Below are 105,641 nucleotides of genomic sequence, written 5' to 3'. Positions count from 1 at the left end.
AAATTATTATGTTTATAAGTGTGATTCTGAAATAAATACTACTTCTATCAGTTCTGTTGTGAGTTTTCCAGGTATGGTTTAAAAACACACACACTCTCCCTCCCTTCTTCTCTCTCTTTCAGTTGTGGGAAGATTTACAAGTTATATTTCACATTTTGTGAAATATGAAATAGTTCTTTAAGAGCCAACTAACACTAAAAAACTGAAGTTCTTAAACCAGTTCACAAGGCAGGTAGAAAAAAGTTAAATTAACTGGGTTAAGTAGGATTCCCACCCAACATTCAAAATATGTGTATGATATTCTGTAGTAAACTGGGAGTAATTCAGGCCTGGCCTTTTGTCTTCTTTAGAAGTAATTTCTGTCATAAGCATTTAAGAAGGTGAGTGTTGTAACACTATCCAGTGTATGTTTCTTTTGTGATAACTTGACTTCCCTGAATGATCCAGTCAATGAAGTCATTAATAATTTGATAACCAGGCAAATCAAGTGGGCAAGAAAAGAAGCCATTATTCAAAGTACCGTATTACAGCCTGAACCCACTCAAGGGATTTATTTTTTGACATAAACATATAACTTTAACATAACAAAAACAAGCACTTCCAACAAGACCAAGACAGCATCTCTTCTTCTAAGGTTTAGGTTTTGCCCAGAATTCCTTATACATGGAATAGCCCATACCTAGAGAAAAAGAATGCTAGTTAAGTATTAAAATATTCTCTTCAATAGTAAGAAAATACAAAACATTCACAGAATAGCTAAAAATAGTACCCTTGCTAGTACAGAATATTTACAAGAGGAATAGATCCTATTTTCCTAAACAATTTAAATTTCTAAAACTCTTATTATATATAATTTCTCAAGGCTAGTATGAATATATCATAATGTTACAATATTTGTTTTAAAGATCAACGAATATTGATCTAGCATTTTTAAAAGGAGTCACAATGTTGCCATAACACCAGATAGTCAATAAATTATAGCCAGGCGTGGTGGCCCACACCTGTAATCCCAGCGGCTTGGGAGGCTGAGGCAGGAGGATTATGAGTTCTAAGACATGCTCAGCAAAAGCAAGGCACTCAGTGACATCCTGTCTCTAAAAAAAATACAAAATAGGGCTAGGGATATGGCTCAGTGGTTGAGTGCCCATGAGTTCAATCCTCAGTAGCCTCCTTGCCAGAAAAAAATTATAATGCCAACCAAAGCATATATATAAAAACATTTTAAAGGGCTGGGGTTGTGGCTCAGCGGTAGAGCGTTCACCTAGCACATGCGAGGCCCTGGGTTCAATCCTCAGCACCACATAAAAATAAACAAATAAAGGTATAAAAAATTAAAAAAAAAAACATTTAAAAAACCTTTTTCATCTTTAAAAACTCAGTAAAATAGCAATCAGGTCTTTCTCAGAAAACTGATGTTACTACCAACCCTATTTGCATGTCTGGATTCTTCAATGAAATTATAAATTCAGTGATAGACTTTAAAACCTAAATCTTTCTTTAAAACCTTAATAGGATATATCATAGACAGTAAAACTGTATCACACTTTAATTATTTTTATTAATTCAATTTTTAGGTGAAAATGACTTGTATTTTCAAACTGCTTCAAGGTCTGCTAAAAGTACCTCTCTTGTTTTGTTTTTAAAGAAATACATTAATGGGAAACCACAAATTTGAAATTTCCTTTAGGAACCTACCCAGAGTCATCGCTCCTACAACAAAGCCTTGGGCTGCCACACGCATATGAATCAGGTGAATGGACATTTTAGTATTTCCCCTGTTCTTTAATTTGTATAATCCATATGCAACAATTGCTGCAAAACCTGCCATTCCTGTAAAACAAATAGTTGTAAATATGTTAGATGCATAGAGGAAGGGGACCAAGAGGATTTTAACATTAATCAGTGTCTTTTCTATTATTTCTATAATTTATCAGATCAATAATTAGCTGAACACAAATAACAGTTTAAAAAAATATCCCCCTAGAACCCAAAAATCTATAATTGATAGCAAACATTAGCAAATTCAGAAAGTCAGGGTTATTTTTTAAAATGTGGTTTGTGGAGCCACACTAAATAAAGGCCTTTTAAAGGCGTATCAGGGAATAATAGGAATTAAGCTAATGATTATTAAAAAACAACAAATATGCTCAATGTCTTATATATTATGGAATGAGTTTATAACTCTTCCTTCCTGTCCTACTGCTCTTCCTAAAGGCAATAACTTAATATCACAGAGACAATCTATACTTTACTAGCACTGAGAGATCTTGTCTATATACTTCAAAATCTGAGATACTATACTGGAAAGTATAGCACTGCATAGACAAAGCAATAGAGCAATACTAAGAGTTTGAATTAAATGGATAATGACCCTAACATTCTATGCAAGACCAAGTTCTCAATCATTTAGAAGACAAAAAACATTCAGGAATGACATGATCTTGGATGTTTTCAAAGTGTAATCACCCATGTACTTATATAAAACCTTGAGGAAATAAAAAAAAAGACAGTTCAAGAAATTAATAAGTGAGAAAGAAATAAACAGAGTGTGAGATATGGTGGTAAGCAATAGAGTTAGTAAATCCTATGAAAAATACCTGGGTGTGATGGAGAAATTAATAGTAAAAACTAATAATCTGAAATTAAAGTTATAATTATTATAATGTTCATTTTAACTTTTGAAGTAAGTGAAAAAATACGCCCCAATTAAAATTGTAAAACTAACTACCAGTAGTATAGGAATAGCTGAACTTCCAAAACATTAAAAAAATAAATAAATAAAAGAACAAACGAAACAATAAGCACAACAAACAGAAAATAAAGTATATAGTAGAAACAAAACTAAGAGAACTTATTACAATAATATCAACATAGGTTAATGTCCTCTTCTAGGTTAAAAAAACAAAACCTGGACATATTCTTCCAGGAAACATAACTAATTTACACTAAAGAGTTAAAAATAAAAGAATTTGCCTAGATAAGACTAGGCAATGCAAACAAAAAGAAAGCAGGGGTGTCAATACTAATATCCAAGTAGAATTCTAGGTTAAAAAGCACTGATTATGTCATACATGCAGGCATTTTATAATAAAAGGTTAGTTTATAAAAGTAGTCATAAACTTTAAATAATCTAATCAACATAGCAACAAAATAAATGAAGCAAAAAATTGTTAGCAACATAAGGCATATCATACTTGAAGATGACAAAAATGGGAAAAATAATGTTTCTATTAGAAAATGACCAAATTAAATGGTGTCATTATAACTTTACTAAATTATAATATTTTAAAATAAATAAAATTCAATATTTTAATTTAAAACATAGAGATCACCTATTCTTTCAAATGTCTATGAAGCTTTGGCAAAATGAGAACATGTATTAGGCTACAAAGAAACTTTCAAATTCCAGAAAGGTTGTATTCCAAGATTGTAAACATAAAATCAAAATTTAGCTATCAAAATAGCCATATATACACACCACTAACCACTGAGAAGTTATGTACTTCTACTTGAGTATGGAGGTTAAAATAAAACCTGAGAGATTAGGAAATTCAAGCAATTACATTAGCACTGAAAAGGATCAAGAGTACAAGCTCCTGGAAGACTAACCAAAGACAAAGAAAATCAAAAGACACCATTAGAAACGAGAAAGGATTTAAGGAGAATCCTAGAATGTGGTACATTTATCAATTTTCATTCAAACCTTTTGTGTCCTTAAATACAATTTTGTAGTTTTAATTTCTCTAGGTAAGCCTTAAATATTCCTAGATGTTTTGTGAGGCATTCATGAAATTGATTTCAGTTGTTCTTCACTTATTTTCTTAGATTTCCTATACAGATAGTTATACACATAAAACTATATGTAACTATCTGTATAGGAAAAATACACACACACACCCCACTTCCTAAAGTATGTACAGCTTTTTTCATGTACTTATACAACTTCAAACAACAATAATAGTGTTCACATATATTCCTGTCTTATTTCTGACTTTAAAGGGTATGTTTTTAATGTTTCAAATCTAAAAGTATAATTTGTATTTCTTTTTGATTTCTGGAATAAACTTGATTCTAATACACTGATTTTAAGATTTCAATTGAGATGATCACGTAGTTTTGTATTTTATGTCTTCCAAGGGACTGCATGCCTATGTGACTCACCCCCAGTAAAACCTGAACACCAAGGCTTGGTAAACTTCCCTGGATGACAGTACTTTGCATATGTTGCCACATGTCATTGCCAGAAGAATTAAATGTCACTGTGTGACTCCACTGGGAGGGGATACCTGGAACATTATGCTTGGTTTCTCCTGGACTTTATCTCACATGCCTTTGTTGACTTTAACCTATAACCTTTTGCTATAATAAACCATAACCATGACTCTAATACTTTTTTGAATCTTTTGAGTCTTGCTAAGTCATTGAGCCTGAAGGTAGACTTGGGATTCCTCAACTCCTCACTGATATGTGAGTCAATAAGATAAGATGTCTAAATACACACAGAAGAATTTTGTATTCGGCATATTTCAATAACATAATAAAAAATACTTGAAAATAAATTATTTTAGGATGTGCTCAATGAATAAGCTTATCATGCTTTCATTGTTTTAAGCTTATAGCAGACTGAGTATCAGAATATCGAAGTCCAACTTACCAATAGGCACAAATGGTGCTTCTTTAGCTTTTCGGATAAATTTAGATCCCTGATCTTCATCATATGAAGAAAGAGAAACATCTGTGTTGGTTGACATAGTGATTGCTTGAAGAAACTTCCTGAAAGAGAATTTCTATGAGGTTCTATAAAAGCATCTAGAACACTATTCAATACCTGAATGAATGTAAATATTCCTAATTTCCATGAGTAACCTGATATGTGTTACTCATGAACTTTGAAAAATATTTTTAGAAATTACTATTTTAAATCTATAGCCATCTTTAGAGTTGTATATATTTATTATTCCATAATTTTACCTTTTCTCACAAACAACCAATTTCTTTTAAATGTCATCATACTATTAAAAACAGTACTCAAAACAAAGTGATAATTCCTACTGACTCTTCAATATCATGTTGGAAATTCTATTAAGCACTTTAAAGTATAGTTAAACACAGTTTTAATTGCCTTCAAATGCTAATTTGGTAACTGCAACATGCCACCTTTGAATATTTCCACTGTGTTACACTAATCTCTGCTATTGATGGTGGGATTTTTTTTAAAGATTATTTCAAATAGCCAGATTTTCTACCTAGTTTATTATTTATTCCTTTTAGAGACAAAGACTTATTTTAAATAATGTTGCTAGAAATGGATCCTTTTAAAACTACTTTTTTCTTATATTGTTCCTTTAATGGCACCAAAAAAAGCAAGTGACCAGCCTGACACTTATCTGAACTGCCCATAAACTTTACCCTACAGATAAAATAAAGAAGTCAAACACAATACATAAGTGCACTGACCATCCCATTATCCATATAAAAATCCTACCTTCACTTCTGAATTTCTCATGTGCATCACACTCCCTTCAATAAGAGAAGCCCTCATCAACAATTTGCTATTTGAACAGGATAAATGGCAGTAAGGGCCCTCAAGAAAATGCAATTCTAAAGGGGGTGGTATTTTTAGTATTTCTTTAAATTAATTTTTTTGTTCTAATTTGTTATATACAACAGCAGAATGCATTTCAATTCATAGTACATCAAGGGCATGTTTAGTTTGAGAATTGAATTCATCCCTCAAAGCCCCACTCCATTGAGAAGAACCATCTAACAAAGAAGAAAACTTTACAGGGGAAAATTCAAATTAGACTTTTTTTTTTGGGTACTCCATTATTTCAAAAGTGAATAAACTCTTATTAAATTTTATTATATATAAGGCTTAATTAATAAGGTCCAGGTCCAGAATGCTTGGTATATTTAAAGAGATAAATACTAAAGGAACTAATGGTTCAAAAACTAAGTACTATTTAAAAAGAGAAGTGAAAATGTGATTAATTGCCAATAATGTAAGGGACAAAACTGAATTTCAAAGGAGTGATGTCTAAAGAAGGCTTGAGAAGTTTCATAAAGAAAAGACATGAGATTTGATTTGAAGAACTAAACAGAGGAATTTAACACTGAGTTTATTTTAGGCTGGGATGTTTATTAGCTGCCTTCATTCCTATTCATAAACTTCTCAAATATATAACTGTGTGTATCACAAATCCTCTTTCCACCTTTTTTTCTCAATGCCACATTGTAATGACATTAAATCTCTTAGATTTTCTCTATACTTCTGGCCTTTGCAAAAGCTGATTCCTTTTCCTATGACAGTTTTCTTCTCTCTCCCCACTTTCCATCTCCTTTGGAAACTTTCTTAACTAACCCCTATTTTTTCAGGTTTGCATCCTAACTAGTTCCCTCTGGAAAGTCCTCTTTGATTCTTTAAGTCTACAATATGTACTTTGGTTATGCAATCCTATACTTTCTGTATCTCCATGATTTACTGCAACGACCTATACAGAATAAGTACACCACAAAATGTTTGTTGATTAAAAGTTATGTTTCTCAACAATTAAAAATAAGTTATATGTATTTGTAGAGTTAATCAGTCAGTATGAAAAAACCAAACTGTATATACTTAAAGTGATTTCTTTTTTCTTTAAATTTTTTTATCTTTATTTTTATATTTATCTTTATTTACTTTTCTTTTATTTATTTTTATAATAATCGAACCTAGGGCCTCGTGTGTAGGAGACTAGTGCTCTACCACTGAGCCACAGCCACAGCCTCATTAATTTATTTTATTATTCATATATATCTATGAAAAAAATAAATGATGAGCTAAGGTCTTGGTTTCTTGAAGCCTCAAGAGACAAAACCATTACAGACCACAATACATTTTCTTTGGCAGATACGTTTTCCTCCTTTGCCTTAATTATTCCCAATCTAAAATATCACTTGACTATTGACTTTAAAATTTAGAAAGTTGGTGGGTTTTCCTCTAATTATTTCACATGTGGATGACTATAATCATCCACAGGTCCATTAAGCAAAAAGGTTTTCTCCTTTCAGGAAGGGGGGAGATAACTCTCTCTTTACTGTATATACAAAGAAGAACAGACGAAGTCTGTCATTTTCCATTCCTTATCTATGATACAGACTCTAAAATTTGTATGAGTAGGATATTTGATTTAGCTTTCTGAGAGAAGCTTTGCAGTAAGAATCAGGGTGTAGGGCTGGGCACAGTAGTACACACCTGTAATCTCAGTGACTCTGGAGAAGGAAGAAGGATTTCAAGTTCCAGGCCAACCTCAACCATTTAGTGAGACCCTCCCCCCACCAAAAAAAAAAAAAAATTAAAAGGACTGGGGATATAACTCAGCCATAGAGCCCCTCTGTGTTCAATCCCCAGTTCAGGGGGGTGGGGGTGGGGATCAGGGTGTGGAAAACCTTGTGGTTATTATTTGCTTTAAAACATTAATGATTAGGAGCTGTGGCTATGGCTCAGTGGTAGAGCACTTGCTTGGCACATGTGAGACACTGGGTTCGATCCTCAGCACCACATAAAAGATAAATTAAAGGTATTGTGTTCATCAACTATATATATATATATATATATATAACACACACACAAAAGAAATAATGATTATCTGTCTCTGATCCGGAACACATCATGTACACATTTTGAGATAAAAGTCAGTAAAGATGAATATTAAAAAAATCTAACACATATAACAGAGTTGTTGTTCTAAATTCAAATTATATCTCTATTATTTTTATAAATGATATAATTCTAATGTAGTCTATATATTCTTATACCTAAAATACTTTCTGAATATAAATTTTTGATAATTGTCTTAATGCCATCTAGAGTTTCCCAAGTATTCATGATTTATAGCTACTAAAATTGAAAATGTCATTCTTAAAGTTTCAAAGTCAATAACCACAAATCATATAATTTGAAAGCAACACGCACCAGATGATTATCAATACCCTTATTTTATAGGTTGGAAAAGGGTCCTGAAGGATTATATGAATTGCTCAAAACCAGGAATACATCTCAGGGAGAATAGAATCAGAATAGTAGGATTAGATCCAGCTCTCCTGATAGAGTCCAGGGTTCTTTTGGATTGATAAGAGATTACTAAACCATCATTCTATTGATGCTGGTACAAATTTAATCTGAAAAAATAAAAGTACATTCTTTAATTAAAACCCACAACACTCTCTTTGAATTGTAAAAAATTGTTTAAGGCATGTCTACATTAAATAGTCTTATTCCCTCAGTGATTTTAACTAATCCAACAATTTTTATTTCTTTTGATTTTCAATCATCTTTTTCACTAATTTTCCTTTAGTATCTCATTCACCCACGTGATTACTCCAGATTTGCCAGAAAGTTGAACAGAGACAAAAAGAGGAAATGATAACAAGATATTCAGTTTGTAGAACACCAATTATTCTGTAAGCTTACTACTACTAGAAGAGGTGAAAGGGAAAATGAGCTGCCTAGCATAAGGTGATGTAAAGGATCTGGTCAGAGTAACTATGATCTAATACAATGTGTCAAACTTTGATTCTGCATCAGTCACCTGTCAGCTTGTTTAAAATGGCTGCCAACGCCCCAGCCTGAAAATTCTGACTCAGATGATTTGGGACAGGACCCAACAAATCAGTATTTAAAGAGGCCCCCTTAAATGATTCTGGTGCACAAAAAAGTATGAGAGTATCTGCTGCTATACAGGACTCCGAATTCGTGTTGTGCTAAACTACTTCAATTTTCAGAACTTTGCCACCAAACCGGTCACACTGAAAAGTGCCTTGGTACTTTCTGAAGCATAGATTCCTTTGGTGGGTATTACCCAGAAGAAGGAAAGAGCTCCTTCCAACCAAGAATAAAAGCGAAAGACGAATTGCTAAATCATTTTGGCTTCTCACAGTTTTGAACTCACGCTACGCATTTGTAACCTCCAACTGGCAGGTTTACTTGTCAGAAAGAAATTTTAATGCTGCTACAGATAGTTTATATCAGGCCTTAGGCCTTCTCACCTTCACGGCGTAGGATAGGGTCGCAAAGGATGGAAGGAAACACCGGACTGGGGATCAGGGAAGATCTAGGTTGGAAGATCCTCTGGTTTCACGCCCTTTCCTCAACCTTTCACCCTCTTGTCCTCTCTCTTCCCGTGACCTTGTCAGGGCTCCAAGGCCGGAGCGCTCACGCTCACTATCCCTCCTCAGCCCCGGATCCCAACACGGTTCCGAGCTCAGGGCATGCTCAGGCTCCTCCTCCCCACAACCAGCCCCAGTAGCATCCCCTCCCCAGGGCCCCAGGGTCTCACACTTCTCTTGCTTCAATCCTCTCTGCCTCCGCATCCGCTCGCCGAAAGGACCCGGCCTTGTCTACCGACCCTTCCTTCCCACGATCCGCGAGACCCGAGGCCGCCAGCTACACGTTCCTCCCTTGCCCCGGCCATCGCTCCCCTTCAGCCACCGGCCCCAAACCTCCCAAGATCCTTTAGATCCATTCAAGCGCTGCCCGCTTTTTCCGGGGCCGCCGTCGGGTGAGCTGACTCATAATGCCGGCCTTACGTTCCTCTTACCGAAAGCGACAAAACCCTTCACCACCGGACCGGCTTGTGTACCCAGTCCGCGCGCCCCGTCCGCGCGGTTACTCCAACTCCAGCCCACAGCCCATCCCAGCCAATCAGAAACTGGTAACCGGTCGCGGGGAGGGTCGTGTCCCCGCGTTGCGTGCGTGTGTGCACGGCGCGTGAGGCTACCGGAGCGGATTCCGGATTGGCTGGGGCTTCGCGGGCGGGCGGGGCTCACGTCCCTGGCTCTTGCGCCTAGTGCGTGTTAGACGTGAGGCCTCACAGTTGAGAGTTCGTACTGGGTTGTTCCCTGGTTGCTGGAACCGGTTCTGAGGCTCCTCAGATTTCCTCTCCCTTTTCCCTTCCGGGAGCAGGAACGAACTTCGCGTAGGCCTGGTTCTGAACCCGGCCTCTTGCGGAATGCCGCAGGCACGGAGGGGCGGGCGGTGAGCGCGTGGGTCGCAGCTTCTCGGGAGGCGGCGAATGTGACGCGAGCTCGCGCCGGTCCCGGGGCGGCGGGGCTGCTAAGCTTACTGTCCATTCCGCTGCCCCGGCGATTATCCGCTCTGAACGTGTGCAGTCTGGTCTCTTTGAAGTCCCTTCAAGTTTACACTCCAGTGGAGCAGTGGCCGCTAGAGAAGCGACTTCATACAGGGGTGGGGACCTTTAAAGAAAAGTCAAGAGGCCTGTGGCTGCCAGTTTCTGGGGACAGGACTCCTTGTTTGTTCATAGGGCAGATGATCAGTGAATACTGACGAACTGATGGAAAACGTTGTCGATTGCATTGGGGAGGTATCTATGAGTAAATTGGAGTTTAACAAGGCTGACTGCTAAGTGCTGTAGCATACAGGTAGGTACTAAAATGCCTTGGGCTGAGGATTTTGAAAATCATTTGAGTTAAGCCTTGTTGGAAACAGTTCATGCTGTGTATGATAAATTAAAAATTCCATACCTTGATTTTTGTGGTAGCTTTCACTACCCGAAGGGGCATTATTATTATTATTATTATTATTATTATTATTATTATTTTTGATCCTGGTATTTCCTTGCCCACTATTTGTGCTCAGTAGGAACCCAATAAAGGTAAATGAAGTAAGACGAAACTGCTGCAATAACTGGAGAACTTTAAGCTCAGGAACTCATTTAGGATTATTAAAATTAAAGCACCCCACTGTCTAATATGAAGGTAAACTAAAAGTCATTAAGTCCTTTGATTCTGGAAATATAAAATCTGACAACCACAAAGACCAAAGATTAGTCATTCCTGAAGGGGATTCATACACTTTACTGCTATGTAACTTACTTGGTTCCAGAGAATGAGATAAAGGGTCAGGCAAATCTGAGTTGAAGTCCCAGATTGGCAACATGTTAGCTATGATATTGAGTTTAACTTCTCAAAATGTCATTTTTTTCACTTGTAAAATGGGTAACAGTTGTGATGGTTAATGAGAAAACACATGTAGAGTGTTAGCTATTGTGTGAAAAGCAGACCTTGCCCTCTAGGAATTTATGTGGTAAGTATATGCACCTATAAAGCCAATTACTGTTAGACATGATGTTGGGTATAAAGTCATAGCTACTAAGTAACAGAGTTCCAGGATGGTAAACTAGGAATTTTGTTTCCACAGCAGGTCATTTTTTTAGAAGTAGAAGTTTTATTTTTATACCTACTGAACTCATTACTCTAAACATTGTATATAATATTATTTAGAGTTTAGATAATTCTGGGATGACCAAGCCACATAGGTAATTTAAGTAGAGTTAGGTAATGCACTTCCTTTACAGCTGTGACTATGTGGAAGATACACACTTGTGTCCTCAAATCTTTCTATTGAGACTATTTTTTTGACATAATTCATTGATCTGACCCAACTTGAAGTGATATTAAATTTGAAGGAGAATAAAAGATTCATCTTTTGACAAAAGTATAACAGCCCTGACAGTTTGGGTTAAGGGAGAAAGTATGAACTGAGTCAAGAGAGGATGTCATAGAACAGTAAAAACAGCACTGACAGATATTTTCTCAATTTCAAAACAATGCATTATTTAAAATCATTTTTATTGAGATTAGTCACATAAATGGTATAACTTTCAGTCCAGTCTATTAGTATTTGATTGAAATATGAATCAAGTAAAATGTAATCAGTTTTTGGATGAAATTGTTTAAAAAGTTGGGTGAGTAAGTAAACAGGCCTCACTTCCTCTTTTTTTTTTTTTAAAAAAAAGCACAGATATATCATTGCCCTTTCCTATTCCCCAGATTTGTTCAGTGCCTAACAGCCCTTGTCTAGCTAGAGGTGTTACAATAGGGCCGAATTTGTTGTGGCAGGCCCTTAAGGTAATTATTGGGATGGATGCAGTTTTTCCTCAGGTAATCATACCTTATTACTTTTCAAGAGAGATAAAGTGTAAATGTTTATGAAAGATTTTAAACAACACATTTCTAAATTTTTTTGAAGATTTAGACTTGTGTTATTAAAGGGACCTTAAAAGTCATCTAGTTCACTTTTTATGCAAATAGAGATTTTGAGAATTTAAGTGAATGATTTAAGTGACACAGGCAGAACCTAAATAAATGAGCCTTCCTGAGAACCAGCCCCAGGTCATGGGGTCAGACCATTTAGTATTGTAATGCAGTATTAAATGAAAAACCTTTTTTTTTAAAGAGAGAATTTTTTTAAATATTTATTTTTTAGTTTTCGGTGGGCAAAACATTATTTTATTTTTATGTGGTGCTGAGGATCGAACCCAGCGCCCCACGCATGCCAGGCGAGCCCGCTACCACTTGAGCCACATCCCCAACTCCAAAGGAACTTGTACACCCGAGAGACCTTTAATGAAAGTTTTTAACCTTTTGATTTACATCCTTGGATGTGATAAAGTGATTGATTTAAACAGTTATGTAATGTGACCAATGCTATTAATGTTGGTCTTGATTGAAATGAGCTCTATTTTAACATCAGGGCCATCAGAAAAAATAAGATAATTTTTAAATCAAAATTTGTCACAAGAGCTGTAGTATGGCCTTGTTTTGATTTTTTTTTTTTGTTACCTAGGATTGAACCCAAGAGCATTTAACCACTGAGCCACATCCCCAGCCCATTTTTAAATTTTATTTAGAGACAGGGCCTCACTTAGTTGCTTAGAGCCTAGCTAAATTGCTGAAGTTGGTTTTGAACTCGTGATCCTCCTACCTCAATCTTCCAAGTCAATGGAATTACAGATGTGGGTGGGCCACTGTGCCTAGGGATTTTAATATATTTTTTAAGTAAGTCTGTTACAGTGGATAATATTAAATTGTGTCAGTTTGCCCTCCATGGTCTGTATACAAATTCAAGAATTTGTAACTCTAGTACACTATACCTTTATTCTTTTATGTACTGTTTAAATACTTCACTGTTTCAGAATATGAAAACTCAAAACTACCTTATTTGTTAGGAAGTTGTATATTTTCTGATCTCTGGCAAGGAACAGAACGTGGAATTTATTCCATAGTGAGATGTTTTTAAGTTTCACATCAATGACCTCAGTCTCATCCTGAGAAACTTTAATTCTTGCAAATTAGAACATATTACAAGCTTAATGTAATAATAAGGGACTTCTGTTTGTGCCAATTTACTTGCGGTTTTGTTGCCAATTTGTGTGAGAAATTATTTTTCTGTTTAGTAGGTAGATACCCAAAATTTTGATAAATGTTGATAAATATCTGAAACAGATGGGTGGGGGGTGACATGCTGGGAAGCACTTTACCACTGAGCTACATTCCCATACCAGAAGACTTTTTAAATGGAAATTGTTCTTCTACACTTTATTCCATATCATGTTATAAGAAAACAATAGCAAATTTACATTTTTATAATGTCGACATTATAAGTGTTAACAAATGTGTAAGATTATTATTTCATTCTCTTTACTGTGTGTCATTTTGAAATCTAATTGATGCATAAGACTTTAAAAATGATTTGTTTTCTAAAGTATCAAATCAACTCACCTATAGTTTATAGAATAAAGAAAAGCAGTGCAAGAATGTCTGTCAGCCTTGCTCTTGACCCCTCTTCATAGAAACTTCTGTAACTTCTTATGCTCCAAGTAGCTGTCTAGACATCATCATATCAACTGCAAGAGAAAAAGGCTTCTAAACTCAGATGTCTATTTAAGCTAAGGCCCAACGTAAAAGGCATTGCCCTATTTTTGTCATCCTTTTAAAATACTGTGCTGTCTTTGTTGAACTTTGTTTAAAACAAATGTTAAATCTTTTGAGAGATTGGTAATATCTACAGGTATATTTAAACCAGAGTTGGGAGTCACCATCAGCAATTCTTGAACATTATTGTGCTGAGTATCTGCACTGGACTCAACCTGCTTTGAAATAAGTTATAGTGTGAGTAGGTCAAAGGAATGGGTATATAGACCTAGTAAAGATAGTCTGTAAGTGCTTTGAATGGAATTTCAGGTCGATATCATAGTAAATGGAACAGTTTCAAAGGCTTCTTGGGACTAGGATTTTAATGAGCTCTGGAGAATAACTAGAATGCAATTATATTGGGAGGGTATTTCTGAAGGAGCAAACTGGGGGCAGAAAGGAAGTAGACTATGTAGCTCTGTTGACAATAAGTAGGAAAAGGAAAATCTTTGTGACCAGAGTCAGAATAATAGAAAGTAGACTTGAGTAACAGTTGGGAGGACCTTAAATGCTAATTAAAGAACTTGGACAGTATTCTATTAAGTGTCCCTTGAAGGTTCTGGAGCAGGATGTTGACAAGAGCAAGGTGCATATGAAGTTCTTGGTAGTAGAGTAAAATGGATGGGATCTGTCCATTCTCTCATGAAAGGTAGTGTGACACTACTTAAGACCACAGACTCTCAAGCTTGCTTTGCTTCTGTGTGATCCCAAGCAAGTTATTTAATCATTCTGGGTCTCAATATCTTCATTTGTACATTAATAAGGATTTACCTGGTAGAACTCTTAGGGAGTGTTAATAGTACCTAAACCCTAACATTGCCTGGCACGTAGTAAGTGCCTTATGTGTTCATCATTATATTTGTGGGGGGTTGGTTTATAGATTTTTTTTAGATCCAACTTAATTACCTATAAACAGTAGTTTCATTTTGTGTGTATAGTGTATGTATGAGCTTTACGTTTGGTTATGGAAGATTTCCATAAAAATGATAAATATAGGGTGCTCAGAACTAGTATGGTATACTTGAGCAAAAAAATAAGCAAATAATAGGTACTTTTTACCTCTAGTTTACATAGTCTTCTATTTTTATATCACTGGTTTCAGTCAACTGTATAAAATATTTTTTCCATTAGTAACCACAGTAACAGTAGGATTTATGTATTTATGTCATAGTAAACAAAGATATTATATTTAAAATATTTTAGTCTTGAGTGGATTTTTCCACTGATGCACTTAGTATGATTTGTTTTTGTTCAGCAGTAGAACACTTACTAATGAGAAAAAATACAGAGTGGAAAGAGCCTTGGCTTGGTGCTCCACGATTACTACCAAACACGAGGTCAAAAGACATGGATTTGAATACCAGTTTGAATGCTGATTAACATTATGACTTGCACAGGTTATGTAGCTCTTTGGAATCTCAAATTTTTCATCAACAAAATGGGGGTATTAATAAATAAATACCTTACAGGATTGGTTTGAGAGATCTAAAGGCCCTTATTACACCACCAACAATGTGTTGTAATAGTATGTTAGTTCCCTCTTTAGGCAGCCTCCTTCCACTTGCTGCCATGTCTCTGAGCAGTAACCAATGATGCAACCGCAGGAAAACCACTTTTCTTTAGACCTTCAAGTTTCCTGACCCCACGCTCAAAGTCAGTCCTCTTGTTTATCTCTGTTCAGCCTGTTCTTCCCTTCCCCTGATTTCACCACTAACCCTTTTCTCTGAGTCCATTGAGAAATTATCTCAACTTCTTTCCTCTTGCCTCTACTTGTACACTTACATATACCCTTTTCAGTCATTTCTTGTGGTCTTGAGTACCATCTTCCTTTGCACAGCAATCACTGCCAGCTTTGGAGAAAAAAAGTAGCACATATTCTCTCAACCTCTCCCCCAATCCATACCATTAACCAAACCCAATGGTTCTTGTTCCTATACTTCCAAGCCTATGATGGTGAAGGACATCATTCAACGTTCATATTTCAGTTTCTCTGTTCATATCCTACTTGTCCTCTGACATATTGGCATTAGGAATCTTTGATTGGCACCTATGTTCTTATTCTTCCAATATGGCCATTCTTTTTTAAAAAATTTTAATATTTATTTATTTTTCGGCAGACACAACATCTTTGTTTGTATGTGGTGCTAAGGCTCGAACCCGGGCTGCATGCATGCCAGGCGGGCACGCTACCGCTTGAGCCACATCCCCAGCCCCTGGCCATTCTTTTCTCAGTTATTGTTACTGAATTAACTTCCTCTAACCTTAAATATTGAGGTGTTCCAGGATTCTGCTCACTCACTTTCTTTCTTACCCTATTTCTTCCTCTTGGAGTGATCTTATGAACCTTTGTGGGGTTTTACTTTCATCTGTATGCTGATGTTCTCTTTGCTGTACTTCTTGTGTGAGTTCCAAACTATTCAGTTGTGTGTTAGACATTTCCATCTTCAGATTCCACAGACAACAAGTTCATGATGAACTGAATTAATCATCTCTCTTCTTCCCTCTGCTTGGGATAACCCTTTCCCCAAAGCCTGCACTTTTTTCTAAATTCCCTAACTTGGTTGGTCAAACTGCTATCCACCCCATTCATCAAATATGAAATGTGTAGATCCCTGATGCCATGCCCTCCTTTCTCCACATCTAACCAGTGACATCTGTGCTGAGAACCAAATGATGAGGGGACAGCCCTATAAAATTTATGGCCATAATGAAACTGTCTTCACTTTCATAGCACTGTGTTCTTACCAGACTGGGCCAGATTTGCAGTTTCCATAAGCATCATTACTAAGAGGGTCATTTGAACAGGAAAGCACTTAAACAGACCTAAGAAAGACATTTGCATAATGTTAGGTTTGACACAGATGGTTTTAATGGCAGTGTTTTCAAATAACAACCTGTGAGGTTGTCACTTAAAAATGGATCTTGGATAAATCCCAGCTCCTCAAATTCCTGTGGGGAGAATGGGCAGGTGGGGTTTAGACTTTTCCTGACTAAACTCAAGTTTGCCTTCTTTTATGTTTTGAAGTCATTATATTCAGAATGAACAACACAACCATGTCTTAAAAATGTACATAATTTTATATCATTTTGTCATTAAATATATTTTTCAGTAGATATTGAGAAGGCAAAATTTGATCTTTTTAGTATTCAGTTTTATGTGGGACATATCCTGATTTTTAAAAATTAGAAAGCTTATAACTTTAATTAATAAGATTGCTTTATTTATAATCTGTATTTATACAGATATGAGAGTATATTACACAAAAACATCATTGATTGTGAGGCTGGGGCTGGGGATGTGGCTCAAGCGGTAACACGCTCGCCTGGCATGCTCGGGGCTGGGTTTGATCCTCAACACCACATAAAAATAAAATAAAGATGTTGTGTCCACCGGAAACTAAAAATTAAAATAATAAAAAAATCATTGATTGCTAGAAGCAAAAGCTCTTTATTGACCACAGGCAAAAAGCTCTTTCAAGTGGAAAGGATAAACATGATTTGCCACCTGGGTTTTCTGGCTTGTTGCTGTCACGTGGGATTATGTTGAGCACTGTGGTTATGCATGGACATTGGGTTACAAGTGCCCTGGCAGCAGAACTCCTGCTGTATCTGTATTTGTAATCTTCCACAGAGCTTGCTAGTGTCCTGCACACAGAAGGCCTCCATGCAACACTGGTTGAATGCTGCAGGCTGCCTCTTTGCAGAAGCAAGCAACTGAGTACAGTAACAGTGACACTGGCTGCATTCACAGCTGCTAGTGCTGCAGTTGTCTCTGACCCTCCTGATTACCTGCCGCCTACAATCTTCCTTCCATACCCCTTGAATACTGATACCTCTTGAATACTGATTTCTCCCACTGTGTCTTCCCAATAATGACTTATGGTGATTTTTATGGTCTGCTAATCTTACGAATGAGCTAATTTTCCAGGAGGCACTGCCATACTCAATGGTACTACAAATAGGTTTTTATTGACTGATCTCTAAGCTCTCCAAGCCATTCTGCCCTCATACTGATTACGAGGCACCATCTGTTTGTCTTGACAGCTTAATGAATTGAGGGCTCATAAGTGTAGCTGACATCTAAATTAGATCCAAATCACAGTAAGGACAGGGTAATGGTCTCCTTTGCCAGAGATGAATTAGCAATTACTTTTATAGCTCTAGGAGAAAAATGAATTATGCAAACAGATACTTCACCCAAATTGGTGTCCCTGAGTGACTCTCCCTGTGCTAATGGTTTTGCTAGGAACAGGAAACTGCTTGCCCTGTTTCAGGGAAAATCAGAAAAAGACGATCTCTGCTTGACCCAAGTAAATCAATAGTCAAATACTAACTACTAGTGTCCTTCTGTCATCCTGTTTTATGATGGTCAGAAGGGATTTTTAGGGGTTATGAGTATTAAAATAACAATCTAGTAAACTGAGCTAGTAACTTCGGTCTATTGCTTAGTACAATATGGCTGACCAAAGAGATATTACAAATCAGTGGGAATGAACTGAGTGCACTGTGCAGCTTATGGTGCCTTCAGAAATTGTGTGGGCTGTTGCTTTTTTTTTTTTTTAAATGTTGCTGGACCTTTATTTTATTCATTTGTTTATGTGTTGAGAATTGAAACCAGTGCCTCACACAGGTGAGGCAAGCGCTCTACCACTGAGCCACAATCCCAGCCCCTGGGCTGTTGCTTAAGGACAATTTAATAGTTTTCAAAAGGCTTGTTACAATTTCTGGCTAATGTACTCTTATGGCTAACTAGGATCTGGAATCCTTTTGATCCATGGGCTGAGTGAGTTGTTCCTGGCCTCCATCTTACTTGGATATATTATCCACCAGAAGCAGCAGAATTATCATCAGACTCACTGGGTCTATCTCTTTCTTGGTGGGAGTTGAATCAGATCAAAACTCCAAGAATACTTGTCACACAAAGTGAAATTTGTTTGCAGCAAGTAAGGAGAACACAAGGAATCTTTCCAAAGCTAGGACTTCCCAAAGCTAGCAAACTTTTTTATTAGTGCAGCAATGTATATTCCTAAGGGGAAAGGGCATCCTCACATGGGCAGAATGGTCCTGCACAGGCACAGTCTGACAGCATCTCCTTTATACTTTCCATGGAAACAAGGCTTCAGCTCTTTCCTGGACGCAACTTTTTGGTATTATAATGAAGTAAAGTTTGCCTCTTGGTCATTGATGCATGCTCCTTAGGGTAGTTTGTGGAACATTGTATCTGAAAAACATCTTTTAAGGGGATTTCTTAAAAAAAAAAACTATTTTAGAGCAAAGGAAAAGGATGGGAGATGGTCTGCATCCTGCTTTCTCAAGCTACTGAATGGGCGAGACAGTTTACATCTTGTTTTCTCAAGCTGCTAGTGGTGAGAAGCCTCATCCTGCTTCCTCAGGCTGCCCTTCTGCTCACAGAACCACATGAAGCTATACAGACACCTACTGTACAACACCATCTCTTGTTCAGAAACTACCATTCTCTGGGTATGCTAGTAGATAACTTGATACACATAGACAAGGTGTGTCTGATAATCCAAACTACTTATCAAGTAAGTACAATTATACCCACTAAATACAGGAGGAAACAAGGTTAGCATGGTTAAAAACTTTCTGGGGTTCCATAGAGGCAGAGGGAGGATTTGAATCCAGTCCTTTGAACCCAGCTCATGCTCATGCACTTTCTGGAACACTCTTTTTTTTTTTTTTTTTTAAGAGAGAGAATTTTTTAAATATTTATTTATTTATTTTAGTTATTGGCGGACACAACATCTTTGTTTGTATGTGGTGCTGAGGATTGAACCTGGTCCGCACGCATGCCAGGCAAGTGCGCTACCGCTTGAGCCACATCCCCAGCCCCTCTGGAACACTCTTGACTCTCTGTCCTTTCTTTTCCTTGCCTGTGCTCATATTGTATTTTTTTCTCATGATTTTTTTAACCTTCAATTTCCCCTGTCAGAACACTCATCAATTACATTTGTCTATGAATATATTTATGTTCATGTACTTTAATATCTGTATTTATATTTATCTACTGTATATTTATGAATAAGATATGCTCCCCAATTGGTAATGGTGGATTAATCTGAGTAGTAGAATACTTTGCAATTTTTATTTTCTTCTGTGTTTTTCTATATTATTAAATGAAATTTATTACTGTGATCAGAAAAAAAAATCTTTAAAACCTTTCACATGCTTTTAAGTTCATATGCTGCTGTCTGAATACAATCTTTTCCTGATGTCCAAGCTGATCCTTTCTCGTCCTTGTTTGAAACACATGCCTTTTGGGGTCATTTTTAGTGTTTTGCTGTGTAGTCTGTGAAACTTCAATTATTCTAGGCCCATCAACTTAAAAGAAAGAGAGAGGCACAGCTACCAATAAAAATGATAGCAGAATAGTTGTTACTCTAAGGGTCTGGGGTATAGCTCAGTTGTAGAGTACTTGCCTAGCCCTGGGTTCAAGTTTCAGCACACACACAAAAAAAAGTTACTCTAGTCACACTCACTCCCTCCTCCCCATCATGATAGCATGATAGTTAGGACTTTCCTGCTGTGTCTCTTCCTATGACTTGAAAGCTATGTCCTCCACAAAGCTGATCATATAACATGGGTCAAACATGCACACTTGGGGGTACTGGGGATGTGGCTTAAGGGGTAGCGTGCTCGTCTGGCATGCGTGCGGCCCAGATTCAATCCTCAGCACCACGTAAAAACAAAGATGTTGTTTCCGCCGATGACTAAGAAATAAATATTAAAAAGTTCTCTCTCTCTCTCTCTCTCTCTCTCTCTCTCTTTTTTAAAAAAACAAAACAAAACATGCTCACTTGGTATTTTCTTTGCATGATGCTGTCCCTCTTCCATCACTTGGGCTAGACTAGGTCACATTTCATTTATTGACAGCCAGACCCACCACATCCCAGTTTGTCTCTGGTCTTTTTCACTTTTCTAAAAAGGGAGAAGGACTCTCTCTTCCCACCCAGGTTGTATTTTTTAAAAGTTATCTCTTGCCTGTTGAGTGTTATGAGTGAGCTATACCATTAACATGTCAGAATTTATTGAATAATAGTAAATTCACAAGCTTTATCTGTTTCATCAGCATTGATTCACCAAGTACTTATGGCTCACTTGATAGCCCTGAACAGGGCAATTCAAGTTCTTTAATTCTGTTCCCATCTTAATTAGTAATATCTGTAGCGCTGAAGTTACACATCATACTTTACACAAATGATCTATAGGTTATGAAATGAATAAAAAAGGGTTAACAGTGGCCATAGGATTTATAGAGGCAGCAAGAAAAGCAAAATAACAACATTTAATTGTAGGTCTAATTAGCTTTTATTTGTGATTTATGAATCAAAGAAGCTTTTAATGAAAGCTCACTTGGTATTTGTCTTTGCATGATGCTGTCCCTCTAATTTAGTTTTTTTTTTTTTTTCAAGGTTGAAGAAGAGGCGACTTCCTTGTTCTTTCCAGTAGACTGTAATCTACCATTTTCAGGAAAAATAATTTACTGGTCTGTTTTGGGGTATATTTCATTAAGAGTTTCAGTGTGATGATGTGGCATTTGGCATGAATGACTCCATTTTGGTTTGGTCTGGTCTGTTGGGGCCTAGTACAGGACTTCAGTCCAAAATAATACTCTTAACATAATTTTTGTTTAACAGTGCTAAATTAATTCAGGATTCAGAGTAATCTGGTCCAATCTCTCCTCCTCAATTGGGGCCCTAAAGGGTTTATGACTATTGACTCTTCTGTCTGGTAAATAAAGGTGTGACTTTCATTTTATAACTTATTCCAGTGTCTCACCTTGGCAGACTGTCAGCCTTCATCTCTCCAGTCATTCTCTTCCTTGGGAGGCCTGTGTGGGACTCCCAGAACTGGAAGTCTGGTGGTTTTCCCCAACACGCCCAGTACTTAGGTAGGCACACAGAACCAAACCTCTTCTGGCTCTCAGTTCACTCTTCTAAATTGCCCCCATTAACTTCTAAACCTCTCCATAGGAGAGGAGCTGAGTTTTATTCAACTTTGTATACTCTAAAGCAATTAGTACAGGTACATAGTTGGCAAGGACTCCCCTGAATTAACATTCTTTTTTTTTTTTTTTTTTGAGATGGGGTCTCTATACATTGCCCAGGCTGGGCTTGAATTCATTCTCCTCTTGCTGCAGCCTCTCAAGTAGCTGGGTTACAGGCATCATCATAAACTCAAGTAGCTGGGTTACAGGCTCCATAAACTTTTCCAAAATATATTACTAAAATCTATTGCTTTTTTTTTGTAGTTGGATGCAATACCTTTATTTTATTTATTTTTCTATGGTGTTGAGGATTGAACCCAGGCTGCACACATTACGTGAGCGCTCCACCACTGGAACACAACCCCAGCCCCTCTATTGTCTTTTATACTCTTTTTTTCTCCTTTAACATGATTACAGTGAACAAAAAAATTTAATTAGTACCACTTTGTTCTATACTAAATATGTAATATTGTGATTCTAATGCCATGATCTGGGTCTGAGTTTTAAAACACTGAAATAATTATATATAAAAATTCACGCATCTAAAGTGTAAAATTCAGTGGTTTTAAATATATTCACAGAATTCTACTAATCATCACCACTGAGTTGAATAAAACTCAGCTCCTCTCCTAGGGAGAGGTTTAGAAGTTAATGTCTAATTCTGGAACGTTTTTTATCATTCTGAACACAAGTGACACCCATTAGCTGTCACTCCCCATTGCTGTCCTCATCTCTACCCTTGCAACCACTGTTTTATTTCTCTATGTATTTGCCTATTTTGGAATTTCATGTAAATGGGATAATATAATATGTGGGCTTTTATATCTGGTTCTTTTACTTTGCATGATGTTTTCAAAGATTCATCCATGCTGTGGCTTGTATTATTCTTTAAAATAGCTGAATAATATTCTACTTCAAGGATATATGCCACTTTTTTTTCAGTTTTTATTTTTTTTCATTCATCGGTTGATGGACATTTGTATTGTTTCCACTTTTGGCTATTATGAATAATGTTGTTAGGAGAATTCACAAACAGTTTTTTCCTAGGGACATATGATTTCAATTTTCTTGGGTATATTCCGAGGTGGATAATATTTATTTTTTTCAGAAACTGCCACATTATTTTCCAAAGTGGTTGCAACATTTTATATTTTCAGTAGCACTGTGTAAGGAAGTTCCATTTCTTCACACTTGTAATTATCTTTCTTTTAAAATTATAGCCATTTTTAGTGTGTTTGAAGTAATATCTCATTGTGATTTGTACTTCCCTGAGAATATATATTATTTCAGTTCTTAAGATATTGTGTTCAACTACAACTAAAAAAATTTTTAAAAATGTATTGAGACGTGCTATGTGGTCTGTCCTGTAGAATTCTCCAGGTGTCCTTGAGAAGAACATGTATTCTACTGTTGTTGGGTTTGACTCTTCTACTTATATGAGTTTTTAGGTGTTCACTTTTCACCTGGTAAACCCTATTCATCCTTGGAGATTGAGGTCCAAAGAATTTCATCTATTTTATCTTTCTTAACCTCCTCCCTGTGGATTAAGAAAGTAATGTACAGTTTCCTCATTTGAACTTCTATCACTTGCCAGTTCTTATAACTGTGTTATAATCTTTATTACAAGTCAGTCTTTCTAAACTCTGATATTAGGGTTTCTTTGTGCAGGGACTATTTCTGATTTCTTCCTCTGAAACTTTATATCTGTTGGTAGCTTTAAAGCATGCCACTGGATGGATGAAAGAATCTAGTGGTCACTGAGAACCTCTTAAACGGTGAGCCTCTTAAACATAGGCTACATACTGTGGAGACTAGAGCAGAAGAAAGGCAGTGCATTCCACCTCTTGGGAATCTACAGTTTAGTTCAGAAAACAAGATGTCTACAAGGGAAACTTTAAGACAGGATTTGACCAAGTGCCAAGATGGGGGCCCTAGGAATTTGGCTTGTCTACTTTATTTTTCTCCTTATGCATGGGAAAGAGACTTGTGAGGTAGGAACAACCCTAGAGTCTTCTGGTATCTGTTCATCAGCCTCCACTTGGACACTGTCACCCAGAGGGAGAGGCCCCAACACTCCTTGTCAGGTCTTGATGATGGTGTTTGCCAACTTTGAGTAGTGAGGAAAAGGCAATTGCCTTTTAATTGTAATACGCCCTTCAATATTCTCCATAAAAGAAACTATAAGCCCTAAAGAATATCTGTAAAGTCAACAGGGAGAGGAAAGCTCTGGTTATAAGCTATAATCCTGCTGGAATAGGTCAAAGAATGCTTATATTATATTATATGCTTATATATATTTCAATTATAGATGAGGAAAGTCAGATCGAGCTCACCTGAGAGGGTCACATCAGGAGGAGCCCAAAGGAGTTGTTTTCAAAGCCTGTTTTTCTCCTAGAGCTCACCTGTTTTTTGAGGCCTGTCAGGTCTGAGGGCATGAGACCTGGAGGGGTGGATTCATCTCACATGCCAGCTAGACACTTTATTCTTTCTAATTTGGGACACAAACTGATGATTTCTGGGATAATTGGGGGATTCCTGGTGCTTTCTTATCAGATACAATGTGATGAAGAAGGTGTCAAGCTAGATTTAAACTCTTCAGTAACCTGAGAATAGAATTATTTATGAAGTATAAGACCTTCATTTTTAGTAGTACCCATAAGTAAAGCAGGAGGACAATACAAGCAGGGACTCACAGTTTTACAGAACAGTGGACTAAAAGGTATCTTTATCATGATGGTCATGGACACATTTATTGACAGCCAGTTGAGGGCAGAACACTGCTAGGAGAGGGGAACATCAAACAGACTGAAACTGGAAGGAATTAGAGCATTAGAAGAGGCACAGAGCAGGTCTCCTGGTATAGGATGGATTTGAGCAGGGTGGAAAAGTGGGTGAACTTTACATGGAGAGCAAGGGGAGAACACCAGTGGTCAGCGGGAGGGCCATAGAGGTTGGCATGTGTAAGATACACATTTCATCAAAGCAGAGTATACAGAAGGTGGCATATTGGACTTTGGTAGGGGTAAGGCATAGGAAAATTGCTGTGTACATGTTCACATAGGTGTGTCAACTTCCAAACAAGATTAGCTCACTTGGTGTAAATAAATGATCCACATAACTGTGCTCCAGGCAATAGCTGATGACTCAAGTAATCCGTCTATGACTGACTTCTCAGTTCTCTTCCCGAGGAGGTCAGGAAAAGGGGAGAGGGTGGGCCGGGAATAATGGGCAATTCTGGGTGGGTCCAGGTGAGTCACCTCTTCCCCAATGCTGATACCAGGAGGCCAGGCACAGAGCTTTTGCTTTGGTTCTTTATTCTCTTCACTTTCTCCCCAGTCCCAGCTGTCACCTCTTTCACACTTTGATTTTTCAGGTGGGTTTCTGGAGTGTAGAACCTCTCATTGTATAGTTAGGACAAGGGACAGCTTCTTCCTAAGCATGAAGATTTCAGAGTCAAGACTACAATGGTCTGTTGAACACCAGCCCCTTTCATCTCCACTCTATGCTCTGCCATGTATTTTTTTTTTTCTGAGTCTCTTCATGCCATCTGAGAGGCAAAAGGGACATAGAACAGGCCATAGGGAAATTTGAAGGGGCTGTCCTTTGACTGCAAGGTGTTCCAGGGAATATGTGTAGAGGTAGAAGACGTTTGACGCATTCCTCCCAAATGTGTCATAGCTAACAAAATATGAAGTAACAGCACCTCTCAGAGGAGCAGAGCTGTAATGCAGGACACCAGGTGCCCACCTGGTGAGATGTGGTAAGGTCTTTTGTTCCTTCCTGCCTCCCACTACAGGTGACACTGTGTTTAAGTTCCATCCCTGGACTCTTTCTCTTTTCTGAAATGTTTTGCTATTTCTGACAAACATCAAACACAGGACCTGTTGGCCTGTTGGACAGTCTGAACTCTCTTGTATCCCTCTTCTTTCAGACTCTTCAAAATCAGGTACATTATGTTTTTATTTAGTCCCAGTAGATGTCTATGAGCAGCCCCATGTAGGTGAAGGTGGGAACTCTAATCTCCCTCAAGCCAGTTAATTCTAATGTTTTTGTTCTGTAATATTTGGATTGGTGTACTAGAGATGACTCACAACCCATGGTTTTCTGAAAGTGATCCTGGAACTAAGATTTCCTGAAACAGAAAAGGGAACTCTCATTATGGCCAGATGGATTCAGAGATCTGAGGAGACAAGGCTTAAACGGTAAAAGATGGACTCTTTTACTGCCACCCACACCCAAGAGAATTGGCAAAACCTCATTAAGGATATTAGAGAAATTCTTTTCAGGGAAAAACTTCTTATGGACCCATTCAAACACCCCAAGAATGAAAATACACATCTTCCATCTCTAGAGGAGGTGTTCCTGGGGTCGATTAATGCCTGCCTTTTCCAAATCTTTGCTGCTCTGATTGGGATGAATGAAAATCTCTCCCTTGCTGCTGCTACAATGTTAAGATTTACCAATGGAATATTGTGGCGGGCAATTGCTTCTGTTGTTGGCAGGGAAATGCCCTCTAAACTTTGCCTTCCAGTACTCCAGTTGTGGAGGGTCCTACTGGTCAAGTCATAGCCCAGGGTTTCCTGCCTGCCAGCCCTGGCTGCTGACTGTGGACGCCTCTGGCTGCGGCAACCCAGTAAGCTTCTCTGCCATCCAGTGGCTGCAGTCACACTCTCCCTAAGAGATCTGCATCCTAGCCTTGAAAGGAGCCCCTCCCCTTTCAAGGTAATGCCTTCCTTACATATTCTTCTGCACCCCATGGTATTTATTTAGAGTTCTCTTTTATTCGTTTGTAGTATTTATGTCTCTTGAGTTAATAAGTGAACAGCTTCCTGTTCAAATTACTGTGGTTACTGTCCTGACTCTCCTTCATGGACCATGATGCCCAAAATGCAATTATTCATGTTAAAAAATTTCCTTTTATTAGATTTTGGTAAGTTCAAAATCAACTGAACATGTGGAAAAACATGGGTCCTTATAATACTAGAAATTAAACAAAATAATGCAGTACCAGTTTATTCAGTCAGAAACCATGCCTATGAATTTTCTACTTAGAATTGGTTTTAAATCATCTTATGGTTTAATGGTAGTGAAATAAAACAAAATTCTGGAGACTGAGATTCTTGGAGAGAGCAAATTCTCCCCTTTTTCTAAGAGTATCTGTACCCAAAACAATATAATAGCAGAAAGCGTTCATCTTTTAAGATGTTAGGGCCATTAGCTGTTAGAAATTCAGTGCCATCAAATTAGAATGGAAAAAGCAGCACCAGTCCATCTAGTAGATTCAAGAACTACATTACTACACACAGAATGTACAACTAGGAGTGATTCCAGACTAGGTCTATTCAGTAGAAGTAAGTGAGCTATGTATAATTTAAAATTCTCTAGTAGTCACACTAAAAAGGTTAGGAGAAACAGATGAAATGAAAGCACAAAAAATTGAAAATGTCATTTCAAGATGTAAGCAACACAAAAATATTAAAATCTTTTCCATTCTTGTGCTTGTATTGTCTTTGAAATTTGGTGTGTATTTGTATCAGGCAGCATATTATTAGTACAATGAAATATCTGAGGAAATTAATTTTATAAAGAGAAAAGGTTTTGAGTGATGGTTCTGGAGGTTCAAGTCCAAGATCAGGTGATTCCATTGGTTTGGGTATCTTGTGAGGGTGGGCATATCATGAAAGGAGTATGCTAGAGTGAGCAGAACAGGGAACAGGGCAGGGTCTTACTATTCCCTTCAAGGGCATGTCCCCAATGATCTAAACCACACCAGTGCTTTCTACTTTTAGAACTACTCAGTTCAGATGAGTCACTTCTCAAGTTCTCAGTGGCCACATAATAGCTAGTAGCTATTGTACTGGACAGTGCAGCTCTAGAATACAATTTACATAATTAATGAGAGTGACAGTCTAGGAGACAGTATTTAAAAACAAACTATTATAAAATCAGACTATTCTGTAACTTTATTGATAATATTGTTTTGAAAAAACATTTTCTTTTGTTAGATAAAAACGTTATTGATAACATGTATTTTTTCTAGGAATCAAGATTTTCAACATGAAAGAAGTACAAACACAGAATACCACACAAACACAAAAGTACTACACAGAACTTAGGGACACTGTTGTAAGAATTAAATTTTAAATATCATATGAACTTTCACCCACATGTGGAAAAAAGTTTGTATGTGTTCAGCTCTGTCAGCTGCAGTAGCTCAGTAGCAAAATCATTTCATGATTCCATTTTGACTTTAAAATGCCTTTATTCTGTTAATAGGGTCCTTAGAAAAATGGAAGATTTTATGTTTGGGAGCTTGGAGCACTCTTGTGTATTTGCCAGAAAACAAGGATGTTTTAAAAAATTAATATGATTATCTGAAAATGACCCAGGAACCAACCAAAAGACAGGTTTTAAAAACTGAGAAGTTGTGACAGTTGAAGCATCAAAAGGAGAATATGGCTGTGAAATACTAGAAGCTGTTAAAAAACATGAGTTCATAAGAATAAGGAAAAGTGAAAAAATATTCTAAGACCAGGCATAGTGACACATTTATAGTCCAAGTACTCAGGAGACTGAGGCAGGAGGATGGCTTGAGCCCAGGAGTTGGAGGCCAGCAGGGGCCAGCCTGTCTTTTAAAAAGGTGTAAGAGATAGTAGATGGCTTGTTCCTCAACCCTATTGATGTTAAATTATTTATTAGTATCATGGAGAATACAGAAATATTAAAAATAGCAGTTAAGAGACACTTTTTGACTCGTGGAATATTAGAATGAACCTGTAAATTTTGATCTTGAGTCAATCAAAAGTCAGGTAAAATATCCAAAATCTAGTTGGATCTAATTTTAAGGATTCTAAGCATTTATGTGGCCCTATGAATATGAATGAATATGCAGTTTTGTACAGTGTTAATACTATAAAATTAAACAGAGACTTTACTATGGAACATTAAGTTTAAAGATCTTGAGGTATTTATATATCTTTACCCTTAGATATAAATATTTTTACATATCTTAATATAGGTACATTTATATAAAGATTTCAAACTGATGAACTTGGGTAGGAGCTACAGACTTTTAAGGAGAAAAAATGGATAATATATAAGTTGAATACAGGGAAGTAGCTTAGATGATCATTCCCTTATTGATGTAGTTAGGTATGTATGTATATGGAAGCTTTCTTTTTTGAAGTACTTCAAAGCAAATCTCAGACATCATCATTCAACCCAGTTATGGCCCCCTTGAAGTTATGGAATCATTAATATAATTATATAGAGAGTCTGGTGTTGCCCATTGGGGTATCAGACAAGATCCTCAGCCTCTTATAGACACTGTCTGCTAGTAAATAGGTTTTGGTATAGTAACTGCCTTCCTAGGTGAGTAAACATCTTTTAACCTAGAAAGCTTTGGAATAAAACAAATACTTAAAAGACCCATTTGTATTAATATTTTGTGCATGTTAAGAAGCTACTTTGTATATTTGTTCTTTTATGTATTTGTTAAAGAAGGACAAATTGAGTTGGGGAGAATGATAATTCTGTCAATCCAATTTGGAAAGTTTGAAGAATTTAGATGTTTTTATTTTAAGGTGAAATCTTACTAAATTATTCTTACTATTGGAACATCTATGTTACTTTTATTTATAAGCTTAGTGTATGGGATTTATTAGTATGAATTAGTAAAGAAAGTTTTAAATTAAAGCTGTTGAAGTACATGAAGATAAATGCTTGAGATAAAGCAGTCCACCGGGGAAACACATCCACAAGCACACTGTTTTCTGATCCTCAACCCCTTGTCACTTTCTATGTTGAGAATGATAGCAGAGGCCTGCATAGAAAAGGCTGGCTGGACACCTGTATGTCCCTTTCATCTAATTATAGCCTACATTGAGGTCCTGCCCCCTGCCCATCTAAGTCTGAGCATTTTATTAAAGGACAAAATTCATCCAATAAGAAATGTTTGGTATGCACCTGGGTTCGCTGAACACATGCACACCCTTTCTTGTGTCACTAGGAGTAAAGGAAACACCCCGTAAGAGCATTGGAGTGTTGGGAGCCATCTGCTGGATCTGATTAGGCATTATTTATACTCCAGGAAGTCTTAGGAGACCCCTACTGGACCCTGTATGCTACTGCAGTCAGAAGAATTTACCCAGAAGTTCAGAAGAGATCCTCCAATCTAAACTAATGTTCACATTTTGTGGGGCAAATTTTCTCAAAGTGCATATAAATCACAAACAGTATACCACTTAAAAACTTCAAAGTTGCAGTGAGATAGAGCAAGTCTTCAGCATTAAAGAAACAAACTTTGCAATAAACAGGCTTGCAGTGGCCTGAAGCCCTTCCAAGGATTAAGGTGAACTTGAGCTGCAACTCCACAATCCACCAGGTTCCAGGTCTCAGGCCCTGTGAACCTAGTCATCTAGCTGGTGTTTCAGTAGTTTCATTCCACCCCAAGGGGTTTCTTTTTTGTGTCCCTTTCTTACTATCAAGCGCTCATTTAGGTTCCGAGTTCCTCTGCAGGCCAGGGCATCTGGAATCCATACAGCATGCTATTCTAGCAGGATACAAGATCTATGAAAGGAATTTTAAGAAAGCTCAGGCGGAAAGAGCCCTATGACATTCTCTTGACCAAACAAGCCACAAACAGAACAAAGTGAGCCTGGGTACAATACAGAGACCACCAAAGCCTTGTGGCAGCTTAGCTTAGAAAGGAAAGGGGGCTACTGTGTGGGATTCAAGATGAACTGAGAGGCTGAGAGGAGAGTTGTGAGTTCAAAGTCAGCCTCAGCAGTGCTAAGTGCTAAGCAACTTAGACCTTTTCTCTAAGTAAAAACTGAAAAGGGGCTGGGGATGTGGCTTAGTGGTGGAGATGCCCTGAGTTCAATCCCTGGTTAAAAAAAAAAAAAAAAGATGAACTGAAAGACAGCTGCAAGGTTGTTTCACAGGACTGCAGTAATATTCCAGAGGCACAGCCTGAGGACTTGTGTGTGAAATGGGAGACCCACTGGGCTCATACCCATCGTAGTGTTCTTATGTCCTCACCTTGCTTACCTCTGTAGTTTACTGTGCCCACAAAGAAGGTTCTTCTTTGCCACTGCTTCCCACCATGTCTTTCTTTCAAATGTCTTGCAGTGGTAACCCAGTAGTTGGTGTGCAACAGGTTTTAGCATCTTCCCTAAAATTCTGATTCTTGCATATACCACTCTTGGGACACAATGTGTAAAACCCCATAAACATTTCTCCCATCCCTGAAGTGCCTCAGACTTGGATCTTCCCTGGAATAGACTGTTTTGGTTAATGGAATTCTTTGACTAATAAAGGATATTTGTATTCAGGATATATAAAGATCCCTCTAAAAATAGTAAGAAAATCATGGATTTATGAGTTTTTTTCTACCTCTTGTCCTGGGAATTGAGATTGTGAACTTGAGAAGCCCATTTTAAAATTTGTGGGGATTCTTGAACAAGGTCTGTGGACTTAGGGATGCCATTGTGGGTTGACAAACTAAGGAATTGTCTCTTGCCTCTGTGTGAACTCATAATTGTGGCTCAAGGTAGATAGAAAAGGATACCCTTAAAATTACAGGATTATCCCAGGATCTTTGTTCCACAAGAGAGGAACACTCCTTTAGTTGGTCAGGAGATCCTAGACATAGGTGGACACTCATTAAAAGTTATCAGTTACAAATTAATTATCTAGGTTGCAAGGTGCATTCCTAATGTACCTGTTATGCTGCTTAGGGTTTGCTTATTATGTTATTAAACAAATCTCCTTCCCACCTCTTAACTTTTTGAAAGGCTAGAATTCTTTGTAATGTCAAAGGACATGTTTATAGCCTACTAAATATACACTGTAGCAGAACATCTATAAATGGTAGGAAACACAACTGGAAGTTTGCTGGGGCCTCTGTGAGCCAATCATCAGCTGGCAGCTGGAAGTTTGCTGGCAGCTGAAAGTTTGCTGGGGCCCCTTCGGCTGTGGCTCTCAACATCTCCCCCTCTCTGTTTAAACAACAAGCATGTAGCTTAGGGATCGTGCCTGCCTTAGGTTGTCCAATACTTCATATGGTCCTTACCCGTCATCGGATAAGCTGACCTCAAGGCGTCAGCCTCCTGTCTTAGGTTGGTACCACTGCAATTGGATCTTACCCGTCATTAACTACCGGTCCAGCATACAGCCACACCTGTGGATAGGTCTTTGTACCAGCGGGTGGGGGGGGTGAGGTTCTTTGCCTCACCTCTGTTGGCCCCCAAATTTTAACTGAACGACCATCATAAGCAGAAGGGAGGAAGATACACCAAGCCAATTGACGGCTCCTTTTGGAAAAATTGTACCACCGATGACCCCATCAGCAAAAATACCCCAACGCTACCACAAGTCGCTGCACCAACAGATAGTTCACAATGCATACAAGTGATACATAGTCCAGACAAGTTCTGCAAGCAGTTCAGTGATGGCTCCTTTTGGAAAAATTGTACCACCGATGATACCATCAGCAAAAATACCCTAATGCTACCACAAGTCACTGCACCAACAGATAGTTCACAATGCATACAAGTGAGTTCCACAATGCATACAAGTGATACATAGTCCAGGCAAGTTCTGCAAGCAGTTCAGTGATAGCTATTGCAGAAGCTGTAGATTGGTTTTATCTTTATCTTCACTGGCACTGGGATGAAGATAGGAATTCTGGCAATAATGGCCAAAGAAAAAATTATGTAACATTCCAGAAGGCACTAAAAGAAAACAATTTTCTCAACAATTTACATTATCTTGAACAAAATTATTAAATATAATGAAAAGGAAAAGTGAAAGTAAACAAACAGATCTGTTAACCTGCTTTTTTGTTCACATATTAAAACAATCCTCAACAGCTATTTACCCAATTTAAATTAAACCATTTAAATCACATGAATAAAAATATTTGGATCCATTTTTTCATGAGTGCTCATTATATATGATATATGGACATATGTACATACAAACATACAACAAAACAGAAGTGTGCACACATAATACATACAACACATAACATAATAGTAAAGGCCTTATAACTTTTTACAGGTGAAATCTCCATTGCAATGTTTAAAAACTCTATAGTCAAAAAATAGAATTGATCAGCAAAACATTAACCTAAGTCTGTATGAGCTCAAAAAACAAAATAGAACTTCATGATTTGGGAAAGGGTAATAATAAAATAGATATTGAAAAAAGCATCCTGGTTCTGTTGCAGATGTAAGGGTAGCCAAACTGGAGTTCTGGATACTAGCTGTTATGGATTTGAACCAAATCATCTTCTTTTTGGTCTGTAGAAATCGCTTTAGTTAATCTCTCTGGAATCCAAATCGGCTGCTGTTCTCCCTGTGGAAACACACAAACAGACCTCCGACTCCCGACAATTACTGGGTCAGGACCTTTCCATTGTCCTGTTAGAATAAGTACCTTGGGCTTATGTACATTTTTGGACACATATGCCTTTCCGCAGCACTAAGTCCTGATGAATCCAAATTTAAAAAGTTTATAGAGTAAAAAGGGTTATTTTAAGTTTAACTTTGGGGAATATATACCCCTTCCCAATTTCCTCTTTTTGCTTTAATAAGTACATTTTAATAGTTTGATGAGCTCTTTCAACTATGCCTTATCCCTGTGGATTGTATGGGATTCCTGTTATATGCGTAATGCCAAATGATGAGCATAATTGTTTAAAAGAGGTAGAAGTATAACCAGGGGCATTATCTGTTTTAACTGTTTTGGAATGCCCACAGTGGCAAAATTTTGTAAGCAATGAGCTATAATATCGTTAGTTTTTTCTCCAGCATGAAGGGAGCCCATCAAAAATTCGGAAGAAGTATCAACTGTAACATGCAAATATTTTAATTTTCCAAATTCTGGCAAGTGTGTGACGTCTAGCTGCCAAATATGGTTAGGTATCAGTCCTCTAGGATTGACTCCAAGATTAACTTGTGGTAAAAAGGTCACACAATTTTGACATTGTTTTATTATTTGTCTAGCTTGTTCCTTAGTTATTTTAAAACACTTTTGTAAAGTATTAGCATTGACATGGAACTTTTTGTGAAAATTTGTAGCTTCTTCTAGTGTAGAGAAAATATGTATGTAATGTGTAGTTTTATCTGCTAATTCATTGCCCAAACTAAGGGCTCCAGGCAATCCTGTATGTGCCCTGATATGTCCTATAAAGAATTGATCTTTTCTGTCCCAGATTAGACTTTGTATAGTGGAAAGCAAAGAGAAAACAGTAGAGGAAGGGGAAATCCTACCAGCATCTTCAAGGGATACTATAGCATTAACTATATACTGACTATTGGAAAATAAATTAAATACAGAATCTTTAAACATCACAAAAGCTTGTAATACTGCATTAAGCTCTACCTTTTGAGCTGATTGTTTGGGTACTAAAAATGTAAAAGTTTGATCAGGTGTAACTTTTGCTGCTGTACCATTATATGACCCATCAGTGAATATATTTGGAGCATTCATGATAGGTGTTTTTCTTGTCGTTTTTGGAAAAATTACAGTATGCAATGACCAAAAAGACAATAAAGGATTAGATGGTAAGTGGTTATCAAATGAAACATTAGATTTGCACATGATTATTGCCCAAGTATTTAACTCATTAGCTAACACATCAATTTGATTCATAGTATATGGAGAAATAATTTTATTGGGAGAAATTCCAAACACTCCCTTTGCTGCTTTTATTCCTTTGAGTATTAATTGTCCTACAGCCTCAGTATACCTAAAGAATAGTGTTAGGAGAATAATATAAATGTATCCATAATAATGGACCTTCTTGCCAAAATACTCCTGTAGGAATATTTTTTTGGTAGTACAATAAATAATAAGGGCAAACTTATATCAATTCTATCCAAATGCATATTTTCCATATATGTTTCAATGATTTTTAATGCCTTTCTTGCTTCAGGTGTTAACATTCAGGGTGAATTTGGATCTGATGGACCTTTTAGGATATCAAATAAAGGTCCCAACTCTCCTGTTGGTATACCTAGATAAGGCCTTATTCAATTTATGTCTCCTAATAACTTTTGAAAGTTGTTAAATGATTTGAGTTGATCTACTCGTATTTGAATTTTTGGTGGACGGACCATGGTTGAGGATAATAGAACTCCTAAATAATTAATTGGAAAATTTAATTGTACTTTATCTATTGCTATCTCTAGATTATAATTTTTTAATAAGTTTGTAAGTGTGGCATAACATTCTAACAATGTGTTTTTATCTTTGTGGGCTAATAATACATCATCCATATAGTGAAATATTTGTAGTTCAGGATTTTGATTTCTAAGTGGCTGGATTACTTTGTTAACATAAATTTTACACATAGTTGGGCTGTACATCCCTTGAGGGAGTACTTTCCATTCATATCTCTGATCAGGACTTTCATGATTCAGTGCAGGGATTGTAAATGCAAAACATGGATTATCCTCAGGATGAATTGGAATTGAAAAAAAAAACAATCTTTAATATCTATAACTAAAACATACCAGGTTTTTGGCAAAGCAGACAATTGAGGAATCCCGGATTGAGCAGGTCCCATAATAACCATCTCATTATTAAAGGTTCTTAAATCTTGCAGTAATCTCCATTTACCAGATTTCTTTTTGATGACAAAAATGGGAGTATTAAGGGGAGATACAGAAGGTTGTATATGTCCTTCCGCTAATTGTTGTTTGACCAGGTCATGGGCTGCTTGTATCTTTTCTTTCTTTAGTCAGGGGCCACTGAGGAACCCATACTGGTCTTTCTGATTTCCAAGTAATTTTTATTGTCTCAGTGACCCCTACTGAAAATCCAACCCATGTCTGTCCATTCCTTGATCTATTTGTATTGGTGCTGCTATACCTTGTTCTTGTTCTTCTAATCTTTTTTCTTTCCTAAAACCTTGTCTAGCCCTAATAGTGGGTGCATTTTGATTGATGTTATTTGTTAATGTCAAACCTAATTGATCTAGGACATCTCGTCCCCATAAGTTTACAGGAAGATGATCCAATACATGTGGCTGTATAGTTCCTTCACATCCTTCAGGATCCTTCCAATCTAATACCATTGCACTTCTATGGGGATTAGTCACCACTCCTAGGCCTCGAAGCGTTTGAGTGGCTTGTTGTAATGGCCAATGTTTTGGCCATTCTTGACGAGATATGATGCTAAGGTCTGCACCTGTATCCAGTAGCCCATTAAATTCGTGTCCTTGAATATTTAGTTTTAGCATGGGGTGAGAATCTAAATTTAAAGAAAGCATAGCCCAATCTACACGTGTGGAGCCTAATCCCCTGGAACCTCTTTCTACAGTACGACTGGAAAATTTATCATGTAGGCTGGGTATTATTAGTAACTGTGCTATTCTATCTCCTGGTGAAAATTACTGATATACCCTTTGGAGAACAGGCTATAATTTTTATTTCACCTTCATAATCGGGATCAATTATCCCAGGACTTATCATAAGTCCTTTTAGAGTAGAAGAACTGTGTCCCAATAATAAGCCTACTATTCCTTTGGGAAGAGGTCCTTTTATCCCTGTGGAAATGATTTGAACTCCCATCTCTGGAGTTAATACTGTTCTGGCGGAGGCACAGATGTCCAATCCTGCGCTTCCTCTGGTTTGTCTAGTGAGGGATTTAATGGACAATGTGTCCTGGCACTACCCTGATGGGGTTGCTGGGTTCCTCCAGTGCTCCGTATGTTTGTGGTCTTGGGCCCTGGAGCATTGGGTGCCCCCTGTCCATTTTTTGGCAATGGAGCCCGATGCCTTTCTCCACGATATCGTAAATAGATACCTGGTCCTTGTTTGTTTTTTGATAATGGAGTACCCTCTATGGTGGTTTGAGAATGCTTTCATTAGCCCAATGTCTTCCTCTATGGCATCGTGGTCAAATATCCGGTATTCTACTCCTTTGATACCTAGTTTTGTTAAACCCTCCTCCTAATGGGCAATTCCTTTTAAAATGTCCTGTTTGTTCACAATTGTAGCATGTTTTTGGCCTGGCATCTAAAACCTGTTGTACTGCAGCTGCCACGACTTGCCCTTGTTCTTTAATGTCTCTACATAATTTAATATATGTGTTTAAATCTTCATGTTTCCATGGTCTAATGACTTCTCTGCACTAATGATTCACTTGCTCATAAGCCAGTTGTTTTATTAATGGAATTGCTTGTTCTGTATCCCCAAAAACTCTGGTAGCTGTTTGAATAAGCCTATCTACAAATTCAGTGTAAGGTTCATTAGCTCCTTGTATTACCTTAGATAATTGACCTTGTAAACCTCCATGTCCTTGTAAAGTCTTCCATGCCCTAACCACATCTGCAGCAACTTGTGAGTATACGCCAGGATCATATGCAATTTGTTGCTGCTGATCCTCATAAGGTCCCTTTCCTAACAACATATCTAGATTTCTCTGAGGATAACCAGCTGCTGCATTTCACCTAGCCATCTCCTTGCAAAATTCCTCATTGGCAACCTTCCATAACAGGTATTGTCCTCCATTTAGCACAGCTTTACACATATTAGCCCAATCTGCTGGCATCATGTTCAAGTTGGTAATGGATTCGACCATGCTTACAGTGAAGGGTGCTTGAGGACCATAGGTTGTTACAGCCTCTTTTAGCTGCTTCACTGTTTTGAAATTTAATGCATTGTGAATTTGCTGCCCTCCTGACTGCTCAAATACAGGGCATGTTAATATTTGAGATCCTGTCTCAGGATCCCATCTATCAACTGCGGGGATTGGGGGCCTCCCAGCATATGGAGGTGGCCTTGTTGGTTGGACACTTACGCCCTCTGGTAATAGAAAGGTGTTAGTAGCAGTCTCCTGTTGTAACTTTTCCCCTGATGGCTTTTTCTGCTCTAAATTTTCTTTCTCTGACTAGCTCGAGAGACCTTCTTTTTTACTTGAATTTTTTCCTCTGACTAGTTCGAGACACCTTCTCTTTTACTTGAATTTTTTCCTCTGTCTGACTAGCTTGAGAGACCTTCTCTTTTACTTGAATTTTTCTACTATAACTATAATACAACCCAACAAGATAACGCCAAACAAAACTGAAACAGAGTGAAACAAAATTGGAACAACAAAAAATCATTATAGCCTTTCTATCCTCCTGAAGTGTCCATCTATCCTTTCTCCCTATCTATTCCTCAGATGTGAGCAGTTTTTCTTCCATCTTACACATCTCCAGGGTCAGGCAACTTAAAATGAATGTGAAGCAAAACAAAAGAAGAATCTTAAAATGGCTACCCATCCTCTCGCCCTGCCCTCAGGGGCAAGCAGTTTACCTTATCACTTACCCTCAGTCGTTCCCCTTGTGGGCCACCAAATGCCGCAGTCTGGCTGGGCACAATTCAGGAGCCACTTGTCAAAAGAAATGAACTTTATTTTTAGAACACACACACTGCACCACACAGCTCTTCAGGAAAACCCTCAGAGCCCAACAGCCACCACCGGCTTCCCACAAGCCTCTCAACCTCCCTCACCCCTCCTGCTCTTGAGGCCGATTGGCTGGGTCATGTGGGCAGAGCCAAAAAAATGTCCCCCAATGAGCAGCTCTGAGGTCTGGAAGGACGGCGAAACAGCCCAATGAGCATCACCGCAGAGGAGCCAATCAGTTGGAAGCTAGAAGTTTGCTGAGGCTGCTGTGAGCCAATCATCAGCTGGCAGCTGGAAGTTTGCTGGCAGCTGGAAGTTTGCTGGGGCCCCTGTGGGCCAATCATCAGCTGGCAGCTGGAAGTTTGCTGGGGCCCCTTCGGCTGTGGCTCTCAATAGCTGAACATCTATAAATGGTAGGAAACAAAGAGGAGGGCACTCATGTTGGTCATTTATTCCAAAAGTTCAAGTCTGAATGGACAGAAACCTTTAACATTTGACTTTCTGTACAGAAACTATGACCATTCTTATAAACCTTCAGTATTTTGCTGGACATAAACCATAACCTTTTAAAAAATGTATTTTATCATAACCCCCTTTCAAAGAACCTTCCTGGGGCTGGGGTTGTAGTTTAGTGGTAGAGTGCTCACCCAGCATGTATGAGGCATTGGGTTCAATCCTTGGCACCACATAAAAATAAAATAAAGGTTATTATGTCCACCTACAACTAAAACATTTTTTTAAAAAAGAACTTTCCAAAGTTTTCCATTAAAGGCTCATGAATCTTAAGCCTAACTATAAAAACTAAAATTATGAAATTTCTAGCAGAAAACAGAAAAAATCTTTTATGACATTAAGATAAACAAATATTTCTCAGCTAAGGCACCAAAGGCACACTCTGTCAACAAAAAATAAACCATTTGAACTTCACCAAAATCAACAACTTCTAATCTTCAAAAGACATTGTTAAGGGTTGGGATATAGCTCAGTTGGCAGAGTGCTTGCCTTGCATGCACAAGGCCTTGGGTTTGATCCCCAGCACCAAAAAAAAAAAAAATGTTAAAACACATCACAGACTAAGAGAAAACGCTTGCAAATCATATATCTGAAAATGTTATACCAAGAGAACAACCTGGTTTTGTACCAAAAAGGGGGTAATATATTAATATATTTGAAAAAATACACTATCAAAGAAGAAATAGTGGTGACAAGCAAACATGATTAACACCAAAAGTTTATAAGGAAATGCAAATGAAAACCACAAGAGATACTGCTTCAGTTAGAGTGGCTAAAAGTAAAAAGACTGATGATATCAAGTACTTAGGAGGGTGTGAAGCAATAGAACTGATATTTTGCTGGTAGAAATGTGAGAAGGTGGAGCCCCCCTGTGGAAAACAGTTTGGCTGGTTTCTTACACAGTTAAACATATTACAACAGCTATTCAATTCCTATGCATTTACTCAGTTGAAATGAAAACCCATGGACCTGGCAATCAGGGAAGTTACCACTATTATTAGGGTGGTTAGGACAGTAGGTGACTGTAAAGAGGTACAGAGGCAGTGCTTTTCTATATGTAAGACTCAATCTGGGATGGTAGTGAGGAAGGAGAGGGAGGTGAGAGGGGTAGGAGAGGATGGTGGGATGGAATGGTCCAGCTCTGAGAAGTTCCTTGCTCCATTTCAGCAGACGGATTGAGTGTGAACCAGCCCTGCCCAGTGGACAAATGTGGAAGTGCACATCAAAGCTTAATGCTTTGGGTGGCATCTCTCAAAGACCTCCGGTGGTGGCAGCTAATTTTGGGGATGGGGTGTAGATTATGGACTCAGCAAAGGAATAGAGAATCCCCAAACACTATGAGGCCAGCCTTTTTTTTAAAGAGAGAGAATTTTTTTAATATTTTATTTTTTAGTTTTTGGTGGACACATCTTTATTCTTTTTATTTTTTATGTGGTGCTGAGGATTGAACCCAGCGCCCCATGCATGCCAGGTGAGTGCACTACTACTTGAGCCACATCCCCAGCCTAAGGCCAGCCTTTTTGTCGTACTACAGAAATCTGGGCTCATCCATACTGAGAAGATAAATGACATCTCATAGGAGAGAAAGGAAAGTGAGAGGGAAGGTGAACCCTACACTAGTTTGAGGGCTCCACTGTCCCTAGCCTTGACCTCTCACCAGGCAGTCCTGGACTGGTTTGGGAATCTCCTTTACTCAGGTGCTGGATGCTACTCTAGGAAGGTAGGTAGTAATGCCCATTTTACAGGTAAGGGAATGAAGGCCCAGATAATTTGGCTTATAAATGGCAGAGCTAGGGTTCAAACTCAGTTCTCCTGACTCCAAGTTCCAGCTTTAAACCATGATTCTCTTCACAGAGCGTGTCAACCTTTTTTTGTGTGTCATGGCTCCCCCTGTCTATCTGGCAAAACCTATGGGCCTACCTCAGAATTATGTTTTAAAAATAAGTAGAATAAAATACTTATGATTACCAGTTCTGTTAAAATTGCCAAGAATTCCAGTCTTAATGAAAGATTTTTTAAAGTTGTGACACACAAATATATATATTATTGATGGATATCTTAAATTCAAGATCTAGCTGTGGTTCTGGGAAAAATAAAGTTTCCAGGAAGTGATTATAAATATTTTTAGATGTCTGGTATGATGGTAATGTGAAATGAAACTATCGTGAATTTTATGGGTGAAAGAGTCATGGGTCACATTCCCATGGAAGGAAATGCTAAATTTCCATCAGAGGTTAGAGAAAATAAGGGCATAATCTTGTTCCATCTGAGCCCGAAGATTACTCTTACATGCTAGGTATGAGCCCACCAGGGTCTGTGGACCCTGAGTTAAGACTCTTGGAGTCTGTTGCCTCTGACTCATTTCCCCTTACCCTTGTCTATTCCCAGGCTTCTCTAGAAACCAGCCTGCAAATTGGTAATATCTAGCAGAGAGATCTAGGTGCTCATTAAACAACAAGGCCACAGACTCCACAGACACTTTCTGAGGCCTTCACTGCCTCAATGGTCTGTTGGACCCAGAGATACATAGAGGAATAAGATGCAAACTTCCCTTTAATAAGCTCCCTTCTGGTAGAGGTGAGGTCCCTTAGTAGCTTATGATGAAACTTCAAATGAATCAGCGACAAGATGTGAGGCTCTGGGAAAAGAAGCTTCATCCCATGGCCAGGAAGTCCAGGTGGAGTCTCTAAGAGGCAACACAGGCACTGAGGATGGTGATAGGTTTGTGGGGCAGTGAGCTTAGTGGTTAGGTACACAGACTCTGTCATGAGATGGCTTGGGTTTAAAACATGGTTCTATTGCTTACTAGTTGTAGAACTTCACGCAAGTCTCTCTGATCCCTCTGCTCCAGTTCCTCATTTGTAAATGGAGGTGACTCTGATACCTCCTAGCAGTGGTATAAGGATTAAGTGACTTTAAGTGCTATTAATTATGATGATGGGTTTGATGGCCACTGGAGAAGTGGACAGAAGGGTGAGGCCTTTCTAGATGTCAGGGACAGCTCGAGCTGTGCAGAGACTGGAGCCTTTCCTTATGAAAGGAACTGGGTAGGGACTAGGGGCTGCCAGTCTGATGACCTAAGGTGGAACACAGACAAGCATGCTTTTATTTTATTTTGCATCAGGAATAACATCAAACCTGTGATTTTACCAATATTAGTCCCCAAAACAGGGTTAGACTGAATAATTTAGGTTTTAAAAAGTGATAATTTGATTAGAGAATGCATTCATATGCCCTACACATGGAAAAGGGCCATGGCAAAAAAACAGGGAAGTTGTAGTGATGGCTGCTTTGAGTCACTGTATTGGAAGATGGGAACTGCCTTCATTTAATGGAATTTTCCAGATTCTCCTGGCTCAGCCCAAGAATCCCCCAAACTCTGAATAGGGCCCAGAGGTTGATGCAAACACATGATATGTGGAAAAAGCCCAGCAACACCACACCCTTTAATTTCTAGTAACACTAATAGGCAGGATTTCAAACCTCAGCTCATCACCCAGAAGTGGGTTATGAAATTAGGGTCATGACTAGCATTTAGAAATATGAAACAGATTAGAATAAAAGTATCAAAGTGCATTCTGGTAGTTAGGGTTATTATTACTTTGAGACATCTTCAGGTGTGTGCTTGTGAACCCAGATGACCAATAGAATGCACTTCTTACTGTTGGTTGCAGGTAAAAATATCTGCTGCATTGGAATCAGACCTGGCTTCTCCTCCACTTCTCCTCCACTTCTCCCCACTGCTATCTCACAGTGTGGTCCTCGGATCTCTGAGCCTCAAAGGCATCAAGTGGTTGAGAAGGTGAAGAGCTATGTTTATGCCAGGGTTTCTGATTTAGCCAAGGTGTTCCTGAGCCTGCCTGGATGCCACATCTGTGGGATTGTGTTCTCTGGGAAGGAAGATGAGGATCAGGACAGTCATACTCCTGGGCTTTCCGCAGTCCCCCAGAGTTCCCTTTTCCAGACTTCAAGTCCACACCCAGGGTTTCTGCTTCCAAACATTCCATCACTTTTCCAGTTACAGCGTTTCCTTATCTCTCATGATTTCCTTCTTTTGTGGCCACCCTTCCCATTGTGATATGTGATTGGGTGGAGTGCTGCTCACTCTTGAAGTGGTCTCTCTGGGCTCCATCTCCACCTCTCCAGAGACCCACCCACTGTGCTGTGGAGTTGGAGGGTTTGGCAGGGGCTCCTGGGGACTTTGGCTCAGCAGTTTCTTCCCAAAGACTCATTCCAAGTGTGGCTGAGTGGCGACCTGAAAGACAGTTTTTGGATAGAGTATGTATATAATTGTAATGGGGGTCATCCTGGAACAGCTCTCAGATAGAGATTTGAGTGTAAATTTTAGGTTGAGCTATATTACATTGGCATTTTTTTTCTTTAAATTTGTTCTTTTTATACATGACAGTGGAATGTATTTTGACATATTATACCTACCTGAAGCATAACTTCCCATTCTTGTGATGTGGAGTTATACTGGTCATGGATTCATACATGAACATAGGAAAGTTATGTCCAATTCATTGTATTATCTTTTCTATTCCCATCCTCCTGAAATTAGCATTTTTTATAAGTTAAAGAAGGCCAAATATCAGTAATATCATATGATTCCATATTTGCTTATTTATATTTCAGAATTGAGGATTGAACCCTGGGGGTACTCTCCCAGTGAGCTACATCTCCAGCCCCCGCCTTTTTTTTGAGACTCCATAAGTTGCCGATGGTCTCACTAAGTTGCTGAGGCTGGCCCCGAACTTGTGGTCCTCCTTCTTCAACCTCCCAAATTGGTGGGATTACCAGTATGTGCCACCGTGCCCCGATCTGCTAATATTCTATTTGGCAGGTGAAGTAGACATGAATGGGAGAGTGGAGGAGTGAGAGGAGAGAGAAGGCAGCCAGCAAAAAGATTCATTTTCTAACCACTTTCTCTGTGGGCAGTTGAAGCTTCATCCTCTTGGATTAATTGAGGGAGACAGCACACATCACATACCTCATTATCCTACCAGAGGAGCAAGGAAAGTGAGTATTTATACACACTGACCTCAGCTTTGGTTGGGGGTTCTTGGGAGCCAGGGGCTAGGGACATTATGTTCTTGGAACTGCTGGCACACTGCACTAGTGAGCTGGGGCACAACAGGCATTGTTCACTACAAAGATACAGCCAAAGACACAGCAGCGTTAGTAGGGACTGTTGGATGTCGGCCATGGTGTCCTGAGTACGGGAGGGAAAGGGCACCAGAGGTCTGCCAACAGCACGTGCTGCAGGAGCTGTGCCAGTGCATTCCAAAAGTGCCTCTAGTGTGCACTTTGAGGCTCAAACTCAAGTCGACAAGAAAATGCAATCACTTTTCTCCTGAACAGTTGTTTTCTATGGGACCCCATTCTACAGAACTAGGGAAGTGAAATCTCAGCACTTTGACAGTCTTACCCCTTTCCTAGAATTGCATCAATTCCAGGCAACTGGTTGATGCCTAGACCTAGGATCATGGTGGGCTCTGGTTCTTGGTGGCATCTGTCCTCATGAGCCTCCACTTAGTCCTCATGTCCTGCTTTCCCTGGTGATCACCAGCCCGACACATCCATACTCATAGTAGTCCACCAACACCTTCAGGCTTGACTCTTTATTGAAGGTATCATTTGTTTGCTTCGATGCCAGTCTAGGACACAGACTTGGGCTACCTGTGGCATTGTTCACTTTGGACTCACCATGTTTCAGGTCCCTCTGCCCTTGATTCCTACCAACTTTAGGATTCTGGCCAGGAGGCAGGAACAAGGTCCCTCTGATGTCTACACTCGTCTGTGTCCCTCTTACTTGCTCTTCCCCAGTTCTGGGAACATTTTTAAATTTTGTATGGGCTAGAAAGAGAACCTTAATTTCCTCTAATTCCTGTACTCAAAATCCAAGAGAAAATTTAGAGATATTCCCTAAGGTCTGGCCATTTAGGTGGCAGGAAGGCCATATGGGAGAAACATGACTTAACGTTTTAAAAGGTTATCTTGCCTTAGCCCCCAAGGAACACATCCTGGCCCCAGATGAGACATTGCAGCACTAACCCTCCACAGGTACCCTGTCTACTACTTTCTGCCTTCTGGCCCTGATAGCTTGTGTGATGTAAGAGAGAAAGTTGTTAACTTAAACAATGGGGTCCATGGTATAATTAACTTAGAGTCCATGGTATAATTCAGGGGATCCCTGAATTTGGATGGAAAACAATTAACATTTTAATTTTCATTAGCTCCCTTCATTAGCCTCCTTCAATTACAACCATAGGCAACAAGGCACAGTAATGTCCGCAGGATCTGCCCCAAGGATCTTGAAATATTGTTCATATTCCTCACGGCCCTGGACTGAGTGTGTGTGTCCTTCTACCCTCCATATGTTGGAACCTAATCCCTATTGGGATGATGTTGAAGGTGGAGGCCTTGGGCGGTGTTTTGGAGCCCTCCTGGATGGGATCAGTACCCATATGAAAGACCCCCATCAAGTTCCCTCTTTGCTCTGTCAGTGAGCTCATGGTAAGAAGGCATCACCTAAAGGGACCCTCAGCAGACACCGAATATGCACGTGCCTTGACTTAAAACTTCCCAATCTCCAGAATTGTAAAAAATAAATTTCCAGAATACACAGTTTATGGTATTCTGTTACAGCATTCCCAAGGGACGAAGACTATCACTATTGTGGCAGTTGTAGGATCCATCACTAGGTCGTTTTTCATATGTTAATCTTGATAATGCATATATTGTCATATCATGAGGGTTTAAAAATGTTAATAACTATTTCAGAATAAATATTTAACTTTTTTTAAATTTCTAAGTTGTGGATGGACCCCAGTACCTTTATTTATTTATTTCCAGGTTTAACTTTTTAAGATACATGCGGTTATGGATCTGTAAGAAATAATACAGAAATAATCAAGAGTACTTTCGCCCAGTTCCCTCAGCAGTGACCTCTTGCATAACTGTGGTGTACCCTCACAACCAAGGATTCCACATCGATTAAATCCACGGGTCTTATTCAGATGTTTCAACTTTTACATGCACCAGTTTGTGTGTGTATTTTGTTCTGTATAATTTGGTCACATGTGTAGATTCATGTGACCACCACCACTGTGAACACACGGCACGGTCCTGTGGCTACATGGATCCCTCACGTGGTCCTTTGAAAACCAGACATTCCCCCCTTCTCCCTTCCCTAGGCCCTGCCATCCACAGATCTGTTTTTTATTTGTATAATTTGGATCATGTAAATAATGTCATGTAATGGCATCTCTTACCTTTAGAAATTCATGACTCTCAGAAATACATAAACTGTTGAAATTGGTTTTTTTTTCCCCGTCCAGCACAGTCCTCTTGCAACCCATCCGACTTGTTTGTGAAGATCAACAACTTGTTCTTTTGTCTTATTGGGTGATGTTCCATAGCAGGCATGGACTGATTGCTTAACCATTTGCTTGTTGAGTGACCTTTGGATTATTTCCAGGTTGGAGCTATAATTGTTTTTTTTTCCCCTAAGTGTATTTATTATTTTGGTATTGAGAACTGAACTCAGGGCACTCTACCTCTGAGCTACATCCCCAGCTCTTTTAACATATTTATTGATTTTTGAGAAAAAGTCTGTCTCAGTTGCTGACACTGGCTTCAAACTTGTGATCCTCCTGCCTTAGCCTCCCAAGTAGCTGGAATTCCAGGTATGTTCCACCATGCCCGGTTATAATTTGTATTAAATATATTTTATTTTATATTAAAAGAATATTGTTTTGAGAGGGAACTCAAAGGCTTTGCTGGACTGTCCAAGGGACCCATTGGTACAAAATGTGATTCTAAGGGGAGAAGCATCTTTCCCTTCACATGATTCCCTTCCATCCACAGAGACTGCGAGGGAATGGGAGCAGAAAGGGGCAGAAATCTAAGAGCTTCACCAGGTCCTCTGAGCTCTTGGGGTGATATCTGAAGCAGATAGTCCCTGTCACTGAAGGGACAACCAGAGTTGAGCTGCACTATAATGACAGGAAGTGAGCCTGTGGCCTAGGGTGTCATAAGATGACAAGGCACCCAGCCTCAGGGCAACTTGAAAATTAATCACGTCCCAAACCTCAGGAAAATCTGCCTTTCTCAGGGAGCTTTGAGGAGAGAAAGCACAGTGATAGATGGAGCCCCACTCCTGCATGCAGAGGAATGAGAACAGCTGTAGTAAGTGAGCAGTGGGGAGGATGGGAAGTTCAAGGAGCAAAGGCCCAGAGCTAAAGTGACAGATCCCAGGAACTGTGCAGGGGCCATCCCCAGCTAGGGACAAACCCATTGTCAAAGGACAATGTGATATCAGCTGACACTGATTTCATGTGTTGAGAGTTTTCTTAGTTTAGTTGTAGAAGTGAGGAGAATTCCCTTAGTGATAACCTTCCATCCTCCCATCGCCTAAAACCAGCCATCCATTGGGCAGTTTCAGGTGGAGTTTGTGTTCTGTTTCCTCTTTGTATGCCCAGCCCTGGGTGGTACTGTGGCTTGGGTAGGGATCTGGTAGCCAAGTGCTAAGGAATGCCAGTAGCTAAGAAGCCATTTAGGAGGAAGATGCTCAAGCAGATAGGAAAAGGTCTACAGGAGGAGAATATGTCATCAAAGTTAAGTCAGGTTCCTATCACACAGCCACAGAAACCCACCGTCATCGGTGAAGGAGTCTGGTGAACATCTTCAAACCCAAATCTGATCACACCTTTGACTTTCACTTTAAAGGAAATGCAGAGGATAGAAAGCCATGCTAAACAATACCAGAGGATGCAGTAAACAACATCCAGACCTTGGGAAAATTAATATACAGCAGGAACAACCAGTTTCCTCAATAAATAAGTTGAAAGGGAAAGCATGAAGATGGAGTTGGAGAGGGACTGGGAGATGAAAAACATCTGTCTACAATCATCATCATCTTGTGCAGCTATCGTCTATCTATACACATATATGTATACAGGTACGTCAATCACTCATAACGTGGACTTTATTTGAATTCTGATTCAAATTCATGATAAATGGAAACATTATGGCATTTATATGGGAGTGACTAGATATTTGATGATAGGGATTCAGTGTTGACTTTTTTAGGTGTGACACTGGTCAGAGTCCTTATCTTTCAAAGGCACCTCAAATATTTAAAGATTACATAATATGATTTCTGCTATTTGCTTCAAAATAATACCAAAAGTAGTACGTAGGTGGCAGAGTAGGCAAAAGAGATCGGCTGCTGATTGGTCATTGGTGGGCTGGGTGGGGGATGCTTTGGGAGCTCATTATACCTATCTGGCACTTTTGGAGGTCATATTTCAAATTTGCCATAATAAACAACTTATATAATAAAATGGCAGGAAATATCTGATGAGGAGGGGAAAACATCTGGATTCAGAAGGGAGGGTGCAGTAAACCAACAGGGTGGAGGCTGAGGGTGGAGTTGGGGATAGTCGGGTCCAAATCCCAGCCCTGAAATTTAGAATTACCTAATCACTTTGTGCCTGATTTTCCTCATTTTAAAATGGGGTTGTAGGAGGATGGGACAGCTTAATATGTGTGGGTTTGGAAAGCAGATCTAGTCCAGTCAAGTGCAAGGCAAGCACGAATGAGTATGTTATTCTGCCTTTTGTGCTCTGTCTGGGGTGTGGGCCAGAGAGGTACTTGGGGAGGTTGGGTGAAGAGGTGAAGGAGTGGTTTGGGGAAAGGTCTCCAGTTCTCAACTGTTGATTAGCAGCCAGCTTTTTGAGTTTCCAGAGACACTGAAAGTATTTAAAAGGAAATAACTCTAGAGAAATTAGACTGGCTACTCAAAGCTGGCAGCCATCCACCCACTTCCAAGCCCAAATGCTACTATTTGCCATTCCTGACCTTGAACTGGCTGGGTGTCCAGTTTCCAGTCATGGGCTTGCAGAAGCACAAACATCAATCTCCAAGGGTAAATTCTTAGAGTCAAAACAGGATGTCACAGATGATGGGCTCATGGATATCTCTGAATCCCACCCTCTACAACTGGTCCATGGGCAGGGAAACTGAGCTCCTGGGAATCCTGGGGTGGTGGGATCTTTGTATATAAGAATCATTGAAACTGGTGTTAGGTAAAAGCAGGTAGCCTGGCCTAATCCCCAGAGAAGATATCTGGAAAGCCACACCATAACTCTAAAAAGTAATATATGGCTGGAATAAATGTCTTGATTTCAAAGAAATATATTTACATCAAGGCAAGAGATTGGGATCAGGGGAAGGGTTACAAGCTCCCTGTTTAGTGTCAGCAGCTCCCTCCAGAGGCCCTGAGCACAAGTTCCTATGAAGATGTACTAAAGAGGAGACATCATAGGTCTGGAATGGACAGACAGCCTGGGGGCTGTGCAGAAAGAGGAAATAGGAGAGGTGAGCTGAGAGACATTTGCTTCCTGTTGTGCGGTCAATGGAGCATGATAGGAAGAAGTTGGTCTGAGACTCCGGCAGAACATCTAATCAAAGTGAGTAAATATGGGCACTAACCAAGCTTCTAAATTGGTGGGTAAATTTGTGGTTTAGGAATTCAAGAGTCTTAATGCCCTAGAGGAAGACTTGACAGCCTGCTCATAGGCTCAGCTAGAACGGGATGAGCTTTGTCTCACGAAGACAGAGAAATGGAGAGAAAGAGACAGAGTGAGCTAGAGGATGAGGCAGGGCCAACCAGGCCTCTCCCATCAAAGTGCCAATCTGCAAAGTGCCAGTTGGGTGATGCTGGCAAATCAACTCCTGCTCTGCGTGGGGACAGTGCCAGGTACTCCGTGCAGATGAACAAGACCCTGACTGTGAGGAATTCGCAGTGTGGTAGGGAGATAGATGTGTCCCTAAATGATACAGGAATGAGAGCAGGGGAAGAGAGAGGCCTGGAGAAACTCATGAAGGCTCCCAGTGGGTGGTGGGCCTAGAGCTGAGTGGGGGGGGGGATGGGGGGGGATAGGGTGTGGGGGGGCGTGGGAGGGTGCAAGACAGGAAGGATCCTTTGCAGCCCAAAGGTTCACAGGTGCACACTCCTGGCTCAGCTGAAGAGAGAAGCAGGTGTTTTGAAAATATGATGCTAATTTTCACTGTAACTGTGGATGTAGCCCATATGTTAAGAGTGGAAGTATGTTAGGAAGTACATCAGAACAGTGAAGGAGTCTAGGTCTACTCTAAAGGTGAGGCAGCATTGCAACCCTGGGAGGAGCCCTGTACCCAGCTCCTGACCTCAAAAACTGGGTCCACTTCTCTCCCAGGGCAAACAGAATCCTTGCATGTCTTAAAACAAGAGAAATGTATCCACAGCCTTCTCCCTCAGGCTCACTTCAACACTGGCAAATGTTTCCTTTCCTGGGCTAGAGCTTCTCTGGCAGCTGTGTACTGCCTTGTCTCCTTTGGCTGCCCTTGTAACTGGTGGAGAGCAGCTGGTAATCGTCCCTTGGGTGGAGAGTATTTCCTTTGCAAATTAGGAAAAAACTTTGGGTAGGTGCTGCCAGCTGCCTGCTGCTTTGGCTTCTCAGCCCAGCAGGAAGGGGGATGCAAGCAGGAACAATTCAGGATGTGAGTTTGGTGGTGCAGGAGGGAGGATGAATGGCTGGATGGCAAGTGGCAGGACTAGAGGCCACCTGGCTGGGTTCAACCGTATCTGTAACTTCCTGCCTATGGAGCTCTGACACATGTTCCCTGACTGCAGCCTGTCTATTCCAGGAAAAGGTCCCATCCTTGCTGGGAAGGTGCCTTGGTGAGTTCCAGGGAAACCCAACTACCTGCCAGACAGCGTTTGATGTGTTCTGGTTGGGAAGTGACATGGAAGGCAGGTGACTTAGCCTCTGGAAATGTCTCATTAGAAAGTTGGTGCAACAGGAAGCAGATGGGTTGAGATATTTTAAAAAAGGATGAGACAACTTGATGAGCAAGATAAATAATGATAGTAATAGAATTAAATAAATGCCCTTGAATCCCTATTGATATAAAAAAATAAATAAATTAGGAGAAGGACCAAATTCTTTCTTATAGCAAAATTCCAATTAATAAATATGGAAAGAATGAAGGAAATGGAAAATTGTCAATTGGCAAACACCACAGTAATGATTGATTGTTGGAAAGTATCATCAATGGATACTAAAATTAGTGGGCAAAAGGATGATGAGAAACAGGATAGTTGCATCATTTCCAAGAATCTGTCCACAAAAGTCTTACTAATTAAAAGGAATAAATAGTAATTTTACAGTGGAAAAACTTGGCAGATACTAGCTTTCCTAAATGATCAAAGTTAACACCACCAGTAAAGAGACATACTGAAATTGTGTCCTCTGATATATGATGCACTGAGGACACCCATCACTTCTGTACTGTTCTACCCAAAATGCATAACCCCAGTTAGATCATGAAGAGACATCCTGAAAGAAGTGGACAGCATTTTTTAAAACCATCAAGGCCATGAAACATCAATGTTCACACTAACAGAACATTAGTGTGACAGTTGATGAAATTTAAATAAGATCTGTGTATGAGTCCCTCTTATGTTGCTATAACAAAATACCCAAGGCTGGATGCTTTATAAAGAAAAGAGGTTTATTTAGTTCACATTTCAAAAGCACAGTGCTATTACCATCTGCTCAGCTTTGGTGAGAGGACTTCAGGGCAGATAATATCATAGTGAGAATCCGTGTGGAAGAGATCACGTGGCAAGACAGCATTCTTTGAGGAACTAAGCTACTCTGAGAGACCAACATTAATCCCTTTCAAGGGCAGTATCCCTATGACCTAACTACCTTCACTAATCCCACCTCTTGAAGTCCACTATCTCTTAATACCACTACACTGGGGGCCATGAATCTCTGGGAGGACATATGGCTCAAACCACAGCATTCTGTAAGTTAATAGTATGGTGTCGATGTTCATTTCCTGGTTTGGATCATTGCATTATGACTATATCAGATGTCAATGCTGGGGAAAGCTGATTGACAAGTACACAAGAATCCTGTATATTATTTTTTGCAAGTCTAAAAATAATTTTAAAATAAAACCCTAAAAAGCAGGAGTGGTGAAGAAGGAGCCCAGTTTCTAGAATTTAATTGTTGTCTGAGAGGTAGCCAGGACTTCGTGGCTCTTTTGGGCAACTCTCTGGGCCTTATTCTCTGGAGCAATTGATAATTCACATTTGGCCTGGAAAGATTTAGAGATCCATCTTCCTAGAGGATCCTCTGGTCCCCTCTGTCTGAGTGAAAATTTGTCACGGGCTTTATCTCTACTCTGGGTGGCCTGTGGACCCCAGAGAAAGGCATTGTCTAAGTCCATGTCTACCCCTGGGGACATTCAATTTCCTGATGCCAGCCTGAGGGATCAACCCCATCCTCAATACAGATGCAAAAACCTCAGAGAGGTGAAGCCATCCTCTGTAGGTCACACAGCTGGTAAATACAGACCTAGATTCAAGGCCAGCTCTGTGTGACCTCAATACCAGGGCCTTGAATCCACTTGGCATTACTGCTGTACTGCATCTGCTATGTGTCAAGCAAACAGCGGCCCTAGAATTGAAGGTGTCCGAGACCCTGATCCTGGACCACATGGGAGAGGGACCTTCATACTTCTGAGCATATGCAGATATTTATTAAATCAGTCTCTGCTTTTACCCAGCCCTGGGCTTGAGCTAGAGAATCAGATATGGTCCTTGCTCTGAGAGCTCCTTATCCAGTGAGGACACAGACAACTAAATCTAGCTCTACAGTGCTGGGATGGAGTGGTGTGGGGAGAAGGAGGGGAGGAGAAAAGATGGTTTGGAAAGTCAGGAGTTTGGATTATTGCTGTTACTCTGGTTGAAACCAACAGCATAACTTGGAGAGAGTTATGGCTGGAGGAGACTCCGGGGAGTATAGAGTAGAGGAAGATGGACAGGGGAATCCTGCTGGGGGCATGTCCAGCATCTCTGACGCTGGGTGTGAGATATCTGGCAGTTGGGCTGGAACGCCATCCAGATAGAGGACACAGTCAGACCCTGAGGTCTGGACTGGATGTTATTATCCTTGGTCCAGCTGCTAGGGAGTCATTCCAGAGAGATATGGTTGGGGATACACTTTTTCCAAAGTAGTTAGAATGTCCTTGGGGATTCTCCTCCTTGAAGTGCAATGGGGGTGGGGGTTCATTCAAGCTTGACACATTTGTCAACTTCTGGGCAGCTGATGGGAGGGCTGGGGCTCTAGTAAAGGGATGTCCTCCCCCCACCCCACCCCACCCGCAGTCTTAAAGCAGGATGTGTGCAGCCTGCTGTTTAGAGAGTTGAGAATCACTCCCACAGCACTTCCCCGAGGAAGAGGCACCGGGACTGCTGCTCTCCTCCCAGGCTTGGGTTACATTTCCAGGAAAGTCTTTCTGACACTGGTAGGTTATGGCCATATTCAGGGAAGGGTGGGCCTGCCCAGAGGCCACAGGGAGGGACAGATACAGTGGCCTGGGGAGTGGGCACCAGTTCTAGGAGAGGGAGGCGGTAGGAGAGGTCCTTGAGGAGCTTCCTTTCTGGTGCAGTTTTTGGGATGACTGCCCCAGCACCTGGAGAGCAGGTTGGTTAGCTGGCCTCTCCCCCCTGACTCCCCCTGGCTCTGAGAATCTTATTTGTGGATTTTTTTTTCAATCTCTGAAATTGGGTTCTCAGATCTTGCTGGGGATCACAGGCACTCCCTTCTTTCTTGGACCTCTGTGCCCCTAGCTGTGACAATGGTCTTTAAGGGATTCCCTCCCAGGGTTGAGGTTCCCCAGCACTGTGGTCTTCTTTCAAACAGGTCCCCTCTCTCTATGGACCCTGTACGCTTTTATTACTTCCCAAATCCTCAGCCCGTTCCTTCTGTTCCAAATAGCTGCAGGATCCAGGCAGTCCCTGGATTCTCTTCTCTCCATCCCTGCCTAAGCTAACTGTCTTTTAATAGTTTATTTATGTCAAGGCCTTGGCAGGAACAACAGCTAGCCCTAAGCACTCAGTTAATCATAAAAACCTACCAGGGAGCTGAGAAAACTGTGGCTCAGAGAGGTTAAATAATTAGCCCAGGGTTACTCAGCCAGTAAGAAGTGGATTAATTGATCTTCTGGCTATGTATACCACTCTTCCTGCAGGTAGGGAGGTGTTTCATTTTGAACTCAGCATCCTGCTGAAATACAAATGCAAGGAGTTCTAGTGGTAATATTTCAGGCAACAATAAGGGAGGCAAAATTAATTAAAAAATGTTTAATTAGATAGGGGAAAAAACACTGGGAAAAGATAAAAGATAAAAAGATAAAGATAAATCATTGTGGCTTATCTTGCCACAATGATTCCTCAGAGTGCTGAGCTCTTTGAAGTTGTTTACTTCAAAGTGGGATAAGCTTTGGGAAAACAGTTACTGGTGTTTTTTTTTAAATCAATGTCACCAACATCCCCATTTATTGATAAGAACCAGGAAACATTGAGGAATATGGAGCCCTGGGAGCGTGGGGAGCAGGGAGCCTCTCAGGAGTTAGCAAGTTGACCCCTGCCCTGCTGGGGACCGGAAGGGCCGTTCCCTTTCAGCCAGACTTTGTGATTCCCAAATCCATGAGGTTTGGTGGGCCAACAAATCTTTGAGGATTTCTGGATAAGAAACAAGACAAACAAGGTACACTGAGATGTTTATAAGGGTCATCTCAGTGGGGTGGGATAGTGGGGTGTTTTTAGCCAAATTTTTTTTTTCTATTTTCCCCCTTGTGTTTCTACATTTTGCATTGAACATATATTATTTTTGAAGTCCACAAAATATAGCTTAAAAATTAAAGAGAGAGCAGGCACAGTGAACTGGGAACTGGAGTCCTGAACTCTGGAGCCTGCTCTGCCTGTCTTGCAGTGTGGCCCTGGGGTTTCTGTGAGCCCAGCTGTAATGTCTACTGTCTCCTCCAAAGGGAGCCAGGAAGAAACAAGGACCAGATAGAAAAGTGCCTTGGAAAGTACAGAGTCTCCTGCAAAATGTCAGGTTGGGTTGCTGTTGTTTTACCTTTTTTGGTGATGCTGGGTCTTGAACCAGGGCTTCAGGCAGGCTAGGCAAGCACTCTACCTCTGAGCCACATCCCCAGCCCCTGCTACTGTTTTCACCACAATTTATAAATCTTGTTCTATCTGAATGTGCTGCTCCCAGGGTGGATGATGGACAGGCAGCCTCCCAGAACCAGAACCAGGCAGAGGCACAGTGTAAGCAGAACGAGGCTCTTTGCAGAGGGCCTCTGCTTGAACCAGAAGGCAGACAGGACTGATGGAGTGTGCCAGGCTGGCTCCGGCAAAGGACAAGGGTGCACAGCTTTGGCATCTGTCGGGTAGGGGCATTGCAGTCTCTGGAGGTCATCCCAGCAAGGGGTGGGGTTTCACCTGCACCTGCTGTTCTCCGTCATACTTATTCATGTGTCGAAGGTCTCACGACTATCTATCAGTCCCCTCCTGGGTGCATGCGTTTTACTCTGCTGATAAAATCAAGGGAACCGAAGTTTCCTTCAGTGACTATTCTGTCCATGTGTTTGCCTCAACTTTGGGAAAGAATTGTTTTCAGAATGGGGTGTACTGTTGCCCTGACTCAGTGACTTTGTCTTGGTGCTTTTGCTGCCTGGCACCAGCTTCTTGGTGTTTCTGCCGACATAATCCAGAAGGCTGAGCTGAGCTGACTTCCCAGCCCCTGGCATCTTATCTCACTCCCAGAGCCTTAAAGGCTGATGCACTTTTTTAACTCCTAATTTTTTGATATTACTGTTAACCCTGCAAGAAGGAGAGCTAGCTTAGCTCTGTTATTTCTCCTGAGAGGTTATAATCCCTGGACCCTTAGAGGGCCTGCTTTTTATGGGAGGTCCCTGGCTGTGTCACAAGGGGGATTTGTTCCAGGACACCCTCTGTCCCCAACTCTGTGAAAACAGAACCCTTTGATGCTTTAGTCCCTTATAGCATAAACTAGCATAGTACTTACATATTATCCCACACATCCTCCTGTATACTTTAAGTCACCTCTAGGAGACTTATAAACCCTAATGCAGTGTACATGCTACTATGTAAATAGTTGCTGTACTGTATTGTTGAGAATATAATAACAAGAAAAAAGTTGGTTCATGTTTAATACATATGGAATTCTTTTAAATATTCTTGATCTTTACTTGCTTGAATGTATGGATACAGACTCTGTGAATATGGAGGGCTGACTGTACTTCCTGTGTTCCCTTGGGAACGTTACTCTCCCTCTCTGAGTTTCAGTTCATCATCTGTAAAATGAGGCCTATCTTATAAAATTGTTGTGAGTCATCAGTTCATTAATACATGTAAAGCTCAGAGGAGGAAACCTACAACCTGCTGGCTATTTTCTTTGAGAGGTAGAGTATTTAGTGTTTAAGTGCACGGATTCTGGCTTTCAAATCCTGGTTCTACTACTCAATTGCTCCGTGACCTTGGGCCAACTCTTTACCTTCTTTGTTGCTTTTGTGTCCTCAGTTGTAAATCAGAGCTATTCTATCCATGTATTTACTTCTATAAGCTAAATGTGAAGATGAAATAATTTAAAATATTTAGAGACCTTTCGCAGAGCCTAGTACATGGTTAGGGTTCAGGGATTACATCACATTGAATGTTCATAAAATCCTTTACTGTACCTACTAGGATCATTGTGTGGGTGAGAAATTTGACTAGTGGAAGACCAGGGCTCTGGATGAAAGCCCTGCTTTGTCCTGGGAAAACTTTGGCAAGGCCTGAAGGTTTAAGTCCGAAGTCACCTCAAAACAGACTGGGGAAGTAGAGCTAGGTCTGCCTCCCGAGGTGGCCACCCACAAGTTCTTGTCCCTAGTGTGCCATTCCTAAGACACTCGATGGCTTTCCTGTCTTCCATGTGGGACTGTGCTGCCTTTTTCATTCATGGGCCATCAGCCTTCTAGCCAGCCTCCCATTTAGGCCTCCTAAGCAACAGCAGTGTGGTCTCCCATTACTTCTCCATCTCTAGCTTAGGCCTTGGGCCTAGATTCAAATCCCAGATTAACTATTTATTAGCTGTGTGACCTTGGGAAATTTCCTTAGCCTCTCTGTGTCTCAGTCTCCTCAGATGTAAAATAGAAATAATGCTACTTGCCTCCTAGTGTCATTGCAAAGATGAAATGAATGAGTACAGGGAAAGTTTTGAGAATAGAGACTGTTCTGTAGTATGTGCTATATGATGACTGCATGTCATTGTTGTATAGAATTTAATATCTGGGATTTTACTGGCCCAAGAGAAAGAAAGAAGAGAGCTACAACAGTTGCCAGCTTCCCCAGAGGCAGGTTTTCTGCCATCTGGGTTTAATTTCTCTGGGCCTCTTCCAAAGCCAGAGGGCATTTTGCAGCCAGGTGCTGTGGTTCATTTCAAAATTCCTGCCTCGACTTTTCCAGCCACAATCAGGCCAGGAATGCAGGATGGGAAGGACAGAGTCATGGGCAGAGGGCTTGGGGGCCATCCCAAGCTGAGCCAGGACTCCATCTCTGCACATGCGCGTGCGCGTGCACACACACACACACACACACACGTGTGCGCGCACACACACGTCCTCTCCAAAGCAGCTGCAGGGCTGTCTCTCTGACATAAGTCAAGAAGGCTGTGCCAGCTGGATGCAGCACTTAAACATGGTTCATGTGGAAATGGGGGCTCTGAGTCACACTGCCTGGTCACGGGCTCCCAAGGCTGCAGGGGCAGAGCTGGCCCAGGCTGGGGAATAACTCATAGAAGGAGGGTGTGTCTTGGAGAGTGGTGGAGAGGCTGAAATACAGGAAAGGAAAAAATGACAAGGGAGGAAAGAGGAGGTTGTGCTCATGGATTCAGCCATTATCTGCTCAGCGCCTCTCAGATGCCGGCCCTGTACTGGCATGTCCTGGAGGCACGACTGTCACCCTGACTAACAGGGGAGGCAGGAGATCGTCCAAAGGCATCTCTGAGGCTGAGGAGTGGCCTTTGGTGAGTGCTTGCTCAGAGGTTGGGGCACAAATTCCCCAGCCAGCAGTCTGACAGGCTCCTGGGAGGGGAGGGACTAGGGGGCATTTTAAAGGATTTCCAGAGTCCAAAGAAGCCAACATTAACATTCTCCTCTAGGAATAATCCTAAATGATGTTCTTGGATTTACATTCCAAAAACTGGTGTGACCTCTTGGGGTCAGGTTTGAAATTGTTTGTTTGACCAGTGTGTTTTATCAGGTGCCCAGTAAATAGCACACTCAGCACAGGTACACGCCTAGCACCTGTGACCCTGTCCTTAAGGGCTCTTGGCTGGATAGGGAGGGTGGCTTCAGAACTGATGTGGGAGGTGGGAGAGGAAGATGTGTGAGTGTGTGTGGGGGGGCTGTGCTAGTGAGATCTCACAATAGCTCTGGGCTGGGAGCAGGTAGGTAGAAGAGGAAAGTAAGGAGGGGAAGCCTTAATTTAGAGTATTTGCCATGGCGTCAATATTTCCCTTGCCAAGCAACCAACTTAACATCACTGAATGCAGAGTTGGTATATTCCATGATCAGTTGTTGAATGCCTCTGAGATGCTACACTGCTGGTTCTCATAAGCCTGTGGGAGCTGGCCCTGCACACTACTGGCTTTGAGTTTTCTCTGCCACTTGTTGCTGAGGCCAGAACTCCCATCCTCTGAGCCTCATCCTTCAAGTTGAAGTTGGATCCATTTTAAAAGAGGAACCTTGGGGGAAGGGCTCATCAATTCCATCCAATCCTGGGTCCATCATTTGCTAATCTGAGGCTGTGGGCGGTTGGATATCAACTCTGTAAGTCTCAAGTTCCTCACCATTATGGAGACCATAATGATATTGCTTCCCAGGGCGATTATGAGGATCAATGAGAAGGTTACATGTAAGTGGTCAGTCACAGCAGGAGCTCAACTTACATGGCTGCCTCCTTGTCTACATGGACATAACAATATCTTCCCTTTAGTTGCCTCAACTGCAGCCTCTCTGAGAGGCCTTTGGTGGTAAACTCTGGTTGCCCAGCAGGAGATATTACTTTGTATCTAGAGATTCTTGCAAAGCCAAAGCTGCAGCTAGCCTAGGCCAGCAGCTCAGGAAGCACCAAAAAGATAATGTTACTGCCCCAGAGATAAGCTGTGGCTTGCCTCTTTGACCTTGACCCTCCTTATTCTATAAGGCCTCCCTTTCCAGTCCCTATGTAATTCTCTGGATTCCTCAAAACTTACTCTGCAGAATTTCACCCAGGATTGCCTTCCTACCTGCTGCTTTATACTAAGATGTGAATGACTTCACTCATTTCCTATCAAGGTGTTGCTGGAAAGCCAAATGAATTCAGGCAATAAGCAAAAGTGCAAACAAAAAAGGAAACAGAGGGGGGATAGATGGGGGACAGTTCAAAGAGAGGTGAATCAAGATCTGAACCATAGTCAGGAGCGTGGGGTTTAAAGGCTCAGACAAAATGCTCATTGCATGCCTTGTACCAGTCATTCCCCTTCTTCAGGTCTCAATCTACCTGCCTGTAAGTCAAGACAGGTAGACAGGATGCACTTGTGTTCTCTCAGGCCAAGGTTCTCAGAGCACAATAGGTCTCTGGAAGTGCATTAATTTCCAGTGCTACCGCAACAAATGACCACACATTTGGTGGTTTCAAACAACACAGATTTATTATCTTGCTATTGTAGAGGTGGTAAATCTAAAGTAGATGGGCAGGGCTGGGCCCTGCAGGAGTTTAGGGGATTTGCGCCTTGTTTCTTCTGGTTTCTAGAGGCTTCTGTGCTCGCTATGTAGCCATTGTGCCATTCTGACCACCTCCCCCACACTTACTTCTCCATGCCTCCTTCCCTGTTTCTGACCTTCCTGTTCCCTCTCATAGGGACCCTTGGAATTTTGTTGGGCTACCTGTGTAATCCAGGGCAATCTCCCCATCTCTAGGTCCTTGATTGACTCTATAGATATTTAAGGTAATGTATCCACAGGGCTCAGGATTAGAATATGGATATCTTTGGTGTTAGGGAGGGGGTGTCTATGATTCTGGCTTCAATGGGGGGCTGTGTTTCACAAGGAGGCTCAAGAAAGCCTTGACATTGATGTCATTCTGACATCTAGAGTCTCCGGAACAACCAGCGAGGGTAACAATTCAGTCATACTTTCCTTAGTGTCCCCTTATGGTGACAGCTGGGTGGGGTAGAAAAGAGGCTGAAGATGAGAGGAAACTGGGGGCAAGGTACCATGTGTCCAGAGTCTGAAGACCCAAGTTTGGGGTCCTATGTACCCCTGGACAAGTTGCTTTGCTTTCCTGGTTAAATAAGCCCACTGCCCTCCCTGATTTGTGTTATAGGATGATCACAGCTGACATGAAGGTGTCCAGCCAACTACAGTGTACATATGGGGTGCTGGTTGCTGAGCCATTGTTGATATTATTGATAAAAGTGATAGCTCGTTCCACAAGCAGGAGGACCTGGAAGGATTCCCAGAATCAAAGATCAGAGGGTTGGGTGGGTAGGGGTCAGAGTGTTCCAAGTGAAGAGAGACTTTCAAAAGTGGCCTGGACCAGACCAGGTTCTGCTGACTCTGACCTTGAGTTTTGATCTAAACATTCGTCAGTCTCATTTGTTTGCTAAAGCAAAAGACTGCTGAGCAAAGAGACTTTGAGAAATTGGGTGAAGATCAAGGCCAATGCTGGCAGCTCAGAAAAGAGTGGTGTGCAATTACTGTTATCCTGACTAATAAGTCCCATGTAGACCTAAGGGCAGAAGGGCACCCCCCTCCTCCTCCCTGGCCCTCCCAGCATCTCACAGACTCCCAACACCAGTCAGTGCTGGGATGATCTTATCACTGCCCGTGGGGGAGGGGCTAGGGCTCAGATGCCCAGGATGGGAATAGAAGAAGGCACAGGACCAAGTTCCTGAGGCTAAGGCTTGTCACAAGCAGAGCTGCTTAGATAAAGCTGCTCTAACTGAGCCCCTGGAGTGGGGATAGGGCACGTGTTATTTGACCAACATCTGCTTCAGATGTCGTTCGTTCGTTCGATAGGAGCCTAAGGATGGAGCAGAAGTTCATGGATGGGAAGACTCTAGGGCCCTGGAGAGAGATTCTGCCTCAGCAGCTGTGAAGGTTTCCATCACAAGTGAGCTCACAGCATGGTGAATACTAAAAGGATCAAAAGAAGCCCTCTCAAGTCAACAATTCTTTTAAAATTCTGCCTGTTAACATTTCTTTAAAAAAAAAAAAAAGGCAGCAGAGCAGGGTGGTACTATAATCCCAGCAGCTCAGGAGACTGAGGCAGGAAGATCAAAAGTTCAAAGTCATCCTCAGCAACTTAGCAAGGCCCTAAGCAACTTAATGAGACTCTGTCTCAAAATAAAAAACAAAAAGAGGGCTGGGGATGCGGCTCAAGTGGTAGCACGCTCGCCTGGCATGCGTGCGGCCAGGGTTCGATCCTCAGCACCAAATACAAACAAAGATGTTGTGTCCGCTGATAACTAAAAAATAAATATTAAAATTCTTTCTCTCTCTCTCTCTCTTAAAAAAAAAACAAAGAAGTTCTCTTCCTTAAAAATAAAATAAAATAAAATAAAAAACAAAAAGACCTGGGGATGTGGTTCAGTGGTTAAGTGCCTTGGGTTCAATCCCTGGTACCCCACCCGTTGCCAAAAAAAAAGGTCAAAATTTCTTCTAGAAAGGACTAGGGAAAATATTTGCATTGCACATGAAGAAAACAAAAATCCATACTACATAAGACCTCTTATAAAATGAGAGCCCCACCCTTTAAAACCATAAATAATTCACAGAAAAATACAAACTGGAATTTAACGTATTAAAAATTTCAATTACAGATTAAATAAAAAATATGAAATAAAATGCAGAGGTACAGAGTAGAGTTGATTTGCATTATCATCATTAGCTCTCGGGGCCCGCTTTAGTGACTCTCCATAATTGTCTCTTGGGTCCTATGCACCTTTTTAACTTCTTCCTCTCTTCTCCCCAAAGCCCCTTCCTCATTGGTGGACAATCTAATGTGCTCAATAATACTTGGTTTATGACAGACTTGCATCCCTGGTTCATATGAGGTTTTCTTTTAAAAATTACTTTCAGTCTTCAGGACATAGGTCTGGGCAAAGATATTTTGGATATTACCTCCAATGCAAAGGCAATAAAAGTGAAACTAGACAAATGGACTTATTGCAAACTAAAAATCTTCTGCATAGCAAAAGAGACTCAATAGAGTAAAAAATATTTGCAAACTATCCATCTGATAAATGATTAATATTGAGAGTTTATAAGGAACTCAAACAACCCAATAGCAAAAAGCCCCCAAACAATCTGATTTTAAAATGAGCAAATAATCTGAATAGACATTTATCAAAAGAACCCATACAAATGGCCAAAAAGTATATGAAAAAAATTTCAGCATCACTAATCATCAGGAAAATGTAAATCAAAACCACAATACAATATCACCTCACCCCAGTAAGAATGGTTAATGTAAGAAAGACAAATACCAAATGCTGGTGAGGATGCAGAGAAAGGGGAACTCTTATACATGGCTGAGGGAATGTAAATTAGTACAGCACTTATCAAAAACAGTATGGAGGTTTTTTGAAAAACTGGAAATAGAAATACCATGATGCACTCAAATGTGAAATGTAAAAAAGTGGATCTCATGAAGGTTGAGAGTTAAATAGTGGTCACCAGAAGCTGGAGAGAGGGGGAAGAGAGAGGGCTGGGGCGAGGTCTATCAGTGGATACTAAGTTAGGAGTAAGAAGTTCTGCCTGCTATTGCACAGTAGAGTGAATATAGATAACTATGGTGTGCTGTATATATATATTTTTTAAATGTTCAAAGAAGGATTCTCATTAGAAGATGGTGGTACCCTTCACTGGACTCCACAGGAGAAAAGATTCAGGGCAGCAAAGGAGAAAGTATATTCCAAGGAGAGCGAGGAAGAACTCTGAGAACTGATAAAGTAGCCACGAGAAACCTAAACAGCACAGAAAATCGAAAGGCCACCTAGAGAAATGGGCAAAGCAATTTGCAACCTCAACCCCTGCTCCTCAGCTGGGGGCAGGGAACCGAAGGGGGTGGAACATAACCAAAACTGTAAAGTGCAAGTGGCCATGGTAATAATGGCATCCTGCAGTCCTAATTGTAAGAGAAGTAAATTCATGATCCTTACATGCTTTAAGGGTTTTGATCTAAATGCGACTCCTGAACAAGCTTGCTTTAGAGAACAGATTTACTACATGGTTTAGCAGATACTCAAGACCTAGAATCAGGAGCCATCTCAACTACATTGCTCTGGGGTCAGAAAATCTAGAATACTCACAATTCAGAAGACCTGGTTGAGTGGGAGTGGGTACTTGAGGCAGTGGTGGCCTGAAGATTGAGGGATATCTGACAAGAACCCCGGGGCAGCAAGGGCTGTGATACGAAGAGCAATGGAGGGAACAAGGTCAGTGATCCCACCCACTGTGACAAGAGTGACAATAGGTGTAGTGGTTTTGCACTGGGATCAAGTCTGGAGGCTCTAGGAGAGAGGCTCTCAAATGACCAGTTTCTGCAACCCTTCACTTTCTAGCGCGGAACAGTGGTTGGCTCCTCCAAACCTGAGGCATGCTGGGGACACTTGGATGATTGCCAGGCCTTGGGGGCACACACTGGAAACCTCAGACTCACCTACATACACTGAAACTTGGAAGAGAATCTGATGAAAATTGACAAGGCTCCCCACACCCCGGGGGACCCATACTAAAAACCTCCGGAGGGACTCCAGCCCTGGTGCAGTCATCATTCTCTCAACCTGTCCAGCAAGAAGCTCCAGGCACAGCATATTCTTCTCTGTTCATTTGGTGTGACATGAGAGGATGCACAATAGATAGTAACTGAGATCCACTACCCCCAACACCCAGAGCATCCCAGGAGGCCCAGAGACAAACCTCTCTGAGAATCCAGCTAAGAGCTATTTATTTTATTTTATTTTTTTACAGGTTTATTTTGGCTCATAGTTCTGGTGATATGAGATCTAAGAACTTCATTGACCTTCTTGCTGGCTGAGTCCTGAGATGATACAGAGTGTCATATAGCGAGAGGCAAGGATTGCCTAATATCTGTCTGGTTTTGCTCTCTCTTCTAATTAAACCCCCAAGATCTGGTCATGCGGGCTTCACCCTAATGACTTTTTGTTGTTGTTGTTCTAATTAGTTACATGCCAGTAGAATGCACTTTTATATATCATACATAGATGGAACATGATTTCTCATTCTTTTGGTTGTACACGATGTAGAATCACACAGGTCGTACAGTTATATATGTACATAGGGTAATAATGTTTGATTCATTCTACTATCCTTTCTACCCCCATACTCCCTCCCCTCCCTTCTCTCCCCTCTACCTAATCTGAAGTAACTATTTTTTCCCTAGGCCCCCCTCCTTATTGTAAATTAGCATCCTCTTATCAGAGAAAACATTTGGTCTTTGTTATTTGGGGATTGGCGTATTTCATTTAGCATGATATTCTCCAGCTCCATTCATTTACCAGCAGATGTCATAATTTCTTCCTTCTTTAAGGCTGAGCAATATTCCATTGTGTGTGTGTGTGTGTGTGTGTGTGTGTGTGTGTGTGTATCACATTTTCTTTATCCATTCATCTGTTGAAGGACACCTAGGTTGGTTCCATAGTTTAGTTGTTGTGAGTTGAGTTGGTATAAACACTGATGTGGCTGCATCACTGTAGTATGCTGATTTTAAGTCCTTTGGATTTAAACCAAGGATAATTGCTGGGTCAAATGGTGGTTCCATTTTAAGTTTTCTGAGAAAACTTAATGGTTGCATCAATTTGTAATCCAACCAGCAATGTATGAGTGTGCCTTTTCCCTCACATCCTCACCAACATTTATTGTTGTTATATTCTTGATAATTGCTATTCTTCCTGGGGTGAGATGAAATCTTAGAGTAGTTTTCATTTGCATTTCTCTAAAATTGCTAGTGATGCTGAACACTTTTTCATATATTTGTTGATTGATCTTATTTCTTCTTCTGTGAAGTGTCTGTTTGGTTCCTTAGCCCATTTATTGATTGAGTTATTTGGGTTTTTTTGGTGTTAAGTCTTTTTTTTAATTTAATTTAAAAAATTTATTCTAATTTGTCATACATGATGGCAAAATTCAATTCATTTCATATTACACATAGAGTACAAATTTTCAAGACACTGATTGTACACAAAGTATTTTCACACCATTTGTGTCTTTATACATGTACTTAGGGTAGTGATATCTAACTCATTCCACCATCATTCCTACCCCCTTGCCTCCTCCTTTCCCCTCCCTCCTCTTTGCCCTGTCTAAAGTTCCTCATTCCTCCCATGCTCCCTGCTAGTTGTCATTATGAGTCAGCATGCTCATATCAAAGAAAACTTTCGGCCTTTGTTTTTTTGGGGTTGGCTTCTTTCATTTAGCATTATATTCTCCAACTTCATCCATTTACCTGCAGATGTCATGATTATATTCTCTTTTAATGCTGAGTAATATTTCCATTGTGTATATACCAAAGTTTCCCTCTCCATTCATCTACTGAAGGGCATCTAGGTTGATTCCATAATTTGGCTATTATGTCATTTTAAAAGTGAGGAAACTGAGGGATGATAAGTGTTAGTTGGTTCTGGGTTCTTTAACATAAGGGATCACACTTTCTCTTATACATAGAAATATTGGATAAACTCTTTAAAATATTAATTGTTTACAAGTGAAACTATTGATACAAAATTAAATATTTATAAATTAAATATTTTAAAACTATCAAGAGCAAAGGAATTCCTTACTTGTTAAAAATGAAGAAAACCCCAAAACAGAGTGGACATGATGTACATTTATAGATAAGAGAAATCCCATTGAAGGGAAGCTCTCATTATAAAAAATTATAAGCCAAAGAAGGAAGCATAATTATGTGCATGAGGAAGATTCAGGAGACACAATAAATTGGTGAATTGGTATCCCTAAACAATAAAGGAAAATCTGAAAGACATTATAAATCATTTTAAATGATGAGGGAGAAAAATAAAGCAGTGAGACCACAATGAAAGAACTGAATACTTTACCAACACCTTAATGATTAAGACACTTATCCACGGTGACACAATGGTAAGTGGTAGGGCTGGGCTTCCTAAGCATGAGCTCTTATTTGCAGGTTCTGCCCTAGATTTGAAGAGTCTATTAGACATTCCAGGGCAATAGCCAAAGTGGGTTTGGAGAGAGGCAGGGCATGTAAAGTCTCACCATATTTTTCTCTCACAGCACCACAGAACTTCAGTACTGAGTGTGTCTTCTCAACATGGCCACCGCCATCTCCCCTCTGCCACTCACCACCGAGGATGCCAGTTCTGAGAACAGTTCCTTCTATGACTACTACTACCTAGATGAGGTGGCTTTCTTGCTCTGCAGGAAGGATGATGTCCTGTCCTTTAGTAGAGTCTTCCTGCCAGTCTTCTACAGCCTGATTTTTGTGTTGGGCCTGACCGGGAACCTCCTCCTTCTCGTGGTCTTACTCCGTTACGTGCCTTGCAGGCGGATGACTGAGGTCTACCTTCTGAACCTGGCCATCTCCAACCTCCTGTTTGTGGTGACTTTGCCCTTCTGGGGCATCTCCGTGGCTTGGCATTGGGTCTTTGGCAGTTTCTTATGCAAGATGATGAGCACCCTGTATACCATTAACTTTTACAGTGGCATCTTTTTCATCAGCTGCATGAGCCTGGACAAGTACCTGGAGATTGTTCATGCTCAGCCCCTCCACAGGCTGAGGACTCGGGCCAAAAGTCTGCTGCTTGCTGCCATAGTGTGGGCCGTGGCCCTGGCCATCTCCATCCCTGATATGGTCTTTGTGCAGATACATGAAAACCCCAAGGGTGTGTGGAACTGCTACGCGGATTTTGGTGGACACGGGACCATTTGGAAGCTCTTCCTCCGCTTCCAACAGAATCTCCTGGGGTTTCTCCTTCCACTTTTGACCATGATCTTCTTCTACTCCCGCATTGGTTGTGTCCTGGTCAAGCTGAAGCCCCCAGGCCAGGGCCGGGCTCTAAGAGTAGCTGCATCACTAGTACTGGCTTTCTTCTTGCTATGGTTCCCATACAACCTCACCTTGTTTCTGCACTCACTGCTGGACCTGCATATCTTTGGGGACTGCCAGGTCAGCCACCATCTGGACTATGCACTTCAAGTGACAGAGAGCCTTGCCTTTCTTCACTGCTGTTTTACCCCTGTCCTCTATGCCTTCTCCAGTCGCCGTTTCCGCAGGTACCTGAAGGCTTTCCTGGCTGCTATGCTCAGGCGGCGTCTGGCACCTGGTACTGCCCAGGCCTCATTGTCCAACTGTTCTGAGAGCAGCAGGCTTACTAACCAAGAAGAAATGACTGATATGAAAGACCCTGGGGAGAGGCAGACCGAAGGAGCCATTAACAAGGGGACTGAGGGGAATGGTTCAGCCTGAGTGGCCATACCACAGTCTAGAGAGAGAAGATGACGCTTACTCAGTTGGGCTTCTGCCTGAAGCAATCCCTCTGAGGATCTCAGTGACCATGCTGCTAAACCCAGTGGTCACTTTTTTATTCCCAACCATCAGCATCACCTTCTCGCTCCTTGTTTCTTCCTTCATTTTCTTCACTAGCTTTCAGGACCACACACTCTCACCTGAATTGCTGCAGTAGTTTCCCAACTGATTTCTGTGTTCCAATCATCGTGTACTTCTGTTGCTTAATGTGCCTCCAACAGTCAGAGTGATCATGACACTCTTAGCTGTCCTTTCTTCGCCCTCAGAGTAGCAGCTCAAGTCCTTACAGTGCTCCTTAGAGGGCTCTGTGATCTGTTTCCCAGCCTCTGCCCTCATCTCCAGCCCACTCCCTCCTGCTCACTCTGCTCTGGACACATTGGCCTCCAGTGCTGTCTCCAGACATTCCAGGCATATCCCTTTAAGGAGATTCCTCTGTGCCATCTTCCTGGAAGAGCTTGGCTCCTTCTCTCACCTCGTCAGCTCTTGACTCAGCTCCCATTTTCTCTATCAGATGTTCACAATATTTAATGCACAATCTGTTGTTTCTAATCTTCTTCCCTCGGCTCTCCTTTTTGTTTTTGTTTTTTTCAATAGCACTTACTACTCTCTCATATTCTATATATTTCTCTTATTTTTATGTTTATTGGTTATTGTCCCTATTATGGTTTGGATTTTCAATGACCCTAAAGGCTCATATCCCTAGTGCATGGTCCCCAGTGCAGCAATGTTCAAAGGTAGGTCTTTTAGGAAATGATTGGATCATGAGGGCTCTGACCTCATCAGTTGGTTAATTAATTGAGGGATTCATAATTTGAATGGACTTTTGGGAGGTGGCAAAAACTGTAGGAGGTGGGACCTGATTGAAGGGAGTGGGTCCCTGGTGCCGTGCCCTTGGGGACTAAATTTTATCCCTGGTTTAGCCCTTTTTTTTCTCTCTTCTTCTTCCTGGATGCCATGGGGAGAGCAGCTTTTCTCCACAACACCCTCTCTACAATAATGCTGTGCCTCACCAAGGCCCAGAGTGATAAACCATGGACTGAAACCTCTGAACTGTGAACCAAAATAAACATTTCTTTCTTTAAGTTTATTTTTTTTTCAGGTATTTTGTCACAGCAATGCACAGCTGACAAACATAGTCCCCAATCCCGTTATTGCAGGTGAGCTCCACAGGGTGAGGATCTTGGTGTACAGCTCACTGTTCTTCCAAAGCCTCCAGCATAGGACCTGGAGTGTAGAAGGTATTCAGGAAATATCTTTGGGATGTGTGCCTAGAGGGTTTTGTTGTTGTTGTTGGTTTTTTTTTTTTTTTTTTTTTTTTTGTGGCACTGCTGGAGAAGAAAAGCCAGAGGTCCTCCACCCACCAGAGTGCCCTGTTTTCTGTATCTCAGTTGGGAAAAGATCCTTGTAACCTTGATGGCAGCTCCAGGGTCTGGCCATCAGAAGAGGCTGCAGATGCTCCTCCCAGGAACATGCACAATCTATAGGAGGAAACACAGTGAACACACCCTCTTCCTGCCCTGTCTCAGGAGCCTTTCGGTCTCCCTGGGGCCTAAACAATCAAGTCCAGAAGCTTTGTCATTCTGCCCTGTGCTTTGGGTGGAGGTTGGGTACAACATAGGGCATAAACTGCTATGGTTTGGATAAGTGTCCCCCAAAGGCCCGTGTATTTAAGGCTTTGTCCTCAAGGTGGCGCTATTGAGAGGTGGTGGAGCCTGTAAGAGATGGGGCCTAGTGGGAGGCACTTATATGATGAGATGTGCCCTTGAAGGGAATTGTGAAACCTTGGCCTTCTTTCTCTCTCTCTGTCCTTTTTTACCTTCCTAGATCATGGGGAGAGCAGGTTGCTGTGCTATCTACTCCCCATCATTACTCTGGCCCACTACAGGCCCAGAGTAATGTTCTGCCTGATCTTGGACTAGAATCCCCAAATTAGGAGTCAAAATAAACATTTTCTCTTTTTAAGCTCATTAGCTCAGGCATTTTGTTATGGTACCACGAAGCTTACAATATAGAGACCAGTTACAGCCTTCCATTTCCCTTGCCTTGGTGCATCATTCAGGGATGGGCATATGACCTAGGAAGAGCCAGTAAAATATGATGCAGCTAGAACATGCTAGAAACAAAGTATGAAACTGACGATGAGGGGGTATGAAGTCTGGAGCTGCTCCTTCATCATCTGAACTTTGGAAGATGAAAGGAATAGCACAAGTGAGTGAGCAGAGCCTGGGGACAGTATCTGTGCCTCAGAATCAAGGCAGGCAGACACTCATGCCAAACCTGAGATTTTGACAGCTGCATGAACCAATAAAGCCCTTCCCAGTGTGGACTCATGTTGTTTTGTTGCAACTTAAAGATTCCTGATGAATATTCCCCACCTGGATGCTTTTCTCTTCACATCTCCCATGGTTGCCATCTTCCTGCCCTCTGACAGGTCCCCTGAGAAACCTTTCTCTAGGGAGCCCCCAAGACCACAATGGCACTCTCTTTCCTGAGCTTCTAAAATGCTCGCCATTTCCCCTACCTCATAGAACCACCACAGCTTGGCCACATCTTGAAATTTCTGTCTTGTACGACCAAACAAAGAACCTGGGACACAGAAAATGAATCATCTAGGAGGATGGAATGAAGGGTAGCATTAGATGATTGGGTACTGCAAGAACAGGGACTTCACCATGTGAAAAATCTCTATCCTCCGTGTTGCTACAAGTGCTGCTCATGATGCAGTAAAGTTTCACTAAGTACTTCTTGTACTGTCTTCCTCTTATGTTTTGTTCTTTACCTCTTCCTCCTCCTCCTTTTCTTCTCTTCCTCTTTTCTCTTCTATCTATCTATCTATCTATCTATCTCAATTTCTTACTAAGTACTATTTTGAATGAATGGCTAATGAACTGAGCCACAGTGAGGATTCTACCCACTCTTTTCTTCTCTTCCCCTGAGCTTTGTGTGGCCTACTCATGGTGCATAGGTTGTGAGCCCAGCTGCTATTTGATGCTGCCTGAGTTGCCTCTGGTGCTCTTCCACCTCTGCCTTTCCTCCTCCATCTCATTCAGCTCTGGTGCCTTCAGTTCTCTCTTTCCAAGGCCCCAGATTCCCCACTGTCAGGAAGGACTCTGAGCTTGCTTAGTCCCCTGGGAAATGAGGTGGTGATTTGTTTGAGCACGTGGAGGATGACATTCTATTTTAGAACTCCTGAAATCTTGCCCCGCAACGGACTTCTGACCTGCTCACACACCAACAATGCTGATGTAATGCAGCTTGAGCTGTACCAATAGGTCTAGGTACAACCCCCCCCCCCCAAAAAAAAAATCCCTAACTTTGTGCCCTTGGTGCACTGATTAGATGGAACAAAGTATGCCAGGTAAGGGACATCTGGCAGGGCTTGTCACCAGCACTGGTAGGTATGTGGATGTGATTGTGTGTTAGCCTGTGGAGTATGTGTGCATGTCTGTGTTGATATGCCTGCTTGTATTACTGTGTGAGCTGTGCACAGTATATATGGATTCAAAATGAATATGTAACTATGTTCTTGTGGTGTGGGTATGTGCCTGTGGATTTTCTTTCTTCTTGTGTATCTTTGTGTGTGTATGTGTTTACACGCATGTGTGCACTCCCTGCAAAAGGCAGATGTATAGTAAGTAGTTCCCACAGGGAATAGTGGGTCTGGCCCTAAGTATATTGTTCCCTCTCACTGTCTTAAGTGCTGTGTACCTAAACTCACCAGCTATCCCAGCCCAGGCCAAGACAGAGCCTTCTCCATGTTGACCTTACTTCCCAGCCTGGTTCCTCTTCCTGCTCTCTGTCTTCCCAAGGCTTGACTCCCCCACTTCACTCTCTGAACCTTCTCCAGGGGTCTCAGAAACCCCCCTCAATTCCCTTGATCCTTGGGCTCTGAGAAAAGCCAAATTCTTCTCTAGGGCTCACTCAGGAGAAAATGCAGGGATGGCTTTGCTGTGGGCAGGGCTGCTGCCACCCTTCACTCTGTGGAGTATTCTCACCAACAACCCTCGCTGAAGAGAGCTGGGTTCAAAAGAGCTGTCTGCAACATTAAGCTGAGAAAACGGTGAGAAAGCACAGAACACAGAAGTAATTTTCATGTCAAGGGTAAGACAGCCCTTCAACCTTAAGGGTCAGCTTCCATGCTGGAAGGTGCTGAAAAGAGAGCATGCACCTAGAATCTCTTTATTTTTATGGGGTGGGGACACACACAAAGGAGTTTTGATGGAATGTTCTTCACCAAATAAGGCAGGGGATAAGATTTCAAAGGAGGGTTGTCCAACCCCATTGGGTAACACTCAGATCCAGAGTTGAAGCAAACTTTTTTGCTGAGTGAAGGTGAAGGCCACTTGTTTTGCACAGTGTGTGGCATGCGATGCCAAACCAATCACCTCCCTTACTCAAGGCTGAGAGAGAATGCTCAGCCCTGGACAGGCAACCTCCCACAGAGTGTGATGTGCATGTTCACAGCAGTCACTCTGTATCGAAAAAAACATCTCTTTTCTCTTCCAGAATTTCTCTGCCTAGAATTCCACCACTGGAGAATAATACCTGATCTTATTTTGTTATAAGTGATCCTTAGAGAGAATACATTTTCAGGCTTTACTCTGGGGTCCTCATGAGAAAAGGGGTGAGAGGGAGAGAATATTCGGTGCAGAAATGAGGAAGCGGGTGCAGAACTACTGGGTCAGGGCAGGTGGTGACTAGTTGCACCTTTGGGGATCTCAATCTTCTTACTTCCTCAGGGCCTCTTCCAGGATTGTTTCTAGCAATCCTCATGCAGAAGGCACAGAATCAGAGGTGTCCCAATTCCTTCCCTGCCAGCAGGTGAACACTGGGCTCCATCTGCACACCCCAATCTGGGATGCGTGCTGTTTCCTGGGAAACCCACTGTTTACATTGTGTATCCCTGACTGTGGGATGGAGCACCTGCGATCACCTTACACCTAACCCTCTGAAACTTCCCTTGGTCCCAAACATTCTTTCTGGGCTCTCAAACAGGACACAAAGTCCATGAATTTCCTTGAGATCTGCATATGGTCACTCCTAGTTGAGACCTTTTAGTCCTGACTCAGTGGACTCAAGCCTTCAGCAGTGTCCCAGCCTTTCCACAGGCCAAGATCCTGCTCTATTTTCTCTTGGGTGTGGGGAAAGGGAGGGGACACGGCACTGAGATCTCAGCAAGGGCAAGGAAGGTACCTTGTCCCCTTACCCTCATCCCTATTGAACATAGGGCCTGGCTGCCTCGGGAGGTTGTTGGTAAGTCCCTTGCAGATGGCTTCTGATTTCCAGCCTCCTCCTCCTCCTCCTGTGCCCTCTACACAACTCCTCTCCTTGTAATTCTGGACCTTGTGGAATAGGATGGGATATCCTAGCCTGTTCTCCAGGCAGACATCATCATTTGGGGACAGCTAAATCCAGAGAAAAGCAGGCGCTGACCCAGGGTCACACAGCTAATTGGGGAAGAAGCCAATGGGAGATGCAGGATAGGAGAGAGAAGCCCCATTGGCTGGACCTTGCTGTGAGGTTCCATGCTGCCTGGGCCCACCTTCTCCAGGACCCTCTATCCAGCTCCCACAGTTATTTCTCAGTCTGTCCCAATTTCAGATGGCTCTGCTATCAGATAGCTGTAGTTCTGGCGGCAACACCCTCCCAACTCCTCTTGGCCATGATAAGCATGCTTCCAATGGGAATTACCTCCATGTCTTATATCAGAAAGCTGAGGCCAGGGAGGGGCAGGAAGGAATTTGAGGACACAAAGTAAATTAGCTGAGACTAGAAATCAGGGTGCTAGCATTTAAACTACATTTAGAGAATTAGGAATCATGAAAATGAGTAAGATATCATCCCCTGGTGGGCTCCAGTCTGGGACAGGAGGAGACAGTCAAGACACAAAGCAATGACATATATGTTCTGTGATACCAGTGGTACTAGGGAACCCAAGGGGACAGAGGTCATTTCTGGGATGGGGTGGCTGAAACACAGGAAACCTTCTAGAAATAGCTGGCGCTCGGGTTGGCAGAAAGCAATACTTCTGCTTTAAGAACAATTCCATCAGAAAAAGTTGAATTTCACTGGATGGAGATATTTGGGGACCAAATATGGCAAAACTCAAATGTTCAGTGTGTAGAGATGATGGGGAGCCGGGAAAGTAAAAGGGTGGCAATCAGAGGTGCTTTTGGAAAAGGGCCTCTAGTGGCTGTGTGAAGCAAGGACAGGCAGGCCTGGTGTAGAGAGAAATGCAGAGGTGTTACCGGAGTCCTAAGCTTGGGCCTCACTTGTCCCAAAAGCCAAATGGGAAAAGGAATGGTGGAAAGCAGGAAAGGGACTCTCATCAATGTGACCATATTGGGAAGACCAATGAAACCAAGCACCTCAGCTTATCTTGGGGTGTTGACATGAACTTTAGGTTTAAATATAGGAAGTACTGAGGCAGGGGTGAGAGGTGAGCATAATTAAGCAGTCTCCGTCAAACTGTGTTCTGGTGGATCATTATCTCAGTTCTGGTTTTGTGAGGTGACTCTGGAAAAGTCCTTTATTAATTGAGGGGGCAATCTTCATCTGCGTCACAGAATTCTTATCCATCAGACTTTTGTTTCTGGAAGGAGGACATTCAGTTCCCATGAAACAATTGCTCCTAATTGCTGGGGACAGTTTCATCATACAGCGATCTGCCTGGGAAGCTCTGCTGTTCCTGGAAGGTGTAGGGCAATGATTGGAGACTTCGAGGCTCCATTCTAGGAATCTGGAACAGATTATTGTAAAAGCTGTCCAAGATTTTTGATGTCACTTAAAATCTTGAAAATACCCTGGTTTTCCTTATTTTGATGTCTTCAGCCTCGATAGGGGGAGGATTATTAGCTTTGGATGAATATTCCTTAAATATTTACATGCCTATAAACAGAGCTGAGCAGGGATGAGACCCAAAGCTTAAGGCAATAAAGGAAACATACAAAATGAAGGCAGAAATGCTAAGTTTTATGCTGCTTTCAGTTACCCATTGAGCATCTGCATGCCCAAGTAAAAAGTGAGTGCTTTTAGCAAAAGCAGCTTTTAATTCTCTTTATAAAGTCATGGGTCTAAGAATTAGCTGTGGGTAGGAGGAGAGGATACAATTCAGGGCCATTACAGGGGATTAAGCTGACTGGACAAGGGCCTAACTATATGTGGGCGAGGGCAAGAGAGGGTGAGGGTGTGTCTTTGGCAGTGGGATGTGGAGGAAAGTCCTGAGCAGAGAGAGGCAAGGAAATCAGGACGGAGTGGTCTGGACAGTGCTCAGGAGAGATGCTTTATTCTGGTGGGGACAAGCTGGATCAAAGGTTGTGGGTTTCCCATGGGGAGATGGAGGGTCTGGGGCTAGAGAAAGCTCCAACTTAGCAATGGTTGCGGTAACTATGGGGAGATTGAAACCACGCTGGGGTGGGGGGCACCAAGGAGGGACCTAGAATAACTCTTACATCAAAGGGAGTGTTTCTCTAGATCTGTGTGATAGCCACCACCCACCCTTGACTACTGAGTGCCTGGAATGTGTCTATTTTAGATTGAGGAATGCCGCACTACCAGATTTTGAAGATAGGACAAAAAAAAAAAAAAAAGGAATGTAAATTATTTCATTAATTTTTTAAAATATTGGTCACAAATTGAAATGTGAGTTCTTTAGATATATCGGGCTAAATAAACATACAAAAGAAATTTTACTTTTTTATTTTTGAAAAATATATCTACTAGAAAATTTAAAATGACATACGTGGCTTGCCTCATATTTCTATCTGACAATACTGTTCTAGAACCTGAGTTTCAGGGCCAGGATGTAGCTCAGTGGCAAAGCATTTGTCTCACATACATGAAACCCTGGGTTAGACCCCCAGTTCCAAAAGGAAAAGACACACACACACACACACACACACACACACACACACACACACACACAAACCACCCCACCTCCCCAAAACCCACAAACCCCCAAAAGGATGTGGAATAAGTGTTGTGGAACAATGTGGGGTGAGCGTTCCATGTTTGCAAGATACATGTTCTGCGTGGGAGCCGGCTTCTGTAGGCAGGACTACTCAAGGCAGGCACCATGTCTCAAACTGAATTGCTCTTAGACAGGTCCCCTTCTGCTTGGACTTCCTACGAGAGGAAGGTTCTGCAAAACTCGTTGGGAGAGATGGTGTTTTAAAGGAAGAGTGGTAAACCTGACAGATGGCTAGGAGATCAGACAGCAAGGACAACAGGATAGAGTCAGAGTGGCCATAGAACCAGAAGGAGGGATAGTCAGAGAGAGCCTGGAGCTGCGGAGGAGTGAGAAAAGGCGAGAGACCACAGTAGGCCCCTCTGACCAGGCTTGGCTGCCTTGGCAGAGCTTATTCCATACACTTTAGGCGGTATCGGAAGCGCACATCGTGCCTGGGCTGTAAGGTGCCAAAGCCCCAGCGCTGTGGGTCCATAGGGGGCACAGGTGTATCAGGGTCCATCAGCTCCAGGTCAAAATATGTGATCATGATCAAAATAAAGAGTTTAATTTCACTGAGGGCAAAAAACCTACCAGGGCAGATGGAGACGCCTGAGCCCCAAGGCATGTTGTAGTGGTGGATCTTCTTGCCCTCCTTATAGAAGTGCATTTTTCTGCTGCCATTGGGATTCAGGAATCGATCATACTTGAAGGTAGTGGGCTTGGGGTGGATGTCAGGGTCCATGTGCACTGAGAGGTAGGGGAAGAGAGCCACTTTATCTCCCTGACGGAGCAGGTACTCTTGTCCATTGGCCATCTTCAAGATATAGTCCTTCTGTATTGCCCTGAGGAGGGTGGGTGAAGCTGCCAGCCTCAGGGTCTCCTCCATTACGCTGTTCAGCACTGGGGTGTGTTGTAAGGCGCTCAGTTTGAAGGTGAAGAACTGGGTGGCTTCCAGCCTGGCTTCACCTAGGACCTCAGTGGCTTCCTTCCTCACAGCCTGCAGGGCTTCTGGGTGCTTCAGGAGGAACAAGAGAGCCCAGAAAGAGGTTGGCCCTGTGTTCCCTTGGGAAGCCCAGAGCATCATGAAATTGAACTTGGCCTGCATAGCTGGGGCCACTCCCTGCTCCCTCAGAAACTGAAGCATGTAGCATAACCAGCCGCTCACGCCATCCTTCTCCAGGTTGTGTTCCACAGAGAGTGTCTTGTGAAAGAGACGCTGGAGCTGGCCCACTTCTAGCCACTCCCGGGGACTCAGCAGGGAGTAGACAAACCTTGGAAAAAGAAGATCAAACCTGCGAAACTTCATGAATAGCTCTTCTGCCTGTAGCAGGTCCTGTGCCACGTTCTTTGTATAGCCAAACAAGCTCAGGTAACCAGCCTTGAACAAGGTATTGTAGCAGAACTGGAAGAGACCATCCTCATGCCAGAAACTGGCATCCAGACTCCAGCCTTTGGGCCCCAACATTATCAAGGACAGGCTGTTCAGCATGACCTTATTGAGATCCTCCAAGCCATCTCCCATCAGATGCTTGCTACTGGCTGAATGTACCATCTGGTGGTCCCCCTCTGTAGGTTGGTATCCAAATACCTTTCGTACCAGTTCTTGTGCATACTGCACAAAATCTAGTGTTCTCTGAGTGTCCTTGATGATGGGGCCAAAGGAGAGGGGATCCATTACAAAGGTGAAGTACTGGCCCCCTAGCTGCACTGTGAAAATATCCCCATGCTTGGCCCGCATTCCCTTTAAGAATTCAAACATATTCTTCCGGAAAGCTATGGCATGGCCCAGCCAGGGCATGGAGCCCTTGTCTAGAGGAGGTTCCTGGGGCTTGCGTCGTCGGAGTAACCCTGGAAGACACAGGTATCCCACAAGGATCACCAGCAAAGCTCCCAGCACTTGACCCCAGAGTACCATGGCTATGCTCCTGCAGGCTAAGCTCTGGTGTTCTCTGGATGCCAGAAGAGTTTTGTGAAGCTTTGACAGGTCGGGAATGCAAAGGTCTGTCCACCTGAACCTTGCTCTGTGGATGAAAATTGTGGTAAATAACCCTAGTGAGCTAGCACCTGGGAGAAATATATACTCCTGATTTAACACGTGACTGAGCCTGATAGGTGAGAGCAGGAGGAGGTGCCCAGAAGGAAGGTCAGAGAGAAACCTCTAGTTATGGTCACAGCCTGCTTACCAGCTGCATTCTTTGCTGTGAGCTGGCACTTTATCTCTAAGCCTGGCTCGAGTCTACTCCTACCTCTATGACCTATTGACAGCTCATGTTGTGTTAGTCATCTTTTTGTTACTGTAATCAAAATAACTGCCAAGAACAACTTAGAGGAGGAAAAGTTTATTTTGGGTTCATGGTTTCAGAGGTTCAATTCACATCAGCCTACTCCATCGTTTTGGACCGAAGGTGAGGCGAAGCACCGTGGTGGAAGGGCATGGTGGAGGAAAGCTGCTCAGCTCATGGGAGCTCAAAAGCAGAGAAAGAAAATGAAGTATGAGGGACCAAATATAAACCCCAAAGGTATGCGTTCAATGGCCTACTTCCTACATCCTACCTGCTTACAGTGGTAAGTATAGTAATACTCAACATAGTAATCTTTTTACAATTATTAATCAAATGGGTTTATCCACGTATTAGGTAGTACAGCTCTCTCAATCTAATCATTTCGCATCTCACCATTCCAGCATTATCTCATACATTAGCTGCCAGGGGATAGTCAGATCCAAACCATAATATAAATCTTTATTTACTCACATATTCATTTGCTAGCTCATTCACTCAGCAGATGTGCACCAAGCATTTACAAATTTTCATATGCACCCCTTTTTCATTCTTAACAGCTTGACTAATGCTCCCCTTCCTAGTTGGTTAGGTTACTTAACCTCACTGTGCCTCCATTCCTTCATCTGTGAAATGGGGACAGGGAAAAAGAGATACCACATGGAAAAGACTTAGAACAGTCCCAGGCTCAGGTTAGTATTCCATACATGTCAGTTCATATACTGAAACCTCTTCTCATATTTCTACCCCCTCCCCTGGCCCCCAGGGCCACTTTGTATTTATTGCTTCATCTTTCCCCTAGTCTGTCTGCCATTCTGGCCTCAAAGATCTTTTCTGGGGGTGGGTGGAGCCTTGTGAGAGTCATGTTTGATATTTGCTTCTAGCTGCGTACACAGTCCAAGGCCAGGGAAGAATCAATGTATGTCTTTCCATGGTGACTTTTGCTATTCTAACCCTGAGGAAAAAAGCAGCAATGCTGGGCTTTAGACCCTAGAAAAGCTGAGCAGGTGGAGGGGGGTACTGACTTCATTTGGAAGATACTGTGAGTGAATTTCATCTGAGGGGCTCACAGAACTTTCTGGACTGAGGATCCTTCAAGCAGAAGCTCAGCCCTTAGTCTCTGAGCCTCTCACCTGGAGCCCTCCCTCCCGTTGACTCTGCTGCCTTGTCTGTGCACTTCTCTAACAAAAAGTCAGAATACCAGAATTACGAGATTTCAAAGCCAATGGGGACCTCAACCAATAGCTTCCTTTTACCCCAAGACTCTAGGTTCAAGTGCTGCAGGGACTTTCTCTGATAGCTGCTCTTGGCCTGTTGACCAGGGGTCTTCCAAGGGGTGTCAGGCCAGTTCCTGCCAGCAGGCTCACTGAAGAGAAAGCATGACATTGATGCCAAGGCTTTAGTCAAGCAGCCTAGCCCACTGGTGCAATTGATGTGGTTCAATCAGTTCTGAAAACCTCTAAATTATTCTTTAACTTCCTCACCTGCAAACAGGAGCTCTGGCTCCTCAAACATCAGTCCTTATGCCTTCCTGATTGAGAGCTTCCTTGCTTGTGTAGTTCTTCTTGGCAGAGAGCAGGAACCATCCACACTCTGCCTCCAGGAAGCTCTCTCTGACTGCAGCTACAGCAAGTACTTAGCACCATCACTTCTTAGCTTTAGAATTCACAGTCAGAAACCTTGGGCCAAATCCAGCGAGCTGAAATGCATCCCCTGGCTTTTAACGGGTGAAATGCTATTTTACATTTATTCTTACCTTCGTTCATTCATTCTTGCTCATATCCACTTGTTCCCTCCTTTCTGGAGTAGCCCTATCCATCCACTCAATAGGTATTTATTGGTCACTTACTGGCAGAAACTTAGCTAAAAGCTGGAAATATAGCCATGAGTGAGAGAGACACAGTCCCTGCACTTTTGGAGTTTATGGTCTAATAGAAGGAGAAAGATATTAAATCATTGCTCAAATTAAATAATTGTGTTAAATGCTGCAAAAAAAGGGCAGAGCATGAAGGGTGGTGAGGAGTCAGGAAGTCCACGTGGATCAAGTGGTGATCAAGCACAGTGCTAGAGGGCTAGGAGACCAAGTCCACGTGTGCTGTGAGTGGCAGTGGTGATGGGAGGAGAGGTGCTGCTCAAGGGACACTGACAGGTTTGTCCCAAGGTGCAGGAGCACTGCCCTCTGGGGCACTGTGGCAGCAAAGCTCAGAAGAGGAGTGAGTCTCTCGAAGGGTCTTGTCCGGCAGGCATAGAAGGAATTCTGTCTTTGACACACCATGCGACAATGATTCCTGTAATGCCAGTCGGTCCAGCCACCTTTCTGATGGGTAGTGAATGTTGGCTCTTCCTGTAGCAGAGCCTGGCCTGTTCCTGGGAAATCTGCCCACGGGCTGTCAGCCTGCCAGCCCTGGGAGGGTTGGGGACTAGCGATCTCCAGCTCCGCGGGAGGTTAAGGGCGGAGCTACGCGGGTGGGCGGAGCCCAGGAGGAACCACCCACACGCAAGCAGAGGGGGCCTCTAGGTGTGCTAAAGGGGGCGCGAGCTGAGGGTAGGAAGGTGGGTGATGCATTTCCGGCTCTGAAGACCTCCGCGACAGCAGGCCTGGACAGGTGCTGGGGTCCTGTCAGTGCCAGAGGCGACCTGGCCGCTGGTCTGCAGTCTTTGCGTCCCAGGCGAGGTGTATCTGTCAGGCGCGGAGCCGGCCGGGAGGGGATGGGTCGGGGCTGGGCAAGGGCGTGCGGAGGGGACTGATTCCTCCCCTCCATGGTCGCTGCTCTCTGCGCGCCCTCAGCCAGGTCATCTCTTCAGTCCACAGCCCCGGGAGTTTTCATCGCCCAAGGTCCGCGGGAGCGTCTTTTTGGCTGTCCTGTTGCATGTTTTGAGTGCTCGGTTCTTGCTCACTCATTGGCTCATTCCGTGGTGGGCAGGAGGGTGGACTGAGTTCTCTAGACTGGGCCCAAGTGGGTCTCTGGTCCCGTCTGATCCCGTCTTTTAAGTTGCATATATGGTCCAGAATTTTGAGATCCGACCGAGGATTCTCTTTAACAGGCTCTGGTTCCTATATAGGAACTCTTTGCTGTAGGCTTCTGCTCTCTCCTTAGTCCTTTTTGTGCCTTTTTCCAACTCTGGAATATATTAACTGTTCTCCCATGGTGTGCCACCTTCTGCTCACTGCTTTACTCCTCATCCCACCCCCGGAGTAATACTGTTGAATTGGAGATGCAGAAGAGAAATCATTTCACCCTGCCTTTAGATCAGATAATGTGCATTTTCTTTTTATGGCTCCTTTTCCTTTCTATCTTTTCATGTTCCTCGCCCCCCATCCCACTCTCGCTCACGGAAAAAAAAGAAAACCCTTTCATGGCAGCTAGGTTCTTGACAGCCTGGCTCAAGGCTAACTATATTTATTCGTAGCCTGCCTCACGTATACTAGGCGGCAGTGAAGCCAATGTAGGACATAAACGACAAACTTGGTTTCTTCCCTCAGCTCTCACTGACCCATGACATGACTTGGACCATTTCATTTGATCTCTTTGGGCCTTGCTAATCTGATGTGGCACAATAGGAGACTGAATTTGAGATACTTGTTAGTAAAATACTATTAAAAAGGTGTCAGGTTGTGTATTCAATAAGAGGCTGAGAGATATGAGAGCATATAGTGGGAGAGGATGGAGGGATAGGGTTCATGGTTTTATGAGCACCATCCCCACTGCCACCAAAACCATCCCTATTCTTATTTTGAGAACTGATCATGACCTAGGCATTATGTTAAATGTTTTACACATATTAGGACATTTAATCTTCATATAACCCTTGGCAGGGAGTACCCAAGACTATCCTCACAATCCATTCCCTAGAAGAATTCATGGAACTCAGCATGTGTATATTCATGACTTAGGATTTATTCCAGTTGTATAGTAAGGACACATATCCAGATGATAAGGGGAAAAGAAACAAACCAAGTGTAGGAATCCATGTGAAGGCTTTCTAATGCTTTCTCCCTCCCATGATGATCACACAGTGCTCACTCCTAGCAATGAAAATGCAGCAACATGTATGTCACATCTGTAGCCAGGGAAGTTTATGAGAGAGTGAGTGCCCAAGGACCCTCTGCCTAGCACCTACCCAAATTCCAGACTCTAGAAGGAAAGTAGGTGTTCAGGATGGACCATATTGTTTATGTAAATAGTCTAGGCATAATGAACTAACACTATGGTTAAGTGTAGGTGTATTTTAAGTGGAGTTAGATGAACACAGGTTGTCTGGGAAGGATAATTTTAGGAGCATGTTGGAAAGTCCCAGGGTTACATTAAAGAAGTTGGCAGAGGGGAAAACACCAGGAATCTGCTCATCTAAACAACAATTATATTGGTAGAACTGTTGGAGGTGACTTGTTTTGTTTAGAGTCTATTTGGATGCTTGCTGCTTCCAGAGGGAAGTTTGACTGGTACTATGCTGTGGTAGTACCAGTTGATTTCAGTTGATTTTAGCCTTTTGCCTGGTAGCAGCTACCCACCCCCCAAATCTCATAGCAGACAGCTGCAGCATGTTTCTGACGTGGCTTGCTGGAGCCAGGGTACACTGGGGCCAGAACCTGTCCTCCAAATATCAGGATTCTGTGTTGTAATTGCTGATAGCTGTTCCTGATCAATGAAATGTAAGCACAGAAGCTGGCTACCTTGTTTGGAAGCAGTTTCCAGAACACTTAAAGCAGCTGTTCGTGTGTGTGTATGTGTGTGTGTGTGTGTGTGTGTGTGTGTGTGTGTGTGTTTAATTAAAATCCAATTTTGTACATGGGGCTGGTTGGAAAGCCATTATGCATACCCAGGGAGAGACTCGGGTTCAAAAAAGACCTGAGAAAACCTTAAACTTTTACTTAAGTCTGTTTCCTAGCAGAGAGATACCCTAAATAACTTAAAAAAATTTAAACTCTGAGATAAGCAGGGAGGATATGGTTTCCAGAATTATTCCAGTATAAGATTCAAGTGTCCAGTTTCAAAAATCACAACAAAGATTAACAAAAGCTTATGAAGAAACAGGAAATATAGGCCATTCAAAGAAACAAGATAAATCAATAACAATAAAAAATAACCAGAGGAAACACAAAAATTGGACTAAATAGACAAAGATTTTTAAACAACTGTCTTAAAGATACTCAAAGGGCTAAAAGAAAACATGGAAAGAAAGGGAAATGATATATGAACAAAATCAGAATATCAATAAGGAGATAGAAATTATAAAAAAGTAATCAAAAAATTCTGGAGCTGAAAATAAATTCATAACTGAAACGGAAAATACACTAGAGAGAGTTAAAAATGGATTTGAGCAAGCAGAAAAAAATTCAACAAATTTAAAGATAGGACAACTGAAATTATTGAATCATTAAAAAGAGTGAAGAGTGAACAAAGCCTAAGAGACTTACAGAATGGCATCAAGCACACCAACATGTACATACAATGGGAATCCTAGAAAGAGGAGAGAGAGGCAGAAAGTCAGGGAAGGGTTGAAAGAAAGAATATTGGAGGAAATTTATGTCTGAAAACTTCTCAAATTAGATGAAATAAATGAATACAAATCCAAGATCCTCAGCAAACTCCAAATACAATAAACTCAGATTCACATTGAAATACATTATTATCAAGTGGTTGAAAGTCAAAGACAGAGAAATGTGAAAGTAGTAAGAGAGAAGTCCCTTGTCACATGCATGAGGTCCTAGATAAGGTCATCATCTGATATCTCCAGAAAGCATAGAAGCCAGAAGGCAGTGGGTTGATATATTGGCTGGGGGTGGGTTGATATATTGGCTGGGGGAGGGTGGGTGGGCAGAGTTAGAGAAGAAGGAGGAGGAGGAGGTGAAGGAAGGATGGAAAAGAGGGAGGGAGGGAAAAGAAAAGAAAGTAAGTCTATTTGGCAAAACTGTCCTTCAAAAATAAGAAAGAAGTTAAGGCATTCCCAGATAAATAAAAGATGATGTAGGTTGTTACCCACTAGACATATCCTACAAGAAATGCTACAGGGAGTCCTTCAGGTTGGAATAAAAGTTAACTGGATAGTAACTCAAAGTTGTATGAAGACATGAAGTCTTTGTGAAAGGTAAGTACATGGACAATAGGCAATAATAAGACCTAGTATTGTAAACTTGATTTGTAACCACTTTAAATTTTCTAAATGACTTAAAAGACAAATGCATAACCCTTCAAATCCATTAGGAAGGCTACTATTTAAAAATATATAGAAAATAACCAGTGATAAGATATGGAGAAATTGGAAGGTTTGTGCTTTGCTAGTGAGAATGTAAAATGCAGCATGCATGGAAAATGTTATGGATAAAAAATTAAACAGAATTACCACATGATCCTGCAATTTATCTTCTAGATATACACCCCAAAGAAGTGACATAAGGTACTTGTACACTTACGTTCACAGCAGCATTATTTCCAACAGCCAATAGGTGGAAGCAACTCAAGTGGCCATTGCCAGATGAATGGATAGATAATATGTAGTAAGTACATACAATGGAATATTATTTGGCCTTAAAAATGAAGGACATTTTAGGCTGGGGTTGTAGCTCAGTGGCAGAGCACTTGCCTCACACATTTGATCCTCAGCACCACATAAAAATGAATAAACAAAATAAAGATATTGTGTCCATGTATAACTTAAAAATATTGTTAAAAATGAAGAGCATTTTGTTTTGATACTAGCTATAACAGAGATGAACCTTGAAGATATGCTATATGGAATAAGCTAGTCATAACAAGACAAGTACTATGATTCCTTTCACAATAGTTTCCTAGACTAATCAAATTAAGAGAGACATAAAGTAGAATAGTGATTTCCAGAGGCTAGGAGAATAGGGCTTGATGGGTACAGTTTCAGATTACAAGAAGCAGGTTACAAGATACAAAGAAGGACATTATATATAACTAAAATATTGGGGCTGAGGTTGTGGCTCAGTGGTAGAGCACCACAGCACCACATAAAAATAAAATAAAACAAAATAATGGTATTTGTTCATCTACAACTAAAAAATAAATAAAAAATAAGATGTTCAATACAGCAGGAAGGGTAACAGTTATAACACATCTACTAATAGACTCTTAAAACACATAAAACAAAAATTGATAAAATTGAAGGGAGATATTTTTACAAAAATTATTGAAGACTTTTAAAAATATATAGACCAATCAGAGGATAAATAGGAAAATAGAGAATGTGAACATCTCAGAAAACCAACTAGACTTAACAGATGCATATGGAACACTTTACCCAACAATAGCAGATGACATATTCTTTTCAAAAGTACATTGAACATTTTCCCAGAGAGACCAAACATTAGGCGATAAACAAGTTTTAGTAGATTTAGAAAGACAGGTATTATATATTTCTTCTCCAACCACGGTGGGATGAAGTCAGAAGCCAGTAATGGAAGGAACAGAAGTAAAAAATATCAAAATTAAAAAGGAAGAGGTAAAACGATATTCAAAGATAACATAAACTTATACACAGAGTATCTCAAAAGAAACCAAAAGAGAACTATCAGAGCTAAAAAAAAAAAAACAACCTTATCAAAATTGCAAGGTATCAAATCAAAACACAAAAATCAGTTATGTTTTTATATACCAAAATGAACAAAAAGAAAACTAAGAAATCAATTTTGTTAAGAATACTTAGAACTAAATCTAACCAAATTGATGAAAGATTTGTATGCCATGACTACAAGACATGGCAGAAAGAAATTCAGAAGATCTGAATAAATGGAAATATATCCAGTGTTCATGGGTAGGAAGACTTTTTAACATCATTATATTAATATAATATTAATACTGCTGGGCATGGTGGCCCACGACTGTAATCCCAGTGGCTCAGGAGGCTGAGACAGGAGAATTGCAAGTTCAAAGCCAGCCTCAGCAAAAGCGAGGCACTAAGCAACTCAGTGAGACCCTTTCTCTAAATAAAATACAAAAAAAAAAAAAAAAAAAAAGGACTGGGGATGTGGCTCAGTGTTCAGTTACCCCGAGTTTAATCCCCGGTATCCTCCCCCAAAATATGTTAATACTACCCATAGTGATCTACAGATTCAGTGTAATTCTGATCAAAATTCCAACAGCCTTTTTCACAGATATGGAGAAGCTGATTCTTAAATTCATATTGAATTGCAAAAAAGCACTTTGTCTTATTCTGTATCTGATACTATATCAAAATAATAATTTATAAACACAAATTTATTGTACATAGTTCTGGAAGCTAAGAAGTCTAATATCAAATTATCAACAGATTTGGTGTCTGGTGAGGCCCATTCCTCATGGATGACACCTTTTTGTTGCATTCTCCTATGGCAGAAGGGACCAGGAAGCTCCCTTCAATCTCTTTTATAAAGGCGCTAATCCCATTCATGAGGATGGAGACCTCATAAGTTAAATCAGTTCCTAAAAGGCCTTACCTCTTAATACTACCACATGGAGATTGGGCTTCAGCATGAATTTTATTTTATTTATTTTTTTGTTACTGAGGATTGTACCAAGGAGCACTTTACCACTGACCTCTATCCCCACTTTTTAAAATTTTGATACATGTTTTCACTAAATTGCTGAGAGTCTCTCTAAATTGCTGAGGCTAGCCTTAAATTTTCTCTCCTGTTTCAGCTTTTGAAGTTGATAGGATTATAGGTATGTGCCTTTGCACGAGGCTCAACATGAATTTTAAAGGAACACATTCAGACTACAGCACTGTCCTTGACACTCCAAAATGCATGCCTATCTCACGTGTAAAATGCATTCATTTCATTTGAATAGTTCCATGTGTCTTAATAAATTCTAGTATCAACCCCAAAACCTAAAGTCCAGAGTTTCATTTAAACTAGATGTAGCAAAACTCAAAGGTGCAACTCATCCTGAGGCAAATTCCCTTCCTGTTGGAAGTTTGTGACATCGAATAAATTATGTGCTTCCAAAACACAATGGTGAGACCAGCCACAGGATAAACACTTCCATTCCCCAAAAGAGAAACAGGAAATTTGAAAAGGATAATAGGTTACAAGTAAATTCAAAATTTAAAAGGGAAAACAGCATTAAATTTCAAGGCTGGAGAATCATCTTTGACCCCATGTTCTACCTTCTGGACCCATTGGGGTGATGGTCCCATCCTCAGGGCTCCAGCTCACCTCACCCCCACAGCTTTGCTGAGTACAGTTCATGAAACAGTTTCCTTGGGTTGGTGTCTCACGTGTGGCCTTCCTAGGCTGGAGTTGCACACAGATGGCTCTTCTAGTCTAGGATCTTGGGAGTGGCTCTGCCACCGTGGCTACACTCCCAACCTGTGGTGCCACCAGGACTGAACAAGGAACTGGATCTGCAGTCTAACCTGGCACCAGCAAGATGGGGTGAGTTGGCCTTGTTTCCCCAACTGGCAGAAGAGATGAACATGGAACTGAACTTCCACCTCATCAAGCAGCAAAGCAGCAGAACTAGGCAATACAAAGCAGTACTAGCTGGTACTTTGGTTTTTCTGCTGGGGAGGAGTCATCGGGTCCCAGTGAAACCTGACCTTCTACACCCACCTGGGACCTAGGTAATATGGTATGGAGCACTGCTAGCTGCCACTCTATTCCCCCAAGCCCTAACCAGTGTCCGTGGAGTCCGGCAGGGCCTAGGACTTCCACCCTCACTTCAGTACTGTACAACTCAAGATCATAATTTGACAAGTCCCCCTCAGAAGTGCTTCCCACTTAAATACAATGCGTAATCATGAGGTTCAGGAGTGGGAGAAGGTCCCAATTGGCTGCAAGAGTCCCAAACCACATAATTCATCATTCTCACCCTATTTTTCTTCTCATGCCTATTCCTGAGAAACTGGACTTCTAAAATTTGAAAGTAGGAAACATGAGCCAGGGAGTGGGAGAAGAATGTGTTTGTGTGTTTATTGCTATTGTCACACAGATATACTTACTGGATGTGGGCAGTTACAGATGATAATAATGATAGTGATATGAATATGAGATGATAGCCCATGAGGTGGTTTTGGCATGGCCCACATGTCAGGAGGGAAGGAGATATTCCAGGATGCTACAAATTGCATACGAAAGGAACTACTGGAGCTAGAGGTGTAGTTCAGGGGTACAGTGTGTGCTTAGCATGCATGAGGCCCTGAGTTGAATTCCCAACATATACGTGGGTGTGTGCACATACACAAGAAGTCCCGAGCTGGGGCTGGGGATGTGGCTCAAGCGGTAGCGCGCTCGCCTGGCATGCGTGCGGCCCGGGTTTGATCCTCAGCACCACATACCAACAAAGATGTTGTGTCCGCTGAAAACTAAAAAATAAATATTAAAAATTCTCTCTCTCTCTCTCTCTCTCTCTCTCTCTCTCTCTCTCTCTCTCTCTCTCTCTCCTCACTCTCTCTTTAAAAAAAAAAAAAAGAAGTCCCGAGCTAACTAAGGATGAGTCTGAGTGTATTGCCGAGGTCCAGCCCCGTTGGTGGGTGGAGTGGGGGTAGTGGGATTCCAGGGGTCCTGAAGGGGGAGTGGCGTCGGAGAAAGAAGAGTTGACAGGTTGCAAGTTATGAGCAGCCTCCAGAAGAAATCTCTGCTGCCCCTGGACGGATCTTTATTTTTATACCTTTTTTAACAGCTTTTATTATTTTTTTTAGGTAGTTAATGGATAGCTTCAAAGCCTGAAACTTTTTGATTTACATAATTTTCAAGAGTTACAATCTTTTCTGACATATATTGATTACCTAAGATATTGAGTACATTGTTCAAAATATTTTTTCTGTAACCTTAGTCAATCGTGATTAAGCTTTTATGTTTTCACCTCAATCACTGTGTGCTAGGCAACGCAACTAGACTATATGACTCCTGACTATTATTCACTTCTAACTTTAAAGCATACCTATAATTACCTCATTAATCTTTAACTTTAAACCATACTTATGGCTGGGGATGTGGCTCAAGCGGTGGCGCGCTCACCTAGCATGCGTGCAGCCCGAGTTCGATCCTCAGCACCACATACAAACAAAGATGTTGTGTCTGCCGAAAACTAAAAAAATAAATATTAAAAAAATTTCTCTCTTTCTCTCTCCTCTATCTCTCTCTCTCTCAAAAATAAAATAAAATAAAATAAAGCATACTTATGATTATTGGTAAGCTTTCTTACTTCTAAACTAAAATCCCAGTAAACACACTTAAAGTAGTGAAAGTCTATTATTTAAAAGCCTACCTCTCTGAAGTGCCTCTAAACTATATATCTATGTTAATTTTACATTATTCTATTTTTAATTTCCAAGGTAATTTCTTTTTTTTTCATACGACCTGTTCAATTGCTTTCTTAAAGAACTTCCTTGATCCTTGGTCAAAGCACACCAATTCTCACGTCTTAGTAATTTTTAACTAAAGGGCATGCTTTACACCTCAATCCATTTGTCACTTATATTAACTATGTGTTTTCCATTTTCATCATTGGTTTCTATTTAAGGCAAAGGAGGGTCTATTGGTTGGAGGAATGTATTTTTATTAGCCTCTTGTCCTCAAGAAGGATACCATAAACTACATAGATGGTCCTTGTACTGTTGGCACAGCAATTGTTTTTCTGTAACTAGGTTATTGTGCAAGTTGTGGCTTTAGCATGGGGTTAGGTGGGGGCTAGTGTAAATTGTTAACCATGGGATAAATATTTCTGTTGTTTAGGCTTGAGGAATAACACCACTGTTTGTATCCTGAGAGGTATTGAAAAGCACCTCATGGCGTGTCTCAATTATATCCTTAGTCTCATTCTGGGAATTTTCCTGAAATCTCAGGCAATACAATTGACATGTGCCCTGTTATCCATATCATGAGTATCGTAAACAAAACACTTAACATTCCTAATCGTTTCAGTTTCCAGATGGTGTGGCCCTGACGCAGCATCCCCCACACTGTGACCCTGTCAGACAGCAGGTGCAGGAACGCCTTCACCAGTGTATGGTGTGGGAAAGCCATGAGGAGGGTTAGGGAAAAGGTGGAACAATCATCAGAGAGACTGGTCATATTGATTATGGCTGTGGAAGGTAAGGAACAACCCTAATTGGTAAGAAAAGAATATCTTCAGCCTTGGAGGAGTCAGGATCAGAGGGAGGGACCATTAATTTTCTTCAGCCATTTTCTGAAAGATATCTGGTCAATTTTAACCCAGTCTTCTGCCACCACTCTCAACCACTGGCCAACAAATAATCTTAAATATTTTCAGAATCATCCCAGTAGGCACCAACTCCAGATGGAATACTCTCAGCAAGAAACAACAGAAGAAGTTTAACTTTGAAGACCGACAAGTTTCTCTTTAGCCTCATTCTGATATTTTTGGTCTCTTTGGATGCTTTCTCAAAGACTACTTACTGTTTGAAATTCTCTAGCACAACTGATAGTAGTCAGTTACACTGCTCTGGATTCCCTACTAGTCATTTTCAGGTGGGGCGTGTGCCATTGCCAGCACCTATCGATAACATATTTAGCTGGCATGGTTCCAAATGGGAAGCCTGACTGTGGTCTACCCTCCAGTGGGCCTCTTTAAATCATAATTGTAGTCACAATAGATCAATATTGCTTAAGAGAATTGGATTTCATCAAAGCCCCTATCAGTAAAATTAATTAGAATATCTTATGAACTTAGGTGGTGTCTTGTGAGCCTAAGAATTATTAACTGTTTGTGTAAATGTTGAGGTGGAGTTCCAGGGGAATGCTTCTACTATGCTACCCTGGCATTTTTGTATGAACTGCAACTAATCTTAAGTCTTGAAAGATTATTTTGAGATCCTTCCAGAACAGGAGAGAGATGAGAGGAGATTTTCAAGGTGTTCTCCCATTCCCTTCCAGGTCTTCTGTTCCACTCTCACCAGGCTTCATGTTGAAATTTAAACCCCCCTTGTGAGGTAGTCAGAGGATGGAAACTTAATCTATGATATTTAGAAGTGATTAGTTATACTTTGAAAAGGGATTATATTTAGATAAGTTCATTAGGGTGGCTAATCATTGATTCTGGTGATTTTATAAGAAGAGTGAGAGAGACTAGACACACAGACACACACACTTCTTCTTGCCATATGATACTCTGAGCTGTATCAGGACTTTGCCAGAAAGAAGGCCATCACCAAAGCTTTTTAGACATTGTACCTCTAGAACCCTGAGCTAAAACAATCCTCTTTTCTTTATAAAGTAGCCTTCCACTGGTATTTTGTTATAGTAAAATGGACTAATATATTTCTTTTTGGTGCCCAGGACAAACACCTGGGGAGCTGGCATATTTGACTAGTAGTTTTTGTTATCTATTTTAATAATTCATTGTTTGAATCTTTAAAAAAAGGCTTTTTTTTAAACCTTGCCTGCTACTGTGTGTTTTTACAGAAAGAATAGTGGAAAGAGTAAAAATATGGCCAAGTAAAAGAGATTATTTATTCCTCTCCTCTTTAGTTTTCCAAAAGTTTTGAACCAAAACACTGCTTATAGCAAGAGAAGACCTTCCTGGTGGACTATGGCTGAATAATCATACATCTCAAAGAGTTTCTTGTTCAGAACTAAAACCCTCTGAGTTGTTTTGTCACCAAGTACAGTTTTCTCCATCTTGTTCTCAAGAAAACCATGGGGGCCTTTGTCATATTCAATCTACCTAGTAATTTCCCCCATGGTAAGAATCAATATTTCCTTCTAGCACTCATAGGCTATCAGGGTCCATTTATGAACCTCCTCAGTACCCTCTTGAAAACAAACCAGCCCTGGAACCCATTGAAGGTTTCCTTTGCACTGTATTTTTTTTCCCATGTTCTGGTAAGTATTTAGTATCTGGGGAACTAGTAAGGCTCCTGAGCATCTCAGCCTGTGCACTTGAATTCCTGTGAAATAGACATCTTCCCACTGTGCTCACCCTGGCTATATGAATGGTTAATGACTAGCCCATATAGGAAAACAGAACTCTACCTACAATTTGAATCAACCAGTCCATGAAGCCAAGTCTTTTTTTTTTTTTCCCCCAATAACCACATCAGGAAGTCAAACTACTACCTGTATCAGCCAGTCCAGGAAGAAAAACAATGACTCCTGTCGCAATCAGTCCCAAACAGCAAGGATTTGATTAATAACTGACAAATTCTTTAATTTTTGCCCCTGCTTCCAACTTGGGACCAACCAGAGAAAGTCAAATATGCTCCCCTAACCAATCACTTAAGATGCTGGAGTTCTCCTTTGAGAGTCTCTAGCTTTCCAGGTCAACAAGTCCCAATCAGGATCCACCTGAAGTTTTCCCTCTTTATCACTATAAAGCTCTCTTCTGCCTGATTTTCAGTCTGCCAGATGCAAGTGGTGGTGGCTGACTCCCTTGCTGTCACAAGTTCTGAATGAATAGTGTTTGCTTGTTCTGATTTGGGTGGTCTTCATTTGTTGCCACAATTCTGTTTAAAATTTTACCTTCCTGGCATGCTGTGTGATGTTAGGCAATCCATTTCCTCTCTTTCGACCTTACATTTGTCAACTGAAGAAACTGGTTCCACACTTAGTTTTCTTCTATTGAACGAATATTCCTTCGTGCTTAAAGAACTGAGGCTCATGGTTGTGAAACAAATGGTGAGAATTTGAATTGGTCCCTCTTATAGTATTGCAATTAAGTCTACTTATCAAGCAATGTTCATGCCCTGATGTTATATACTTGTATCTATCCATAAACATGGTGATACTTGAAAAAAAATTAGGCTCTCAGAGATGCTAGACATTGTGATATTGGTGGTTATCGGTGCAGAGTCCTGCTTCCCCACATGTTGAAGTTTGAATACACATGTTGAAGTTTGAAGCACACGGAGGCAAGATTTAAAGCAGGGTTTATTTAAAAAGGAGTGACATATACTTCTTCCAGGAGGGAGAAGGGGGCCATGGTATCCCAAAAAGCGAGGTGTTCTGCCCTTTTTGTGTCCTAGGCTTTCTTTATTCTCCTGTCTCTTCCTCCTTAAGTTTCTCCTTCCTGCGATTAGGCCCAGGAATGCTCCACGGGATTGTCAAAAGGTGGGAAACAGGGGGGCTGAAGGGGGAAGGGCAGGATGGAGTAGCCAAGGACCCATAAACAACCTTATAGCTCCCAGTAGGGGGGACTGGTTACTTTGGCAACAGGTTGGAGCAGGGGCAGGTTCTTGATAAGGGCGCAGAGAGGGATCTGAAGGAATTAACATTTCAACTCCTCAGGGGACAGTCTCCAACTTTCCAAGATTCATTCAAAATTGACCTCCTTGATCCAACCTGACTCGACTTACCTATCTACACTGACTGCCTGTCTAATTCTGGCTTCGGTTGGGTGAACATTAGAGGCACAAGGATGAAAAAAATCACGGACATAATCAGCTCTTGGATAAGGGAGAAATTAGTAAACGGAGGCAAGTAGAAGAAGGTTGCAGTCAACATGCTACCTCCCGCCAGCATCACGATGCAGCGAGGAGGAGAGGAAGGGGCGATCAGGAACACGGGAAAGGATTCCCAGAGAGGCCTGCTTCTCCAACTGGTTCCCCCCCCCAGCGCCCCACGGTGCAGCGGGGCTGCTGGTGTCTGGGGAGACCCGACTACTCTCTCCTCCCGCCCAGGGCGGGAAGGAGAACCACAGAGACGCGGCGCCTCCGCCGTCCTAGAGAAGCCATAGCGGCGAGGCGCGCGGCTTCGGCCTCCAGCTGTTGGGGTCTGGGGCGCTGAGCGCGGCTGTCCAGAGCTGGCTGGCTGGACGAGGACCCGGCTCTCATCCGGCGGCTCCCAGGACTAGGGTGTTGCGTCGGGCCGCTGGCCCCTGTGCTCGCCTACCCGGAGGGCCACCGGGCCATGGCGGCCGCAGCCCTGGAGAGCGGAGCGCGCCTCCGCCGGGTCCTCGAGCTGTTGTCGGGACGGGCGCGCCCGGTGAGTGCGGGCGGGCGCTCCTGCAGGCTCGGCGCTGCCGGGCTCCAGGCGCAGATCGGAGGCGGGGAGGGGGCGGGAGGCGGCCTGGGAATGGGGTGTAGCCCTGAGGGCGGGCCTCGAGGGACTGGCAGGGTCCAGAGCACTGGGCACTCTCCACGGCCCACCCAGGAGGGGAAGCAGGCGTGCTCCGCGCAGGCGGGAGTCGAGCGCTGGAGCGCTGTTCTCTGATCAGTGTGGGCGAAGGCGAAGGACCAGAACTGGTCAAAATTCAATGAGCCTGTTTTTTTTTTTTTGTTTGTTTGTTTTTTTGGTTTTTTTTGTTTTTTTTTTTAAATAGAGCTGGTTATGTTTGAGCTGGGTTCAGGATGAACCGGAATTGACAGGTATAGGAGGGAGCACTTGTTCAGGCTGGGCAAGTTGCAGGTGCCAGGGCACAGCCATGGAGAGGAGGGTTTGGTTTTCCAACCGAATGGTGAGAGAGAAGGGGATGGTGCAGGTAAACTAGCTCTCTGAATAGTGAAGGAATTCTCGTGGTGCCCAGGAATTGGAACCTTTATTAGGTAGGCAGAGGGGAGCCGCCAAAGCCTTTGAGCCCCGTGGTGCTTAATAAATCACTGTGGGGACTTTGTGGGGCAAGGACGGCAGTGGAATGGAGCAGAAATTGCTCCTCTGTAATATAAAGACAGATGCTGAGTGAGGTAGTGGATGGAATTATAAGAAGTCTTGATGGCTGTAGGTTAGCACTGTTGGTGTTTCCTGAGGAAGAGGATGAGATAAAAAGAGAGAAGATGCAAAGGCTCCTACAGATACAGATCCCGAGATAGGCCCTTGGGGAAGAGAGTGGGGTGGGACGTTTTGGAGAGTTTATAGGGGTGGAGGACTCTGGGAATAAAGCCACAGTTTAGGATTTATCCCAAGGTAATCTGGGTGGGTCAGAGGCACTTTGGTGGCCTGGAGGGAAAAAGAGGAAGGGTCCTACACAGCAGGGGTGGTGACATTAGAAGGCAGTCTGACACAGTATGCAAGAGTCAGAGAGTCACACAGACCTGGGTTCTGTTTCAGCTCTGTAGCTTTGGAGGAAATTAATCTCTCTGAGCCTCAGTGCCCTCTTCTGTAAAATGGATTTATACCCTTCTCCACAGATAGTGAGATATTAAGTAATATGTGAAAATATACTGAACTTGGCACAGCTCAGTAAAATACAGTTTTTACAAAGGGGTGGTGAACTTTGAAAGAGGACCCCTTGTGGAGAAAGGATGGGATCTGGACCACAGAGGGTCGTTTTGAAAAGAAAACGTTGGCAGAGATTCATGAAAAAGAAGGATGTTTCTATTACTGAAATAAGATGAAGAGACCCTAGAAAACTGATGGCTGATCTCTTATATGTTTGTAAGTAGGGGGCAAAAATCTGAGCATTTCCATAGATGTTCAGAATCCATAAACACAGCAGATATCCCTGCCAGTACCTCTTGGTATCCTGTCTGTCATTACAGCAAGCCTGAGCCTGGGATTGACCTAGTACACTTAAACACATGTTGTTTCAGGAGTCAGTGACCTTTGAGGATGTGGCCGTCTACTTCTCTGAGAATGAATGGACAGGGCTGGCCCCTGCTCAGAGGGCCCTGTACAGAGATGTGATGCTGGAGAATTATGGGACTGTGGCTTCTCTGGGTAAGGATTTCTTCCCTTTGGCTCTGCCTCTGTCCTTTAGAGTTTCCTGACTCCTTCTTAAAGGCTCAGGAGTTTAATAATACCCAGATCAGTGGTAGCTTCAGGATCCTAGATTCTTAATGACCCAACCTGAGCAGTTGCTGGGAAATGGGAAATCCTGGGATCAGTTTGGGCCTTGCACAGGATTCCCTTGCTGAGCAGTTAGTGCTGCCCAATGTCTCACCCTCATTGAGTGCCCCACTGAGCGCCCCACTGAGTCTTTGGTTCCCCCTGTAGGGAGATCCTACCCAGTGGCAAACATCTTCATGTAGATGTCTAAACTTGATTGCTCTAAAAGGGAGAAGATAAGAAGGTTCAGTTCCTTAATCAGTGGACAGGCATTTCCTGACTGAAACTGTCATTGAGCACCTCTTATGTACTCTGTCAACTTCTGAATCTTTGTAAGAATAAAAAATATATAAAAAGCTTCCTGGTCCCTCTCCCCTGGGTCTCCTGCTATTTTCCCTGGACTTCCTTTCCTTGTTCTTCCTGGTTATTTTCCTTTTTTTCCCCTTCTGCCCCTGAAGACACAGGCCTGGGAGGAGCCCTGGGATTGCTCTGTGTCACCCCACTCACCAGCCTGTCCCATTTCCTTCCCCTCAAGCGGCATTTCCATTTCCCAAACCGACTCTGATTTCCCAGCTGGAGCGAGGGGAAGCACCCTGGTGCTCAGCTCCTTGGGGAGCTCTGGATGGAGAGGGTCCAAGGGCCATCTCCTCAGGTGAGTGAGGACATATGCTAGTCATCATGTCTTTTAAAAATGTAATGGATATGTGTTCTTTTAACCTAGTGCCATAGATACTAGTTGGATTTCCTTTTTACTCCTATTCTCATGGTTTTCTTTGAGTTCTTGTTTTATTCATTCTAGCTCCTCTGAGCCATCTTTATTCAACTCTTTGCCTCTTTCTCATCTCTGCTATTATCATAACCACCATTTATGTATTCCCTGACTTTCCTGATTACTCCAATTTCTACTTTCCTGACCTGCTTAGAGACTTCCAGCAAAAGATTCTGGCTGCCCTTTGGGACATGAAGGCCTTCTTTATCATTAAAGAGCACAGAATCTTAATAACCCTCAGCCAAATAGTTCTTATTCTTCAGGGATTGCTGATAGGGAAAACCCCGGTATTACTCTTGCCCCAAACAAATCTTTCTTGTTTTCCTAGAAAGAGCTTGTTCTCCTGCTCTCCTAGTGAGAACTGTGTCTCCCTGTTGCCTTTCTGGAAAATTTCCATCTCCCCCCCCCCAGAGCTCTTCGACAGTTCAGTGAGACTTGAACTGTGCTTGCAACCTTCACGTTCTTGTTCTGGCAGTCTTTTTTTATATCAGGATACTTTTGATTGCAAGTATTAAACCCCATTAAAACTGGCTTAAATAATAAAGAGAAATTTATTGTTTTATGAAACTGGGAGGGCTGTAGTGAGCTGCAGGTACACTTTAACAGTTTCTGCTCTGTCTCCATGTATTTGGTTTTGCCTACAGTCTGGGCTTCTCTTGTGGTTGTAAGGTGATTGGTAGATGTAACCAGGACTCTGCTTCTTCATACCTAGAGAAAGAAAATAGGACAGATCTTCCTTAGGCTTTATCCAGAGAAAATTAAAAGTTTCAAGTAATGCTCTAGTGGACCTTCTTAAGTTATAAGCCAGCCATTAATCAGTCACTTGACCAGGGAAATAATGTACACTGATTGACTGGGCTGAATTGCTGATCCCTGTATCAGTTTTCCATGGTGAATGCTTGGCTTAGACCATTTCAGAACCTAGTCTAGGAGCTGAAGTTGGGATCACTCCCCATGTCTGTTGTAGCTACTCCACAATGGTGAGGTGTAGAATGAATGTAGAAGGAGTAATCAATGTCTCATGCATTTTCTCAGGATCTCAGTGCTTCCTTTCCTCTCCACCTATGCGAATTTATCCTCTTTGCCGTAGTTAAAAAATCAACAGCTAAGTTATTCCTTGAGCAAAACTCTAACTCCCTGACCTGAAGCAGACTTCCTTGAAGTAGATCTGTCTTCACTCAGTCCACTTTCATCTTAGAGAAGATGATCTCAGGGGACACAGAGTCTTTGGCTTCAGCCATATATAAGATTGTCGTTTGAAGGTGTAGAACTGACCTGTTGCTGAGGCAGTTATGGAGAGAACTACACAGTGACAGATGTTAGTTAAGCCTGAAGTAAAATTGCTAGAGTGAACTTTTGTGAATAGAGATGTCTGTCACAGACTAAGAAGTGACTTCTAGAAATGGCTTAGTGAGGCGGTGATATTATTTCTTATGGATGTCACAGACAGACCCATCATTGATCCTTTGTGGAATAAATGTATTAGATGGAAAAGAAGAAAGGAAACCAAGAGACTATGGTTTCCTAGAATATCCTGCTTAGACAGAAAGTCCTTAGGAACAGCTCTTCTGAACTCTATCCTATCCTGATTCTTTTGTATGTGAACTTTTTACAACTTTTTACAACCTATAGAAGAGGACCTGGTCTTTTCTATTTCTTCTTCTCATTTTACAATGAGTGATATGCTTTCATATCATTGGGAAGGGATGGAATTGCCTATATCACTGTTTTCTATGCGTTATATTCCTATCTCCCTTGCATTGCTGGTCATTTGTGTTATCTATCTTTCCACCTACCTTAATTCTTCCCCCACCACTTCCATTTCTGCTCCATTCCTAATGGGTCACACTCCTCCAACTGAGCCAGTCTTATTTGTACCTTGCCCCTGGCAGGATATCCATTTCTAAAGCCTGCTGGGATCTCCCATCTTGAGCAGCTGGAAGAGCCACTGAACTTGAAACTACCAGTAGAGAGTCCAGGCCTAATTTATACTGGTAAGAGAGAAGGAAATGAGCATTTTTCTTTCAGTCATAGAGTTTCCTCTGTCTTTTCTTTTTTTTTTTTTTTCTTTTTAAAGCCCATTTTGGCTGAGCACAGTGGTGCATGCCTGTAATCCCAGCAGCTCAGGAGGTTGAAGCAGGAGTATCTTTATTTCAAAGCCTGCCCCAGCAAAAGTGAGGCACTAAGCAACTCAGTGAGACCTGAATCTAAATAAAATAGAAAATAGGGCTGAGGAAGTGGCTCAGTGCTTGAATGCCCCTGAGTTCAATCCCCAATACCCCCCCCCCCAAAAAAAAAACTCATTTTGCCATTCATGTTCTAAATAAATGACCTTCCAAAATTTTCATATCAACCAATTTATTAAGAGGAAACTGAAGCCCAGAGCTTCCACATTTTAATAGGATAAGCTCAATTAATTAAGTAGTCATGGGTTGGGGTTTTAGGGCTTAGCTTGGTTTTGTGGAATTACAGTCCCTGAGGAATCTATCTAGTGTCCACCTTTTATTTTTGGTTGTTTTCCATGTGTTAGCCCTGTTTTTGTCATTTTTGGCTAAGATGGGGTCATCGAAACAAGGGGTGACCTTGGAGAGACAGGAATATATTTATATGACTTAGTGACCTTTGTCATTATTATAGGTAATGATATTTGCAGCTCTGATTTCTTCTTTCAGAGAACATGTTGAAGAGTGAGAAAGAAGATTTTATTCTGAAAGAGGAAGTTTTTGAGGAGGCACAGGACCTCATGGTGCTATCAAGTGGATCCCTGTGGTATGGCTCCCAGGAGTTCTCCTTTGGAAAAACCTGTGAAGAGGAGAAAAGCAGGTTAAGGAGATGGCCTAGCTACTCCAGTAGGAGAAATTTGGAAAACACTACAAATGACATTGTAGAAGTGATTGTCAAGGATGAGATGGTCTCAGTAGAAGAGGGTTCAGAGAATACTGATGTTAGTAACTACCTCAGGATGCATCAGAAAATTCTAAATGAGCAGATATTCTACATATGTGAAGAATGTGGCAAATGTTTTGATCAAAATGAAGACTTTGGTCAACATCAAAGAACTCATAATGGAGACAAGGTCTATGGATGTAAGGAATGTGGAAAGGCTTTCAGTTTTAGATCTCATTGCATTGCACATCAGAGAATTCACAGTGGGGTGAAACCCTATGAATGTCAAGAATGTGCCAAAGCCTTTGTTTGGAAGTCAAACCTGATTAGGCATCAGAGAATACATACTGGAGAAAAACCCTTTGAATGTAAGGAATGTGGGAAGGGCTTTAGTCAGAACACAAGTCTTATACAACATCTGCGAATCCACACTGGGGAGAAACCATACACGTGTAAGGAGTGTGGGAAAAGCTTTACTCGAAACCCAGCTCTTCTTAGGCATCAGAGAATCCACACTGGGGAGAAGCCTTATGAATGCAAAGATTGTGGGAAAGGCTTCATGTGGAACTCTGATCTTGCACAGCATCAGAGGGTCCACACTGGAGAGAAGCCTCATGAATGTACTGACTGTGGGAAAAGCTTCATTTGCAAGGCGCACCTTATCCGACATCAAAGGATCCATACTGGGGAAAGACCCTATAAGTGTAATGATTGTGGGAAGGCCTTCAGTCAGAATTCTGTCTTGATTAAGCACCAAAGGCGCCATGCTAAAGAAAAACCCTATAACTGTTGGACCTCTCACATTCTTGAACATTAGAGATGCATATTGGTGATCCTTGCTTATAATTTATAGGCTACAGGAGCCCCAGAGACAAATGAGATTCCCTTCCATAATTTGCTATAATCGTAATAGCCAGTATTATCTTGCCCCTTCCCTTGAACAGATACCACTCTAGTAAGTCTAGATCCTCTGTACTGCTGTATTTAAATGAAGCACCACTTTATTGAGCACCTACTCAATTAAGCAGACCTTTCTTCCTCTTCTACGTGTAACCAGTACCACCCAAGTTAGTATCTAATTATATGCTATCTCATGTTTTTCAAACAGTATCATGTCTCTTAGTTTTGACTCCATCTGATTAACTCTTTGAAGACCAATATTGCATTTCTTTTGTTTCTCAAGTTTTAAGCTTATTTTTTTAATACTAGATAGAGCATGCTCATGATTTTTTTTTTCAAAAGGAGTTCTGAAGGGTGCTCAGTGAAATGTTTGTCTCCCAGTTCTCCCCAGAAGCAATCACTTTTATAGGTTGTGAATCTTTTTGGAGATTTTCTGTATATGCAAATTTTAATATTGCTTTTCATAAGTCTTTCTCACAGAAAACCTTATTTGATATGGGTCACATTTGCCAACTTCAGGACTTTCTCTTACTCTGAAGTTGTGGTCCTTCTGGAGGTCATCAGGGTAACTTAAGGAAAGCAGCAGAAAGGGGTTCATGTTGTGCAATGCTGAGAGACCACATTGTCCTATGTTATGAGACAGCACTCTAGGATTGGGAAAATGTAAACCCTGTCAAGATTTTTTTTTTCATAAAAATATGTACAGTTAAAACCCTTTACTGCTCTATTATCCTAAATCTCCCAGCCTGTCCCATACTCATCACCATGATAGTCCATATCCTAAAATAAGTCATGGGGCCATCACCAAGGGTGGGAGATAGTGGTTACTCTGGTGGTGGTTAATGCTCTGTTAGGTAACATCCTTCAGTTAGCAGTTGAAAAATTCCCATATAACCCAATGTCTTGGTATCAGAATTAAATTCTTCCTAGGCCCAGAATCAGAGAAAACAAATACTAGGAATACATAGACTCTATGCAGGAAAGTAAGGAAGCCTAAAATTAACTCCTTTTGAAATCAAGAGTCTGATTTCAACATTTTAGAAGGAGAATACAAGCTGCCAGTACGTGAAGATGCAGGATATTAGAAAGTGGCCCTAACCACTTAAAGGTTGAGAGGATGAAAGGCCTTGTTCAGCGGAGAATGTTGATCCAAACAGATTTGAAACACGAGACTCTTCACCTGTAGAACCACTTTTTGTGGATGGTGCAGTTTGCTTCACTGTTGCTGAGGCATCCCGTTTTGTTGACCAAGGAGCAAGGAAGAGAAACCATGGGCCTGCCTGCACCAAACTTCTGCTTCCTGAAAAATCATAAATATTGGTAACTTTAGAGTTCCTGATTGCTGAAACCTAATGTCATTTAATAAAGTGAACTTTTTCCAGGGTATCCCAGCTTGGGTAACATCTAATAAGCAGTAAAACTTGTGTACCACATGGAACCAAGAAATGGAAATGACTGATGTGAACAGTGGGAAGTTGTATGCAAATATTATTTGGGAAACTACTTGTGTGAAAAGCACTCTGCCAGGTGCTTTTTAAATAAGTCAGACCTGTTCCTGCCTTCCTGGAACATTTAACCTAATGGGAGAGAGTACCCCTTCAGGATAATTAGACAAAATTAGTAAAAGTCTTAATGTGATGAAGAAAATGAGCAAGGTACTGAGAGGGACTGATGGGAGGGGCCCACTTAATATAGGTGATCAGTGAAGGCCTATCCTAAGAGGTAACATTAAAACCAAGAATGTGAGACAGCACTTTCTACATAGAAATCATTTCTACATAGAAATGATTTGTAAAAGGACAAGAATGGAAGAAATGTGAGAAAGAGCCTCTTAAGAACAGGAACAACAGCAGGCAGAGGGAACAGCTGTGAAGACTCCCTGCTGTATGAGGAGCTTGGTATGTTCAAGAAACCAAAAGAGAGGCTGGGGATATAGCTCAGTGTAGAGCATATGCTTTGCATTTGCAAGGCCCTGGGTTCAAATAAACATACTACCATTCACACACACACATACACACACACACACACACACAAAAGAGTTTTAGATATGGTATAACAATGAAAGGTGTAAGGCACAAATTGGGTTTGGAGGGAATTAGGCCAGAATATTGTTTTTCTTTGAATGAAAAGAAGCCATCCAATGGAAGAGTGATACTTTGAGTCATGCTTTAAGATGGTCACTCTGCTACATAGAAATGATTTGTAAAAGGACCAGAATGGAAGGAGAGATTATGTTGGAGACTGTAGTAACCCAGGTTGGAAAGGATGATGGCCCAGAGAGACTAGTGGTAGTGGAGACAGAAGTAGGTGGATGTATTTTGGAAATAAAGCCATAATGTGCAGGTGGATTCAATACAAGGAGTAATGGACTAGGAGGGGTCAGGGGTAGTTTTCTGATTTGAAAAAGTGAGTGAGCCATTGATTGTAATGGATGAAACTAGAAGAGGAATAGGCTTGGGAGGGGAGAAGTCAATAGCCCTTATTTTGGATTAACACATTTGAGATATGGGTGAGATGTTCAAGTTGGCCATTGCATATTATGGGCTAAAACACTATGTTAGCCATGATTAAAGCTGTTTATTTGGGAGATATCAAATGAGCAGGAGACATAAAGGATGGAAAGCAATGAACAAAACCCCCTAGAGGATGGGAAGAAATGTATGAAATCTAGAGCTGTACTGTCCAATACAGAAGCCACTAGCCACATGTGGCTATTTAAAATTTCAAATGCAGTTCTTTTAGACACATTTCAAGCATATCATATGTGGCCACCTTTCAAGCATACCATATGTAGCCATCTTATTATGTAGCATAGATTTAGAAGATTTCCATCATTGCAGAAAGTTCTACACAGTGCTGCCTTCAAGATGTAGCAAGGTACCAAGACCCCAGGATAGAGAACTATGGAATATCAATTCAGTATTTAGGGAGCTGGATAGAGGGAGGTACCAGCAAGGCATGCTAAGAAAGGGCAGCCCTGAGGTGTTGACAACACTACAGGCAGCTGTTGAAATAGGGTTGAAACAAGGACAAGGGCTGCTAGAAGGTGATGGTCGAAAGCCTAAATATTCATAAGCTCCCAAAATCAGAATGATGAATATGTGCTGGATGAGGTCAGTATCTTAAAAATTGGAAAGAGAGTTTATACATCAGAAGCCTGAGGAAGTAGGATCATGAAAGAGAAGGAACAGTTTGGACCTACCAAGGAGCATCAGGGAAGGTGATCCACCCTAGGAATGCCATTTCTCAAAGATGGAAATGTTTGTAGGTTGAGTGGTTGGGTGGCAAGATTCATAAGTAACATAACGAGAAGTACCAAATACAGCAAAAGATAGGTATTCTAAAGGATTAAGAAGATGCAGGTGGAAATGGGTGGCCCCTACTAGGAGAGTTCCAACTGTTTTTTTCCTTACCAGAGGTCTGCCTATAGGCAGGACTTAGAAGCCCTAAGTTCCTATCATAGACTATATAGGAATCATAGCATGAAAGATGTAATTTGTAATGACACTTTCTAAACATGTAAAAGTCAGAAGATAAAAAAATTAATACTTAGTTTCTAAATTTTGGAGAAAGATAAACAGTGGAAATTAACATTTTCTGATAAGTTACAATAATAATATATTAAAAGCAGAAAATTGATTATGGTAAAATTTTGTCTTCAATTTAAAAAAAACATAGGATTAGAAAATGTGGATGTAGGGAATTAAATACTGAAAAGTAGCTAACCTATCCAGAATTCCCTAGGGGAATGAATAAGTCCCTGCTATATTGCAAGCTGTAGCCAGTTAAAAGTATCCTGTATTAGAAGCAACTCAATTGCAAATTCGTGCCTGCAATTCTGAGCATCTGCCTTTGAGGCTTTCAGTTAGGACTCTGAAATTGTCATCTCTGACTTGTTTTCTATCATCTGTTCAACTCCTTTCTGGCAAGAGTAACCCAAATATTCTTTGGGAAGGTATCCATTCTCAGCTAGGTGGTTTGGATCCACCCACAGTTTCATGAGTTTCATGTCACAACCCTGTTTAGCTTGTCAAGTCAGCTTTCCCATCCCTTTGGCCACAAAGCTAGTGTGGCATGAGATATTTACTGAGTCTTCTGGAAGAATGACTTTTTTATCTTTGAAAGCTACCAAAAGAGATATTCCCTGTCCCTTGTGTGTCATGTAAGAAAATGTTAGGCCTGGGACCCTAGGAACTATTTTTTTTCTATGAAAAGGGGAGATCTAAAACTTCCAGATGATACCTCGTAGAGCCTGTGGATAAAGCTAATGCCAAAGAGAACAGTGGCAAAACGGGGAAACTAGTTCCTTGCCAACATCGTTTGAGCCACTAGGTCAAGCATGGCCTGAAGCAGACCTACTTCTAAACTTTTTAGCTATATGAGCTGATAAAATATTTTGTTAAACTAGATAGATTGAGGGGCTGGGGTTGTGGCTCAGTGGTAGAGTGCTCACCTAGCATGCACGAGGCACTGGGTTCGATCCTCAGCACCACATAAATGTAAAATAAAGATATGATGTCCACCTAAAAGTAAAGAATAAATAAATAAATAGCTAGTTAGATTGAGTTTTCTGTCATTTGTAACAGACTTTTATTTGTAAGCTCTGTTTTATCATACAGCCCCTTACTATTGCATCCCCCCCTTTTTTTAGTAGTAATACAAGCTACTTATTTTTATCTCAGTTGCACAGAGGTTGAGTGACTAAGGTGACTTTTGTGTCCTAAAGTTGATTTCATAAATACCACCTAACTGATCTTTTAAGTCACTCCATAACATTCCTTCCAAACTTGATGAAAACAAACTCATTCCCAGATTCTTTAGTACATAGCTTCCTATCTTCCTATCTTCCTAACTTGCTCTATGTAATTTTTTTAAACCACATTCACTTCTATGTTAAGTCAGATCATTGTGGAATAACAAGGTGTTAGGTTGAGATCTACTAGGTACTTAGTTATTATTGCTGAGTTCATACCTCGTGACAGAGCCTATACGGCTCAAAGTCATCTCTGTGGTTGAGTTGAAAGTTGCTTTATAGAGTGAAAAGTTACTTTCTTATTTTAGCAACAAAAAAGAAAAAAAAACTGGCTTTAATCATTTTTTCTTCATATTTTTTCCCCTAAAGAAAGGCTGTCTGTGTCTGGTTCAAGTGATACACACGTTAGAGTTGAGCAGTGGTGTTTCTCAGCCCACCCTCATTCCAGCATGTCCAGTCCAATCAGAACTATAGTATCCAGCATGAATGGAGCTTGAGACCCAGTTCCTTCTGATTTTTACCATATTGTACCCTTTAAATTTAGTAAAAATTTATTCATTTGTTTTCAGGTGATATATAACAAATGGATTTTAATTCTATTGCTAGTAAAAAGAAAGAAGAAAGAATTGTTGCGTAAGAAGAAATCAGAAAGTAAGTTTGTTAATTAGAAAGCAAGTGGAGTCTTGGGAAGTGTCCTCCTCTATAGGTTTCTTTTATCTTGGAATGAGTTTTCTGCCCATCAGGAGTATTCTGGGAGACTGACATAGTTTTTGGTTCTGCCTCCTTCTGATTTGAGAAATTATTAATTCTGAATGTATGGAATCTAACTGCCAGGCCTCAAATATACATTATTATTTTTCTAGGAGGCTGAAGAAATCTTCATACAAATAGAGCTGAGCCCCCTGAAATATCTGCCCTAGGTGTGGCAGATCAGATTACCTGATGTTCCTTTGAAAACATGCCAATCTGTATGAATGGGCCATGAGAAAAAGAGGGAGGTGTGCATGCTGGAAATTTATGGTAAATGAGATTAAAAATAAACAAGCCAGGATGCATAAAATGAAAGGCATTCTGAAAAAAGTGACCGAAATACTGGAAGGAAGCATGAGTGATGATGTAAATATAGACATTGAAAATCAACGCAGAGCATATACATCTGTCCATAAAGCCTTGATGCTAACTCCACCTACATTGGGTCCACATGCTCCTCCTGCCCCTCAAAGTGGAGTTGTCCTTTGGACTAGTTGTTAGCTATATTTCTTCTCCATTTCTTTTCTACCCCTCATTTCT

At 41.4% G+C, this 105,641-nt stretch overlaps 4 protein-coding genes and 1 long non-coding RNA gene across 19 annotated transcripts; 2 read left to right on the top strand and 3 right to left on the bottom strand.

Annotated features, from left to right (window-relative positions):
* Positions 1 to 517: 517 nt before the first annotated feature.
* Positions 518 to 9,733, bottom strand: Higd1a (HIG1 hypoxia inducible domain family member 1A). Of its 5 annotated transcripts, none has more exons than XM_013364096.4 (5): positions 9,579 to 9,724; positions 7,955 to 8,160; positions 4,655 to 4,773; positions 1,696 to 1,830; positions 518 to 679 (listed from the first exon to the last, which is right to left on the bottom strand). In XM_013364096.4, the coding sequence occupies exons 3-5, from the start codon at positions 4,749 to 4,751 to the stop codon at positions 630 to 632; spliced, it is 282 nt and encodes a 93-aa protein (XP_013219550.1). In that variant the 5' UTR covers positions 4,752 to 4,773; positions 7,955 to 8,160; positions 9,579 to 9,724; the 3' UTR covers positions 518 to 629. The 5 variants fall into 5 exon arrangements, with proteins under 5 accessions (XP_013219550.1, XP_013219549.1, XP_005337979.1 ...); XM_013364095.4 differs by lacking the exon at positions 9,579 to 9,724 and adding an exon at positions 9,318 to 9,572; XM_005337922.5 differs by lacking the exon at positions 7,955 to 8,160 and having other exon boundaries at positions 9,579 to 9,733.
* A 51-nt stretch (positions 9,734 to 9,784) lies between these two features.
* Positions 9,785 to 68,238, top strand: Ackr2 (atypical chemokine receptor 2). Of its 8 annotated transcripts, none has more exons than XM_040290109.2 (3): positions 9,828 to 10,419; positions 47,402 to 47,633; positions 65,900 to 68,238. In XM_040290109.2, the coding sequence occupies exon 3, from the start codon at positions 65,937 to 65,939 to the stop codon at positions 67,089 to 67,091; it is 1,155 nt and encodes a 384-aa protein (XP_040146043.2). In that variant the 5' UTR covers positions 9,828 to 10,419; positions 47,402 to 47,633; positions 65,900 to 65,936; the 3' UTR covers positions 67,092 to 68,238. The 8 variants fall into 8 exon arrangements, 7 of the variants coding, with proteins under 7 accessions (XP_040146044.2, XP_040146043.2, XP_040146045.2 ...); XM_078038047.1 differs by lacking the exons at positions 9,828 to 10,419; positions 47,402 to 47,633 and adding exons at positions 52,909 to 53,038; positions 60,644 to 60,753; XM_078038046.1 differs by lacking the exons at positions 9,828 to 10,419; positions 47,402 to 47,633 and adding exons at positions 57,287 to 57,606; positions 60,644 to 60,753.
* Positions 42,098 to 46,082, bottom strand: LOC144375023 (uncharacterized). The gene is made up of 2 exons (XR_013434317.1): positions 45,946 to 46,082; positions 42,098 to 42,926 (listed from the first exon to the last, which is right to left on the bottom strand). It is a non-coding gene; the product is annotated as an uncharacterized LOC144375023 (long non-coding RNA).
* A 6,595-nt stretch (positions 68,239 to 74,833) lies between the features above and the next one.
* On the bottom strand, positions 74,834 to 77,172 carry Cyp8b1 (cytochrome P450 family 8 subfamily B member 1). Its single transcript, XM_005337918.5, has one exon. The coding sequence runs from the start codon at positions 77,012 to 77,014 to the stop codon at positions 75,509 to 75,511; it is 1,506 nt and encodes a 501-aa protein (XP_005337975.2). The 5' UTR covers positions 77,015 to 77,172; the 3' UTR covers positions 74,834 to 75,508.
* Positions 77,173 to 92,409: 15,237 nt separating this feature from the next.
* Positions 92,410 to 102,928, top strand: Znf662 (zinc finger protein 662). 4 transcript variants are annotated; one of them, XM_021735021.3, is made up of 5 exons: positions 92,411 to 93,264; positions 94,809 to 94,935; positions 95,579 to 95,695; positions 97,705 to 97,806; positions 98,485 to 102,928. In XM_021735021.3, exons 1-5 carry the CDS (start codon positions 93,190 to 93,192, stop codon positions 99,513 to 99,515), a joined length of 1,452 nt encoding a protein of 483 aa, XP_021590696.2. In that variant the 5' UTR covers positions 92,411 to 93,189; the 3' UTR covers positions 99,516 to 102,928. The 4 variants fall into 4 exon arrangements, with proteins under 4 accessions (XP_005337973.2, XP_021590696.2, XP_021590697.2 ...); XM_005337916.5 differs by lacking the exon at positions 97,705 to 97,806 and having other exon boundaries at positions 92,410 to 93,264; XM_021735022.3 differs by lacking the exon at positions 95,579 to 95,695.
* The last annotated feature ends 2,713 nt before the right edge of the window (positions 102,929 to 105,641 follow it).

Source organism: Ictidomys tridecemlineatus, chromosome 2 (genome assembly GCF_052094955.1).
Source record: "Ictidomys tridecemlineatus isolate mIctTri1 chromosome 2, mIctTri1.hap1, whole genome shotgun sequence".
Taxonomy (NCBI): domain Eukaryota; kingdom Metazoa; phylum Chordata; class Mammalia; order Rodentia; family Sciuridae; genus Ictidomys; species Ictidomys tridecemlineatus.
This window is presented reverse-complemented; position numbering and strand designations above follow the sequence as displayed.

Excerpts from the sequence above, each read along its gene's own strand:
- Higd1a (XM_005337922.5), bottom strand. The coding sequence starts at position 4,751 with ATGTCAACCAACACAGATGTTTCTCTTTCTTCATATGATGAAGATCAG. Across the intron at positions 1,831-4,654 it reads AGCACCATTTGTGCCTATTG|GAATGGCAGGTTTTGCAGCA; the intron begins GTAAGTTGGACT and ends TTTGTTTTACAG. Across the intron at positions 680-1,695 it reads TGTAGGAGCGATGACTCTGG|GTATGGGCTATTCCATGTAT; the intron begins GTAGGTTCCTAA and ends CTTTTTCTCTAG.
- Ackr2 (XM_040290110.2), top strand. The coding sequence starts at position 65,937 with ATGGCCACCGCCATCTCCCCTCTGCCACTCACCACCGAGGATGCCAGT.
- Cyp8b1 (XM_005337918.5), bottom strand. The coding sequence starts at position 77,014 with ATGGTACTCTGGGGTCAAGTGCTGGGAGCTTTGCTGGTGATCCTTGTG.
- Znf662 (XM_021735021.3), top strand. The coding sequence starts at position 93,190 with ATGGCGGCCGCAGCCCTGGAGAGCGGAGCGCGCCTCCGCCGGGTCCTC. Across the intron at positions 93,265-94,808 it reads TGTCGGGACGGGCGCGCCCG|GAGTCAGTGACCTTTGAGGA; the intron begins GTGAGTGCGGGC and ends ATGTTGTTTCAG. Across the intron at positions 94,936-95,578 it reads TGGGACTGTGGCTTCTCTGG|CGGCATTTCCATTTCCCAAA; the intron begins GTAAGGATTTCT and ends CTTCCCCTCAAG.